Here is a 100962-nt window from a genome sequence, read left to right as displayed (position 1 = left end):
GCTCTAAGATACTCAACAATCTACCAATCACAAATTGGAAAATGTTTTTTTTCTGGTCCCTAGAGGTAAATGTTAATGCATTAGACCGCTGAGAGCATGGACAGGTAATTGAACAGCAAAAAACATAACTGAACATCGTGCCAATGTCATTTCATACTGCCTGTTTACGCTTGGAGACCCCCCAAAGGGTCCTGTAGCCCTTAATAAGCAGGATTTATGTTTTCAATTTGAGCAGCTCAAGCTGTGGCATCGATCTCTTTCCATGTGATCTATGAATGAGGCCTTGAGACCTACTGACATCCACACCACTATGGCCAGCAGCCAATCAATGGTCTCAGAGTAATGACAGAATCAATTAACTGGATGTGGAAGGTTTTGTAACTGTAACAGAGTACAGGCATAAATTGAATTGTAAAGCTATAGTTGCTGTAGTCCCATTAGGCCAGAGATTCCTCTTCTTTCCTGTGACATGAGCAAAATCACATGCTGTATCTAACATTTTGGCCCCTGTTTAGGTGGAAGAATGGAGCTGTGATTTAGGTATTTGGATCCTGACTCAGAGGTTGCAGGATCAGCTTGGCTGGGGCACTGTTGTTGGACCCTTCAGAAAGGCATGTCACTTCTGAAATGTGCTTCTGTAATGATCCAACAGTATAAATGGATAGTTAATAAATAGTATAGTAATATAGTAAATGTGTGAAACGCTTTGGATAAGGGTGTCTGGTAAACAAATATGCTCGTGTATTTTGCCACAATACATCATGTTGTATGAATGACCGCAGATCCTAATCTTCAGAAAGATTAACGACATTTACCGATATTTAATGATCTCCATAGAGGCCATGGTCTGCCATGCAATACCCATCTGGAGCTTTACATTGATTAGCACTGAAGTCAGAGCATCTGAAATGTAGATTACCACAACAGTGGTAAGGGTATAATTGCTACAACCAATGCCGGCGTGTCCATATAGGCGAACTAGGCAATTGCCTAGGGCGGCACTTTGGCAAGGGCGGCAAAATGTGGGCCAACCAAGGGCAAACTATTCAAAAAATATATTAATTGCTGAGGAATGTGTCGATCACGCTGCACCTGCAGCCGCTTCCCTCCCCCGCCTCCCGCCCCCAGCTATCACGAGCCATGACTGAGGATAAGGAGAGCAGCATGTCTAAACAACCAAAATTATCTGGCTGCGAATATAAAAAGAGGAGACTATCGAAGGAGCAAGCACTCTGAAAACAGAGGGATTTGTTGTTAAAATGTATTGATCCTGTGATAGCAAGGATGATGCACCTTCAAGTCCACCACCAAACCAAGAGACCACTAGCACAACTACCACCGTTGCTCCACCACCATGTGCTCCACAAGAGGCAGCAGGTGCTAGCTTTAGCAAAATCACCAGAGCAGGCACTAACCCGCCTTCGAATCTACTGTCAGCAGGTGCTAGCAGCACCACGAGAGCAGACGCTAACGTTAGCCTGTCTTCAAATCTACTGTCAAGTCCACAAGCAAGTCAGAAGATTGCTCTAGTCGTTGTTTAATCTGCTAATGATATAATATGCTTATGCACATTTCATGTGTGTGTGTTTTGCGCACATGAGAAAGTGGTGTATAGGAGAGATATGCACTGGTATTATTTCGTTTGAGGAGCTGAAATTGGATTATTTGAAAAATAGCTGTGCTGTCATGACTACTGTAAAGAATTTGGAACCAGGTTATTGGAGTTATTATGCAGACCTGTTTTTTGCTTTATTTATATATATGGATCCGCAAAATGCCCACATATTGCGTCATGCATACTTTAATATTGTTGACACTTTGAGCACACTAGCATTGCAATAGACTCTTTGCGTTATGTGTATGGCATATTGGCATTTGTGTGTTGTTGCTGGTCTTTGCTTTATGTGTATGGCATATTGGTTTTTGTGTGTTCTTACTGGTATGGTATGTTGCAAACAGAGGGGCGGCATAACTGTTTTTCGCCTAGAGTGGCAGAAGTGCATGCGCCGGTCCTGGCTACGAGTCTAGTCTGTTAGATTTTTACATTGTTAAAAATTTTCCACAGAATGATTCACATGTTAATGGTGCCAAAGTACAAGAGCACTGTAATTGTACTCTTCTATATAAATATGTTCTTAATGAGAAGGACTTCAACGTTCTGATCTTCATTGCAAAGGTGTCGTTGCTCAATGTGTTACTTTAGGGTTCTATTTTTAGAGTACTAGTGTGTAGATATCCAACAGAATGTAGTAAATAATAGCAACAGGAAATTCTCACCTGTTCTTCAGTTTTCTGCAAATTCTTAACATTTTAAACATCTTAAATTCCTGCACAAAAAGAAACAATTCCCTTCTCAACGATGAATGGGTAAAAAGACCACCAGAAACATTCAACACACACTTCAGCCGTACAGTTACATGTGACCACCACATAAGAAGCAGTTGCCCACAGAAATTATGCTATCGGCCTGATTTTTGGAATGTTTTTTATGCACAGACACATGGGCTAGCAAGATTTTCCCTATCCTCAATGCATAAAATTAAAGCTGAAGAAATTGAAAAAATCCACTCGTGGCTCTTTGGCAATTTCTCTTAGCATTTTTTCCACTTTCGAGGAATTTTCTCCTCTGCTGTTTACTGGGGTTGCTGTGATCACCAGGCTGGGAAAGCTGCCACTTCAGCAGACAGTGACAGTAATTACATACAATTTCAACAGAGGGATTTTAGAAGTTGAAAAATTCTTAAAGTTAAAAAATAAAGTCAGGAGGGAACCCAAAGCAGTATAAAGAGAAGAATTTATGTAATCATACATTTGATATCTTAGGGAAATCTTTTAAATAACAAAGATGACAAACATAATTTGGGAAAACCAACTGAAATTACCATTTTTTTAAGTGAAGGCCTTTTGCTGGCCTAAAATACCCTGTGAGGAAACTGTACTGAGATGAAACCTGTCATACCTACAGTAGCAGGGCCTAGCTGACGAAGCTATCTTTTTTATTGAAGAAATAGACTACAATATATGAAGTCACACAAACCAGACTAAAATAAGAGATATATGCCATGATAGATGTATCTGGTAGGCCAGACATAATTCATCTTTCATTTGTTTGTTTAGAGTTCATTTTGGAAAAACATGTGTCAGCTAGGTGATGTGAAAAATATGATACACATGCTTTCAGCAACAAAAAGAAAAGATAGAGTTGCTATCAACAGCTATAGCTTGTACAAACCCATGTCAATGTGAGTGTAAAAATGAGTGTTTGTGAAGGACACACAAATAATATAGGGTCATTCAGAAACACACTTCCTTGCAACAGCTTTGAAACTGACTGATTGTATACCTTCTGATTCTAGTTTCTTAAATCCACACTCGCCTTCTTATAATCTGGCATGAACCAAAGAGTACATGAGGCCACTCAGTTTAATAATTGTGTAATGGAAAAATAGGGATTTTGTACTGGGCCATGTGGTTCTGGTTCCAGCACAACACTGCCAACAGAGCAGTCATTAAAAGGCAGCAATATACATACAGTAATTGATATGGAAAAGCATCAATATGATCATCAGTTTCTTCCGAACATCATTAACTGTTATGAGATACAGCTTCTGTCCAACAAATCACAATTTATTGATTCCCAATTGGTCACAGTCTGCAAAGGGTCACTTTTGTGAAACACTTTCCACTCCTTTTTAAATTTTTAAGAAAGGGTAATGGGAGGAAAATTGTCAATTAAAAAATCTGGAAGAAAATGCTGACTTTTCCCTCTTTCTAACATTTTAAGCACACATTTACTCTGTGAAAACCATTATGTGTCTGTTAACCATAACTGTATCACTCTTGAACATACATTAGCACAAACCTTTGAAAGGACACTTTCATGTTTAGAACAAAGGTGATCTGTCAGATATTTGCTATAAGTGCCATAACTCTTTAATACTTTTCCCCCCTTATCCCCTGCAACCCTATTTTGGTATTGTGAAACAGCAGTAGGCCCATCTCACAGTGGCAACCTCTGAATTCACGCATCACTGGAGCGCTGAGGTGAATGTAATCCTCCAATACACTCATATGCAGCCAACGCCTATTTTTTCCACTGCAAGTCAAGAAACCTTGGCCAACCTACCCAACCAATCTGTTCTGCCACTGTGGGTCCCCGGTTACTATGCTGCAGCTGGTTTCACACGCAGACCATAGGACTCACCCTGCACTCAAGATGAACACCTCACCCACTGAGCCACTCAGAAGCCCAGGAAATGTTTCTTATAATTGCACTCACCTAATGTATTTTATTAATTTGGTTTAACAACATCAAGTAGTAATCCTCGATTGTAACGGTTTTGACATATCATAGAAAAAAAATACAATTATATAGACATGTCACTTTAACTACTGTATATACAGATTGTTCAGGAGTAGTACTGAGTGACACTAAAGCAAAATAAAAGAGGTAGGGAATTCCCTTAATATACAGTACATCTAAATGTCAAAATTCACACACAAAAACACTTGTGTGGATTTGGATGTGGATCAATGTTGCAAATATTTATTTTTAATTAATATAATGTGAATATATGATATTCAGTACACTCTAATGAATTCTATAAAACAAAATGCTTACTGGTATTCATAGCGGGGTGATATGGTAACAAAGATTTCTTATGATGATTTTAATTGCCATTCAGGGGTATCTGAGGGTCAGTGGGCAAAGAGGAACACAGGTGGCTTGGATTGCTATTGAAGTTGTGTACACACGCTGTGGGTCTCTAAAACCTGTGTCTAAGCTGGCTGTTAGCCCGCTTTAACAGTGAGCAGCTCATTCACATGATCAATTTTCAACTAGCTAAACTTGAACTTGTAAGTTTTAAATAATGCCTGTAATTTCAGTTGTTTTTTCTTCAAACTCTGCAACATTTTTAGCATTCTAGCTACATACTGATTAGCCAGGCCACATTCACCTTTATAAAGTGATGGCACTCCACTGCAACAAATATTTTATTTTCTCCCTGTCTCTTCCCATTGTGTTGCATAACACATTGCTATTATCAACTATATTAAGTCAATGAAAAACTGGGCACTGTTCAATAAAATGATTATGTGCAAAAAACAACATTATTACAAAAAAAAAAAACGCTGCTGCTGAAAAGCTGCAACATGAGTGCTATTCATATGGAGCAGATTCTAACTGACATTGCCATAGCATTGCTATGTGTCATCTTTAACAAAGTATTGTCATTGCTGGGTGTTAGATATCTCATCTTATTCCACAATAAATATAATTTTCAGGGCAGGCATACTGTATCTAGGTACCTTTCACTGAATTGAGACATAGGGCCTGGTGAAAAAAACATACAAGTGAAAATATAATTACACCTCAGTATTATATGATAGATGGGATAGGACATTGATGGTACTTAATTTGATATAGATGTTTATACAGAAGCCAGTGCTGCCTCTATTAAGACAGCCCCCATTTCATTAGAATTTCTTGCCAAGAAACGAGGGTCTTTCATAATGACTGGGCGACATGTTACTTAGTAAGCGGGAAACAGGACACACGTGGCATTGGACCGCAGATGAAGTTATGTATACACCCCATGGGTCTCTAAAACCTGCGACCGCCGAGCCCGGCTGCTAGCCCGCGGACAGCTGGGGCTTGCAGTTTGTTTACGTCCCCAGAGGAGCGTTCGGAAGCATGAAGTGTGCAGTGATTGACAGATATTCATAGCCCCCACGCTGTCCTCATGTCATCCCTTGTTACCCTCTTAATGCCTGAGTGGATTTTTTTCTTGTGTGTTTTTTTTTCTCTAGCAGAAGAATTCAATGGACGCAGATGAGGCCATGCCATTGGATGAGATGGTGCAGCAGTTGCACAAAGATTCTTGGTCCCTGCCAGAGCTACAGGCGTTGGCTTGTGCCCTGAGCAAGAGGCACACTCTGGTTCCATGCAAGTACTGCCTCTTCTTGCCATCTTAACAGTTGGTATGTGTACACCATATGTGTATTACACTGACTAACTTGGATGTATTAGGGAACTAAAAAATCATATTTGTTAAACTAGCCTGGACCACCTGCTTTCTGCATGTATAAAAAAAAACCACTGAAAAAATGATCATTGTTATGAAAGTGGGATAAAATGCGGAGATGTATGTAATTAACTCCTGAGTAGCACAACATCCTGACAAAGACTGAGGTAGTAGACCACCTTTACACAGAATGAGGTGGCAGGCTAATGTTACATACCGGGTATGAAGCCTGAAATCTAAATTAGGTAACTTGGATATCAGAAGCTAGAGGCGTGTCAAATGCAATCATACTGTAGGGTAAAGAATCCCTCAGTTGAGGCCACTCAGTGCTCTGTGATATTCTTGGTCTACTGAGCTGCACTAACTCACACATAATATTTCAGTCCCCAGTTAGAACAAGTGTCAGTTTGCATAAAAACAGCACAGTTGCACATGCTAACTTAGCATGGTGTACAGGTCAGGGATGGGTACAAACAACATTCTTACATCATCCCTGATGAAAATCAGGACAGACTACATCAAAACACCATAGTGTCACTGAGGCAAAATTTATGGAGTACATTTATAAACATTTATGCAGTGTTTTCATGATGCCTGAAAGAACAAGGCCCAATGATTTCAGAAGATTTCATGTATAAATGACATTTCCCACTAAACCACGTCAGATCAGATTCTGTACTGCTGATTTAACTTATTATCCATATTAAGTATCACTGGTACAACTTTTCACTCAGCAAGAACAAAATGCAGGGGCTGCCGAGTGACTCGGTCAATGAAGGCTCTCTTCCCGAGCACAAGCTGAGCCCTACAGCCCACTACATTGCAAGGTCTGGTCAGGGCTGTGTCATTTGTTGACAGTGACTGAGAGTCCATCTTGGCTCCGTTCCGCTGGGGGCAGGGTGTTTTACGTCCGCCAGGATCCCCAGGCCTACAGTTTGCTCTCCTGTGGTGCGCTGCAGGATTTATAGTGCAAAAAAATAGCCAGCGGTTTCATGCCAGTGTATCATGGAGAGCATTCATTACGCTTCAATGATACTGCAAGGGGACAGAAGATGTTGTGGTGAGGCAAGCTCAATTATACAACTGGAGTTTCAAAAGTCTATCTAAAAAGTTTTTAAAAGAACAAAAAATGAAAAGGATAAATACAACAAACAAAATACAGAGTGATTTATTTTTCTTAGGCAGGCTAAATAGTGAGACACTTATTTGAATTCAGGTTTAGAAATATTCATTTCTAAACCTGAATTCAAATAAAAGGAAGTGACAAAACAAAGGCATCCATTTTTTTTTTAAATGAATGAGTTCAATGTCTGTTGAGCCCTCTCCTTGCTGTGAACAATACTCATACCTGACATTGCACTGACATTGTTTTCACTCTCAGTAATCATATTCCACTTAGAGGTACTGCAAACACATAACCAAGTGTGTATACTTGTAATCACAATATGATAACAGAGAACATGCCAACCCAGGGAATCCCAGAGGTTCCCTCTCGAGTTGATTTTGTGTGGCAGTAACTGTGACTTCCATGCATACTGACTTTCAGCCTACCATCACACTTCCAACAAGTCCACTTGCACAGATGTAGCATGGGACCTACCCATGATTTGACACTGAATGTAACAGTTGTGCCAGTTTGAGCTTGGCCAGTATCTGTTGGAATATCTGTGTGCCCAGATATGATGTGTTGTGCTAAGATGGTCATTCAATACCAAATCTCCATGTGTATGGTAGATACTGGTGCCGTCATGCTGAAGCCATCGACTTACTGTACAGAACATGATCCACCCACCGTGACATCCATATGCAGTATTTCTACAGCACTTTGGGATGGAGAATGATCCAATTCTGTCAGTCCTATAGATACTTCAAATGGATATTGTGTTTACAAAGAAGTGACAATGGTTTGTCAGTCATAAATTGAACCTGTCTGAATATTCTGACAGGTGTTTGTGAGACCTGTGGAATCCCCAATGGGAGGCTGGAACTCCTTGGGTGTGACCACTTCTGGAGGTACTTAAGGGGCATGGGCAAGTCCAGGCATGTCTCTGTGGCCTTTTCCACAAGAATTATTATTGTTGACTGCTGCACACCAAAGTGTCTGACAACCCTGGGTATTGGTGTTCTCACCCTAAGAGTCCAAATGGCCTCTTCCTGTCAACGTTGAGGCAGTCATGAGTTGTTTTTTTTTCTAGTCAGATAGTTATACCTGCAGAAAAATATAACTACTGCTGTGATCACATCAACATTTGTAAAACCGTTAATCATGCTACAATTTTATGCCCCGAGTCAAAAATGCACGTGATTAAGATGTGCTTTTCAAGTTAGTTATGATATTAATTAAGGTGATATTAATTAGGTTCATCTGTGTGTTCACAATTTATAAATTAAATAATTTAATTCACTCATTTCATTCATTTACAGTTACTAAAAATCCACAGTTGTCTGTTTTTTGCTGTTGGTGTTTGTTTTTTTGCTAGAAACACATGGCACTGTGAAGAGAAATACTGTTAAGTCATCACAACTTCTCGTGATAATTACAAGGATTATGTTAATAATCAATGACGATGTGGTTAAAATACTATGTAATTGATGAAGACTAACACAATAATGTGAAAATTAATATTGGAAAAGTAGCACAATATGTCATTACTGTACAAAGTACATAGAGAAATGTATGACAAAGCATGGTTAAAGATATGATCCTTTGTTCTCCCACATGGCAGTGTCATTTAACAACATATAAACCCTGTTAAAAATAACACTCCACTTATTATCACTTATGTGTTATGCATAGTGAGGGGGATATTAAATTGATTACACTGTACTTTCTACTTCAAGAAGATGCTCCAAAATATTTAAAAGATTAAATATAATGTCAATAACAATAATTGTTGTCTCAGAACAGGGCTTATCCAGGCACCACAGAAAGGGCAATGTTAAACAGGTGTTCTTTGGGTAGAGATTAAAATAAAAGTGCCCTTTTAATTCACCAACCTGGTACCTGCCTATGGCTCTTTCACAGGGACCAGCATATTTTACCTTGGAACACTCCCTGGTGGGTGCAGCCTTAGGGAGGCAAAGTGAATTCCATTCCTGTCGCTCATCTCCAGGGGTTCAGATTGGCACAGGGTCTCTGGTGAACAACTATGTGTCCCTATGTGCTCATTTTAAACACGAATCAGTTAATAAACATAACTATCTCTTGAACAAACTGTATGTACCAGTACTTATTTATTCCTATTCCTAATGTGTATTGTATACTTGATACATTATAGATATTTGATAGGTTAGCTATCACTAAATGCTTTTGTTATGTGTCATAATTTAAATTACACAAATTGATTAGTTACATCGTATTGGGCATACTGATGACGATAAACTACATTTAGATTACGGTATGATTGCTATTACTATGCCTGTATTGTATTTTATTTTTGCTGGATACATTAACCAAGAGATTACATGTTTGTTATTTTGTTTCTTAGTTGTTTCCTTAAAATGCTAGCTGTTTAAAAAGAGCTCTTACAGACTGTTCTAAACCTTCAAAATGGGACTACATTATTCAACATCAAGATTGGATTGTAGGCTGAGTTGACAAGTCTTCAGTGGCCAGGCAGGGTTTGAAACCTGTGAGCCCACACTGAGACAAACTGGCTTCATTGCTTTGGGGATGAGGGGGTGGGAAGATCAGCCAGGGTCCTCTTGTCACAACACTCTCAGCACTCTGCAACTCACTGCTTGTTACAAGTTGCTCAGATGACGTTAGTGGAGAAGCGACTAGTCTCCAGTGCCCACTTCACTGTATGTTTACAAAAAGGGTTGCTTAAAGCAGAAAAAAAGCAAAGAAAGATACAATTGTGATGAGACCTCAAATAAAATCTTTTCTACCTTTCATTAATAATATGTTCAAAGCAACCCCATTGTATAAAATCGTGAGGGTAAAGCTGGGACTCTAACCACACTGTGGGTAGTCCATCATTTGGCAATGAACCTGAGAGGCATTACTCTTTACTTGCTACTTATCTTTTCCTTGATTTTCAGCGACTACTATATTCATGACTTTATATGAATGACAAAAAGGGAAAATTCATCTTAGATTCAAATCTAAACAGTAACAATACCTTTAGACTGAATTCCAGCCGGTTAGAATTTTACAGAAATGTTATTTCTTTGTGAAGGAGCATCTCTTGAACCAAAAATGTGCTGTACACTCCTGCTTGTGAGCCTCTCCACCAGTCTTACATTGCAAGTGTTGATTTCCACAGGTTCCTGGGTCATTTCAATGAGGAGATCTGGGATTTAGTGGGTACCCAGTAAAAAAAAAAAGTATGTTATGCGTAAATTACTGCACCAAGTTAGGCACAAATAAATGTATTTTTGATCATAGCACTCAGTGGAATAACACAGTAGCAGAATTGGTTTGTAAATGAATGTGTGTAAATGAATAAAATGAATGTCCCCAGTTCACTGTTGATGTCAATGTTAAACAGTAATTAATTCTATAAAAAAAGACCTAAAGCTGAACTGTAATTTACATAACAACAGTCTTCACTTCCCAGATTGACTTCCTCTGTTGAAGAAAAAGGTCTTTTTTGAAGCATTTGTAATTGTGAGCACAAATTGTCTATAAGCCTTTGTGTTTTGTCCAAGTTATTTGCATCAAGGGACTCATCAAATAAACATAGGAAACAACCTCTTGTTCTGCAACGGTTTCTCCATCACAGAAAAAATAGAAGGATTGACTACCGTATCTGTGTATTGAATGCCAAATATTAAATAACACTCTTTTAATTAGATGTTAGAAATAGTTAAGTTTATGGATAATGTAAATCATAGTTATGTAAACATTATTATTACATTGTTATTTTGTGTTTTCACACAAACATTGAAATTCAATACCTTAAATTCATGAGCAAATGCACAAGGGGACACAGAAAATGCAATTCTAACACACACATAAGACGTGCCATTCTGTGGATATATATAGTGCATTCAGTCATATTATCACTGTGCTATGGGACTTTGAGTATTCAGCTTTATCTCAGCATCACCAGAAAGCCTGTGTTTTTAATAAACACAATTCCTTTTTTGCTCTAAAAGCATCATCAATCATGCGAAATGCATAATATTTCAAAAAGAAGTGCCTAGTGTTGGTTCAAGTCAGCCAAGACAGGTAAAATGACAGTAATAATTTGTTTTGAGAGGAATTACGGGAGATGCATCTTCCCTCTGTGTTACAGTTTATCTCTCTACAGTCATGATTTATCTCACTAACATGAAGTGACAAGAGGCATCTGGTTGGAGAAAAAGAGCTTTATTGCTTAGAGCTGAGATTTTGGCTTCTATTCAGCCTAAACATGATGCACTTTGACCTTAATGTGGAGTCAGATTTATGATAATTCTACTACTACTACTAATAATAATAATAATAATAAATAAATAAATAATAATAATAATAATTATAATAATAATAATATCTCTACATATTTGTATGCCAATTCTGGTGACAGACAAAATAACCTGTAAGAAACTGAAAAAGTAACACATGATTAAATTTGTTGCTCAGAGACAAAGCATGTAACTTCAAATGATGTAAAGGCTCAAGCCCCCCATCTGCCACAGCCTATTGTTTGAGCACGACCGACAATTAACACCAACAGAATAATGCAAAATGCTGTTTGGATTATGTATTATTCAGTACGCCTTCAGTAAACAATGACATTTTGAAAATGACGACGCAAGCTGGAACATGTCTCTGGGGGATATCTGTGAGGGCAGACAGATCCAGCACTCAGTGTATCAATAATGCACGCTGTTTTCATGCAACAGACCACACCATTTCAGGGGCTGACTACAGATAGTTATCACAGGGGGATCGTGGGACAACACAGTCTTGTGCACTAGTACATTTGAGGATTTTTCAGTCATACTTTTAAAAATCTTACAAAGTAATACACATAATGGCTAATCAAAGTGAGCACACAAAAATATATGGGGGAGTCTTTTAATATAGCTACTACAGTGTTTTGACCTGAACTTTGAATAACTATTTTCAGTTCTGGAGCAGTATCAGTAAGTAACAGTGGCAGTAAGTAAAGAAGATGTATAACATTATAGTAGTTCGATTAACAACACCCCCCCCCCCCCCCCCCCCAATAAAAAAACATGGTTTTATTTGCAACAAACATTGTTTAATATTGCATTGGCACAGTTTAAGCTGTGAATTTTAAAATATTTCCATTCCAACAGGTTTTACCATCCGTTACAGGTTTACCTTGGATAGGGAAGTGGATAAACTGTAAGGTTACCATACACATAAATGTCTTAAATATGTCTTTCGCATGGAATACATATTTATTTAATAAATGTACATTGAACATGAATTTTTAAGCTGCATTAACACACACAGTTTACCTCACAGCTAGGGCTGTAACTGCAACTGCCTTAGCTCCAACTGTTACTGTCACTAGCATGCTGCACCAAAGTCTTCACCTTTTCTGATCGATTTAAAAAGGTTTTCAATGTCAACTGAGCTAACTTGAATAAATGCCCAAATTAATTTTTCCTTTCTCAAAATTCCATTGTCCCTATGATCTGCATGTTAGCATCTGGAGAAATTAAGCTGCATTCACTCAGGATGGCCATTTGCTGTTATTAGATTGTTGGCATTACATAACTGTTTGGATATCAAACTGCCATTTCTGAGAAAGGATATTGAGAGCAATGAGACAGGGAATGCTAATTTAAAATGTCTGATATTGTAAAAACAGTATTCATTTACTTTTGAAAGGCATGCGCATTTGCGCTTGTTTTAAACTGTCTGTGAGTTATGAAGATTTCAAAACAAATGTGCATTGTGCAAAGCAAACTATGACTGTGCTTTATATAGAAGCCTAATTCTTATAAGCTTATTTACTCACACAGCAGACATTCTCTTCTAGGATAGCGTATATGGCATTAATTTTTGGTCATATCTTCAAACCCAGTCAGGCATTTTTCAGAGGCAATTCTGGTTAGATTGCTTGCTCAAACTATCAAAAGATTTAAATTCTCAGTCTCTAGTTTGCAGGCCCGATTCTCTGTGGTCACTGGACACTGTGTTGTATTTACTGTCTATAGTAAAAAATGAAAACTCTTCCCCAGAGATAGTCAAGAAGGTACAGAAAAACAGATAATGAAAAATGCACAGCCACTCATGAATATTCCAGCTGATAACAGATATGCTGAAATACTACCAGAACACCAATAAAAAAAATCTGAGAAATGAACAATCATGCAATAGCACTTCCTGAATCACGTTATATTGGCTGAGTTCCACAGTGTAATATAAGTTGCTCACAAAATCTGCTGCAACTTTTAAATGCTGAATGCTGCAACATTTCAATGTCTGTCTCTGGAATTAGACACTTTCAGATGAGTAATATATTATCAGGTAGCATGCCCGTCCTCCTAAACTTAATTTCTTAATTCAGATTCAGAAACAAAATGTTAAATTTTAAGATTATGGATAACACTGGGTTAGCTCTGTGCAGCATGTCATCTACATGGAGATATAATGTATGCAAATAACATTGAAAATCATAACAAAAATTTAAGTTGCAAGTTTCCTGGCAAAATATTCACTGCACAATCTTGTATGAGAGAGAATTAAAAAAAGAACACTTAACAGATTTCATTGCTTTGGGTTATGGAGGAGATTTACACTGCATGTGATATTTACAGAATGTTTCACAGAGCTGCAATGATACCATCTAGTGGCCACTATTGGAAGCCTTTTCTATTTCTTCAAAGGAGACAATATTACACAATGGATTGAGGAGTATTTACCACAGTATAATGTAAAAATGAAAACTCTGAAAAACATCAACATCTGAGATGCATCACAATAATTAAACAATACACCATGCAAGTCTTATTCATAGTTAACTACTGGCATTTCTTCATCATCATCATCATCATCATTTATTAATCATGCACTACAGTTCATTAAATATATTAAATTTAATGTGTCGCAAATTACTGGTTGTTTTAACCACTTTATCCACTTAACCACTACAATGGTTGTTTCAATACTTGCTGTCGTACCGGTGGTCAAATGAAACAAAAGAGAAACTTTGCAATGCTTCATTGAAAAAAAACTAGAAAAATAACCTATTTATTATATAAAAGTTTGTGAATATTATGCGTCAAATTAGCAAAGGTTCCACAGTGTCATGAGACAAGTTGTGTGGCTTAAAATAGAAAAACACATACACTTCTTCAGTTGTGTTCTCAGGGTGAGCTGATGCTTATTTTTGAAGAGGAAATAAAAGGAGGTCATTACACTTGAGCACAAAGAAGGCCAAAGAAGGCCATTACACCTAAACACAACTGAAAAACAAACTCCTTTGGTACACTGTTATTTGATCACAGGCAGGATGATTAGATTTTGTGAAGCTGGAAAGAGGACTGAAACCTTGAAGGAGAATGATATGCTCGTGACATGCTGTAGAGGGAGTCGGCTCTCCTTTTCCTTCAGTTTTCTTTCATTGCTGTTTGTTCTTCCCATCTGCCAGTTCACCCAGAGTTTGCAAGCCCCAGTACAATGCTGAGAGTGAGACGAAAATCTAAACAAACAGATGCACATGTTACCAAGATGCAGAGCGGGTCTCACTTGATGTTAGCGCGTTTTTACATCATTTTATAAAAATCTAAATTAATAAAAATTCTCATCAGTCCAGCTACAGCAGTGATGTTTATGAGGGAATTTATTTAATATTTCCCCAATGGAGTGCAACAGGGCCTTGAGGAAAGCCATGTATTCACTGAGTGCACTTGAATGTTGTCAATGATTGTGCACATTTAAGGGAGGATATGATTGGAGGTTATGTCACGAAAGAGGGTCAGAACATATATTTCAAAAGAAACAGTGACCAATATCTCATGTCAAGAAAAAAGAATTACCATCTAGATTTAAGTACGGAATCTGAATATTTAGTGAATACCTAACCAAAGAAAACACAAAATAACAGAGAGCCAGAGACATTTTTTAAAAAGTATGGGTCATAGAGGCAAACTAATCTCCCATGATGCACTGGTCTGGGGTTGTGGGGTCAGCGGTATTTGTCGCCATGGGAATACAATGGGAGGCTCTGCCAAAGCCCGTCCTGCCGAAGCCGCTCCTCCTCTGTGTTCTGGGCCATAAACTACATCCTACCCTGTGCTGCGAGCCAAACCAAGCCCCTGTCCATCACAGCCGCGGCCTGATGGGAAAAAATGAGCGTTTCCTCTGGAAGGCGCAGCTGTTTTCCTCAGAGAGCGAGCGTGAGGGGCCCGGAATGTCCCGGCTCTTCCGCCTCTCACTACCTGTCCCAGCAACAGGTTCCCTGCTGGGGGCCGAGGAGGAGGTAGTGGGGTACAGCATAAACCTGGGACCGGCGCACGGGGATTTATTTATATTTTTTTTACTATTAACTTATTTATTTGCATTTATTTTTTAGTAAGATGGGACCTTATAAAGAAATAGTTTGCACGTGACCGATGAATTTAGTTCACACATGTTGAAATGTAGTGAAATGAAAATCACATTGAGATGTTGGATACTTCTTTGTATGAACAGATCTAAACATACTGAAATTCTTTCTAACTCCTCTACTTTAACAGAAATATCCATTGACCCAACAAACAGTAGGAGCATTTAGCGGGAATAAAGTGGCTGAAGATGCTTAGAGTCATAGCTGGTGGGTTGTCTCTTACTATTTCTCATTAGTTATTAGAATATGCTAAGAATATGCCCTTTTCAGGGTGATCTCAGGGGAATCTAAATATATGCCACCTGTATAATAAAAAAGCTCAAGGATACAATGGCAGTTCCCCTACCTGAAAATCAAAGCCATAACCTTTAGGTCACAAGCATAGGTCCTTGGTCTCAACACCACACCACAACTTTCAGTCAATTAAGACAGCAAATGCAAAACTAGTGCTGTTTGGTATGAATAAAATTTATTTAAAATTTTACATTTTATCCTCATCCTCTTTTCAAAGTACTGAGCTAGCGTGATGCTGAATATGTGTCTTCCAAGTCATCTACAGGACTGTAAAAGCTGGACCATGCTGTTTGCTGCTTGAAGTTGCCATTTCTGTAAAATGCAGAAATCAGCACTTTGAATGGCCATTGAAGACAGGCATTAGACTAAGGACACCCAAACAGACACTCAATTGGAAGCAGTCTCACCATTCTTATCCTCTAACAGAAATAAATGGATAAGATAACAATAAGTACAAAGGGTAATAACATGTCATTCAGAAAGTAATAATCATATTTTAAAGAGAAACAATTATATGCAAAGGAAACTTATCAAATGTTTGGAGAGGGATTTAGCCTTTAGCCTAGAAATCTGACAACAAATAAATCTGAATTCTTCAGGGAACATGTCTTAGCCAAGTGAAATAAGTGAGACGTTAAGTGGGATGCCCTCATAATAACAAACAAAATCCAGACACTACAATCACAGCACTCAGGCTATATTTATTTTAGTGCAGACACATTTTCTTACATCCTCAGCAACTGCTCCATATGTGATAACTGGAAGCTGAGACTGAGAGGATGTCCTGGGCAGGAAGGGGTTAATGTGGCCCAGTCCTCAGTCCTCTGAGCAGCTGCACTCATGATTGAAATGAAAACAAGCCCGAATCGGCGCTGTCAGACGCGTGATATATGACTTGTAATGGGATGTTTCCAAACCTCCCTGTCCATATGGCTGCCTACACATTAGGTAACACACTCTGCCTACCGAGAGGGACTCAACTGCTCAACATCTGCACCCCAGAACCAGGAGGACTACTGCGTACAGCTCCCTCCACAGCTCCCTCTACTGGATCTCACTCCTGTTACCTTACAAGAACCGAACACACTGCCGCACACAGAACCAATTGCTGGATGCAGTGCCATTTCCCTTATCAGGGCCTGGAAGCCTACTATGCACCCACAGCAGACTCGGCTGGGTCCAGATACCATCCCTTTACCAGAACTAAGCAGACTCCCATACACCACATATTTTACTACTTAAGGCAATGTTCCCGAGAAGGCCATGGACCACATAGTGAGACCTTACCTCAGAGGCCAATACACTCATGATGTAGAGTTCTCTTACCGACTTCCTTATCTGCACTCTTCCTCTCTACCTCAATTGACATTTGATAGACCAATATTAATGAATTAACTGATTTCTTTTAAAAACAACCAAAACACCATGAAGTGTGCATTTTTGTGCCTCAACTCTGTGGAACTCCGAAGAATGTAACATATTTAGATAGCATACTTTTAATGACTAATACTTCACTAGTTACTTAGTTACTTTACTTTACTAGTTACTAGTTACAAAGGCATTTCATGATGTATGTTGAATGTATTCAACAACCGCACAAGATGTTCGTAATTCATGATTTTTGACAATCACCTCATTATACTTCACTAAACTTACCTAACAAATACTTTCAATAACAACATTTTCATAGTTACAAGTAAGGCTGTGGAAAGTCAGTCCAGTCCTGTCAGTGATTTTATATAATTTTATTTATTATATTATTATATAACAAAAAGGCATCTAAAAGTGCAACTCAGTCAATCTTGGATGTTCAACCCAGATGAACTACTGTACACTATAACTTTGCTCCATATCTTTTTAAAAGTACAGCAGCTTTGCTTCTGCAGACTTACATACATACTGTATGAGATAAATCAGTCATTCTAAGTGATATAAGAAGTCATGGTAATGTCCCTCTCATATCTCTCTCCCACCTTCACTTCTTTTACATAAGCAGGCTAAGGAGTAATAAGGACAACTGTAAGTAGAGAAGGAGAAAAGGAAAACTGAGCCTTTTTTAACCAAAACCTAGGAGGCATAGTCTGAGATTGCTGCTAAGTGGGGTGTTAAAACAGGAAGCACTGCACTTTCCAAAACTAACACCCACCATAACGAAGAGGAAGATGTCATTTCTTAGCCTGCTTGATTTGTGTATCTCTACTGCCAGAAACAGATTGCTCTGTGCTAAGTAATCAAGGCAGAGGGAATTGACACCAACCCTGCACAGTCAGAACCAATGGCACCATACTAATTTGCAAATGAAGTTGATCCATGGTACTTGCACAGATTATTTGGATTGTACTGTATACAATGTATTTCACAATATATCACAGTACATGCTTAATCTTGTATGACTCATAAGGGAAGAATTTAAAGAAACCCAAAAACATCTGAACTGGACTACATATCCCGGCCCATTTACCAAGCATATACATATGGATACATTAATTCAGTGAGTTTTAAAAGCAAACCTAAAGCAAAGACCAAAAAATACTTCAAGAGAGTGCCAAATCCCATTAAGAGGCAATCCAAAAAGAGAAGATTATTAGATTATTAAAAATATTTAATATTCCCAATTCTTAATAAAAACAATGCTTTTCACACAGAGACATACATGCGCGCACACACACACACACACACACACACACACACACAAAAAAGTTTCTCTATGTGAGAACTACATGAGAAATGAACAGGAAATTTTTTTTCCAAAGACAAATTTCAGAAATATTCTTTTTGCTTTTCCTTCAGTTAATAACAGCACATTTCAAAGCCTCAGAAATACTACCACCCCGAAACACACCTTTTGGAAGTCCGCACTTACTGACCTATGTGTGCGGTGACCTGAGAGGTCAGTGGGGACAGAAGTCACATCCTCCACTTTCACTTTTCTGAATGGCATCAAGCAGACAGATAAATCAACTCCCAACCCCATGCTGTCCAGAGCCACATCCTGCTAACTTAAGAGCCAACAACGAGCACCATTAAAAAGGGAATGTGAAACAAAGCTCCAGAGCTGCGTATGAATACCATGCACTCTGTAATAAACAGAGTGCCTTCTCAGCTGCTTGCTTGGAGGGGGGGGCAGTCAGAGAGGGGGTGCAAGCTCGGAAACTTGGCGGCCAGCAGTGGGACCCAGGCCAAAAATACGAGATGAAAAAATAAATCAGGGGAAGGACATCTGCCTTGCAAAATCGAATCCTTTGCACTTTGATGGTGCAATCAGGGGAAGTGGGATCCACGGACCTCTGTCTCCCCGGAGTTTCTGTAAATCAGTTCAATGGGATTCCAAAGAGAACAGCAAAGACCGATGACTCCCCAGGGACCTGTAAGCGACCTATCACTCCGTCTCTACCTTCTTAGCAACCTGAAGCCTCCACACTCTTAACATCCTCCCTGGAGCTGAGGCAGCATTTATTCCTACATAGATCCATTCAGGGAGGCCTTTTTCTCACCCTCTCCTTCAGTGAGACTACCCAGGGTGGGAATGTGTAAAAAAAAAAAAAAGAAGTCCCAACAAACTACAGCAGGAGATATTTCATTTTATCAGGTGGTTTTGGAAAGGTTGATTGCAGTACAACACTGGAAGGACTGACCCAAAAAATATTGCGCAAATGTTGGCTTCTACTTATGCTTGCACTGCCAGTAATCTTCAGCATCTAGCTCCAGACTCTTCCATCGAAAGCCTTGGTTGGACTTTCACAAAACCATTAAGATCTACGCTAATATGCTTCTACTCCCTGTTACTGTACATAGCTGAGACCAATATGGGGGAAACCACGCACTGATTATTTTTATAACACTGTCTGGTTGTGGCCTGAAATCTGGAAAGATTACATTTGATTTGAAACAGGAGTGCCTCAGTCGGTTTTGGAGATAAATGCCAGATTACAAATAGCCTTTCTGCCTCCTCATTCATCCGCTCAACTCTTCTTCAATGTCTTTGCTCAGTGGCAACCCTCACTACCATGTCTCTTTCCTAGATTTCTTTTGAAGTGGGGTTTTTATTTAAATAGATGTCTCCTGGTTGCAGACATAGAATACAGATGACAGATTTGAGTTCAACCCTATTTTTGTGTAATCCACAATCATCCCAGTGCCACATTTTATTCTACTAACATTTTGAGCTAACATTGTTTTGTTAACTGCATTTCATGTTGATGACCAGGTTAATGCCATGATTAGCTTTGGGCCACAGACTATAGACTATTACACAACATTAAACCTATATATTTGTATTACTTCTTATTTCTGATTACTCCTCTGGTTTCATTTATGAGAGATTCTGAGAACAAAATCTCCTGAACAAGAACATAATAATTTAAAATATGCCTCAGGTCACAGGTCATACAAAAGCTAGCAAAGCATTATGGTTCAGACTCTGCCCCTGACATAGACAAGAATTTATTATATAATGTATATGATATATAATATACATGATAGTTTCTTTTCTGTGAATATGAAATTCAAGAAATCATAGTCAAGGATTTCAGCACTTCATATTAAATATACAGGCCTTCTGTTTACTGACATATGTTGTTTACTCAATTTTGAAAGCTTGCAAAGAAAAATCCATCCACAATCCATCCATCAATTAGACAGACAAGAAAATGTCTTGCTGGATGGTTTAACCAATAAAGCAACAGGCTTAGTTCCTTAGTTCCCCATGTCTGTACTGTACTTTCTCCTTCACTTTCCACTTCCTCCACTGGCTCCCTGTAGCTGCCAGCATGTTCAAGACCTTGATGCTTGCGTACAGCATGACCAAAACTGCAGCTACCTACCTGAACTCACTACTGCAAGCCTATGTTCCCTCCTAACCACTACGTTCTGCTTCTGAATGGCATCTGGTCTTCCCGTTGCATCGCAGCACAAAATCCCTGCCCAGAACTTTCTCCACTGTTGTCCCGATGGTGGAATGAACTTCCACACTTCATCCATTCTGCAGAGTCCCTCTCCGTCTTGAAGAAACATCTGAAGATACAGCTCTTCCGCTCTCACCTGAGCACCTGAAACACTACCGCCTAACGGAATTTTTTATGTCTCAAAACTGTTTAAATTTTTAAAATTTATTTTATATTTTAGTAGTAATCTAATGGTTTATCGCACTCGTTATCTCTACCAGCTAGCTTGTACCTTGTCTGGCCAACCATTGAAACCTGGTCATGCAGCGCTTCTAATATTGTTGATGGTTTTTTGCTTGTGTTGTACTCTACCTTAAGTCACTTTGGATGAAAGCATCTGCCAAATGAATGAATGTAAATGTAAATGTAAAAAATGTAGGCCACAGTGTCAAAGTTAAAGTTTGACCACTGTTTTCCTAAAAGGCAGAGTAGAAAGAAGCAGAGATGTAACATGGACCTGAGAGAAATTTAAAAAAAGAAGACAAGGAAAATAATGGCATATGTGGTAACCCTGGACAATGTCATATTAAGTTAACACTCAGTAGAAAGAAATTCTTTTTTGTAATTATGCTCTTACTATTTGATTTATTCCCCATTTTCATTGAATAACTCCTCTGGGAAATGCTCGCTTAGACAGGGAGAGGAAATCAGGCACGTACTTCCTTTAACTGATTTCTTGTAACTTCCTTCCTGGACTACCAGGAAGCCTACTACAGTAGGCTCTACAGAGAACCTGATCTTTAATTTTGATTATTTGATCATCTGTCAAGGCATTATGATGTACACAGTCTGTGAATATAATCTCTGGTTTGTTATTTCTATTGAATTGCCCTCCAAATGACAATTCCCCAGAGATTCAGCAACACTCTTTTACACTGTGTGTAGGCAGCAATTGGGAGTGTTTACTTCAGGAAAAGTCAAATTACTCCATGCTTTTCTCTTTCAGAGCCCTCACTTTTGGGAAAGGCGAGATTTCCTTTTCATCCCTCTGAGCTTTCAGATGATGTCATTTTTTAAGTTTCCAGACTCTCAAATTATCCTGAAACCTCTTCAAGTGATGTCACTGTTTCTTCTGCCATGTGCTCACCTCCAAGATACAGAGGGCTCCACCTTCTGAGAAGCAGGCATACTGGCCAAAGAAAATGACCACCGTGGATTACATCATTGTGTAATGAAATTGCTGATTTTTCTATGATATTTCAATTCACCATTTCGTTTGAACAGATAAGACTATAGGATGCTGAACTGTGTTCTGTAAGTGTATGTGAACTTGATAATATTATTTTAACCTCCTGAAAATGTGTGAAATAGTATTGTTTTCTTTGTCACATTAAGTTGCCTTACCCCTCCAAGATCAGACAAGACCAGAATAAGCTTTCAAATTGTAAAATACTTCATGACCAATGCTCAGGAATAAAAGTAACAATGCCGATAACTCATGGCCAGATGCCAAGTGTTTTAATGACTTTTATGACAAAAAAGAAAAACAAAATCAGACTCAACACACAATTTTGACAGGTCTGCCCATTTCTCAAGGCAAGCAGAAAACATTAACCCAAAAGACCTTGGAAGAACACGGCCAGAATTTCACTGTAAATGACAGGGTTTTTCGCTCGCTAGAATTCTGCGAGAACACATCTCAGATAGTGTCTGGAAGGGAATAAATCACAACGGCTTTTCGTTAACACTGCAGGCTGAGAATAGCAGTTCAAAGTACAAACATTAAAGACTCGTTTTACACCAGGAGACAGGTGTATTTTTATTAGCCCTCCCCTTAAATTGCTATGACATCAACAATGGGCCGCCGCCAGAATGGAGAATGCTGTGGTAATTACTGTGGGACATGCAAAGTCTGGGGCGCCCCGGCACCCCGTCCCTGCAGCCTTCAAACGTCCCGGCCCAAGCCATGTGGAATATCATTAGAGCCCAATCACACGTTCCCACCCCCACAGCCCACCCCCGCCCCATGCAGCACGGTCCCATGTGTGCCACTCAGACAATGGAAGGGAAATCACTGCCATGCAGGTTTACAGGTCAGGCCTGGCTCTTTTGCACGATAATAAGTACCAGCACACACTTTAAGGGTGCTGTATATCACATAAATACAGCCTGAGTGTATTGGTGCACGCGTTTTTTTAACAAATGTGTATGAATGCAATTAAATTGGATTTTCTTTCCGCAGTTTAAGCCCCTGTTAATCGATTGGAACAACTTCAAAACACCTCCCTTGAAACAAAAACCTTGGCCGCTCACTTCAGGCGTTAGAAAAATCTCTCTTTGCCTTATTATTTTAACCTTAATGATGGGCTACCTTACACAAGCTCGGGATGTTAATGCCTCTAGTCAGTGAGATTTCATATGCACCTCATCTGTTAATATGACATTTATTTACCATTAATGTGAAATAATAAAAAAAACCGAGCATGGTCGATGACTCAGATGACAGCTGTAATCCCACCAGTTAGCAAACATACTGCTGTTTTTAAATAAGTCACATTCAAAAACACATAAACTAGGGTCCCTGATTAGTTCATTTGGCAAGGCACTCGCCTTGAGTGTAGGCTGAGCCCTGCAGCCAGAGTTCAAAACCAGCCGTATCATCTGCTGACATGAAACTGGGAGCCCACAGTAGTGGAATAAAGTGGTTTATTTCTGACAGCAATAGGGGTGTGTGGATTGGCCAGGGTTTCCTCATCACACTACTCTCAGGCACCTGCAATTTGCTCACATGGTATAAGTGGAGTACCACCTATCCTTAAATAGCACTCTATGTTTTGTGTGAGAAAGCAGAATCAGAGGATTGTATTCACTACTGCATGAATGCAGAGTTTGCAATAACATGAGCCAAATATGCAATTGCCAATTCCAAACAGTGTTGCATAAAGGGGGAAAAGCATAAAAAATGCAATATCCTCTAAACACATATACAGAATACTAATTTGAAATAAATGCCCTTGGCATGGTCATGGCTGTGGGCTGAAAAAGAATCTTCTGGAATGAATGCCTAATAGTTATTTTTTACAGGCCACAGGAATCTATCACTAATACATTCATTCATTTTGCACAAAAAGACACTGATTTGAAATGATGAAATTATGTTTCTTCTGTACTGAGCAAATCCCTGGGAAAGGTAAAAAAAAAAAATGTTCTTAACATTTTAACACCTGAGTGAACAGATGGGCAGTAACACAATAAAGGGAACGATTCAGGGCTCACGTGCAAATCTCATCAGTTCTCTATAGTTAGCAGCAGACATTTCTAATTGATTCCAGCAATGTGTTTCTTTAGGTTTAACAGCGATGGCAGGGAAGCAAGGGGGGAGTAATGAGAGGTCACCGGCGATCTGCAGCTCCGAGGCTGCGCCAGAAACGCACAGCAATTTTATGGTCAATTGGGCCATGCATCTGGAGTAATACATCATGGCCCAGGCTGTTGGAACCAGCGCCAGCTCACACACACACACAAACACACAAACGCATACACGCGCACACACACGTTGTGCGCACCCACACGCGTGCGCCAACACACACACACACACGCACGCACACACACACGCAGAGGCCCAGGGCCCGCTGTGAGCCCCCCCCTCCCCCTTCCCCCTTCCCCGTCACACCTGAATGCTAGCAGACTTCATCCACGCGGTTTTACTGCTGAGCCAGAGCGGCTCACATGGTCTAATGGCCCTAAAGGCTGCCAGTCAAACATGTGCACAATCAAGCCAGCACATCTCAAGTATGGCAGCAGCTTTGAATGAAACGCTGCTGCTGTAACAGATATTACTCTGTGTAACAGCAGATGTGGTCATAGAAAGTGACATGCATCTTGAGTATCCTGCACTGTTTATATTACTTGGATGTAACTCCCATATTTACACTTTCACTTCTGTTGTAATCAGTTGCAGGTTGAGATTTTTGTTGCTGTAAAATATTATTCAGGGAGTATGACAGCAATGCCTTCTTTTCATAACTGTCCGAAAGGTTATATTACAGAAGGGCACACTGAATCTTCCCAACCCTGAATGCATAGGAGAATTCATTACCCTTCTCAGTGTTCTCAGTGACCTGAATGCATCAGGCTTTGCAAACACAAACAAGTCACTTACTAATGAGAATAACATTCTTCCTTCCTATCAATTGCACAGTAAAATCCAAAGGAATATTTGCTAGTGAATAAATTGAATTTCAGCTTATGCAACTGGTGTGAACTGAAAACACATAAAGTTTATGTAAAAATGTTTGAATGAATTTGAAAATGGGTGCAGATTTATTTTATGATGATGAGATGGGGAGGGCAGTCAAAAAACTGTACCACTGCAGTAGTACATAGCACTTCATAATTCTATGCCCTCTCCAGCTTTCTTTTTTTATAGCAACTGCTCCATCCATTCATCCATTTTCCTAAATCAACATCATAAATTTACATAAGCACACCATATGTATATAAACCAATGAATGCAGAATTCAGGAGAGTAGCCAACTGTCCAAAATGTTACTGTAATATTAATTTACATGAGCATAAGTCACATATCAATCCCTGTTCTGAAGAAGGGAAGAGTGTGTTTTGTGTATACATATTTTTAGCATTAACTTAAAAATGCAAAATGTGGATTCGTGCAAATTTTATCACTTAATTTACAGGGAATTATATAGCTATTATTTCATAACACATGTCAATGTTAATAAACCAATAGAAATTAAACCACATCTTTGTATGCTTGAGGGATGTTCACCTACCTCAGTGGGTGTTGATAGCAAAGGCACGACTGCCTTCACATACCCAAAACTATACAGCACCAGGAACAAGACACATCGGAACATCTCCAAGATGGCTGTATTTGGCCTGTAGAACATTACATTTGCCTATTACTTCCATTCTATTATGCTTTCTACCTGCAAATGCATCAGAGAGAGAGAGAGAGAGAGAGCTATACCTTCGGTCTATGATGAACCCAAGGGAGGTCAGTGTGAATATGATGTAGCCAGTCATCAACAGCAGGGCCAGCTGGGAAAGCATCTATGCAAGGGAGAAAATACAGTGAATTTCACACAATCTGTGAGAAGACACTTTGATCCTTAAATTCTAAACACCTTACCTACCATCAGAAATACAGGCCACCACATGCCCATTTTCATTTATGACACTGCATGCATGTCACACGTCATTATGAAAAGTGGGTCAACAATATGACCCTCAAGGACCAGGTCCACAACCATCACTGCTGCTCTAACCACTACTCCAAACTGCTGCTCTGACCACTGCCCCGAACAGCTGCCAACTGAAGCACCACATCATAGAACTTGTAATAAGTGGTATACAGCAAGGGAGCACCAGGACTTTCACAAAAACAATAAGGGAACGCCCAACCCCATACAGTTAATTGGTCTTTCTGTGGTGAAAAGGGAATTACTTCTTCCAACAGATCAAAGAGAGAGGAATAAGAGGGAGGGTGTGAGAAATGAAGAGAAAGTAGTCTGAATATAAACCATGCTATGAATAAATACACACAAATGTGCCATGAATAAAATACACACAAATGACAAAAGTCAAGGGTATATAATGACAGCATAAAGAGCTCTGCTATAGCTTTTAAATAAAGATAGGTTGAAATGTACGTTTACATATCTTCTAAGAAGGGAAAATACCAGTATGTCAATGTTTACATGATGCATAAGATTTTACAGAAAATAGTTTCAGAACCTTATAATTATAGTGAATACATGGAAAAACAAATTAAACAGACAAACAAAAACTTGAATAAGAAGTTGAGAAACTATTTCATGACATGTGAAATTTGCATCTGTTGTTACTGTCATAAGCCTTATGAGAAGATAAAAAATTATAACATTATTTTTAATTGACAATAGGAATAAACACACATATGGACCCCAGGCTAACAACTAGATTTGCTTAGATGTAATAAAATAACATTAGTTTTTTGTTTTTTTTTTTCTTACATCTCTAGCATGTTCTTAAGTTAACCGTGGGCAAAAGAGGTCAGGACTTGACCTCTTCTAATAAAATTATACTACTGCTCCCCCATTGATTTGGACAGACAGATATACAGAAAGGGTTACGGAAAAGCCCTTGGGATGAGGATAACACAATATTTATGGTGTTCATGTGTCTGTAGAGAGATGGGGAAATGAGAAAATATGAGACTGAGGAGCTCCAAAATCAGCTTCTCTGGACCCCCTATTTCAGTAGACAGTGTGGGAAAGCCACCGTGACATGATTGTGGTCTCTGTAGTTTGGACAAGAAAGTGCTGAGGTTGTAGTTTAGAGTGAGCTGTCCGTGAGATGGGTCCCCAAGGCTGCTGGGAGACACTGTCACAGCTCAAAGATGCTCTGTTCCTCTCCAAACAAGGTCCCCCCCCCCCCCCCCCCCCGAAAGAGACGTCATCAGCTAAGGGCTTCTACATTGCTGGTGTGACTACTGTATTCTTTCAAGTGTTGCCCAAGGGGGAACCAATCTCATGCGGGTTCCAACTTTCCAAGGGGAAGGATTTCCAAAACAACGGCTGCTGCGACTTGGAAAACGTTCAGAGACGGGAGAGAGGAAAAAAAAAAAACCTGGAAAATATGCTTTGCCTTTCATACCCTTTCAGTGCGCTAATTTTCAATTTGTTCCCAGATCTTATTTCTTCAACAGTATAGAGTGAAAAGAAAAATTAAACATCTGCTAACTCTTTATTGACACACACTGTGGACTGCTTTTGTTATTGTTTCCATGCCCTATGGGATCCAGAGATTACATTATTATCATTATTATTATTTAGATGAAGTAGAGAAACTAGCCCTGTTGAGTCTAGAGACTAGTGTTTCCAAAATGGACAATACGCGTCTCCTTGACAGGCACCTACCATATGTAACGTTTCCCAAAAATCTCCAGTATTTACCTTCCAAATATCACTTAAAATGTATACCTAACTGCAGTTATAAATTAATTTTGTTTTTTCTGGACAAAGTATTGAATTACACATATCAAAGACATGGAGTTAACAGCCTTTCCAAGGCAGACTTATAAACACTTTGTACATTCAATCATTCAAACACTTTCCCTGGGTTTTATTTTCTCATAAACCTTTTTTTAAGAATTCTTTAAATTTACTTAAAAATAACAAACCTAATTACACAGAACAGTGCTACTTTATGTTCACTTTGATGGCAGCGCTATTCCACAATCTGTTCCAGTGATGCCATTTAAAGGTAGCATGGTTTACTTAAAATACAAATGTTTTTATAACTTTGTACCAACATCTATTAGAACCATCCACTGTGCCATTATGTGCCACTATGGAGAGAATCACACTGTGCGTATAAATACGTACATGGATGCTATTTATCATACATCCAAGGGCTCCACTTTGTTATTTTGCCTGGAAACCTTTGATTGATGTATCCTGGAGGCTGTTTGGACAGGAACTGGTTGACTTGACAATTAAGACATTTGCATTTACTGTCGGACCACCAGCGGTTATTTCATTCACTCACGGTTATAGCGAACTCTTACTCCTCAGAATACTCCTCTGTGACCCACAACTGAGGGAACGCCACGGAGGTAGGAATCACAGGAAGAAAGGCCATTTCATTTCAGCTCTGAGGGAGGGTGGGGCTGCACATTTTGGCTAACCAAAACTATGCCTGGGGAGCAGAGACTTCCAAAGATAACTGCTGGGAAAACCTGAACTTATATACTTTCTCTTTTTTTTTGGAACAGTCGTCTTGTTTCCAGAATGGAAAATAATAGACAAAGGTTATTTTAAAGAAAAAAAAATAACATCTGCAAATTCCTCCTCAATAACTCACAAATATTATCTGTGCCGATTAAAAAGGAGAAATGGTAGGATTCCACACACCGTCTTTGTATCTAACACATCATTGTAGATACCCAGCAGGAGTAAGAAATGTAGGGACACGTATGCTTGTAGAACAAGTGGCCATGTGGGATTGTGCGGCACCTCCTCTCCAGTAACCTGAAAATAAAAGAAAATACTTCACAAGTTAGAAGGATTTTATATACGTGAGTCTAGCTATAAACTGTACGAGTAGCTGCCTAGGGTGTCACCCATCACTGGGGACACCACATGTCACATCTCCGGGACACCCCGGAGCTGAATGCAGTGATTGCAGCGAGAGCATGTTTATTATCAGGGCAGGTAGAGGGCCAGTGAACTGGCTGAGCTAAGACTAGGTGGGGGATGCTCCAGCTAAAAACGTACCTAGGGTACTAGAGACTGGAAAAAAAAAAACATCCAATCTAGACTCTTACCAGTCAAGAAAAAAGTAACAGATGAAAATATAAAGCCCCATGCAGTTGCATCACAGTTTTTACTAAGATGTGTTCCATGCATCAGTAATTATTGCATAATATGGTCAATGTCTTGAGGTTTACTCAGAATTATTGCAGCTGTTAATTTTTCTTTTGTTTAGTTTTATTCGGGCTCTTTTTTTATAGCTGGAATGTAAATTATTGCAGGTCTCTCAAGGCCTTGTCTTTCAGAGACTCCTTCTGCGGTTGACTCGTGAGTTTAGCCATATGTGGCTTTTCTTCACATCAAAACCACGGTAGGTATTTCAGTCCAAGAGTTCTGTTCTACCTCAGAAATCAACATATTCAGCCCCGCTGCCCCTTTTTTTCCTTTTTTTTCCCCCCTCACAAATATCAACACGCTTGGTCTGCCCCTCTCTACGAGGTCTTTTAAGATATTTCTGTCAAATTCCTGCGCTCTCCACGTGTAGAATCACCATGCAGAGTTTAGGCCCACTTTAATTGTGAGGGCCAGGGTACTTTTTTTTTTTCACAGTGAAGCAAGAGCGGTGAAATATGTGCTGCAGTCAGCGTTATTTCAAAGCTAACCACTGGGGCTCCTGGTGGGGCCAGTCCAATCCCCCATCTCAGAACGACAGCGCGACGCGTTTGATCCCGTGCAGAGCGCCCACAAGCTTGTTATTTAAAGACAAGTGAAAATTAGCTTACTCTGTTCACTCTACAAAGGCCTTTCGGGTTTATTTGGCAGGATGTTTCCTCATAAACCCTGTTTAAGTTTTCTGTTTTGTTCTGTTTCAGAATTCAGACAGCATTTTACTAGATATTTCCAGGTAATCAATCTCTAGGGTGTAATTTCTCTTTCTAAAGTGTTTGTATGATGCAAGATCTTTGACCACATAATGGTTTCAAACCTTGGGTACTAATGTGCGATCTCCCAGTCTTGGTTTGCCTGGTTCCCAGCTGGGTCCCTTGAAGATGATCCAAAGTTTATTTTTGATGCCAGGTGCTTTCCAGAATTTTCCCCAAATGTAAGGATAGTAGTGAAACTTCAGAAGAAAAAAAACACAATAGCATTAAGATGAGATTTCATTTAATCACAATCTGTATGTCACAGTTAGGTCTTCTTTTTGCTGCTGTTGTTTATTGAAAACACAATGCATTTTCTGCCACCTGAAATTCAAGTCGAAGTTTCTTATATGAAGTATAATCTCTACTTAACACTTGTCTGCGAACTGAGAAGAGTAACTATCCAAACACATATTCTACCAGAATTGAAAATCGTTTCCAGTTTCATTCCATTAGCCTCTTTCACCTTTGCATAGTGGTTTGTTTAAAGTAGAGTAATAATGTTATGGTTACAGCATGGCCTTTTACACCTGGGGAGTAATATGAGGATAGCTCTCACTTCTGCACACATTTAGCAAAACTTGAAGATGCTTGTATTTCTGTGCAACTGTGGAAAAAAAACATATTGCACAATACAGAACAGAATTACATGACCACTATCATGTTTGTAACATTTATAAGATGTCTCACAACAAGATTTTTGGGACTTTTCATGTCACCACAATTACTTCAGTTTGTCCTGAAACTTGTTCTGAACCTGAAACACATGACACTTAAGTGGAGTGGTTTGATTTTCCTACAGTAGTAGCAATAGCCTACTGTTTAAATTTAAAGCAAAAACTGCTTAAACAAACAGTATACATGATAATCCCTGAAATCAATGGTGAGTGTGATGTAATGCCCTCTGACCTCACCACGTTGGTGCAGTCTTGGATGGTCAATGCAAAAGCACCTAAAAATTCTCTGCCAGTAATTTTAGATGGCAAATTATTATTTCGGAAAGGACTTTTGGTGAATTCACCCTGCCCTGCAGTTGGCAGAGAATTTTTGTATGCTTTGGTGCTGACCGTTCAACACTGTACTGGGCCCACCATTATATATATAGGTATCCGTGAAAGTCAAATGGGTATATGTTTTGTGTGTGTGTGTGTGTGTGTGTTTGTGTATGAGCATTTCATATAAATGTGTTCAAAGTAAAGTTTGATACATATATTGAAGCCTCATTGTTGGTAACATGCTTGTTTATACATAAAGCTATGCAAAAGTGTTAATGAATAGGTTTAATTGGGTGAACCTCATTTTCAGTTAAACATATCATTACCAGATCCCTATTCCATCAGCATCATATCATATAGAGTAACTGTGATTGTGTGTGAGGAATGTGTGTGATAAGGAAGTCAGCCATTGACTAACTAACTAGCAGTGTTTAAATACAGATGTGCGACTCAGTTTCTGTGGCTGTGTAAATGTTCAGTTTCTTGATTTACGCCTTAGTTTTAAAAGTGTCTTTTTTGGCTTTGTTTTTAATTGCTCTGTCCTCACGTTTTATGGATGGTGCATTAGCCAGAATTGCCTGTGTAAGAGGGTTGATATGTTATGCAAAGTGATATTAAGGCTTAATCTGCATATCTAAATTAAAAATGTAGACCGTCTTCCTTTTGAGGTCAGAATATGGTGCATACTTAATTAGTCCACCTGAATTTCTCAGTCATTTGGCATTCAATCTAACTACTATGGAGCTTAGTACTTCAACCTGAGTGGCAAAAATGTTTTTTTTCTCATTAGAACACATTATCCCAAGTTTCAACTTCCACAAGTTAATGAAATATTGTGTGTGAAGAAAAATATAATACTTATATATATTGTTTAGTCAAAGATAATCACACAGCATCATAGTGGTTGGACTGAACGCTCCCTTAAGTCACCACAGACGGTTCTATGGGTCTGACAGAGGGACGCAGAGTTGGAACCCAGCTCTGCAGTTGTTACACTCTTGGAGAGTCCTGATTGTACAAATAGCATGATATGAATGGACATAAAGGCACAGCAATCATTAAATTAGTAATGTTCATACCAAAGTTTGCATCACATTTAGCATTAAATTTCAGATTAAAATTACTCTTAACAAGAAATAAGTTGTCAGTTTTACATAAAATGGGACTGACCTGGACAAATAGGGTGTCAAACGTGTTTATTGGCTGTGTGAGACCATAGACAACCTTATCACCCTCCGAAGCAAAGGTACCTGTGGAATTGTTGTTGTAAGTCGTACTGTATATTCATTCTCTTCATATTCAACCCAAGAAAGGCACTCTTTTACATGTTTTTCAAAAACTTATTTTATGATGCTTCGTTAGCTTTTTGCTTTAAGCTTTTATTTCAAATGTTTTTATGGCATAGCAGCACTTACAAATTGTCACAGAGCACTTCACAGTGGTCCTTTTCCACAGGGAAGCCAAGAAACAGAAATGTTGTTCTATTCTATGCTATACATGTTGCCAAAATATAGGAACGTTGTACTATACTGTACAATACTTCTGATATGAATGAACTTACCAAAGATTCTGTCCCAAATAATGAGAGTTCCTCCATAATTCTTGTCAATGCAGTAGGGGTTTCGGCCTGTGGTCAATGTGGATTGATTGAATGTGATTAAACACAAAACGTGTACATAACCATTAAGCAAATCTTGAAGAGCACTATCACTCATAAATATAAGGAATTATACATATTTGTACGCAGATGAAATTACATAGTCAGACATCCCAGTGTCTTTCAGACAGGTTTCACCAAAATGCTTCTTACCATGATGAACTCTGTGGTGACTTGGTGTGTTTATTATCCACTCCAATGGACCAAGGTGTCTGATCATCTGACAGAGAGAAATAGGGGACCATGTCCTGTCAAAATATTTTCCCTTCTTCACACTGTCATAATTTCCTCAATGCTTCACAGCTAGTGCAGCCTCAGAACTGTTTATAATTTCTAATGTCAGTGGAGATAATGCATTGATCAACTTATAGTTGTAGAAAGTCACATAGTCCTCTATTCATTCTAACAACAATGCACTTTTGGAAACACATTTATGAAATGGTTAGTCTTTTTTGTTATGCAACTTTTTGTGTAGATTCCCAAAGTGGAGTGCAAAATATAAATGTACTATTTGCTTAAATATGTAATGGATAGTTGTGGTTTGACTGAATAGATGTATTGGTTTTGTTTAAATGAAAAAGCAGATTGAAACCCAAAACACATATTATTGCATTAAAAAATTATTTTCCCTTTAATTTAATGTGTTTATTCTGTTTGATGCCTGCAGCGTAAAAGCCATGGTGGAACACAGTAGGGTCTACATGGTCCACATCCCAATGACTGCAGTCCACCATGAAGTGTGATTTATGAGCGCTCAAGTGTTTTCTTATCTGATGAGCCGGGTCTCAGCGCCAACAGCTACGGAAAGAGAAAGGTGGCCAAATTTCCAAAATAGAGATGGAAAGAACAATATTTATAGATTGGAAGTAAAACAAACATGGAGAAGGTGGGAAGTGCCAGGGCCATAAAGTGTCAGCAGGGAGAAAGGGAAGATAATTCTATTTCTCAGTCACACATTCGTGCATACGCAGGCACACATAAACACACACACACACACACACACACACATATACATGCGCAAGGGCACACACACATACACATACACAGACACAGAAAAACAGACACAAACACACACACAAACAACCTATAAGATGCTAATTGTTCTATGTCCTGTGTCTTGATAAACCCATTTAAGCATTTTTTTTTAAATCCCTGCTCTCCTTTTTGGTGTATTTCAGCAATTTCTTAAATTGTGATGTGCAAGAACTAAAATACAATGCAGTTCTTAATTAACACCATTGCTCAAAGTTTAAGACAGTGCAATCAGTGGTTTGACGAAATTCCCCAAAAATGTTTCTGGATTGTGGTTTTCAGTTGACTTTTGTGTGTCTTGCATTAAGCTGGATGTTGGTATGAAAGATCTGTAAGGACTCATTTCTCTACCCTGAGCAAGCAATCCAAGGAATTACAAAAGAAACCCCAAATCAACATTGCTTAGAACATTTACAGCCAAACATTGTCATTGTTCATTGCAAAATAAAAATTATATTAATCTCTTCATGGATAATTAATAAATTAATGTTAATAAATTAGTGTAAGGCAAACTACAAATAGTTGCCCAGGGAATGGTGGCTATTAATTACTTTGTAAATATAGAAAAATGTTGTACATGTGACATATGAGCCTTCTATTGCAAAATTATGTCAAAACTCACATATCTTGGCTCCCAAGCAACTCAGTGGTTAAGGTGCTCGTCTTGAGTGCAAACTTAGCTTTATGGCCCAAGTTCAAATCCAGCTGCTTCAACAAGCCAACAATGCGTGGTAATCCACAGCAGCAGAACAATCTGTCTTTGTTTCACCAGGGACAGAGGTATATACGCCAGGGTCCCCCCATCTCACTGCTCTCATCACCCTGTGATGCCTGTGAGCTACGGTGTTGTGCCTACTCTCCAATCAGCTCCCATCCTGTTGCAGAGCACTTTGTGAATTACAGTGCAAAAAATAGCCATCGGCATGTGAGTGTATCTGAGGACTGCATTTGTCTCATCTCAGTGCTAGTGAGCAAGTGCAGAGGTTGCCATGGTGAGACAAGCGTAATACACAATCGGCAATTCCAAAATAGATTTGCATGAAGGAGAAAAAAAGCATAAAAACTATATCTCATTTTGACATTAGCCCTATATTTGTCACATCACATCTTCTCATTTCTCAAAAAAGGTGGAGTTTGACTTTTTATTCCAGTTTTTCATGAAGTTTTCATTCCCAAACCATCAACTGAATTTGCAGATGGGGTCAATTTGCAGAGCTGGATTCATTGTTTTCATGTAACGACTAGTCTGGCAACTGAGTTCTGTCTTGAATGAAAGTAGGCACTACACTTCATGTCTAAATGTTGGATCCCATTGGAGGGTTTTGTGCCAATAAATCAATTGACATCAGAAATAAGCCTATAAAGAAAGCATAAATTATATCCTTTGGAAAATCTTGAATGTTATGACGGGTTTCACTAATAGTGTACTAAAAGATGGCTGCAAGTCCAAATCTTTTCCCCTAACTATCTAAAACTGTAAATCTGATACACCCACGTACTTTAAAGGCAAAAAATACGGCCATGCTTCTGTTTGCAATATTTTATAAAGTCTCATTATTTTTTATTAAACACACATTTGATTTCATTCGTGCAACAATAAAGTCTCCCATTCAAACTCTGCCAGGGGAAATGAGCCAGATAAGCCAGCCCTCCTGTCTACTATAATAGTCCAGAGGAACCAGGAAATAATATTATGGGGGCTCTTGAAAATTACCATCTGTTTCATTATCACCTTTTCTGTTTAAATAAATATGGTAACATCATTATTTGAACAGTCCAATAAATGATAAATATCATGACTGGTCTAAACTAATGATGCCTGTATATCCAGAGTTGTTTTGATTGAGGATGCCTGTTTTATGGATGCATTCTTTGATATGTTACATCCATTAAAAGTAACAGTCAAATGTGTGCAAGTTCGGGGCAGCTTTGTTGGTCAAGACTCATTTCAATCATTAAATGTTTTTTTTCCAGTTCAAATGTAATTTTCTAAGCATGTAAGCAGCCCAGGTGCTTCTAGAACACCACCAGTCCCTGTGTGTAAATTGTCTCTGGACACCATTTTGGGTAGCAATTTGAATGCTGCAAGTCATTCTAAATGATGTTTGTCCAACAAAACTGGATGTCATGAATCATGCATTTCCAAAGACTAGAAACAAGAGCAGGGTCTCCAGTGTGGGACATGTCACCACCAGTGGACTGGCTGAGAAACACAGAGGAGACCAGCTGCCATCTGCAAAGGAAGGAAGCTGGACTTCCCACATTTATCCCTACATGTGGACCAGTCTGAATGCTAGCTGTTACCAGCAGAATCACCCCCTGCTGATAATGTACCAGGCAGGCTTTTCTCATTGCGGATTTGCAGAGCAGAACTGGGTGAGTGGCTACAAACTGGCAATGTTTTCAAAAGTTAAAGCCACATCACGCTATTTCCATGCTAGTAGGAGGCTCTGATGATGCCAAGTCATATAAATAATGGGAAATATCACACTGGATTCAAGTCTATGAGCAATGCACGTAGTGTAATCAATCCCACAAAGAAACCCTAACATTACGAATCTATGTAACATGAGTAATTTGACTCCAGCAGAACTGACGCAAGTAGTAGTGCAGGGCTTCCTATAGCCGATGAGCGAATTGCAACTACCTCAGCTGAGGATAAAGGCCCAAGTTCAGAATACCAAACCACCACACTCTCCTAAGACCGGGGTGGCAGTTCCTGAGTAGGTTCTTTTCAGTTCCCATTCAGTCACTGATTTCTATTTGTATAATACTATGGTGTAAAACTGGCTTAAATTTGCTACTTGAAGTGAATGAGAAAGTGCATTGTTATTAGTTGGACTATGGGCCCAAATCTTTTAATTTTTTAGGTGAATCATCTGAGCTGTCGATTGGTTGTTTTAAATTTATGTTTACCTTAGTGTGGATCCAAAACTGGTACAGAAGGTTGAACTGTATGTGGACAGCAAACACAGAGGGAGGCACAGCGAGGGCCAAGGGGAGGTAGAAAACCTGGGAGGAGGGTCAATGGTCTCAGCATGAGATGTGATATTTTATTCCAGAAATGTAACAACTCCATTCCCATCCCACTTCCAAAGCCTGGTTTTAAATAAAAAAAAAAAAAACTTAGAGGCCCTCAGAACCAAAAAAGGTAAACATTGGTCCACACTAACAGACATTTAAATGTAAAAGACATTATATGGCAAATTCAGAAGGGTGCTGTGGAGGTCCCAAACATCAGGATACAATGGAGTCATTTGATTTCTTAATCATACCAGAATTCTTGCTTTAACTTTTTATACTCATTCCATTGTAAAGTGCAGTGATAATCACACAGGGTGTTCTCTATTCCTGTATTATTAAAATATCCCCCAGTGGCCCAGAGACAGCAGAGCAGCAGTGTTAATTACCCATGATGCACACTGCTGTGTCAGAGACTGCCTCAGGGCCGTTGAGAGGTTGTAGTCCTCTGAGCTGTGATGCACTTGATGGGCAGCCCACAGGATGTTCACCTCTGTTTTTCAAAGACAACAGGCATGCATTCAGGCTTTGCATTGCATGGCAAACAACTGAATTTGTCAATGAAAAGATTTTGCCTGGTTTTATTCCCAAAATTCAGTTCATCTTCTGAAGCGTACACAATAAATCTGGGATTAAAACATTTTAAGGCATTCTGAGACTGCACAGGCAAGATTTCCAGAAACTTTCAGTTCAATTTCATTTAAAAGTCCTTCTGCTCTCTGATTGACAGTGTGTGTCTGTTACTTCTGAATTGCATTCATCACATAGAATTGTGTGAAACTGCCTTCGGTGGAATCAAACTCATCACAACTCATGTAGCATACCAAACTGATCTTCTGTTAAAAGTCCCTTAAGACCGTCTAGTCAGAAAGAATAACAGCCGTGTGTGAACTTGCTTTTAACAGACTACCCATTCTGTCTGACTCCGTTCTGAGCTTTTACAATATTATGGTAGAACATGACAGGATAATTATAAAGGAAGCATTTACCTAGCTGCCCAGTCTGCAGAAATAATCCTTACGTTTATATTCCTCCTCTCTGTGTTGTGATAGTTGCTGCATTAATATCCACATTATGCTCCTTGTTAATAATCAAGAGAACACGCTTGTTAAATTCTGCATGACTCTCTGAGTCCTTTCCGGACCACCCAATCTCTCCGAGCGCTTTGGCACACCAGACGTCTTGGCTCCTCGAAAAAGGAACTAACCTTAAACTAGAACTTGGCAAAACTCATGAAGGTTATCTCTCATGAACTGTACATTTTAAATGCAGCACAACCTACCCTCAGCTACTAAATGATGGACAAAGGTTACATTCTATACAATACCACAATGCAAAATTGAAGAATAAACTCAGCTGAGAAGAGGCATTAGACATTTTTAGGACATGCCAAATATAACACAGCCATTATTTTAACAACTTAATGTCACTAATAAAAACAACCAATTACAAAATTTGCCCAAATTAAAAAATATCATTTCATTATTAATGTTTTTAGAGTAATCATCTGTGTTTATAACGAAGAGAAATGTGATTCAATTAAAAGGCAGCGGGGGTGGTAGCACTGTAAACTGAGAATATGAACAAGGCAGCGAGGTTCACAAGAGCAGATTGAGAAGGTGCAGGGTAAAGACGGGGCCTCCATTGACAGGTTCCATTGTTTTATGAACGTGTGACCTCCATCAAAACCATAATAAAACCCAGCAACACGATGCAACCCAGCTGAACAAACACGGCAAGAGAGTGAGTGTCCGAGCGTTACTCCACAACACTACCCGCTTCCAGCCCTTCAGCCACAGCGCTCAGCTGTGGGATTCTCAGAACAGCCAAACATCCAAATCCCTGCTCTAACATCCGTCTGAATCGAAGACCGATGCCCAGATCCCAGCAACACTAAGTAAATCTTCAGGCGCTTTTCATTCACAATACTCTGGCCGGTATTCTACACTTCAAACTATAACAGACTTCTTCAAAAATTAAAGTGTTATGAGTAGCTTTCAATATGGTATTATTTTGTTGTTGTTTTTTTTTTTTTTTTTTTTTTTTTTGAAAAGATTGAACAGGAGCAGACAAAATTATGAAAACGGTACAAATACTTCCCAAATCATTCTGTAGTGTACGCAATGCTCTCAGAAAGGCATAGACAACAACCAAATGAAAGAATATAAAAGTTAAGCCAAATTTGTTTTACCAGCATGTATCCCCCTCTCTCTCACCACACACTCTCACTCCTTATAATCAAAGTGAATGCTTGACCTGGCATTCTGTTTGTAAAAATAACTGAGGAGCTGGCAGATTTGCAACAGTCTTGCTGGGGTTCAAAGCAAATGTCCTCGATTTTTCAAAAAGGGAAAATATGTCTGGGTTACTATTTGCATCAGGAGCCCTCCAGAGACGCAAACCTTTGTTGAGCCATTTCCTATTAACATATTATCATCGTAGTTGAAGATCATTCATGCGCACCCCTTAACCTCTGTATTACACAGGAAAAAAACATTCAGAGTTATATCAATCCTCTTTTAGCACTAGTATATCAAAAGTACAACAATCGTGTACTACTGAAAGGCATCTGAAGTGCAAAGTATATAGTAAGGATCTAGTTCTCCTTCAACAGTAAAGTCAGCTTTACATATTAGTGTACATTATCCCTTTTTCCAAGAAATACCCAACATCAATCTCAAAAGTTATTGTTTACAGGTGCAACTTATAATGGAGACGCTTTCTCATCTTTATGTTGTCTATTAATCAAAAGATCTTTATGGAGCATTGTGAAATGAAGTTGCCAACTTTTCTCAGTCAAGAATAGCCTTATGAAACAAAACATTTGGAGGGTATATTCTTCCCATCAGCAGCAATTTTGTTGAATAAACACAGCGCATACATCTCCTTTTCCCTTGTGTGTCATTTGGTGGCTTTCCTCTGATTAGAACAGAGAAGGCAATGGCAACTCTCAGAGCCGGTGGTTTGACCTGTGATTACACTCTGCTGGTGCAGAGAAAAAGCCCTTGGAATGGGAAAGGAAGGAGTCTACAGCAGCGAGCAACAGTGGTTAATAACTCCAAGGAGCCAACAACGCGTATCAGGTCTGCCACAAGAAGCAATTTTTTAGGTCTAAAAACGAACTGTCTCCATTATAATCAACGGTACCTTTCACAATGCTCCCTGTTGACAAAATTTTATCCTTGCAACACTATGGCCTAGTTTGGTTCCATGTCTGTTGTGCTGCTTGGCAATTTTTTCCCTAACTGGTTAGAAACCCATTTAATACTCATGGAGTAACCCATTGACTTGACCTGTCGTCACTTAAGATGTACGATTTTGGTTGCAGTTGAATTTTATTTACGGAGTCATCTAAGGCTAGTGACAGATAGTAAAAAAGAACGTTGAGACACAACTGAATTGATGGGTTATCCTAGAGAGGAGAAAGGTACCAGTGTTTTCATTGTAGTAAAATATTACAACATTAGACAAAAAAAAAAAAACACAAAAATCCCAAAGCAAACAGAGACTCACATCTGCCACATTATATGTCTTTGAAGTTGCAAGGTTGATGTGAAGAAGAAGAAAGGCGACAGTTAACGTCTAAAGAGGCACACTGTGCGATTCGTCAGACATTTACGTGCGCTTTTACACTTCCTCCCGTCAAACCCCGCACAGGAGTGAAATAACGGACCCCCGATAAGAAAAACACACGGGGCAGATAATTCAGCCATTGTTTCAGCCACTCCATGATCCCTTTTTCGTTCTCTGGGCAGGCTGGTGTAAGATTGATGTGGGGTGTCACTGGTAGGAAGCACGAACCGCTAGGCTTCGTTGCAATCCATGTCCTCATCCCGTGGCTCTGCAGGATACTGCATAGTTTGGCAGCAGATATTCAGATGGGAAGGCCTTTAATGATGAGAACGAATGCCGCAGAAACCCTTTCCCACAAAGCAGAAACGCTGAAGCCTGCACATACTCAGGGCTGTGCTGAGTTTTTTTTTTTTGTTTTTCTTCAAGATTAAAAAAAATATATATACTATATAAATGTTTACGATGCACTAGACACAAACAGACAAGGTGCACAAAATTGGCACATTAATATTCTAATATCTGACCACCCACAAATATGAATTCACAGGGATTTGGGTAAGTGTCCTTAGGGATCACTGCCAGGCAAGCTTTTAAAATCCTCTAGCATGGGACAATGTGGAAACAGAGTTAGGCTGGCTATACCAATTATTCATTGTGTAAAATAGCCGTAAAAGGGCCACTAACATGTTGAGTATGACGAAAAGCTCACTCAGTTTCTCTTAGGTTAGACTTTTCCTAGAAAACACTCATTTCAAGCACCAGCTAGATATACGTGTTAAATGATAATCATAAGGTTATAAGTGAAAGCAAATTTTCCAGAGAACAGCCCAACAGCTCATGCCTTTTTTCAAAGGAAGAGGAGTTAAACTGATTGATTCAACTACGTAATGGAGGGCAAGAGTCAGGACGAAGGCCAGATCACCCACAGCTTGTTTTGTTTCCCCCCTTTGCATTGTCTCAGACAGTGCTGTAACTGCTCTGTAAAAGCTGATAATTTCAATACAGCCAGAATATCCTCCCTGTAATACAGAAACCATAGCCAAAAAAGCCTGACCAAACGCATACATTTGTACTGCAGGATGTACTGGACACTACATGAGTAATTAGGCATGGCACATGTTCAGTCAGAGTGGGCTGGAATGTACAGAGATGTCAGGGTGGTGCCTGGAAAGTTTTCCAGTAGCTGTTAAAAAAGACTTACACTGTCCCATGCACAACGGATATATTCTCTTATGAAAATGCCATACACACACACACACACACGTGCGCATATAACTATATCTGCTTTTTAAAATTGTATGTCAGTTTAAAATACATTCAGTATAGCCATTTTGATTCTGTGTGTGTGTGTGTGCATGTGTCTTAGAATCTATTGTACGTTTACTAGCTGTGCTTATATACTGTGATCCATACATTACGTTACATTTTGTCACTTAGCAGATGCTCTTATCCAGAGCAACGTACAAGAAGAGTACATTTAACATTCAAGTAACGGATGTTCTTATCTGGAGGGATTCCAGAAGTCAAGCACAAAGGGCATCCAACAAAATGGCATGGACACCACATACATACATGATGATCTCTACAAATAGTATATTTAGCATATTCAAAAATATATGCCTCTATTTCATACCATTAGAACTCATAGCATGACATTAGCTCTGCAAGTAGAACTAGACCATCAGGTCTATACTCCCTTCAGAAGTACTGAATTACCAACCCATAGTTTAAGCATGTACTGTTCAAGTGCACCAGTGTTCTGTTAGCTCACATAAGGTTTGTAAGTGTACAGTAGAAAGTGCTGTGGTAAACATCTAGAAATAAGGTAATAAGGTATTTTTCATGAAACTTCTTTGTCACTTACAATAGATTTTTGACATTCTCCCTTACAAGACCACAGAAAATCTTGGATTCTCAGAACCACACTGAAAAGGGCTACCACGAAACTACACAAATAGTCATCCCGTAAAAATGCAACCCTCTGCGGTCCGACCATAGAGGGCTCTCAGCAAAGCGCTGACCTCCAATCTGCTGAGTGACTGGAGGCCTTGTCACTCACACTATCAATGGGGTGTAAAGGCTCTCGGTATTTGGAACACAAGGTCCTCACATGAGACGCCAATTTAAACAGTGACCGTACCCTAGGACACTGGACAAACCATTTTCTGTCATCGCAATACTTCATGCTGTCTCCACTCCCCGGCCAGGGACACAGAAGGCACACTTCCGCAGTGGGGCAACCTCAGACATCCCTCTGTTTCAGTCAGAAATCGTCCTGTCCACTCTGTCGGAATGTGGGCGTCTCTATCAAAATGTGACGGGTGGTAGAGGGGACCTGGCCCGCTTTGGCAGGAAATACGTGATACAATTCCATAACGTAAAACAATACTTGTAATGTGAGCTACTGTATGTGCACTACTTATACTGTTTATTTCAAATGTAAAACATGACAAGTCTGATTTTTAAAAAAATGTATTAATATTGTCATTATTATTATTACAACAAAAAAAAACGTATTTTCCTTACATTTAATTTCACTTATTTTATCTTCATTAGCTGCAACCGGCTGGCAGATCCGGCTTGCACAACTTGGTGATAACTTCATCCTCATTTCAGAAATTTCAGAATTTTATAGTCAAATGTTCCTAAACAAATCATGTGCTGCATCCTTAATTAATGATAAACATTACAAAGTGCTTTGAAAACTGGCTCAATTGTTTCATGGATCACTGTAATATACTTTTCCTGCTGTCAGAGAGTATATAAACACAGGAATGTTTATACCGAACAGTCTTCATGTGTAATGTATTTTGCTGTATCACAGATAGCATTTGTAATTCATCATTTTCACTGTATACCTCAGACTTCAATCTCTACACTGACAGGGACAACGCTAAAGGGGACTGTGTGTCTGCTGGATGTGGAGAAGAGCCGGCAGTTGGAGGGACCTTTTTTAAGCAAACAGAGCACATGAGGGCAGTAGAATTCAAGCCTGTGGGAGCAGCACAAATGAGCCTGTGAGATCACGCTGCTTCCCGCACGGGACTCAAGACAGGCCCTGCCTCGGCAGAGAGAGAGAGCGCGGCCGATTGTTGGCCATTGTTGATATTATTGCAGGATCCCAGAGGCACGCCTCCCTTGTACAGCACATAGCCTTCCACATCCTGACCGGTTTGATTCTTTTGTCCGCCCTCCAACCTGCGCGGCCAGGAACTTCCAGTCAAAGTGAAGATTTATTAAGCCCTCGCTGTCGGGGTTAACCCCGCTGCATCGGCAGAGGATTCCTTCTTAAAACAATAACATCCAGCTGCCCCTCCACGGGGAACGCTCTCCACGGGATTGACGCGATCTGTTTGTCTTGACAACTGCTGCTGTCTGCCGAGCCGCCGGTCTGTGAGGGTCGCTCTCCACAGAAATACACTGGACTCATCGCCCCTATAGCAACAGCCCTCGTCACCGCCTCCAGTCTTAACGATCCAACTCTTAAGCCACATCCACCCAGCACACGGTCCCAACCAAAAATTCTCATGTTTTGCATAACATTGATAACATCTCTTTGCTCCATTCAGCTGTTGGACGCATAACTGTATAAACCAAACAAGTCAGCTCTCCTTGAAAAAAAAAGCCTACAGTTTTGCTGGTGGAATACATAGCAGTGAATAATACACTCCTTGCTTTGTCAGCTTTGGAATATCAGCAAAATGCCAGCAGTGAAATCCTTCTGGTCTAATTCTCTTCAAATGTTGAGCTGTGCAGTCCTGTCTGAAATGTACTCAGTTTAAGATGTGTCAGGTAAGTCAGATGTGTGGGGAAGAGGGTAGTGATGGTAGGCCACTTAAAGCAAGTGGCAGACATATTCAGAAAAGAGAGCTCCACAGAGACATGTCAGCTTTAAGACTAACAAACATGTTTTAAAACGAGCAAATGAACCATCACTAGTAGGGGTAGTGATCCAGCTCCAAATTATCTAGCAAGAGGACTCAGCAGGACTCAGTCAGCGCGCAATTTCTTTGAAACGGTACAGATAGACGAGGGATGATCAGGGCTCTTTCACTCCACTCTGATGCCAAATGTAGAGGGGGACACACAGCACAGTCACTCTTCTCACTCATTTAAAAGCAGAATAATCACGGTGCAAAATCCTTTTCCATTCCACAAAGGTCACAGCGTACCCCGTGCCCCTGCCACTATAAAACCCTGACAGACTGTAAAGTGCTCTAAACAGTGAGAGCATAAGGAAAGTGAGTCACGTTATATTTCCCGTGGAGTTTTTATATATTACTCTTTGCACTTTATGGCCAAGCCCTTTCTTTCTGTTTGAGCATCTGCAAGTACACCTGTCACACCTTTCTAATGTTCCCTGTCCAGGTCAATCTAGCATGCTGTTTAAAAAATGTTTCTCAACCCATGTAAAAGTAAATCCTCTACTAGGCCACCCTTATACCACTGGGGAAATCCCTTTTCAGCATTTCAAATGCTTGTATGAGTTATATACACTGTTGAGAACATGACTGGCCAAAGAAAAAGGCAGCCCACGCAATATCAGATTTGCTAGAAGAACTCCCTTGACAAAGGGTTTTTGCTAAAATGACGGGATTCACATACTGGCTCATCACGATTTTATTTTTTGTGAAATATAAATTTTGCAGATAAATCCACATTTCCATTCTTGTGTGTGCTCCCTGTTTTCTTTGGATTTCACTGATACTGCTGTGAATATTGGGCTGATACAAACACAGTACTATTTTTGCATGTTAACTGAAGATTCCCTTAATGAATTAAGACCATGCCCCAATTTCACAAGGATGTATATCTTCATGCCTCCATAGAGTAAATTTACTTCAAGCTTTTCATACCCTTGTGTCCTTCATCCTGATTGGTTTGCTGAGGCTTTCTGATCTGCACAGGGCAATTTTTATGAGGACTACCTGTTACTTGAGGCCCCATCTGAAGTATGAATCAGGACTGTTTTGAAGTCACAAACCATGCTAAAATACAAAAGGGATATGGAAGGTACCTGAGTCAGGGTTGCAACAGGCCTATCCCCTCTTCCACACAGCTCATGCTGAGATCCAAAGGCTGATCTGAGGACTCAGAAAAAAACTGGCCTAAAATAGCTGTTCTCTTAGACAGGAGCTGTTATTTGCCCGATTCCCTGGGAGGAAGAGGACAAACAGAAACACCACGGCTGTCACCAACTTTCCCGCTTCCACAACCCTCAGATTCCTGCTTTATATAATCCAAAAATCATCAGGCTCTGTTTTCTGCAGGCCCTGCTATACAGAAACAGATCATTCAAAGCATTTATCATCACCGTAGAGGGCAGGCAGCACTATGTTGAATCAATAAGGATTCACTGAGAAGCTTCTGTGGACCTTTTAACCATATAAATTCCACAAGAAGGATTAGACTGTTATTAAGAAAGCACTCAGATCCTAACAGCAAATAGCAAATACGACATTGACAAGCGATCCTGGTCAGTCATGTACAGTAAGGTGTCCTATGCTGTTATAAAAGTTTAAAGGTTATAACGTTAACATTTTATGAAACTGTATATCATCAGGATTATGGACTATCTTTCCAATGTGATTTGGATGAGCATTTTTTTTCTATTCATCTTTAAAATGTTTAAACAAGACCTTCTTGTTTGTATGTACTGCCATGTCTTTCAAAATCCAACATATTGTGAGGATTGTGGGGATGTAGTGACCACTCTTGACAGCTCTCTATGTCTGAGAGCCTGAGCTTCCATGGTAAAATATTTAAACAAGGAATCCAATTCTAATAAACTAAATAAACTAAACACATTTTCAAAACATACATTTAGACTAATTTTCCAAATACTTTCAATAGAATTCCGTAAGATTACTTCACATCAAAACCTGGCTCCAAAATAACGACATCTAGAATGTGACTAGAGTATGGTTTTATAAGGATTTGGTTTGTGATAATGGCATGTGTATGTAGGACAATGAAAATATCGGCATGTACTGGAAATCTGATGAAAAGAAGCACAATAATCATTTAATAAATGTCCCATTCCTTTTTCCTACTGGTAGATTTATTCATTCATTACCACCTGATAATAAATCTTTTTATTGAGTACTGCCAGACACCATACTCACTGCACCCTGACCAAGCAGTGTCACCTCTGTCAAACCATGAACTGTCAATAAACATAAATACTATTGAATACAGGCACTACGTTTTTTTTTTTTGTTTTGTTTTTTTTCCTTCAGCTGAATAGACATACAAAATCACAGATCTGCAAATAATTTTCTCACAGACCAACAGAAACAAGGAACTCAACAGTAGTAACGCGGCAGACGCACACCTGTGGCACAGTGGGAGAAAGGATACAATCACTTGCCCCTAGGAAAGTGGAGTTAGCGTCTCCACAAACCCCGCCCAGGTGACACTCTGCCAGCGGCTGGGCGGTTGGAAAGCCGGCAGTGTGACTGTAGTATGTGGCACGCTGGCAGCTGGGAAGGAGGGATGGCGAGGACAAATGGGTCTGAGGAGTGGAAAAAACAAGGGGTGCTGCTGGAAAATAAAACAGGGACTGGAAAAAATGCAGAGCTGAATGAAAAAGGCAAGGGCACGGGGGGAAAAAAAGGAGTGCTGGGACTGGAAAAAGCCGATGCAGCCCCCAGGAAGACGCACATGCCAAGGCCATGCTGCTATACCCTTCTTTTACTGTATCGATTGATTAGGTGGGCCTAAAACTAAACTATAAGTCAGTAGCCCGTTGAGGCCTTACACACAACACTTACACGGACCTTTTAACAAAAGATAATTGTGGGTAGATGAAAAGGGACATGGCAGTGCTTTGAATTTTGCAGTCTTTTTTCAGTTGTTTAAATTCCAGTTTGAAAATATCTTGCAGCTTTTACTGCAGTTTGAAGTTCATTTTGTCATCATGCTGTTGAGAGAAAAAGTTTTTTTGACTTTCTCTCGACTAATCTCACATCATTACTTAGGGTCCAGCTGAATCTTTCTATCTTTGTGTGCTTTGCTGGAAGTGCTTTGTTTTCTTACAATCATCATAATTTGCTCTTGACATGAGGTAATTACATCTTTTCATGTGTGAACAGGTAGTTCACCGCACAGCCACTGATGAGACACAGCAGGTTTCTGATATTTTAATATGATTTTCCATTGGACAAAGGACTCTCATCTGAACCGAGAACTCCGACACTAGTTTTGGGACTTTTGAGGTATATGAACCGCAATTACCAACCCCAAGTGGGTTGTAAAATATATCTATTACGAAAGATCAGTATTGAAATAATAATGAAATCTGTCCCTCATATTCCTTATTATTACTTCCACCACCAGAAGGTTGAGTCGAGGTCATTCCTGTATGCTTGTCTGTGTTTAAACAGAATAACTGAAAGTTATAGATGGATGTATTGGGATTAAACGCGTTGAAATAGCTTCGGAACAATGAAGAACTGGTTTGATTTTAGGACCACAAATGGCGGTGGAATTATGTAGCTATCAACTCTGCTAAATTCCACACTCGTGTAGTTACTGTGTAATTATTTTTATATGTAGGCAAAGTATTTCATATGATTCAACACATTCCAACACATTCGTAATCGTTTGTGACAGTGCATCTTACCGCCAATTTTTAAAAATTATTTTTATACCCCATATTGACCGAACTTTTAGGTTTGACAAAATGCAAAATGTGGGCGAAAGAACATAAATGGTCCTAGGGATTTATGTTCTGTTCTAATTAACAGCATTATATTACATTCTAGGTGACGGTCGTCGTAGCATTGCGGACATTTCCTATATAACCGTGAAATGCCGGTTTTCATGAATGCAAAGGAAAAAGTGCACGACCCATTGCACCGCGTCGGTTCGTGCAATCCATCGTTACAAACGTAAATCTGGACTTCATACAGACGTTTACTCAGCAAAATTTGTGTAGCTGGGTTAGGTAAACTGCATTTAAACATTACCAGTGGAAGCAGGTGACTTACCTCCTGGTGTACACAGTATCGTATAAGCTACGGTTACAGGCAAAAGACACGCGCTTGTGCGCATACCCCTATTATAGACATTGGGTGAGACAACCAATGCACCTTAAGGGGAGTCTTTAACACACTGATGATCACATCTCAGCTAAATGTGTCATCTGCGTAGATTTAAATGAGCTTGTCTGTTCAGTAAAGTATTGCCGTGATATGGCGAATTGCATGGGTTTTATATGTTTGATGTCGAGACAGTAATTTAGCTAGCTGCAAGGTGGTATGCTCCGGTTAGGGGTAACCTGGGAGGCAAGGGGTATTTAATCCATTCTCTTTGCAAGGCTTGGGAGAGAGAGAGTTGATCTTGAGATTGCAGGAAATCTTGTTTGTGATTCTGCTGAGACGTGTGAGCTAGCTTTTCTCCTTTTCCTGTTGATGCTGACCAGTGTTAGTGTGGTTCAGCACTGTTTATCATTTTGTTTATATTTCCTTTTTTATATATATTTCAATTTTTCTCCTCCACTGTACATATGATTAAGCTCTGCACCTGCAACTGGCTGTAACAAACATCAGCTTTGCACTGCATTTTGCACTCCTGTGTTTCCCTACCACCTTCCTTGGCCACGTGTGTCTAACTACCTTACCTTACCCTACCAACTACCTTACCACTTCATTACACTCTAACTTCAACTTTTGCATTTAATAACATGTTTTTTAATTGACACAATCTTTGTATTGAGCCTTGGCCTAATATACCTGAGTAGTTTTTATATACATAGCATGTAATGTTTGAATGTTGAAAATGACTGGATACTGGCAAAGCACTTTTGATCTTTGAATAGTGTTAGTGCTAATGGTAGCTAATTAGTAACTAGTGAAAAGAAATCAACTGCTAACAGACTGCCAGGTATCTACTTCAACCCAGATTAAAATCATTTTTCATACAGATACAGCTGTCTTGATATCAGTAAGTCATTTAAAACGCAACCACGGTGAACTGCTGCAATTAATAATGAATTCATTAAGCATTTCAGGCAAGATTCATGCTTCTGCCTCAAAGCTCCTTCACTGTAAATTCAGACTGCAGCTTGTGATGGTGAACATGAGGTATTGATTTAGCTTAAGACCTCCCACTCTCCATCCATCACCGCTTTCATTCTACAGTACAGGCAGCAACCTGGGGGTGTTTCATGCTGTAATGCACGACCCCCACTGAGACACATCTTATATACTGCACAGAACCAGCCAAAAAACAGCTCACAAAGACTCATTCTGTTTCATGTTATCAAGCATGCTATTCAAGGTGCAAAATGATATTGCGGTAATATTACTATTCCATGCCATTTGTGTTCAGCAGTACATCGGAACAGATTCCACACATCTGGAAGCATATTGTCACAGGCTTGTTTTTACAGGGAGTGATAATGCCTATTTACTCATGTCTCTTACTTACTGACTCTGCATGGGTCTAGTTTTCCAGAACATACGACAACAGCCTGTTGTGAAAAAAACTCAGCATTAGGTTCAATGCATAACAGAAGATAAGATTCTAAGATTGCGTCTGCAGTTTATTGTAGGTTAATAAAATTGCTCTTTCTAAGTCCATTAACATACTATATAGAGAAAGTGGGTGGTGGAACACACAGTGTTCTGAACAGGCAGAATGTATAAAAAAGGCAGTTGAGTAAGTCACATTTCCTAAATTTCTAGCCAGTTACTCACACATTCACTAAAGACACAGCATTGCTTTTTATACACATAAAAACCATGAAAGTGAACTTGTGTCTGCACACAACACATACAAACAATAATTGCCACCAGGGAGGACAGATTGTACAGATTGTATATGTTGCCCCAGTATGAGAAAACTCTGCCTTCATATAAAGAATCGCCATCTCATTAAGTACTGAATAATCATGGACTGTTGAATCTCCAGGGTAGTCTACTCTATGTCTGTGGGGTAGCCTGCCCAGACTTAGGGCTAAAATAATTCATGCCCAATAAAGATGGCTTCACTGCAGAACAGACAGATTTTTCACTTTGACAGCACTCCATTGACTCAATGCTTTGTACTTTTCCATTTTACAATAATGAGGGCCTCCTTTCAAGTGCATGACTTGAGAGGAAAATTTGGTCCGGCAGTAAAAACAATGAAATGAAACTGAGTATATTTTAGAATGCTGCTAATTAGAGCTGGTGCACATTGTCTTAAAGTATATGGGATATCTATGCTTTATATGTAATATTTTCAGTTTTATTAGAATTGATATAACCACTATCTTGACTATGCTTGTTTCAGTTGTCAAAATATAGTTTTTTTTCCAACAGCTTATTTCCTCTTGTTTGTAGGAATGTGCCACTGATATGCATACAGCTGGACATTTACTCAAGCAATGCAAGTTCATTTTCTTGACTTGGGACTCAAACATACAATCCTGAAGCTTCAAGATGACCTCCATACCCTCTACAAAATGTAAACCCATTGAAAGGTGAGAGCTTTACTCCACCCTCTAAATTCATAACTGACAAAGTGAGAGCTGGTGACCAAGAGTTCTGCCAGTACCATCATGAAAATATTCACTATTTAAAGCTTCCTCTCATGAAGGCCAAAGTAGAACAACCTCTTGTAAAAACCATGCAATTATCTAATGAACAGGCCTCAACAGGCCTCATCAGAAAAAGTTTGTGTTTTTTTCTTCTGAGAGGCCTCCCCATGGACTTTGCTTTACCTAAATCAACAAAGAATAACTGCTTATCACTAACCCCCCTTTTCAAATTATATAACAGTTAGAAAGCAGAAAATGTTGACATATACAGCAAAATGCCTTCAGGGATGCAACTAGAAAGTAAAAAGCTATGTGCACAGTTTTGTCTTGAGGACAAAACAAAAAATTAATTTGTGGCCACTGCCACTTCCTTTTTGACTGCTTTCTATTAAGAATGAAATAACACATTCATTAAGTGAAATTGTACAACCCAACAAACTGTTGCACAGTTACAGTCAAATCCTAAGCATCGAACAGGGGATTATCTAGTTTGCAGGTTTACATAGTTTACAGGTATGTGCAGTTTACATAGATTTTTTAAATGTGTTGTTTTTTTAACAGGTGAATGTAGCATCTGTGTGGAAAGTTAAAATGAGAAAGATTAATGATTTTATATTATATGTCTATGTATGGTAAAATAAACGGCCTACCTGAACATGTGAATCTACCTTGTTGAATGATATGGAAAAGAATGCCATGCAAATTCCTGGTGTGCTGAGAAGGTTTATATTTCTTATCAATAAATGCACAGGAACTTCAAATTCTACAAAAATAGCTTGCTCAATGTAAGGAAGGACTGCAACAACAATCATTGAACCATAAATATTCATACGACTATAATACTGCCCATTTTAAAACGCAGTCATACCAAACCTATCAGAGCTAGTTGACGACTAGCCAGCAGTAATACAAATGCGGTACAAGACATTTTATGAATATTTGATTTTATGATGTGCATACAGTAATAAATCTGCTTGAAATTTGGAGATTTGAAAAGCTGTTCCTAGGATAGTTTTAGCCTATAGTTACAGGCCTACATATATGATTGGGATTTGGTCAGTAGTTTGTACATACATGTCATGACCCTAGAGGGATCCATTACAGGTTGAATGGTGAGCTGTGTATGCAGGCACATGAAGGCATTAAGTTCTTACAGCTAAAATGAAATGTGATAATAAAGAGGGAAGCCATTTGTAAAACACAATGTGTGTTTCTGTAGATGCCTTTTTCTATTTGACTTCTTTTGGTAGTCTGCCGCCTTACTCGCCCCAGGCTATTTATAAATCTTCAGGTTTTACAGTGCACCACAGCAAATTGGGTGGCAGTATGAGGACAGGTGCTACTCCACTGATGTCATCCAAACAGGATGCAGGAGTTTGACAAGTGGCAAGGTGAGCAGTAAGACATACCCACCCCTGCCAAAGCAAATTTATTCCATTGCTGTGAGCTCCTAGTCACTGTTACCTGACGACTTGCCTGAGAACAAGCTCAGGCCATAGGGTTCAGTCTGCACTCAAGACAATGTCTTGCCGACTGAGCTACTGAGCCCCCTGAACTTGTGCTTTTCAGCAACGACCTTGAAAATGAGTTTTTTTCGTTTTTTGAACTGCATTATAACAATCATTTACCTGACAGAAACTAATGAAAAGAAACTATGTGCAATATACAGCCAGTATGCCATACCATGAGAGAAGCGGTGGACCCAGTAGTATCCCAGGTCCACACCCAGGAAGGTCAGCCACCAGGTCCAGGGAGAGTCCCAGGGGAGTTCCAGCACATGGTAATTGTTCCAGATATAAATATAACTGGATAGCTCCAGACTCCTCACAAACAGCCTGAAAAATGTTCAAAAAGATTTTTTCAATTTATTTTGCACTATCCATGTACCAACACTGTAACTTCAGCTGATGATTCATGACTAGAGTCTACTAGCTTTTGCAGGTATGAAACAAAAAAACGTTATCTGTAAGCACATCACACAAACAGGTGCAGGTTCTATAAAATTTCAATAAATGGATTTACTATTGGTCCAGAGGATTTTTATCCAAGTTCCACAGCCAAGAACTCTAGCCTTGATCATGGACAAGGGGATATGGATCTTACACGAAAGCCCCATTAAAACCATTTTAAAGAAAGTCAGCTGACAGGGCATGAAATGGAATCTCTTTCTGACACAGGTGCAAGTCCCAGCAAAGCCCCCGTTGACAGGCCCAGCTGATAAAGAACAGCTCTTCACAAGCAACAGAAGTGAAGCTCACCTTACTTTACTCAGAAAAACAGAGGAGTGGTCTTGAAATGCTTTACTTGTTTCACTTATTTGCTTGACCCGTACAAATGTTTGCTTATGTTATTTACAGATTTCACACATTCTGACCCACTGAAGTGCTTTGCTCATAGATAGATCAGCAGTTTAGCTTCAGTGTATCAACAACCCCATCCTGCTGTTCACACAAATGTGTGCTCAAGTTCCACAGCACGTTTCTGGATTTTTTTTAAACCTACTGATACTTTTCAGATTTTAGCTGACTGTACTCCTGTAGTGGAACTGAGCTCCCTTACTGTGGAAGTCTGGACAACATGCCAGCTGACACAGAGGTGGCTCCATCATTGATTCGAATGACAGGGCCTCCAGTCTTAGCCCAGCCCAACACCAACTCCAGGACCAGCATTCCCAGGAAAAAGGGCGTGGCCTACAGAGTGCAAACAACAGGCATCAATGAAGACTCTTCAACGTGAAAGCTTTTACTCACACTAAAAACTGGAAAGGAAATGGTCCCCTCTGTCATTTTTCACTGCACAATGACATATATTTACTCTAACGTACACAGTAGCCATTGCTGTTTGACTTGGAATCAAAGCAAGAGCTAAAATAAAAGGGTGCTTTCAGATGTTGTGATGTATGGAGTTTCCCTTACTGTTCTTACGTGAGGAAATGCAAAAGAGGTACATATGTGTCTCTGAGGATTCATTCCAGCTTCTGAGGAGAAAAACAGCTAAAGCTGCAAAACTTAAAGCATATTTGAAAATCTGAACAATTGCTTTGACACAAACTGATACTTTTCAGAAATGTACACCGTACCTGCTCTGTATACATATTCCATCAAAAAAGCATCAGCAAAATGTATTTACAAATACAGTTTTTCAGATTTAAATAATAAATGAAGGATAGTGTGGTTCTGGCATCTAAGATTTAAAGAACTGTGATATAAGTTAATTTAAAGTTGCTTCACCAATGTAAACTTACTATGAAGCCAACATATATGAAATGCACCACAGACATGCTGAATTAATTTAATACATAAACTCCTTTCATATAATTAGGGGTGCATGGTAAAAAAAAAAAAAACCTTACTGCAGGGCACTGCTCTCTAAACCTGGCACATGTTAGCGTGTCCATCTGCTCTGACCTCAACCCCAAAACTACAGCCGCAGCCTTCGATCACATGTCCGCCCTAGTGGCGAATCGTGACTGGAATGTGAAGAATGACCATGAGGCATGGAGTAGATCTGCAGGTGGAACACAAAGAATCCACACCGGAGCAGGGGGAACCACAGGGGAATCCTGATCACACACAACACAGCCACATCTGGTAAAGGAGTGGAGTGAACACACGGTTCTTGTGTGCAGCCACTCTCCCTCAAAACCACCAGATTTTATCGCACTGGATTTTTATCTTAAATGCCTCTTCCTTTATTGGGCTTCATTTTTATAACTGATGGGATTGTGTTCAAGACCACTGTCTGCATTAATTTTTCAGGTCTACCTTAGTGTAGCTCTCTCATTATAATCATGACAAAACTTAAACAGCTGCAAGAGAAAAACAGCTCTCGGCCTAGACCTTTCATAAGCATTACAAAGATATTTGGTATTTTTCTCATTTTAATTTGTGTCTTTTAACAGTTTATTTATCCTACATTTTCCCAACGCTGCTTTTAAACAGCATGGTATTTTTCTCAAAACAAAAAAAAAATTAAAACAAGTGTTACTGAGGCAGTAACATACTTTAGGCTTGTGAAAATTGTCAAGAGACTCTTGAATAGTTTTATGTCAATCTCTGGGTTTTGGACTAAGCTCTTACTAGGCAAATGGTAACATTTGTAGAACAGATGTTTTGCTTTCCTTCAGAGTGGAGTTTTTAACAGGTTAGGGATGGGTGCTGTGAAAAAATTCTGGTAGAAAAAGGATATGCAGCTGAATTGTCACACAAGGACACACATACTATGTTTCCCTGTGATAATTCAAATTCATAATGCTAGGAAATTATCTCCATTCCCCTTTTGGGTACATTCATATTTGTGTATTAATTAAGGAAAAGTTATTCTATTGAGGTCATTGATACTCGGTGGACCTATTTGAACTCACAGATGTTTTGTTAAGATATTCACTGTTTCTTACAACCCCTCAATAACGTCTGCCAGCAATCAATACAAACCTTAATATAAAAAGTAGGTGTGATTATCATTATTGGCTATTAACAATGAAGAAGTAATCAAGTAATATTGATGTAATTTTATTTTGAAATTATCATCTTGATCGAAAGCCTCAAAACGATATAATGTGTGTGTGTGTGCGTGTGTGTGTGTGTGTGTAATTAAAAAGGCATATAAACAAAGGCACACAAACAGTGTGTGAGAGAGGCACAAATTTCTCACAAGTGTGCAAACACACATATACACACCAAATAAAGCTGTATAATTACAATGCCTAATAAAGCTGTTTAATTACAGTATTCTTGGAGCAGAATTAAGACACTTAAGTGTCCTGTTGTTAATTTAAACTTCTTTCTCAATTTGAGCATTTATGGCTGCCTGTTAAAATGTGAGCTGTTTACTTCAAATAACAAACATGTGTTGATTTGAAGCGAGCACACCCAGACCTTGTATGTGGTGAAGCAAATGGGGACATTTGTGCAGCCTGTTTAGGAGCAAAGGCAAGAACTGAACAGGTGACAAATTCCAATTTTACAGCCTTGGTGAAACTCTAAAGGAATAAACTGTCTCTTCACTGTATCTGCACAACAGTACAATCAAAATGAGCATTGAAACCCAGGCTTTATTAGCTTCTAACAAGTACATATTCATTGTATTATAATGTAAAACCTGTAAAGTTTTTTTTTTTTTTTTTTTTCCCAAAGCAAAATTCTTACAATAATTTTATATTACCAGAAAAAAAAACGTGTGTGCTCTGAAAGCATTTTTCTGTTAAAGGTAACCTACATAAATAGTAAGATTATGAATATCAATGTATATGAAAAAGCTGGCTAAACTTAACTACTATACAGGCCTATGGTCTGTATATATGTACGATAAAATGGGTTTCATAATTTAAAGTATTGTGCTTGAGAACGGTCTGCACTACAACGTAACAATGTAAAAGGTTGAGAGAAAAACAGGTTTGCTAATACAGAGGGCTACGTTAGACGCGTGGGATTGTCAAAGCGTGACGTGAAAAAAAATCACTGTTTCAAAGCAGTCCAATAAGGAAGCTGGGCAATTTGTTGCATCAACCTCTCTGACTAAATCTGACAGTGAGAACAACCACAAAAACACTGTCGCGAACCAATCAATAAAACACCCTGGGACGGTGCAATGGTTTCAGTGTGCATTCCAAATCATTTTTAAATCCAAAGCAAATAATCTGCATTTTATCTCATTTCTGCCGAGGCACTGGAAACAGGGATCCAGGAACTGTTTTTTTGACATTGTTAATGGTGCAAGCACACCCGGTTGAAATCCTCCCTGGCGAAAAGCTAAGACATACATTCAACAGGTGTATGAAGGCTTTACAGCAATTACTCATGAAAGGAGTGGTGTCCTGATTTCTTCAAGGACGCCCCCAAACCTGGTCAGCTTGCCATAACTTTATTTTTCATGGTCATAAACGTTATAAACGTCAGTGGCTTACGTGTGCTTGGTACTTGAGCTTGGCACTGCTCTAAAACCTTTCAGTTTACGGCATTTTGTCGGCAATGCAAGTTGTGCATACTGTGTGCTGGGGTGTCTTGATACAACTGTGTTTATGTCCTTACCAGCTTGCTTATGCTAGGTTTGCAAATCACACATCTAGTTACGCTACAGTATTGACACGATCGGACAGAACAGTTATTCTGTGAGGAAATGCACAGTATTATCAAAGTCAACTTCAAAGTTCCGCATTTGTTCTTCAGTTCCGTTTTCGATAAAACAAGACAATCCAATGGTTCCTTAAGGAATCTCACCTTCTGGACGTAGTCTGGCACTTCCTCCAGATGTCTGAATGATGTTTCATTTGGAGAGACCAGATAGAACATCACACGAATACCCTGGTTTAAAGGCACGAAAGGGACTTCTGCATGCGCCATTGCGCCAGAAAAATCGACAAGCAGATCTTTTTTTTACAATCGGGGCTGAAACTTTCCAGAACGCAGTGCAGCCGATTATACGACAGTACATAGGCGCGAACCTTGTACTTCAGCACTAAGTTCAATGTATGAGTGGAAGTGAAGCGAAAATATCCACATATATATATATATATACATATATACATATATTCACAAGTATATTCATACTTCACTTATTTCATTCCGCCTGGTTCTAGCTTCCTTGTATGAACTTTAGTTTCTTCAGAAACTGATTTACATTTTATCTTTGCTCAGGAAGGTTGCTCAAATGCAAATGGATGTTTGGATTGTATAGGTACTTACCTTTTCTCACAAATGATAATTATGAAAGGGAGGCAGGAGCTATTTAAAAGGGAGACTTGCAGTGGGTGATTTGATCATTATGTAGCAATATTTCAATAAGTGTGGCTAGCTACATGTAGCTAAGTCATATTTTGCCACTATCAGTTACTCGCTAGCTACTCCTTCAACTAGCCTTGTAGGGAGTTTATTTAGCCAGTTCATTAGCAAGCTATAGCTAATGCCAAGTGTATTACAGTTGTCATATCTTAGCCCTAAAAACCCTATTGTTTTTGTTGGTGGCGGTGGTTGTGGAGTTGGTTGTTTGTTTGACTCACCACTAAATGCTAATTTGGGTACATGTCATGTTAAACATGTCTATGTAGAGAAAAAAGTAGACATTTCATATTGTTTCAAAAGAAGTACAGTGATAAGTATTGTTTTAGTGAGTTTAATAAAGTTCCTCTTACACTGAATGGGCAACTATTCATTAAGAAGTAACAAAACAAACAGCTTTATGTACTGTATGTCATTATGCCAAGGAGCATAAAACAATAAATGCACAATTAAACCAATGTTATCCATATCTGTAGGTCTTATAACTGCTTTCATTCATGAATGCAATATATTCATGTATGTATTTTTGTTGTATTGAGAGGGAATTATGGGATTGTAGGATTACATTTATTTTGTTTACATTTATTCATATGGCAGCTGCTTTTATCCAAAGTGACCTACGAGTGAGGCAGAGTACAACACTGTGCATTAAACCATTAGATTACATTTTCTTCTTTTTTTTAAAATAGGGAAACAGCTTTGAGACATGAGAAATTCCTTTAAGGCGTAGTGTTTCAGGTACTCAGGTGAGAGCAGAAGAGCTACGTCTTCAGATATTTCTTGAAGACAGAGAAGGACTCGGCAGAATGGGTGAAACGGATTACAGTACAGTATTTCTATAGTATCGCGACAGTGATATGTTACTGTGATGAATATTAATGAATTCGTGAGGATGCAGATAGGTTAAGCATAGAGTGAGAGAGGATTCAGAGTAAAGGGAACTTTGACAGATGATGTCTTGCTATATGCATTGCCTACAAATACTGTTTTATAGCGCATCAATACATCGCGGTAATTCAGCACTGAAATGTCAAAACACTAAGCTGTGATATACTATTCTTTCAAGTTTGTTTCAGCAGAGTCTTGTATTTTATGTTACTTGTTGTTGTTGTGCTGAGAAGGTGTAGCTACGTAAGTTTGTTATATTGTGGTTATGGGTAATAATCAGATCAAGAGGAGGAGGCAAGATCAAGTGTAGAAACAAAGAGAGAGGAATCAGGGTTCAGAAATAGTGCAGATCTACTACATAAGTGTGACCTTTCTGTGTGCATCCCATTTAAATAGTTAGTTGTAGTAGTCTAATGTACAAATTTAATTGCTGAATGCTGAAATACCACAACACATCCACCAACTGTGAAATTGCTAACGATGCAGTATATTTGGAAATTCACAAAGGAACTGTGCATGTATGACCATTTTTGCACTGAAAAACATATTTTGCCGTAAAAATGTCACGCCAGAGCCCAGCTACATACATCTATGGATCACTTCAAAAAAGCATGTAGCAGTTGGGGAGTTTTCACAGATGGCATTTTTTTTACCCTTTCCAGACGAAAGGCAAGCCCATAACTTGGAAACACACCAACAAGTCTGCAAAAACTGTGAGAAATTCAATACAGCAAAGGCATTTCAGAGAAAGCATTTTTTCCTGAACACTTTGTTGAAAAACATTTGCAGAACATAAGGTGTTGTTGTTATTTGAATTTTAATTTGGTGAAAATACCAAAATCATAGACCTGAGGAGAATATGTAAAATCAAAAGTACAGATGAGAATGCTTGGTGTATACATTTAACTATCAGAGACATATATCAGTTGTGAATATTAATTAGGCCTTGGGGTATCGTAGGTCATTGTACATTAGCCATCAACGCCTAGACAACTGCCGAAGATTACACTAAATCATTATTTTGGAGGAGTGAAGCCAGTACTGAAATGCAGTGTGGAAAAGCATTTAGTTTGCAATGTTGTTTTTGGCTTCAGATGTTATTATAACAATATTGCTTTTCCTGCTAAAGGAGAGCGTTTCTCAAATGGATCAAGGTGGGGCAATCATCTGAGATCAAAAGTAGCATGGCTGAAAACATAGGCCAGAAGTATTCAAAACAAGAAGGCTGACCTTGAATTTTTATTTTTCATTTATGCTACAGATTTTTTTGTCATGTCGCTCATCAAAGGATGTGGGTATTCCTCAGAAAAATGGAGTAGCTTGTTGTTCTGTAATTGTTTTGTACTGTCAAGTACCAACTGTATCACCTTATCAGAAGTCTTATCTTACCACTAACAGTGATGCATGAAGTAAACACATGGTTTCAAAATCAACAATCAACTGTTGTATCATTCGTATCATTTGTTTGGAATGAATAAGGAAACAAACATGTTTATGCCTTAGCCAGCCTCAGCATTTCCATACTATGTGTTTCTTTTAATATCACAGAAACACTGGTGATCTGCTGGTAAAAATTTGTGTGTCCATGTATAGTACAGTATGCCGAGAACACAAAGGGATTCATGGGGATTCTGCAGCTGATCATAAATAAATATTACTGACACTTTAAAGTAATGATCACAAATTTCACCTAATGAAATGTATGAATATCTCCTGTAGTCTCTAGTATTCTCAATAACTCTCCCACATAGGTGATTTTATTTCATATGAACTAGTTGTAATACCTCGTACAGCAAAACAAGCTATAATATAAAGTCTTTGCCTGAAATTCAAATGAATAGCTCATTTTTTAGATTAAAAATGTACTGTCAATGTCCTCTGATTGGGTATCAATTCATCAATAATAGAAAAAAAAGAACTCTCAAGAACCTTCCATTTACTGTGGTAGCCTAAATTCAGTATGGTCTGTCTGCATCAGGGTATAGCTGTATGTAAGGCATGGCTATGCAGTTATAGAATTATGAAAAGAAGAGCTGAGTAATCATAAATGTATCCCAAAAATGCATGAATGGATTTGACCACCATTTAAAACAAATCCACTTTTGCTAAAGCATGTCTTCATTTTTAACTGGAAAGCCACAAAACAAAAACTTGTGCAAACCCATTTAGAAATCACAAGGTATTGAATAACCAACCACTCTGGTATGAAAAATGATCTTTAAAATCAGGAGAGTTGCCAAGACACTATTCCATGAATTAGAATGCAGGCTCACAATGTATTCACAGAAAGATCAAGTGTTGACATTATTTTAAACATAATTTTGCAATAAAATATGGTTCATTTGGAATCACTCTCCTCGTGCTTTGGCAGAATACATGACTTTGCCTCAAGGAAAAAATATATATTTAGCATAAACTCCATCAGCTCCACTCTTCTTTTCCATGATGACTTATTCATGCAGACTCAGTCCACAGCTTCGGCACATATAAATTCAAGATACATATGGATGTGCAAGGCAATATGTTTCTGCAAGCAGCTGTCCAGTGCTTCATAAAAAATAAACTTGTAATCCATTTAGTTGAGGTACAACTTTATTTAATCTGAAAAGCATTTAATATTTAATAACCCTTTGCATAAATTGATTGTTTCTTTTAAAAATTCGTGTATTCAGGCAGTTGAAACACACAATCAACCTAGCAACATACAAGCAATGTTTATTATTGTTTGAGTGGTATACTCTAAATAGGAAACTGTTGTTAGAATGAAGATAGGAAAAGAAAAAAATACTGATAATTATTTACAGAATATTAGCTGAACAAGTAATTGATTCGCCTGCACGTCTGATTTCATCATAGTTCGATTTCATCGAAACTTTCAACACATACAGTAGAAACCAATATAGGCAAGTGTTCAACAGTGCAAACAAAAGCATATGGCTGCCCATTGTCTTTGCAAGACACACAATGTGGAATGTTTGCTATAATTTGGCCAATCTGAATTTGTATCTGATCACTTCTTGAAGGCCTTAGGCTGAAGAACAAAGATTCAGATTGGACACATACAACAATTATCAGGAAACTTCATTAGGGCAATTATGCATCTGCCTGTGATATTTTCTAAATAAACCACAGCTTCATTTACCAATGAAGTCTTAAAATGCTTTGTTATTTAAAACTTTCTTGGATCAGAAGTTTCCTGAAATGTAATGTAAACCTTAGTTTACAAAAAATCAGCATACAATACATAAATCCTCATAGATCTAGTGACACATATGTTTTTTTGTACATTTGTACATGACATTTGTACATGTTTATTAATCTTTAATTATTATTGTCATCCTTACTCATCAACAGTTGATCAGCTATCATAACACCTGTCCTTAAGAAGACATATTCTTTCCTGAGTGAGGAGGCGGGGTCTGTTGTATGGGGGCGTGGTCTTCCATGCATCATAAGTGAGCATGCTCAGAACTCTGATCACTGTCATGACTGTCCTCATTGACCAGGGAGTCTACAGAGTGATGGAGTCCTGCAATGCCAGAGAATTCCGAGGGCAGTAGAGTCCCCTTTTTTACGTTTACGAGTTCTTTCTCCCGAGCCACTGCCCCCTGCTGCCCCCCTTTCACACGTTTCCACTTCATCCTTCTGTTCTGAAACCAAACTTTCACCTGCAAAAAGACCAGGAAATTAAACCTTTCAACGGCCACTTGTTCTTCTCTGAACATCACAATTAATTAACATGCAAATGTAATTTGGTTGAAAGTTTTTCGTAATTTGAAATTAAGTTTGTCAAGTATTTGAAATAAATATGGAAAACATTAAGCAGAACATGTTGCGTGCATCTGAAGTAAGTGGCCCTAAAAAGGCTGACCTTACAGAGAGGATCAGATTTTTTTTTTTCCCGAGGTTAGTGTTGTGGTTCAGGTTGACTTTGGAACAGCAGCAAAACACAGTAATCCCCCAAGAGATGTATCTACGCTATCAGTACTACAGATTGATGTTTTCTGATGGGCCAAACATCCAGCATCATTTCTCGCGCAAAACATGACTACACCTCAAAAACTATAATCACCGTGGTGAAAACATCATCACCTCATCAAGAAAGAAAATAATGATCATTATGCACGACTTGGAAACTTCCCCTTTTTTTCCTTTTGAGTGTGGGAAACAGTGTAAACTGTATGAACGCGATGACTGCGAGGTTTGTATTTGGCAGCTATTTCTACATCAGCAATAATGTGCTGATGCATCAGTCACATCTGCTCTCTGGCATCAAGCTCTTCCTTCTTTCCCTTACTCGACAAGTTGTTTAGTATTTACGTCTCCCAGAATGATGATTAAGCTGTTGCTTAAAACGGTTGATGCAGGCCGGGCCCAGAAAGCCCAGCAAGCCCTGTTCACCGTGAGAGCAGACACTCTTCACAGAGTTTATTTTAGGGCCTGTCACACTGAGGCTGCTGATCACATGGACAGGAAGTTGGATTACAGCACAAACGTTTGCGTTGTGTTGCATTCTGCTGGTGCACGCCACACTATTGATTCCATGTGATTCTAGAGTAACAAATCAGAGGTCAAGGATTTTTATCAGTAAAAATCTCTACAAAAATATATATCCATTGCATTTTAACAAGATAAATCCAACCCAGGCCAATTTTTCGGGTACAGCATTGTTTCTTAAGAACTTTTTATTGTCTCTGTTTGTAAGCATTTGATCAATGCACAAAACATTTTTCTTACTTTTTATGGGTTAAATTCCTTGTAACTGGAAATTTCAGTTTTGTGCATTCTTATATTACCAATCATATTTTTTAACAAGGGTTAAAAGAAAAGAACAGAATGTGTGGGACATTTGTAGGACATTGTTCGTCTTTGTAGTAACATTGAAGCTTGACAGTCTGAATCTCTCTTAGGAATGGGTGCCATATTACCACACAAGTTATTGAGCCACATACTGTTTCTACTGTAAGAAGACTAGTCTTAAAATATATCTGCCCAGTTTGCAAATCTGCCTCTGAGTGAAAGTGGAGCATGCACTATATCATTGAGGAAGGTTTAGCAGGGTGATTTACCTAGCTACGTGCACATTGAATGCATAGTAACATACCCACTAAAAACAATCACTCAGATCATTCCAAAGTTTGAGAATTTGATTTTCACAGTTCCAAACATGTTATGACTGAGATAACCAGCATTGGGAAACCATTCAAAGGGCTTCACAGTCCTCATGAGATATTTTTACAAAGGGTTTTGAGTGACTCGCATACACTGACTTGTTTGTCTCACCTTTGAAAATACGGGTGTCAGTTCAGAGGAATAGTGAGGCCTTCCATTCAAAGATAGTGGGATCTTGATAAACAACCACAAAACATGGGGAAAACTATCCATTTACCTATTTATGTAAGGTACACAATAATTTTATAGATGTGTCTGATGTTCTACATAGCAAATACATATGATCCTGTTTGTTTAGTTTAATTTGAGGTAACAAGTAACTGGTAAGCTCATATGGCATCTGTGAGATTGTCAGCATGACCACTGTGACAATTGCAATGGGACAGGTTCACTTCCCTGGCTGGCATAAACATTGTAGCTCATATTTAAGCAAGTGTGGACTGATTCTTTTGTTATCTGGGCAATATAACAAACAGGAATTCACTTTTAATGGTAAACCTGAATTTAAATGAAAGGAAAATAGAAATGGGAAAGATATAATAATCTGTTTTACACTTGTATAGTTCCAACACCATATATTTAGGGAATTTTCAGGATTTTCATAGACAGAACCACTTTCCTTTATCTACATTTGTGCTCAAATTTGTGGTTCCAATTTGATCTTGTGGATGGACCCAGTACTATATAGATTATATGAACTGAAATCACGCATATATAGTTTCTAGTGTAGTGCTACAGTTCTACCAGTGAGTTAGATGTGTGTGCCACCCGTTATTTGGGTTGTGACTATGGAATGGAGGTGAACCTCCAGACCTGGTTTTGATAGATATCAAAAGTCAGAGGTTTTTCTATTACATTAGTAACCCTGAATCTCAGTGAATAAAATGCTCTGTTAACTCACTGTGTCTTTTACAGTCAGTTATATTCTTAATTCCCTCATTCCAAAAATAGCATCTTGCATCGGGTAGAATCACCTTGCTGTTTTCGATTGACTGCAGGCTTCATTCATTCAACGCCTCATATTCAACTGCATGAGGCAAATTTAGGCAGGGCTTGTGTGTGTGTGTGTGTGTGTGTGTGTGTGTGTGTGTCTGTATGTTTGTTTCTTACACAACATGGTGTTTTCAGTGGGCATTCAAAGGAATGACAAAAGTGTGAGAAACAGAAAAAGTCATGTTCATCACTCAGAGTAAAGTACTAAAAGCAGCCCTTCATCTGCAAATGGTTGATTTGTTCATTCAGCGCTATCCTTTGAAGATTTACAGAGACAATGTGTTCAGGACATTATAGCACATCTTACTGTATTAAGTTAAGCCTGAAACAACGTGTCTGGAGTCATTCATTTCACATGTGGCTACTTATAGTCTGTCCTACACAGAGAGAGTAATTTGTAAAAGGAGGGGGAAGAAGAGGAAGTGACTTCCTAGACAGCACTTCCTTTGCCTGTCTCCATTACTTGTCTATTGCCTAACTGAAAGAATACTAAGAAACATCTGGAATATACCATTCCCCAATGTCACAGCTGGAGGAGAATAGCACAGAAACTTAAAACAGCAGCTCACAAGTATGTTAGTTGTGCTGGCTTTATGAAATCTGGAATTCTTGTCAACTGCTTCAGCTGTCTGTATCTACGCCGTGGTAAAGATTATGTTTTTTGGAAAACCCTCTGACATAATATCAGTATATTCTCTTCCACTGGATATTTGCTGATTTATACTTTTTCATTTTGTTTGGTGCTGAAATGAAAGACTATAAAATTGTAGAAGTATCCAGTAATTGCACCAAACTAAAATTTAGTGCAACTGTAGCTCATTAGCTAATGTCTAATCACAAACGGATATCATAAGCAACATTTATTAGGAGCTATTCAGAGTTGTTGAACAATTAGTAACTGCAGTTTGTAACATGGTTTGCATTATTTGTTCAGCTTATGGTGCAAGGAAGGAAAGTAAGGACTGCAGTAATGTAGGACACGTGTCAAACCTGTCTTTCTGTCAGGTCAAGGTTCACAGCTATTTCATAACGTCTCAGCCTTGTCAAATAGTTGTGATGGGCAAACTCAGCCTCAAGTTCCCGAATCTGTTCCTTGGTAAATGCTGTCCTCTCTTTCCTGGGTTTGCTGCTCACATCTGACTTATAGTTCCCATCCTGAGAATCTGAAATGAAAAACAGAACATTTTCCAGTCACCATAAAGTTAAAAAAAGAAAGAGAGGGGGGGAAAAAAATAATCTTTGTGATAAACGGCAGGTGCAAGTCTGAAACACAAATAAAACCAAAGCAGGAAAGGGATCAGGTAGGTAAAACAATTAGAGTTGCCAATCACCTTTTATTATGCCGGTATTGTTTATGTGTGCTGTAAGAGGCTGGAAGGACCCAGGAGTGGCTGTGCGTGTGCATGGGTCTAGCAGCTGCACTCACACAATGGGCCAGCTCTTATACTTTCCAATGTGGACTTAATTTGTCTTACTCTTAATGGAACTGGCTTCTCTCATAAGTTTAATATGGAACAAAACAGCTTTGCAGGATGTGTAAAAATATGTTTCCTTAGTTTATTTACCTCAGAAGTTTATAACATGCCTCCTCTGTACTGTACAATTCTCAAGCTGCCAACTCACTACAACTTGCAATAGTGTTTTTTGTATTTTTTTTTTTTTATAATTATCATTTAGTGGTTAGTTTTTATCCCCATTATTATGTTGTTCTTACAAGACAAAGTGAAACTATGGATGACATACATGTACATGTACGAAGTGTTTTAGCCTTTGTGGAACCTCTATCATCACTGAATGGCAAAGAACAATTTGGGTTTCATGAAAAGATAAAAATAAAAAAGGGAAAAAGTTTGATTGGCTGTACCAAACAGCCCTGAATCAACCTGTAAGGGCCATAGACTTGGTATGTTCCTATGTTTGATTGAAGGTTTTCTCTGGGGCCCATTTTCAAATGCACACTGACTGACTGACATTGGTGTCAAGATTCAGTTCATGCTAACTGATTATCTGCTGATATATTTTTGCCCCAGCTGCCCTCAAAACGGTGAAACTGAAAGAATTGTATGTCCAGAATTTACATACCTCCAAAACACCCTGCTATAGGCAAACCTTAAGGTAGGCTGGTGAATTGAATCTGAAAGATTAAAAAATCACCCCGCCTACCAAAGGGCTAAAATCATATCATGACACACATTAGATTAAATTATATTATGTTATATCATAGGCATATGGAACCATGCAGTGGTTTCAGACCGACATGTTCTTACATAGTTTTGGTTATGGACACCTAACACCCTTAGTCACAAAGTGTCTGAAACAGCTACAACCTGAACATGGTGTGTATAACTGCACAAAGCAGTCAGAACCTCCAGCTGAGGCTATTCACACTACTATAATCTAGCACACCTGCTACAATAAAATTGTTTGTGTTTAAGACCACAGATTTGTGTACATATTGTATATGTTATTTTTGAGGGGGTTTTTGTATGTAATTCATTTATAAGATGACACTTCTGTCTTATTTTATAACCAATAATTCACACATACCCCCTTGTCATTACAAGTCCAGTTCCATAGCTGCTCATTTCAAGCCTTTGTTAGATGCAGCACTGAACACGTAGTATATGGATACAATAGTTATAAAATGGGGATTAATTGCATCTGGGCTGTTTTAATTTTGTCTAAAGGAAAGTTTTTCCTCTTTATTATTGGAAAAAGAAAAGACATGGCGTGTTAATTTTTCCCCCAGCTCACTTCTTGTGACCAGACTTTGTGGCTTGTTTTTTTTTTTTTTTTTTTGGGCATGTGTCAGTTGCACGTAGTGAATATTGCACTTTAAGGCAACAAAGATTGCCTGCTAATTCATCTGCGGCCGTATCCCAAAGTGTGTGTTAATCCAATTGGCAACCCCAAGCTAAACTGTAAATAGGGCTGGGGCTAATGAGCCAAAACACACCAGTTGTGGGACTCTCCATTGCCACGTCATTAAGAAGTGAAGCTGGGCCTGTTTATTAATCACATCTGACTTCTCTGACATTGTGTGTGAGAATGATCTCTATTGTGAAAGACCTGATTTTAGGAAAGCTGCCCAAGAGACTTTTGGTTTGTTTTGGTAAATTTGGCAATGAATTCATGTCCTTTACTCTGTATCATTGGCAAAAAAAGACAAAAATGATTGCATTCATGAAAATTAAGCACAAGCACATACACATCTAGCTACTCTAAAATGTAATTTACTGTAATTTTCAATTTCATAGACTTCATAGACATTCATAGTTTTTGTCTTCATTAGATGGTGTGCTGTTCTATGTGTGTAACTACAAAAAGAAAGGCTCTGTCTTGTTTTTGATTTAGTCATAAATGTGTTCACCTCAGATATTGTGGCCCAAACATCAGCTCATTCAGTTTTCTATATATTCATTTTTTATTTTTAGTGTTAAAATTTAATTTTAGTTCACATTAATTCACATTTTTAAATTCACAATTTAATTAACATTTTTTTCTGTGCTGGACTAATTCAAGACATACATTTCATATGAAGTATAAATTCCTAATCTCTGATCAAACCTACTCAAATTAAAATTCTACTCAAACACAAGGAGTTAAACTAGAAATTTGACCAAAAGAAGATCGAAAGCATAAAGGCTGAACACAAAACAGTAGAAGCAGATGATGACACATCACACACAATGTGCATGTGTGTATGTATGGTTCTGTTATTATCTATAATTTTTGATTATATACATATTCGCATACTGTTGCATTGCCTCTGAATACAGACCTCTGTCTCCTTCACTGTCTGAAGCTTGTGCATGTCTGTATAAGTGGAAATGTGGAATGTGGAAGTGTGGAAGTGTTTTACATAGAGGCTTTTAAATTATATGGCAATGTGTCAAAAACGTTTTTGGTGTGATAATCATGTTACTGACTGTGTAGAATTGTGTTAGACCTTTTGTGTGTTAATGTTTTTTGTTTTTGCTCTTTTCTTTTGTATTCATCTTTTATTTATGCTCTTTTATGACATGACAGCTGTTAAATAAAGAGTTGAAGTCAGAGTCTCTCTCTCTTGCTCTCTCTTTCTCTCTATCCCTCTTTCCCTCAGAAAAACTGTCCAACTTAAATTTGGCAGCTTTGACTTGATTGAAACAAGCCAATAATTGTATTTATTCTCTGGTAAACACTAACATTGTTTGGGAATAGGAATGACATGCCCAGCCGCTGGAAGCCAATGGAGCTCAGAGTTGAAAGAATCCACAGCTTTACGACGCAGCCGCTACACCACAGCAATTAGGTTTCTGGTGTGACTTTCATCTTTCCACAACTAGAAAATGCTGCACACAGTTTCTGACCCTTCTCACAGAAGGCTGATCTCAGATCATCTTGCACTCATCTTAAACCCATTCAGACAAGTTTCCATCTATATAAATCCTCATCAATGAGGTAATGCCTACTGTATCAGAACTCCTCAGCCACATTAGTCTACCCACAGTGCACTTTGGCTTCAATATTGAGAAGTAAAGCAAACGTTTTTTTTTTTTTCAGTTATTATAGTTTGCCAAACCTTCTTAAAATATTGACAAAGTGCATTGTGGTTAGAGGCCTGAGACAACTTGTAAAAAAAATGTATTCTCATTTTTATAACAGTGGCCCATGGTGCAGTATTTTGACTTCCATTTATGGATACAAAATTTAAGTCTTGTTCACTTGACAGGCGAGATATTAGGTATTAATTACAGAAAAGAGCAGCGTAAGTGCACCAGGTTTAACTTGGGCTGTCAGAGTTGACAGAGTTCTTTTATAAACTCTGTGCACTGAAGGTCAGAATGAGAAAAGTTCACTCCTTTCCATCAACCAGGAAAGTAGAGAAAAAGTTGAGTCAATGATGGTAAGCAACAAGTTCAATAAAGCGCTCCACAGTCATGCATTCAATACCATTTTATTCTGGCCTTCTAATAAAATCACATTGCAAAATACATGACCGTTTACATCATAATACTCACAGACCTAGTGGACTACACACTGTGGATTCTACTGCAGTGAAAGTCATTTGTCCACCCCTTTTCTGCCTCGCTGCTCCCTGTCCACACTGCCCTTTCAGCACTATGCCAGCGCTGGGTCCCTCCCTACCGCACACTCAACCCTGATCCTGATCCTGTCCCAAACTGTGGCACTCATCCCATCAAGAGCCAGACGGCAGAGAGAAATCCCTTTTACAGCTTAACATTAAAATTGACAACGGAAGACACTCAGTGGAGTAAAGAAGACGCTCAGTGGAGTAAAAATTGTGGAGAGGGAGGGAAAATAGTGAGTGTTACTGGTAAATCCACCTTATTGTAGAAAGAAGAGGGAGCCTCTAAGCCCAAAAAACCAAAGGCGCTCTTGAAAGAATGAAGGTGAAAATCCTTCATTTTTAATAGCGTAACAAAATGCAAAGAAATCAAAGTTAGACAAATTAAGACGACCTACACATGACAGGTTTAACAGACTCAATCAGCACGATGACTTATAATGTTATAACACTGTATAAAAATGGTATTACAGTACGTGCACTGTTAAGGTTTTCACACAGTTGAGCTGCATACGAAACAATTTTTCAGCAACACAATGACCAGGTGCAGCAGTGTCGTTAAACCAGCGCTAGCCCATGTAGGTGCAGCCCATTGAAGGCCTTGAGGAAACACTCGTTCCAAATTACATTGCAGAGGATGAAAAAAAATATACTGAAAAGCTCACTTCAGCCAGGCAAAACAATCAAGAATTCGGGGTATTGCGAAAACATTGTTGACACAAAGACAGAAAAAGGAACTTTTTTCATATTTTTTTTCAGATGGAGAATTATTATTCACATGCTTGAGCACAAGTTTCGGCTCCAGATGGGAGGACAGAGCCATCCACAATACATGAGTACATAGTAATATTTGGACAACTGATTACACCTACAGCAAACAGGCTTCATTAAAAGCGATAATTGCTGCACAAAGAGAACAGTGCAAATATGTTATGCGTGCGGTAGCCGTCATAACAAAGGCTGAATGAGGATACAAAGTGAAAGGTTCATCTAGGAGGGAGAATATGGCACTGTATATACTAGTGTACATGGTAATGCTTTACTGTAGCAATGTTTCATTGATAACTTACAGAATGTCAGAACCATCTTCTAAATGTCAGTTATTGGTTTTTCCCTATTTCATCATTTGTACTACAGATTATCTAAGGTTTTGAGCAAGATGTAAAAATATATGCATAGCTCACTGTAAAGGAGCACAGATGGGCTGTAGAATTAGTATTATCTTTTCATGATGCTTTGGCAGATATTTTGATTTCACCTAAGGCAGTGCCTACCATTTTACAATTATATTTATACTGTTGAGTTTAAAGTCTACAGGACGGCTTCAATGGACCTGAAGCGTTAATTCTGATTGATCAAGGTGTTTTCACTGACACACTGACACACTGTAAATCTACTGCAGTTTTATAGTGGAGAATAAAATACCATCCATCAATGTGAAGAATGTCCTTTTTATTTGAACAACTGGCTTGCAGATTTGCCCTATGTACTGCACGTAATTGAACAAAGAGGTCAGTCACTCCATACTTAAATGAAAAAACCACTGCATAACTTTTTTGGGGCATTTGCATATCACAGGTTCAGTTATTCGCATGGTAACTGTTTAACAACTACAGCATGTAAATATAGAAATGTAAATGCTGAAAATGTCAATGGTAGTGTAATTCATGTTCAGTATTCTTTTCTCAGCTCTGTCACAAACTGGCTATGTTTTCTGTGGTTATAATTTTCCCCTTCATTTGCCCTTATCAACTTCCGCTCGATAGGTGCTCAAAACATGATTAGCGTCATATGACTGTCTGAGTAGACAGAGTTGCGTTTATGTGTTACTTGATGACTGCAATATTACAAATGATCAGGGAGATGGGAGACGATTAGATACAGTGAGAGGAAGGTACAGCTAAGAAATAATAAAGGATTAACACTGATTAACACAATGAACACTGCTTTTGGTATTCCCAACCTGAATGGAATTAAGTATTTCCTCTTTAACTAGTTACACACTAGGTTTACCCCCAAATTACCCCATACGTTTACCCCTGTTCCTCACTTAGAGTTGTATTAAGATGATGTGCCCATCAATTAAAATATTGATAAAAACTGATAAAATTGATTTTGCTCAGACTTACTGTAGCTGTACAGACAACTTAAACTTAAACTTAAACAACTTAAAAATCTCAAACATTTTCAGTCTTATCCTTTAAGTGGAAAAAAACAAATACAACAGTGTCAGCTGTGTTAGCAATACGTTTTCTAATTTGATACTGCACGTAGCAGTCTCTCAAAGAAGTCAGCGGTAATTACGGACAGAAATGTCAAATGATGTTCTGGTGCCATTGTCATTTCCACAGTGTATTGGCATTCATAGAGGCCAGAGGTCTGGACTGGGGTGGTCCTTGTGTTTTATTCTGAATGCATGAGGGACTGAACTTTCATATTTTCATAGACAGACTTACATGGAACCTCCCCTTAGAAAAATTATCCAAGCTTTTTTTTTTTTGGTTTGTTTTAGTTTAGCTTTTTTCAGATACAGGATTCTGTGAATTAAATGTCTATACTAAACTTGAATTAAAAATACAACAAGTTTACAATACCCCTGTAAATCTCCATTTTTTTCCAAAATAAAATGTACATCTTTTAACTAAAACTGTTAGATTTCAAAAGTATCCTTTCTGTATAAAATGCAGTACACCTCTGCATAATGATAAAGATAACTTGAGAGTAAAGCTCCAGAGTTTGACCACTTGATATCACGTTGGTCAATGGTCAAGTTTACAACTCTAGAAGATCACAGTCAGACCACCTTGAAATGCCATCTTATAGATTTGCCCTGGTCTCTAGATTTGTAAGCAATTGCTAAAAGCATTACAGATATTTTTCACTTTTAGGACTGTTGTTGTGCAGCTGCCACTTACTTGATATGTGGAGTCCTCCAGATATAATGTACTTGATGTCAACATTACTTCCTCTGATTGAATATTTTTTTAATTTATGTGTATTTATTTGTAAATACTGTAGTAAATATTACTGATACAATCTTTCACACTATATTTGAACAGTGATGTATCAATTGTGTAGAAAAGTTTTTTAATCCTATGAAATATTGGACAACATTGTTTATTTAAGCAATAAACACATTTACTAACAGTTAGAGGAGAATTTCTATAATCATGAGCTTTGCTTTAATATCTCTTGGAAACAGAAGGAAACTCGAATTAACCTTAACCTCATTTCTTGATTTATCAGTGTGTATCAATAAAGGGACCTGCTACAGACCGCCGTGTTTGTATGCAATGTTTTTTGCAGAATACATGTATTTTAAAATACTTTCAACAACAATATATTATAATGTACAGTATAAATTTCTACATTTAATGCTGCAACATTATCTTCAACCTTTTCATATAAAATTGAGACAGATAAGTTATAAAGACAAAAACCTGTTTTCCTGACCAAGTTTAGCTTTAATTCAGTTCAAAGTAATTATAATATTATATATATTTCAAATAAAGTGTTACAACTTGCTGCTGAAATCCTTCATTTTTTCTGTCTGAGAATCAGAAATGTTGAGGGGGTATAAGGTCTTTTGAGGCGCTTGGATAGTCTTTCACAGTCCGTGACATTCATTTTTTACAGATCGTTCCATTTAGTGTGCTCTAAAAGGCAAAGCACTGAAACATATGGTATTAAAAAGGGCTAGCTGGGTGATGCCCACACAAAGTTATAGTCTTGCGTTTGCCTCTTGTCCCAGCCAACTTAATTGCCTTCTGCACATGTCAGGAAAAATCTAGAACTGTCTTTCCGAGAAGATATTACTCCGCATTTCCCCACAGTCAAAGCCAGACATAAGCGAAAAAACACCAACCACTAACCCATCTAACCTAAAAATACCCAAAACCAAAAGAATCATGAATTACATTAATTTAGTTTACAAAATACAACTAATATCTAAAGAAGAAAGAACTGAATATTATTTATTTTGCTGCATTTGAGCATTCTTATGCAATTTATTATTTAAATATTAAAGTTTGATAATTCATTTAAAAAAAATATGTAGTTATGGCTTTATTTGTTGTTTCTAAGCCCACCATTTAGGTACAGTTGCAGGTTTCTTTACAATCAGTTTGAAGGAATTCCACTGATAAACGTTATATCACTATAGCACGGTGAGAGACTGCACAGACACACAAAGCAGCACGAGAGAGAGGTCAGAGGCCACGTTTTGGCCTGGCCTTACCTGAGCTGTCACTTTTTCGCTTGCTGTTGCGTTTCTCTGCCTCGGCAGGGGACAGCGCCTGCCGCCCAAAGTCCCCAGGTACACAAGACGCCCCAGTGGGAGTGCTGGCGCCCAGGCTGGGGGTGCTGGCGCACAGGTTAGGGCCACTGGGGCCCAGATCGGGGGAGGCGGTGTCGGGCGGCGGGAGGCAGAGGCTGTGGCGGGCGTTGGCGGGCGAAGGAGAGGGCATCGGGGGAATGTGCCAGCTGGGCTGGTGCTGCGGCGGGTGATGCTGCTGCTGCCCCGGGTGTCCCCGGTGGTGCTGCCCGCCAAACAGACCCTCATCGCCCGGGTAACCCGCCACGATGCAGGAGGACGAGGAGCCCGGCAGGTCGGGGTAGGAGACGTGGTCCGAGCGCCCGTGCAGCGCCAGCGAGGACTGCGCGAAGGCAGGGTGCAGGGCCTGCGCAGACGCATGGGGGCTGCGCAGACAGCCGAAGAGTGTGTGATCCATCGCACGCCGGACGAGACCCCCTCCAGAAACTCGACAAAAAAAAAAAGAATCAAAAAGAGAGAGGAGGGAAAGCAGAGGAAGGAGGGAAAAAAGAAAGAAAGGACCGATGATCCAAGTCACACCACTCCTTCTGCTGCCTTCACCTCATATACCCAACTCTCCTTTTTCCCCACCAAAAAAAAAAAAACAGGCTAAGTGAATGCAAAACTTTTCTGTGTGTTGAAAGGGAGCTCCTCTGGTAATCCCGAGCATGCGGACTGTTGCCAGGCGGCGCAGGGTAAACACTGAGCCCAAGATAAGCCTCTGAAGAGATTCTCAGATGACAGGAGAGGAGACTGAGGCCAGTGCAAGGGAAGGTGGTTCCAAGGAACAGCACTGAGGGGGGAGCCGGCGGAGGGGACGTTATAAATAGGGTGTAACGTGAGAGGGAGGCTGGGTCACAGACTCTGCGCTACTGACCGCATGCAAACGATCGCCCTCCAAAAAGCAGCGCACAATAAATCTGAACTATTAAAATGGCTATGCCTCAGGAAAGCATGCAATTTATTTTGGACTCAGGCTATCTGACCCCTGGTAACACTTTTTTCCCTAAGAAAACTATTGCATCAGTTCAAGGGTTTGCAATAAGTCCAGCAAAGACACAGACTGCTGCTGTAATATTGTCTCAGTGAGTTTGGCACTTTGCGTGCTGATATGTTTACTCCTTGGTAAAATGAAGTGAAGTGATTATTTCAAAGCAATCCTGCTTATCCTTGTCCTTTTCTGTAACATAATATTTTCACCGTTGCTCAACTGATAAAAGCTCAGACGAACTCATGCCAGAGATCTTTCCAGGACACAGTGGATTTGCTCTAGGGGACTGAGACATTAGGAAACTGAAAGAAATGTTCCTCTTTGGGGACTTTTTCATGCTCTCTGGAGCAAATCACTTGAATGACACCTTATTACAGCGTTGTATAAGTGTTGAGTGTTGAGTATTCATTAAGATCTTTTTGCTGTCTTACAGCAAGAGTAGTTTGATGTCATTTAATTTCTACTGCTTTTACTTTTCCAATTTCATTTCTACATTTACCATACCTCAGTGTGAACTCCCTTCTGTTGGCAAAGCATCATAGTGTTTGCATTTAAGTTCGCTTGTGACCCATTGTGTCCACCTGCATTATTTCTCTGAAGAAATCTGACATTCCTTTTATTAAGAGTGAGATTTTAAGTAAAATTTGATTTGATTTGATTTCCCAGCTGATGAGTTGTCCATCAGTAACTGACTTGCGTTCATTTTAGAGCGTCTATATAGACGGATTACACTGAGGTCATTTTCAGGGCAGTTTGATAATGAAAACAAAGTATAGCAGTAAAAAGCAAAATAAGAATCAGTAATAATAATCATTAGCATTACTGTCTACTGTAATCCATCATTTGTCTTCAGCTCCTGGTTTTAAAAGCAGTAAATGGAAACATGTTGTAGTCACTAATGTATCTAAGATTGCTCGCTATTTAGATTTCGCAATGTGTTCGGCTGTGTTTATCATGTACTGCGTGTTGGAACCATTGCTTACAAACGACTACAAAATAAAATTTTTACTGTGCAGGAAATATAAATAGGAAAACATAAATAGGAAAAACACCAACATGATAGATAATTAAAAACCAACACAAAGATTAATCCCCCTTATAATTTTAAACTTGTTGTTACTGCTCTGCTGTCTGACACCCTTAGTGTGTTATTTACTATTTATCATTATTCCAGGCCTCAAAAAAAAAACTTGCACTGACATTCTCAATAATTACAAATGACTACTGTAAATATATTGTTGACTATCAAAAGTGAAAGCTGCCATGACAACGCAAAAATTATTTCTTCGGCCAATTTTCTTAATTCAGATCGGTTCAAGTTTGCATCTGAATTTTTTCTCCCAAGATAAAAAATGACTTTGTATTTACCGCGCTAAACACTTTTGCAATAGCGATTGCAGGGACATGCAGCTCACATTGATGAATTGACCATCGTTCCAATCCCGGCCTGCACATGTTCAGCAAATGGGTCTGCGCTGCATCTATTTGGTCACTGCTGCTCCCATTAAAGCCCTATAGAGGACTGCTGGGGTGTACCACATGTATGGAGCCTGCCTGAGAAAGGAAATTAAATGCATTTTGAGGGAAATTGCTTTAGCAGATACAAGAGAGGCTGACTTGGGCGTCACAGCTTGCCCAGTCCTCCTGGATCCTGAGCTGAGTGCACCACATCTGAAACTCCCGGGGAAACGCTGCTGTTTACCTTTCAAATTATGGCAATTAGCAGCAAAGTAAAGCTATATGTTTATCTAGCCCTTCAGTCCATATTAATACACATGTGGTTTCATTCTTTCAGCATTCTCTCCCCGGCGGTGCCCTATGGCGCAAACGGCTTCATGAATCCAGCTCTTGTAGCCCTCTCACCCCCGAGCTGGAGCCCTAATCCGCTGCAGCGCCGGCTCGTTAGATTTCAATTTCTCCCGCAGAGACAGGAGGTGCAGGAGCTACACCCTGTTTTCGGGCTGGTGAGTATTTTTAACTGTGTAACCCCCACAGGTTGTTGTTAGCGGCGGTCACGGCGAGGCGTGCGTTTTCACTGCATCTTGGCTCTTTTTTTTTTTAACGTGACGGGCAGTGAGGTCGGTCCAGATTGCCGGACGCTGTGCAGACCGGCTGGTTTCCACCAAGCTGTCTCTGTCAATCAGTCTGTTAAGAGAGGGGATCTCTTGGGTCCGGTGGCAGCAGTAGTGGGAAAGCCAGGAGTACCTGGAACCTGTGGATTCAGAAGACCGCAAGAGGCATAAGTGTGTAGGATAAAAAACGGCAAACGCAAATGCATCATAAGGCAGATTATCTGTCTTACTAAAACAGTAACTCTAGAAATGATTCCAACATAGTTTTAGGATGTTTAACAGAGAGGAGCATTACTCGCTTGGTGGGATAACCATGTAAATTTAGTATAATGTTAAAAAAATTCAACTTAATTTCAACCTCTCATTTTATTGTGGTGCATGATCTAAAATAGATAGAACTGCAATCTTCACAGAATCAAAAACAGCGGACACATTTTGGACTTTCATGACAATGAAATCAGACCGTGTTTTCTGTGGTGAATTCATGTCAAGTTTCTAGTGACAACACAGTTTACGGTGATCAAACGTGAAAGGCTTCTGTTAAAAATAAAAGCAGTAGAGAAGATAACATGAAAAGAAAACCCCTAAAACTTAAGTCTTAAACTAAGAAGTGCAACACTGTCAGAGTTCTACCACATGTGAAGTTGTTCCTCCTCTTAAAATCTCTTTGATTTACCGCTGTGCATTACTAAATGTTATGTTGATGTAGAAAAGGCCTTGAAGGAGCTTTTCATTTATAACTTAATATGTGGCTTTTAAAAGATTTAAATATGCTCATAACAAAAAATTCCAAATTATACTCTTCATTGCTGTACACACTTTATAATTTTGAGACGCATTCTGAAATACTTAAAGTGACTTGATAAGACAATATATATTTTAACCCATCCATTCTGTATGAAATTATGCATGATACAGTACATACCAATTATGAGTGGTAGACACAAAAGGATTATGCATGTATTGTATCACAGGTCTGTCACAGAAAAAAATCACCAAATTGCATAGTTATTAAAAACACTTTATTTAGTCAATATATTGTATTTCATAATATATAAATGAACCCAACAAATCCCATTTCAAGAGCTTTAAAGACAGTCATAGACTCATATTTTCTTACATTCTCTACATCTAAATGACCATTTATCAAAAACATATAATTGCATTGTTGTTCCTGTTTAGATACAACACAATCAGAAAACTGTGCACTCTGTGGTTTCAAATGATTGTACAGATTATTAAAGTTAAAATGCAATCCTCCATCAAAACATGTTAAAAAAAAAACAGGGTCATGCATTCATGCATGATAATGTACAGAATTGATTTTAAGATGTAAGCCGTCACCAGGATATTCATATAGCTAGTATTTATTAAGTATGTGCAGTGCGTTTATTTTAAAGACTCTTCTGAAGAATAATTTTTTTACAATAAATTCATACATCCAGCCAATAACTAGAAAAAATCTTTTACTGCTTTAAAGCTGGTACATACCACGTATTCAAAATAGTGCTACACCAGTAGTCATTTTCAGAATTATAATAATTTTATTATTTAAAAACTAAAACAAAGAATAGTGAAATATTTTAATTGTCTGAATAAAACGCAGGGGGTGTATGTGTTATAGACTACTCAAATATTGATATCGGTTCTGGATTTTTGTTTCACACAAATATACCAAATTCTCTCACGCTAAATTCAGTGCTTAAGCTATAAACAGTGATAAAGAAGTCATTTAAAATGCTTTCTGTTTTAATATTCTCTGCCTAATTAGTCATTATTCTTAAGATCAATGCTCGTTTCACACATCTGACAGGTTTATGGATGGTTCTGCATTTAACTTACTGAAATACAGGAAGACCTGTTGAAAGGTTGCCCTAGATGAAGTTATGAATGGACGGAAGGTTTGAAACTAAGATTATTACAAGAATAGAAGGAATCTTCTTCTTGAATTATATTGATATTAGACTGCTACTACTACAAGTGTGTTGATGCTATTTCAAATGTTTGTTTAGAAGGTAAATAAAAAGCGCAAAAGTAATATTGGGATATGAAGAATTTCCTCAGACAGAGTCTTGAGTTTGAGGGGGTCCATTGGAATTTGAATAGTATGGTAGAGTACTGTTCTAAAATATTGCAAAATTTTAAAACCTTTTTTACTAATGGTACTGATAACAAGTATAAAGAACGTATGTAAAAGAATATACTCTCAGTCAGTGCAATCCAAATGTAATGCCCATTCCAATAATGTCAGGTACTATAACCATATACTGATATACTGATATACTTTAATTCATTAAGTAACTTTGTATGTAATGAAAGGTACAAAGATAGTAGAACAAAAACAAGGTTTTACCCCATAGTACACACATGTGTATTGGCTGGGGAAATATGAATTCTGTACATAGACAATTATTGACGGGCTTTAAATTTGGAATGTTGGTTATTAATTTATCATGTTTAAGAATGTGTGAAACAGCTCAACAAAGGTTTATGTTTTAGAAACTGAATATCTTGTTTAAACAATAAAATATCCTACGTAAGTTTTTTTTTTTTTTAATTATGTACGCTATGTATATCTATCTGATTATTATCTAAGATTAAAATAATTTATGTATTATTTCAATTATTTCATTTTTAATTTATTATTTAAGTGCACTTCAATCAAGAAGAAAAGTCTTAAAAATGCAAATTTTCTAAAAGTGATCATTTTTTTCACCTAGCTAGGTTAAAATGGTGCAGTACTTAATTCCGTAACGGTATGTCATTGGATTTGAGGTAGGAGCATGTAACAGGCATGTGAGTATACTATATTCACAAAACTGTTAAGGTCCCTGTGGACATGAGGTAAAGGACTATTCCCAGTTTCAACTGAATTAAAATATGAAGGAATACATTCTGATCTGCAATGGAGAGATGTCCATTTGCAGAGGAGACCCACCCTGTTGACTCCATGGCTGGTGAAGTGCTGGTGTTCATCGCTAGCTGTATTAGTGCCCTTTCCACGCTGGCAGAAAAGGAGACATTGGTTGACACACCCAAGCATGCCACCCCTAGGAAGAGGCACTGTCTCGGCAAACTACAGACAGGATGCATGGAATCGTAATCATAAACAGGGTTACTCAGACTGGTCTGGGATGTCCAGGACGTGGATGTAAGGGGACTCTGGAGTAATAGTTGCCGAAGGCTACAGGAATGGCTCTGTGCAGTGGTCTCCACAGCGAGCTGTTAAGGATCGCATTGAGCCGGTTCACAAGAGGATCATGGGAAAGCCAGTTTTAGAGGTAACAATGGAACTACGCAATCAAAAAAGACAAAACGAAAATGTTTTTTTGCCTTTCACAGAACATTTAGATCTTCAAAACCCAGACTATTGCATGATCCCTGAGAGGTGTTATGGGTCTAAATATATAACTTCCAAAATACAAAACCTCCAAGAGCTATGGTCTGAATTTTTTTTTTAGTTCCATGTTTACTCTTTTGCGTGTTTTCTTTTTACATGCACTACACACTGGGACCGGAATCTCTTGAAACTCATGCAGACAAGGATTTGTGAATATTGCTACAGTATCCCACGGCATTACTGTTTCATAGCTTCTTCCCTAACCACCTCTTGCTGGATGTCTTTGTTTTGGATTCCCACAAAATTGCTTGGCAAATATTTCTGTTGCATCAGCCTTGATTGGTCCAAACAATCCAGTATATGTTCTTACTCCCAGTACAGCAGACCATTTCATAATTACAGAAGATGTGTTTCAATTCACCATGTTCCTGAATGTCATTTGTTTCCGACTCTGAGAGTTTGTTATGACTAAAGTCTTTCAGATGCATGGCCACATCTTCATCAACAATATATGACAAATGTTTCTTGCTTTCAGAAATCTTCTTTTAATGTTTTGGTGTATGTATTTGCCATTCAGTTTAATTTTACAATCTTCTGGTCAATTTAATCTAATAATTTGTTATGCTTGCTATAGAGCCTAAATCCTTCTAAGAGGTTTAGCCAGGCAATGTCAGTCCACACTGAAAGCCTGTATTGATTTTAAACAGGTGAGTGTGTTTCCAGTGACCTCTGCTGGTTGGTGTTCATGCACGCAATGCGCAACAAAGAAAAACAGTCTGCCCCCCACCCCCCCTTGTGAATCACATTCTGCCTAATTTTCCAGGGTCTGGGGTTTTGGTTACTCTCTGCCAACATCTGGCATCCTTCTGCACCATATTGCTATGAATAAAACAATGATTCATACCAATAAACAAGGCTTGTTACAACAGTGGGAGTTTAAACTACAGATCATCCGCACTGCATAAATCAGCCCCTCATAAGACATCTCTGTGACTAATCTGTTTTGACATGAAAGGTCAGAAATGACTGCAAGAATGGAGTCGGCACTTAGAATAATCACTATTATACAGAATTCCTTCCTTCCTATTTTTTGTATGTTTGTTTTTTACAACTATAAAGCAACATCAATCAATATTACTCCATTTTAATCAATATTTAAACTGAGTTTAATAATGTGAAGGCATCGGTTATTGCCGGCTGTTGTCAGTCAGATTTAACTCTGGCCTAAGAAGACCCATTGACCGCTGCATATTTTTCACTCACTGAGGTCATTGGCTTGGCCCTTGGGAGCCATTTTCCTCTCATTCTCCTCTCACACTGGGAAATGGAGTGCCCAAGCATCCCACCCCTGGTGCATAACAATCAGAGCCCCTCCCGATGAAGAACCTCCGACATAGCCGACATCAGCCCGTCCAGATGACTTAGCAATGACGCATACCCTAGACAATAGGAGGATATTGAGACAAACCTGTGTCTAAATGAGAAAGCCCTGGAGTCTTGACAGGGGCCAACTTGATGCTGTTGGCAGTGGATAACATTTGATTGGCCCTTGTGAAAATATCACATTTTCCTGTCGTAAATCATATGTTCAACATGCCTGATGGATGAAAGACTTTACATGTCTGTTCAGATACTTAAAGGTTATTTGTCCGTGAAAAATACATGAGTATGTTCCATTAAAATGTCTGCATTGAAAAGGTGTAATAATCATATACAATTTGAAATGACTTGGAATTACAATTATTATTTTAAAAAGTTAAACATGAGTGTGAATCCCCTATCCCACCAATATTCAACTGGCACAGTAAAACTTCTGCTTTTGCTATCTGTATTAATCCCAATTTATCACAAAATCGCACACCATTGCAGGGGCAGCTGTCAGGGGTTTGATGGATTCCTGTCTTTTACCTTTGGATATGATTAGTCATTTGAGGTATGCCAACGACAGTGCGCAACCAATTCCCTGTTACCAATGTTTCCAAACGTTCCACAGTCACCACCCTCATGCGCATATATGTATACTCACGTTATTTCATTTCGAAACTCTCCCACTTAATGAAGCTTAGACATCCCTTGAGTTTTTGGGGTCTGCTCCACATCAGCGAAATGGGGTGCATCTCTACGGGTCGATTGCTGTCCCTTTGCACGGGGACACCCGCCCAGGCCATTCAACCAGACTGACATCTGGAAATAATTTGATTAATTGTATCACAGAAAACCACGCTCCCCCCGCACGACTTTTCATAAACCAAATTGGATATCATTTGTCCAATCATTCTTGATGCCTTGCTTTTAAGCTCAGAGTCCACAGTTATATTTTCCACTTTGTACAAATGTTATTCTACTTAGTCTAATCTGTTTAAATTTGTTATGTGGCTTGTTGTAATTCAGCTCTTAATAATATTTTGGATGCGAGCACAGTAGCTTAAACGGCATTCATCAAGGACTGCATTCTCATTGATAGGTCTGTTTTATACAACAACTCACGTATTTTATAGATATGTGCAATGTGAACTGATGTCCAATTAAGATGGTAAACACAAAATATTGATCAGCTAGAAGATTGAAAAGATTGCGCTATCAAACCACCAATAAATATAAATCAAATTATATTTAATAAAGCTCCCCTATCAATGGAATCGTTGAGAGTGTATTTCATAGACACACCAGGTACAGCAGATATAAAACAAAGGAATGAGCCATGATGCATTGGAAAAAGAGAATAAGTCAGCTGAAATGACAGCATTTCGTTTAAAATTTTGCTGGCCTATGGACAGCGATGTCTCTGTCCTTACACTTGCCAATAGATATTACGTAAAAGATTTGCTGTTGTGAGAATGAAAAGCCTCAAATTAAATGGTGCATTAGTCAGAAAATAAGTTGAATATTACCCCTGAGTCCCAAAATGGGAGCCAAAAATAGACTTATAAGACTTAAATATGCTTTGTCTTTTTTAAGTAGATTCCAAAAGCACACAAATCATACTATTATGAGTTATTAACAGCCATGAACACAGCAAGACAACCAAGGGTTGTGTAACAAAAGATGGCCTCTGGACTGGTTTGAGTTTGCTAAAGTGAATTTTGAATAAAGTTGGTGTCAGAGTGAATGTAGGATCCCAACAGCTTTTGATAACAAGAAATCTATGGAAGAAGTGTTTTATATTAGGGGATGAAACAGAAAAAACTAGCCGCAGACCAGTCAGAGTGCCCATGATGACCCCTGTCCTCCATCGGAAAGTGCCTACAATGGGCACACAAGCGCCGGAACTAGACCTTGGAGCAGTGGAAGAAGGTCACCTGGTCCAATGAGTCCCGTTTTCTTTTAGATCACGTGGATGGCCGTGTATGTGTGCGTTGTTTACCTGGGGAACTGACGGCATCAGGATGCACTGTGGGAAGATGAAAAGCCCGTGGAGGACAAGCCGGACGACAAGCCATGTGATGCTCTGGGCAATGTTCTGCTAGGAAACCCTGAGTCCAGCCATTCATGTGGACATCAATTTGACACGTGCCACCAACCTAAACATGATTGCAGACCAGGTACACCCCTTCATGGCAATGGTATTCTCTGATGGCAGTGGCCTCTTTCAGCAGGATAATGTGCCCTGCCACACTGCACACATTGTTCGGGAATGGTTTAAGGAACATGACGAACTGTTCAAGGTGTTGCCCTGGCCTCCAAATTCTCCAGATCTCAATCCGATTGAGCATTTGTGGGATGTGCTGGACCGACAAGTCCGATCCACAGCGGCTTCACCTCGTCACTTACAGGACTTGAAGGATCTGCTGCTAATGTTTTGGTGCCAGATACCACAGGACACCTTCAGGGGTAGAGTCCATGCCTCAGCGGGTCGGCGCTGTTTTGGTGGCACATGGAGGACCAACAGCATATTAGGCAGGTGGTCATAATGTTTTGGCTCATCAGTGTATGTTTTATTTATTCACATCTGTTTATTAGAGATAATATTGATCAGTTTCTTTTGATGTTCATTCTATTAATATGCATTATAAATATGACATAGATCAACATCTTGCTCTTGCAACTTGTTCTGTTCCAAGACTGATGTTTGCACCTCTGGACCAAAGATTGACCGCCTTAAAGAGAGGCGCCTTAGCCAGAACTGGACTACATGGGCAGACACTGGGAATAAAATGAGAAGCACATCCCAGGATCCAGAGCCCAGGATCCGGGAGTCTCTTTGTCAGCGAGAGAGCATGGGAGGGGGGGTGGGGTTCACTCAGGCCTCAGTGGGATCCAGGGGAGGAGGCTTGGAAGGGAAGAACAGCATCGGTTCCAGGATTCTCCACAGTCCCCTGAGCTTCATTAAGGAAGGAGGAAGGGGGGAGGGACTTCCTGTTGGGACCGCCATCTGCACGGCCTGGTGGAAACAGCAGGAGCAAGGACCTGCATCGCAGACTCACCCCAAAGGAGAGAGAGAGAGAGAAGGGAGGGAAAAGAGAGAGTAGGGGGGAGAGTGACAGACAGAGAGAGAGAGAGAGTGAGAGAAAGAGGGGAAGGAGTATGGTTCTGATAGAGGTGAGGGGGTGAGAATGAGAGACAGATGGAAAGAGAGAAAAAGTGATTGATAGGGAGAAAGGATGTGAAAGAAGAGACTTGGAGACACTCACAGGCAGAGAGAGAGAGAGAGAAGATGGACAAACAGAAATAGAGAAAGATTTCGCTCTGTGTTATGATTACTAAAACAGAATTAATAACACAATAGGAAATGATAGGGATGTTGTCAGAATGTCAGGGAGGGTGTTCAGCTGTTTCGGACAGGAAATCAAGCGTGCAAAATGGTGAAATACAGTAGGGTTTTGAACTTATCCTTAACAGTGTAACATAGGATTAATTTTATCATACTTCAAATAAGAAAAGACTTATAAAGCATACTTTTAAAATTGCACATTCATTTTAAACATACTATGAAGGACTAGACTAATTTTAATTCAGGTACTAACCTACATAAAATATAGTGTGGGACTGCAAAACAAAAAATATAGCAATTCCACAGTGATTGATCCTGAGTAAGAATACCACACATCATACTCATGATAAATGATGAGTCAGAAAATATGACTTGTATACAGTATTAAATACAGCAACAAATAGAGATCTTTCTATTCTGTTGTATTTACCTTGAAAGAATTTGAGCATGGCGAGCTTACAGCATATTCATAGGGGGGAAAAAGACATTTTCATAACTCATTGTTTCTTGCACCCCTTTGCGCAAATAAACTTTTTGTTCTTTGTTTGGTGATTTCTCCCTGCGCTGAGTCAGCGGCTTCTTCAATGGACGCTTTTACAAATTAAATATGTTTTTGCAACATCTCGCACCACCATTCATCATCACTCCAAAAGCAGTTGTGTCCACTTTGGATTTATTTTTCAAACAGTTGAGACTAATCCTGTCATTAGTGCTAAATGGTGTCAGGTAATGTAAGGACACATTTGATTACACTTTTTGGGCTGATTCATTTGTCTCTGCTATTGTAAACTCCAGTGTATACATGCTACAGAAATCATGTCACGGCACACCAAGTATACAGCTCTGTAACAAATAGTCCTGGACTTTTGACTTTGGGAGAGAAATGGACGTTGTTCAACAAATGTTGATGTCGACTGATTGTGTCTACTATTCAATGTAAGCATTCTTTGAGCAGGGAAGCTGTGATGTGTTGGGAATGTTGATAACAGGCTAGCTAAATTCCATGAAGCTTGCATGCCTCAATAAATAAACATGTTAGATAGTTGCATGAGCCAAGGAGATTCACTGTGCTCTAAAATCAGTTCTTTTACACAAAATGGAAGTGACCAATCAATTAACCCTGTGCATAACTCATTCTGATATCAGGTTTGAGTTCCTGCTGTTTTGTACTCGCAATGCCATCTCCCATTTCCTTCAGTAAATAAACTATATTTAAAGGTGAACTGTAAACATTATTTGTAGCCCTGTGAGATCCTGCCATACTTGCGGTATGTGATGTAAATAACAGTGTTCTGCAGATCCATGATCAAACAGCACAGAGAGCACCATTTTCTTTGTTAATGGGCTGAATCACACAACTGTGCCATGTTTACCTTAAACTAGATTGACCTTTTATAGGAGCTGATTAGTTAGAAATGTGCTAATTATGAGAACCAGAATCATAACGTTCACACCGATCACTCCAGATCAAACTCTTGGCATGTTTACATGTTAGGACCATGGTGTGGTTAAACCTTCAGTTTAATCAGCTTTATCAGAATCCTGGCTAATGCTTCAATGGAGCTAGAAAGTAAATAGGTTATAAATCTGTATCACGTCAGCAACCATGTTTTCCTAAACAGTTTAAAAAGGAGTGTTTGTGGCACCTTTGTCTGAGGAAAAGGATTTACCATCTTTAAACTCTCCTTAAGAAAGTCTTCTGGAAAAACAGCTGTGAGTTTATGGGCATCATTGTTTTATACCATCTGGTGTGTCTCAATCAATTATATTCCAATCACTAAAACATGTTAAAGTTGTGGACAGGCAATGCCATAACATGACCATGTTCTCTTCCATTTACATAAAGTCTTATGCTTAAATAAATATTGTGCATTATTTTATAATTTTGTAAAGTTTGCATTATTGTATGATATTGGATTGTATTGCATAAACAGTGTACTATGGAATATTTATGACCCCTTTTAATATTGTCATTTGTATTACACCTAGGACTGTACTTTGAAAAAAAGCAGTAGTTTGGCTGGTAGAGCTTAATTGGAAGTTTCCTGAAAAAGAATAATGGGATGCATTCATAAAGTACCTTTCATGGATCTCAGAGTGCATAACAAAAAAGGTGAGGTTAAAGTTGAAAAGGGGAGGGAGCAACCTGAACTGCTATCAGCACCAAAATGTATGCCATTTTATTCCCAAGTATTCTGTTGAGGTAAAGATGGAGGGATTTATTAAGCCAGATATACAAAGGGATGATTAGCTGGCCAGATGTGGAGTACCAGTGTATAAATTTGGCTAGTGCCCCAGGGAACCCCTTACCCCTTCTGACAAATGACACAAGATCTTCAATGGCTAGTAAGCCAGGACACCAGTTTAATGTCTCATCTGAAATAGGGCATTTCCTTCAGCACAAAGTCACAGTTACTGTACCATAGTATTGGTTTTCTGCTTGGTCCAGAGGAAAGACTGCTCCCTTCTGGCCCAACAACACTCCCAACAACAGTCCAGTTCTCCCAGGAGGACTCCCATCCAAATGCACACCAAGCCTAGCACCACTTAGCTTCAGGCTAGTGAAAGTGTCAGGGGTGGTATGACTGCCTGCCTAAATATTTTCTTTACAATGAACCCTAGGGAAAGAGTTTAGTAATAGGTACCAAGAGCGCACCAAGTTAATTGCCCTTATGAGGCTAATTTATGAATGCTGATCATATACAAATGAATGAGCACTACATACAAACACTTGGTGTGTCAGGCTAAAGCTTTGCTCAAGGTTTCTTTTTTTCAGTTCTCACTGCATAGATGAAAAGGAAAAGATGGGTTAGACAGAGCGCTTTCACATATGGCATTCAAATTCTAACCTATCACCTGATGAAGTGATGCATCACTTCTGTGTGAAAAAAAGTGTGAGAAATTGGTTTGGCTCCACATAAGTTTAATGCTATCCCTTTGCTGCCCTCAAGATATGTGAAGTAGTTTCACTACTGAAGTAAAGCCGTTAACATGCAAATCTGCCCTTCAGAATAGCGCAATTCCTTAAAATCAGCTCAATTTTTCTGACGAAGAAATGGAAGTGCCAAAACACCAAAATAGAGGTATCACAGCAAGATCCACGCCTTGTGCATAGTCTTTTTCAAGGGTTTGCTCTAGGGCAATGCTACAATGTCACATTAAAACAGAGCTAATGCTACATGTTAGGGACTGTATACTTGGCAGTTGGAACCTGTTATAATTAACATCTTTTGTTAAGCTTTGGAAAGCATACATTCGCAAAAATTCTAGCGATAATTTTTTCAGACACAAAACATTTTAACTACAACACAGTATCAGTAAAGGTTGAACTGAAAGATGTTCCACTGCCATATCTTTTTTCCAAATTGATTCATTGAAGGATCTCAGATGTCTATGAGGAGTGTGGACTGTTGTGTCTCTTTCCCAAAATCCAGGTGTTACCATTTTTTTTCTTTTTTTTTTGGCAAGCCACCTCTCTGGGAGAGAGGTAGATTTTTAGTATCTCTGATTTGCTCCACATTGGCTCTAGCTCTTGCATTTGGTATGTAAAGTGCCATTGGGATTCTATTGGCATATATCATAGCAGGTAGGCTACTCCTGAACTAATGTGCATTTTGGGTTCAGTTCACTCATAGCTTTGTTGTTACCCCTGTAGATGAGGCATAAAAAGAAGATGGCCAAGAGTTTTGGACTTGAACGACATGTGAAATTCCTCTTGATCTCCAAAAGACCTGAATGGGATTTCCATCACTGTGGTGTACTGAAATATGAAGTGTGTGTGGAATTTAAAATGATGATCCATGACCTTTTTCTAAAACGTGTGTGGTAGCCAGCAATTTTTTTTTTAAATTGTCATCAGTATTTTTATAATAATGGGGGTACCGTGTTTTTAGTAGCTACACCAGTGTAAGCTGAGCCACAATCATTACGCCAACACATTGACTCTAATCTTTTAAATTTTGTCTGTTTGCCACCACACGAGACAGGAGGTATAGCAGTAAAATGAAATCAAACTCAACAGGGATATTGCTCACTAAAAATGGTAAGAGCTGTTTATTCATTTATAAATAATGGTATTCTAGTGAAGTGAAGTTTAGTTTGAAATAAGTTGTTTTTGATTAGTGTGTAGTAATGATCAACCAACATTAGAAGTAATGACACATACCTTTGAATTTAAAAATGTGTTCACATATGCACATTCACATCTAAAGGAACTTTGTTTGGGAGAGGAAGTGGACCAAATCGCTTAAATGCAAAATGTGGTTTGCAGTGGTTTACAACAATCACAACCCCACCAATTCTTAGAGATTAAAGATCCTATGTTCTTATGATAAATCAAACAAGAAAGCATAGCTTGTGTTGTATCAAGAGGGAAGAATGATGCTGGTCCCATTTTGTTCAATTTCTCTCCACTGAGAGCAGTAAAATATCATGTTGCAGTATATTGGGCTGCATGATATATTGTGTATGTAAACAAAAAATAAATAAATAAATGGTGTATTATATTTGGCTTCCAAAGCAATTCATAAAGTGCATGTTCATGTTCACTTTCTGGATTTTGGGTGTACTGTATGTACAGACTACACACTACATGCACTACACACACAATGTAAATGAAGTACAGAGAAGATATGTCACACACTGACCACTGAACATTGTGTTTTATGTGCAAGAATTATTTCTGTGCATCCTCTGAGTTCAAAAGCATGGCTATGTATGTGAATACGCAAGTCTGGAACATTTTTAATGAAACACACTTGACCATTTAAATCCCATCAATATTAGTCTCAGGAGTGTCATCTAAATTTAGCATTTTAAATACACGAGCTTTTTATCCAAGAATAAAATGTAGTGGTAAATGTTTTAATAGTGTTTAAACTCTAATAAGGAGTCATACTTGCAGCTTCAAACTAATTCCACCCATTCAAAAACAACTTAATAAATCCTATCCGCTGCGTGTACAGGGAGCAGTTTTTTTTATTAGCAGCCTTGAATGCATACAATCAAATTCCAGCCTTAAAACCACTAGCAGCTATAAGAACTGTAAGAAAACACAATGGCTGGGCTTTTTCCCCCACTGTTACTGGAGGGCCAGTTTATTTATGCTATCTGGGTACGCAGAAACAGATGGAGACATTAATCAATAAACTATATCCTGCAGAAATATTCAGAAAAAAAGCTTGGACAGTCGTTTCACTTGCTAGTACTTATGTGTGCTCACCATTGCTCCAATATGTTTATTGTGATTTAAATGGCCAGCAACATGTTTTGCAGAAGACGAAACTCTCAGTTTTGGTACCGATGCAATCAATTCATTTCTTTGCTTTTGAGTTATTTAGGAGGAATTTCCTTGGTCAGATTTACTACATTTAAATTTAACTAAAAGCCCCTTTGTCCTAAACAAGGTTTAGGGTATTTATATAGTATACGTATACATACAGTATATATGTATAGTATGTATAACACTGGCCCATAAGACATGCAGAAAAGGCTGACAAATTAGATATGTTAAAGAAAGCTCCTATAGAAGAGAACTGTAATATGATTTGAATTAACAGTAGCCTCAACAATGTTTTTGTAAAATGTTAGTGTAATATTCACATCTTTATCCCCACTAATGAAGTGAGTGCCTTATTGATAACCCCAGGGATATAGGCTCCCTGTATTCCATGCACACAGCAGAAAGGAAACTCTTGCACATTTAAACAAAAACAATACCATAAACCAGAGACGTAAAACAATACTATTAAGTCTGACAGTGGGCAGAAGAAATCAGATCATTTGGGGGCTTAAAAAGGAAAATGCTTCCACTGATGCCATGCTTTACAGTCCTTGTTTCCCCTTGTAAGCTGTTGGATTTATTTCTGTGTCTGTGCAGCAGGGTATAAATCATTGCCGGTCTCTGCCGAGCCCCTCTGATGTCAGAGGGCTGGATGTGGCTATCGGCGTCGGCAGGAAGGGTCCTGTTTTCTCTCCTCCGGAAGAATTACGCGCTCAGACATTACCACATCGGATTTTGCGGCGCGGAGTTTGGGAAGCGCTCTCTCGCGCTGCCCGGGCTCTGACTCCCGGGCCTCTTTCCGACATCTTTAATTAGATTTTCTGGGTTCCAATCCTCCTCGGCTCCGCTCTGGCATCCCTACCTTCGCGGCACTGTAATATCTGCCGCTAGGAGGAAATGACATAAACGTTGGTTAGAAAGTATTCTGTTACACCCAACAGTGTGCTGACAAAATCATTTATATAATATAGACGTTAACAAACGTAGGGCCCGGGATTTATGGCACGGCTCTATGAAAAGTGCTCGCGCGACCAAAAGTATGTGGGCTGCGGCGAGGCAGACATTTGGGCCGCAGCTGACAGACCCATCACTGGCGGGTCAATCCCAGAACAGCCAATTAGAAGGCTGGGACTGTAGGAGATCAATAAAGTTCACCCAAGCACGGCGCTGCGCTGGGGCCAGCTTAATTGTAAGAAAACTGTGTTTGTCCCCCAAGTTGGTGCCTCTGAAATACCACCAGGGCTCTGTGTGGGACAGCCCTTCAGACATTTACCCAGCAACATTGGCCCACAGACAGCAGGGTGCCACTGGGAAGTCATACGCACTTTAAACGCCTTAGAATGGTCCTTAACATACACATACAGAATAGAAAAAATAAAACATACATAATATACTTTTGCGTGTGTGTTTATATATTATGTATGTATGGTATTTAGGTATATACGTTTCATAATTAGTGTGAATTCATTTCAGATGCTCTGGAAAAAGTATTAAAAAAACAAACCTCAGGTAAAGTGTTCAGTTGTACCACACCATGCACTCACAAGATTGATTTGCAATGCCTGATTTGTGTAGTCAGATGCTTTGGTTTCTCATAGATCCACCTAAGGAGCTTTTTAATTGACAAGTCCACATAGCACCATTCTCTCACTCAGTGTACCTTGTCCACACCCTGCAGACTGATTAAAAACCACTACCCAGCAGTAAGTTACTGTGACCTTTCACGTCTGTCCTGGTACATCTCAGAAGAGCATACTATCTACTGATATGGCACTATATCCTTCACTTTCAACAAGTACTACATTTTTCCATCTTTACAAAATGTTGGCCATCAGCTTTAGTAAGCGTATGGATAAATATCACAAAGAAATACTGAGGAGGACTGTGTGGGTGCTGTAATCCGAGGACAGTATTTTGGCCATTGTAGCAGCTCGAGTCTGTTGTGAACACATGTGCTTTGGTAGCCTACAGATTGAGCAACAAAGGAATGTCAGAGCCCCTGGTTGGAGCTCAGATTTCCTGGAGGTGTTGGAATGTCAAAATCCGGTTGCATTTTCCATAAAAAAGAGGAAAAAAAGGGTTCTACGCCAATGCGTACAGCCTGGATGCGAAAGACAATGCTTTCAATACTGCGTGGGTGTGGGACTGAAAACTTGAACACACTCACATGCGCATGATCTCTCTGTCTTCCTACATGCGACACCAGCAAGAAAACTAAAGGATGTCTCTGAAGGTTTCACTGGGAGGAAGTGGAGAATGTGAATGATCCGTAGTCATAAATCATTTCTGCAAGAGGTTTGTGGCTGCCAAGCACAGAGTATTATTCATGTTCATCCGAGAATCCCACACTCACAAGATCTCTCACTGCATGCCATGCCAATTGCGAATGTGCTCTGTGATGGATTTCATCAGACTTGTTGTTCAAATTCAGAACATACAAGTGCAAGTGCAACACTTCAGCAGTGTGATTCGGTTTGGCTTCCAACACTCAGAAGACAGACAACAAAAGCATCTGGCTTCCGCTTTATGTCAGCTAAAGACTGCCTATTATAGTACTGTTTGATGTTCAAGTCTAACTACAATAAATGTTCTGTACTAAAACCCTTTCAATGAGTAACTGGGATCAAATAGTACTGGTTAACAGAACAGACCGAAGAACTTGCTCCTCATGAAGTGTGAATGGGCATCAATGTCCTTATCTGTGAGCACATGAGCATTGTGAGGGATCAGCTCACCCTAGCACAGGGCTCTCTAGGTGTGCTCAACTGGCTGGTGTCTAGAGTTTTGACTAGGTAGGCATGAATCTGAATATTACAGTGAAGATGATGTGAAGTCCATAAATGACAACGTGGATCTTTGCCACTAATTTTTGTGGATTACCCTGAGTGAGATGGGCCCATTACAAAACAGGCATGTTTGTTAATGTATAAAATCAAAAGTATGTTTCTGATATGTATCAAAACACAACATACTGTATACTCAATGTATGTATATAAGGAATTACCAAAATACACATATTCATAACTTTTGCTGATGAAGACGTTGAGGAAAGAATGAGGAATATTAAATTATGTGTAGGTTTTCAGGATTATAAATGTCCTCGTTATGACACTTAAAATGAATTATTGTAACACCATCAGCATTGGCTGTCATACTATGCCATAAACATTGCATGAAGGGAACAAAACACTTCATCTTTTTTTTTTAACTGTCCTTGAAAATGCAACTCCATTCTGTGTAAAACCGAGAGATAATTCAGATCTATCAATGCCTCCGCATTTAATGGCTCATTGCTGCATGACTCACTCTCCTCCTTTCCCACCTTTGATAAAGAGTGCCTGCCCATGCCATCAGAGATCTCAAAACACAAATAATCAGACAGTAATGACACCATTGCTGCGCGGTGTGTAATGTAATTACAGCTAATTGCGGAGAATAATTGGACCTCCTACCCTTAAACCGCGCCCACCCCCGGGCCTTGGCATGGTGCAGGAAGCGCTCCGGACCTCCTACCCTCCGAGTGGGGATCCTTGGCACAGCCGGGCACCGATGCTGTCAGAACCACGGGGGACGTGTGAAGGTTGGAGTGACTGTCACGACAGGGCACTGCACCCCTCCTCCCTCCCTTCCTCCCTCCCTCCCATCCCCCTCCCCCTACTCCACTGCCAAGCTGTCAGAACTGATACCCCGCTGATTCACTGAAGAAAAAAAAAAAAAAAAATCACCCCCTGAGCAGAACAGTGACAGCTCCATGGGGGACATGTGGAAAGGATTAATGTGGCAATACAAATCATTCTGAGCCTGGCCAAGAGCAAGGGAGGAGGGAGAGAGGGAGGGTGAGGGACAGAGAGGAGGGGGCACTGCTTGAAACACACTCCAACTTGAAGAGGTGTGGTGAAAGAGGGCTGTGAGTGTGCGGTGCAGTGCGTACGTGTGACTGGCGAACCCATGGGGTGTTTGAGAAAGGTAATGGCCCATAGGGTGTAAATGCTTTCAAGAGCCTATCCTTTCTCTCTCTCTCTCTCTCTCTCTCTCTCTCTCTCTCTCTCTCTCTCTCTCTCTCTCTCTCTCTCTCTTTCACACACACACCACACACACACACATACACAGATGGCCCACAACCTTACTTCTTCCCTGCAGATGAGCAATCCCAACCCAACAGTGATCTCACCATTCTTATGTGTGTGCTGTGTCCATTCAGCCTTCCACCTTCAAGCGAATGTGGGTATTCAACCACTGGGAGACAGCAGGCTTGCCCCTGCTGTTTGGAAGGACTGTACTACACAGCTGTTCATGCAATACAACTCCTTACGATTGCCTGGTTGCAATGGTAGAGCATCTTCAAGTGTGTCATTTAATACGCAAAATGCTTTCGTCAAAATGTATCCAATTTGTACATGCATGTAGTGCGATGGAACAAAATTGAATACAATCGACTAAAATATAATACTTCGAAATACAACAAAATCTATTTGTCTCTGCACAAAATCAATCAAGGTAACAGAATCAATAAATTTAAAGGGCATAAATGATGACTAATAGTAAGTACTGGGAAAAAAGGAAGCCAGAACAGTATATATTCATACATTACTCATTCAAATGCCAAGGGTTCAGTTTAGTTTCTCTGGACCTTTCTGTAGATTGGGATGATCAGATGTAATTATGCTTGAAGAATTCATAACTTTCAGGGCAAGTCATCATTTCATTATATTTTCTCATGCAAACTTTAGTCGGGGAAATACACACTTTGGCTGGTCTAAGACTACTTTTCAGTGGGTGAGTTCACGCGTGCATTCCAGCACTGTTAACCATATCTGAACCTGCCAACAACAATATTGATCAAATCAAGAAATGCAGTAAGGTACTGACTGACTGATTGCTCCCCGTTTCCATAATCACACTCAGTGTGTGTTTCTGCCATCTTGCACATTTTTGCTTCTGTGTGCATGCTAGACTACAGCTGTACTTGCCTAACTGTTTGTGTGTGGTGTCACAAATTGAGGCTTGCAGTTCTGAGCTTTGATTCAGAGGAACTGTGACTTGACACAAATCAAACAACCCTGCTTTCCAGTAATCAAAACAGCACATACATGGGAAAGCCATAATTATGTTAATAGGGTTTTAATTTTCCTGTGTGTCATCAAAATGTTTGGGATGTAGCTACACCATCAAACAATCACTGTTCACAATACCTATGACAGCACTGACAAAACATAATTCATAACTTTTGCCGATGAGCATAGAAAATAACAAAAGGTTACATCACGAAACCCAGATCAAACATTTGCATTTACACATTACACTTCTCACTGTAAACAAATTTTAGTCAACCAGTGGGAGTTAAAGATTTGATACATTCAGAATAACTATTCTGAATTCAGAATAATTATTCCTGGGTTTAGTTACTGAATAGTGCCTGTGTTTTTTGTTTTTTTTTTTGTGTCAAACACGGCTTGGACTGTTCCATTAATTCTAAGCTGTACATAGATTATTGAGGAGAGCACGCTCAGAGGAAGGCAAGATGAAGAAATTTCATAGTATGTAAGAATAAACAACTACTCCATTCATTCTTATCTCAAGAACTAAAGAGCTATAAGTAAGCTTTTGTCAGCAATATGAATGGCCTTATACCACACTACGATAATGCGGTTTTTTTGTTTAAATCATGTATAAAATCATTTTTCCCATGAACAATGCCTGACCCTTTTTATAACTGAACACACATGGCTGTTGGCATCAATATACAATTGCAAATATCAAAATATTTGAATGTGGAAGTCATTATGGTACATGTAAATACATGTGCATTGCCTAATGGCTAGGAGTTCATATTCACTGTGTGCAAGAGCTAATTTTCTTCTTGTGTGTTAAATTGCTTGAACAACATCAACACATAGTTTATACTGTTTCCCCACATGTTCTGAAAGTAATCCTTCTTCAATCATTTACCCATCAAGAGGGGTTTGTGATAAATGTGTTGTGTATTGCCGTATTTACTGCTCCAGCTCTGTTTTTATGGAGTCTCTTTGGAGGACCACTCAGTGCAATAATTGTGGTCTGATTGTGTATAAAACCAATCCTGAGACAACAACCGCAAAGTGGCACCCTGAACGATGAAAGATTCTGTTTACAAGCACGGGACCAAGCTTCAATCGTTACTGTAATCATAACCAGCTTATCACGGAGAGATTTCCCCAGTGCCACAGATTTGGTATTCCTTAACCGCCGTGCATGGTTAGATCACAGCACTGGAGGACCCCGTGCTTCACTCCTATTGGCTGAGCCAGATCCTGTGTATTTTCCAACTATGTATCATCAACAGGTCCAGTTCAGTGCTGGTTCCTGAGAGGAGCTACTAGTAAAGGCTTGTCTTTTTGTTACATGTACAGCAGTTACAATTGCAAGGGCTAGACACAACTACAGTGAGGGTGTAAGAAAGGAAAAAAGAAAAAGAGAAAGAAAATAAATCTAAATGTTAAATCTAGAAAACACAAAAACCCTCACGAAGCCTTTTAGAAGTTATAAGATATGCAACATCACTAGATGGCAGCATTATTCTGTATTTTAAAAGTCCACACAGACAAAAGGAAATTTTACTACATAAATTCTGGGTTGTAAAAACAATACCCAAAGAAATAAGTAAGTTAGAATTACATACAGCACTGTATTGCATCATCCTTAAGATGTGAGGCTGGAAAGTAGGAAAAGGGATAAAGGAAAAGCAGAAAGGAATGAGAGTGGGCCAGGCTGCCAGAGGGAGTGCTTCTGGCCAAAGCCAATTTCACACACTGGAAATTCATTTCACAGATATCGTGTTGACAGGAGTGTGACAACTCCGAGATCTGGCATCACATTTTCCATCTTAATGAGGACTGTATTCTGTCAAATCACGAAAATGAATATAATCTCTTTCCAATTTTCGTCCATCATTGACAAAGAATTCCATTACCGCTACCGTGATGAGGTCTCAGGTGCACAATTCTCAGTTTGCATAGCTTTTGTGCATATTCCTCAGATGACCCCCCCACCCCCCCACCCCCCGTAGTCAAAAAACACAACCCTGTAAATTAAAACTGCAATTAAAGGTTTGACCCCTGTCTCGCACTGAATTTGACCAGACACAGCACTGCTCCGTCAGGCTGTGATGTGACCATCGGTCTACCAGTATCTGTGCGCCTCACGCTTGTCTTGTTACGGCCATGCAGATCATGTTATCGAGTGTCAGGGTGACGTCGGAGGTGCTGCTCGGCAGAGCTGACCACGCTTCACCCGTGAAATGCATCTCTTCCGAGCTGCAGATAACACTGTTGTCTTTGGCCCGATCGCTCGGACCGCTTTGGCTTTTTTGTGCAGCTCTATTTGTTATGATTTTGTAACCAGGAAGACAAAGCCCAGAGCTTCTTGCGGGCAGCCTTATTCTTCTGTTCGACGTTCTGCTGCCTTTGTGTTCTTTTTTTAACTCTGTTCTATGGGAAGCGGGCATGTGCTGAGAGACCTCTGGCCCCAAGCCGCCGAGAGAGTTAATTACCTCACACGCTGGCAGCCCCGACAGGGCCCTGGGGGAAAACCAAAGACCATAATCAATTACAAATCTGCGGTCAGGTCATGAAAATAATTTCCCAGTGTCTCGCTTTTGTAGACTCAAATTCGTGCGTTGGGTTGGAGCTGTGTTTTCATCAGCGCTGGTAATGCAATAAAAACAGCCGAGGTTATGGAGTGTGGTTACCCGGGCCTCAGACTGGCGGGTTCGAGCAGCCAGGCTCTCACAGACATAACAAATTAGAATGATAATGATTTCAGTCAGCCGGGATCTGGGACCAGCGTGGCGTGAGACAGCAAGTGTGGGGGGCAGAGCAGCCGCGCTGTCCCGCACCAGAAACCACCGCTGTTGCCCTGCACTGGATCAAATGCGTTCAAATGCAAACCACTTCCCGCCTATGGAAATGGAAGTGCTCAGTGACATAATGAAAGGCTTACACTGCTAAAGAAAGTACCTGAACATTTTCGCTTGTGATCATATGTTTCCAAAGCTGGCTTGTGATGTCAGGTGTCAGGTCTCTGTATGTTTCATTGGATGAAGTGTGGAAAATAAAAATATTGGATGGATATCTTCACAACTCAATTTTAATCATTCATGATTTTAAAAAATGAAGGAGATACTTCTGCGATATTAAACAGGGCAAATGTAAAGCAGTGCCTGGGAAACATTTATCTATCATTCTAATGTAGATACCCTCTTTTCATACTTTGTTCTTCTCCAAATGATAATGAAGTACAAAAGGTGTGCTGAAACAGTGCCCCTGATGGAAAAAAGTGATTACACAGACCTGGAGTTTTTATTGAATGCCACCACCAGGTGTCACTACAATTTAAGGAATACATTGCAGTCCCTCAATGAGGCTTGTGGGCCTTTATAAATACCTGCACTCAAGCATGAATATCAAAGCATGCTGACGATTTGAATACACAGATATAATATTTTAAACTTTATGATATTATGTCGTTGTGTCTGTGTTAATTTACTCTTTGACAAGAGATGTGCCTGAAGTATGACCTGTCAATTTAATTGTTACACTTTTAATTGTCTAACAAGCTATACAATGAATATCAATCTTATATGGAGTGAATTGTACAGTATTTTGTTGAAATATAAGAGCTTAATAATGAGCAGTCAGTGCTTAGGGTATGAGTCCAAAATGCCCAAATCAACATCAGCACCTCAGCAAGGAAGGAAGATGTAGCATAGTGGTTAAGGAGCAGGACTTGTAACCGAAAGGTTGCCAGTTTGATTCCCCACTGGGGAACTGCTGCTGTACCCTTGGGCAGGGTACTTAACACACAATTGCCTCAGTAAATATCTAGCTGTATGAATGGATAACGTTGTAAAAAACTGCTCTGGATAAGAGCGTCTGCTAAACGCCAATAATGTAATGTAAATGTAATCTAATGCAGCAGTGTTTAGAGCAGGTGAAGAAACTCAGTTCTCCACAGAATGAGCAGTTGTTCATCAAAGAATTTAGCGTGGGTCTGCAAAATGTAAGACTATAAAAGTTTAAGCTTTCCTGTAATGAAAGGCTTTAGCCAAACAGGGAAGAAACATATTCAAATGCAACTTAAGTTCAGCTTCGTTTGGAATGCAGTGGAATCACTTTGATGTTCTGTCTTCACGATTCCTGCACAACAAACACACAGACCTTGATTCAGCAGAACGTCCACATTATGCTCAGTGTTGTGACTGCAGGCAAAGTGGAAAGCAGGGATAAACACTAATGCCCCAAACTCCATTAGCTCCATAGTTACGCAAAGCCGGGAATTAAGGGTGGGAAAACGGGCTTCCTCACCAGAAAGCTGCTTGATTATGAGCTCAGGTAATGTGTGGGGTCTTTGATTAAGTGATAAACATTCCTTCTCATGCATGGGTTACTTCTGTATTTTCTATTGTGTCATAATAAATCAGTAAAAGCCCTTTTACTTACTTGTATGTACTCTAAAAGGGTTTCTGCATGCACACTTCATTGTGCTGGCCAGAGCACTGGAAGAAATCATGTCCCAAGCAGAGACTGCAGGGAGGAGTATATAAGGCTTCTCTCCATTCTTTAAATGCTCCAGTGAAACAAAACTAGCATTTTAAAATCATACAAACTAAAATGGCCATTTGACATTTGACAGAAATATCTATTCAAATTTACAACTGTAAATTTGTCTCCAAATATTTACCCAATATTTCAGCCAATATGACAAAAAATAAATAAATGCATGTCTGTTATATATTCTATTTTCAGGCCATTAATGTTGTGATTAAAAGCTGACCAAAATGTAATACTACTGCTAATAAAGCAGTTTGATGTCAATGGGAATAAAATGACATTTCTGAAACACATTTCCTATTATTTTGAAAGGGCATTGTGTTGTATATAGGCTGATGAAAGATGGCAAGCTTAAAATGCAGGCCTTCACATCCACACATTTTGTTACTTAGCAATTAGCGGGCCACTGAAAGTACTAAGCTTTTGGCTCTGCATGAAAAAGGTCACTATCTAGCTATAACAAAAGACAGAAAATCTACAGTGTGCGCCAAATAAGCACTGGAAATTGATTGCGGGTGCTTGTTACAAACATAAGCTTCAACCTTGTTATCGATCATCTAAAACAATTAAATTAAGACAAAGACTTAAAAATATTGCCTCAATTAAAGTATACATTGGAGTACATTAACTGGGCTTCATGTTGATATCAGTCATTTCAATGGCAGACCTATCTCTGCAAGTGATGCTGACCTACATCAATGCATTAATATAGAATATACTGACTTTGTGCATGTGAGTAACTTCATTAATAACTGTTCATGTATTCTGAAAGTGTTTTGGTGGAGATCACACAATATGTATATAGACATCAAACATGTATGACTCAGATGTTATATAATCTCTTGTAATTTCTATATAAACATGTTGCTAATATTGCTAATAGGATGTGAAAGTGCAAAAATCAAACTAAACTGCCTTATAATTGTCTTCCAAAGAAATTTAACTGTGGGAATTTTTTTGTTCTTTTTTTCCTGCCCAAATAAACTCCACACATAAAAAAAGATATTTCTTTGAAATTACACACAGGCTTTGATTTTTTTGCCATATCTGATCACATCAGACTAATTAGACCATG

The 100962-nt window shown here is 39.1% G+C and overlaps 2 protein-coding genes across 2 annotated transcripts; both read right to left on the bottom strand.

Moving 5' to 3' along the window:
* Positions 1–14227: 14227 nt before the first annotated feature.
* agmo (alkylglycerol monooxygenase) lies at positions 14228–57037 on the bottom strand. Its single transcript, XM_036538719.1, has 13 exons — positions 56915–57037; positions 53256–53386; positions 52380–52531; positions 36988–37091; positions 36494–36589; positions 32699–32765; positions 32450–32515; positions 32059–32138; positions 29959–30093; positions 28635–28751; positions 25709–25791; positions 25512–25617; positions 14228–14635 (listed from the first exon to the last, which is right to left on the bottom strand). Exons 1-13 carry the CDS (start codon positions 57035–57037, stop codon positions 14555–14557), a joined length of 1341 nt encoding a protein of 446 aa, XP_036394612.1. The 3' UTR covers positions 14228–14554.
* Positions 57038–61763: 4726 nt separating this feature from the next.
* meox2a (mesenchyme homeobox 2a) lies at positions 61764–74513 on the bottom strand. Its single transcript, XM_036539619.1, has 3 exons — positions 73831–74513; positions 65516–65688; positions 61764–62028 (listed from the first exon to the last, which is right to left on the bottom strand). Exons 1-3 carry the CDS (start codon positions 74321–74323, stop codon positions 61810–61812), a joined length of 885 nt encoding a protein of 294 aa, XP_036395512.1. The 5' UTR covers positions 74324–74513; the 3' UTR covers positions 61764–61809.
* Positions 74514–100962: the final 26449 nt, after the last annotated feature.

This window comes from Megalops cyprinoides, chromosome 10 (assembly GCF_013368585.1).
Source record: "Megalops cyprinoides isolate fMegCyp1 chromosome 10, fMegCyp1.pri, whole genome shotgun sequence".
NCBI classification, from domain to species: domain Eukaryota; kingdom Metazoa; phylum Chordata; class Actinopteri; order Elopiformes; family Megalopidae; genus Megalops; species Megalops cyprinoides.
Note: the sequence above shows the minus strand (reverse complement) of the source record. Positions and strands in the feature narration are given on the sequence as shown.

Excerpts from the sequence above, each read along its gene's own strand:
- meox2a (XM_036539619.1), bottom strand. The coding sequence starts at position 74,323 with ATGGATCACACACTCTTCGGCTGTCTGCGCAGCCCCCATGCGTCTGCG. Across the intron at positions 65,689-73,830 it reads GCGAAAAAGTGACAGCTCAG|ATTCTCAGGATGGGAACTAT; the intron begins GTAAGGCCAGGC and ends TTTTCATTTCAG. Across the intron at positions 62,029-65,515 it reads TTGACCTGACAGAAAGACAG|GTGAAAGTTTGGTTTCAGAA; the intron begins GTTTGACACGTG and ends GTCTTTTTGCAG.
- agmo (XM_036538719.1), bottom strand. The coding sequence starts at position 57,037 with ATGGCGCATGCAGAAGTCCCTTTCGTGCCTTTAAACCAGGGTATTCGT. Across the intron at positions 32,139-32,449 it reads TATTTGGGACAGAATCTTTG|GTACCTTTGCTTCGGAGGGT; the intron begins GTAAGTTCATTC and ends ACAATTCCACAG. Across the intron at positions 28,752-29,958 it reads ATCGCACATTAGTACCCAAG|GTTACTGGAGAGGAGGTGCC; the intron begins GTTTGAAACCAT and ends TTTTATTTTCAG.